The sequence below is a fragment of the Cupressus sempervirens genome, chromosome 3 (genome assembly GCF_028749045.1).
Source record: "Cupressus sempervirens isolate cs-2001-9-10 chromosome 3, ASM2874904v1, whole genome shotgun sequence".
Taxonomy (NCBI): Eukaryota; Viridiplantae; Streptophyta; class Pinopsida; order Cupressales; family Cupressaceae; genus Cupressus; species Cupressus sempervirens.
The window spans coordinates 439,521,277-439,665,455 of NC_143120.1; the positions used below are offsets into that span (position 1 = coordinate 439,521,277).

The 144,179-nt window shown below is 34.3% G+C and overlaps 1 protein-coding gene and 1 pseudogene across 1 annotated transcript; one reads left to right on the forward strand and one right to left on the reverse strand.

Annotated features, from left to right (window-relative positions):
- The first annotated feature begins 36,777 nt into the window (after positions 1-36,777).
- Positions 36,778-113,239, forward strand: LOC149566946 (CBL-interacting protein kinase 5-like; annotated as a pseudogene).
- Positions 113,240-137,226: 23,987 nt separating this feature from the next.
- Positions 137,227-142,015, reverse strand: LOC149566947 (uncharacterized). Its single transcript, XM_089820163.1, has 3 exons — positions 141,832-142,015; positions 139,684-141,698; positions 137,227-137,791 (listed from the first exon to the last, which is right to left on the reverse strand). Exons 1-3 carry the CDS (start codon positions 141,914-141,916, stop codon positions 137,699-137,701), a joined length of 2,193 nt encoding a protein of 730 aa, XP_089676289.1. The 5' UTR covers positions 141,917-142,015; the 3' UTR covers positions 137,227-137,698.
- Between the last annotated feature and the right edge of the window lie 2,164 nt (positions 142,016-144,179).

Sequence of the window (144,179 nt, forward strand, 5' to 3'; positions counted from 1 at the left end):
TAAAAAATATAATAAGTTGATCTTTTTTATAAAAATTAGAAAGAAATTTATTAATTTGAAAAGTACACAAATTTTTTTAATAAATAGAAAAAAAATTAAAGATATTAATAAATATAAATATAAACATAAATTAAATAATTGTTTGACATAATCTCATTAAACTTCTAATTTCTTATTTTTAATTATCATATAATTATTATTATTTCTTCTCTTATTAAATTTGTTTTTTTATAATTAACTCTTATTATAATTTTTATTTTTACTTTTTAAAATTTTATAATAAATTTTCATTTGTAATATAGATATCTAACCTTCATAAACATAAAATGCATTAAATAATCTATCACCATAAATATAAATATAACATAACTAGATTAAATTTCTAATTAAAGCTTATTATTTAATTCTAATTGCTTGTCTTGCTCTTTTTATTTGGTAAGATTTTATAGAAATCTTCATTTAAAATACCTATATTTTATAAGTATAATAAACATAAAAAAATTTATAAAGTAATCTATATTATAAATAAAATAATTTCATCAAATTTCTAACATATTATTATTACAATTGCTTTCTATTTTTATTTCTTAAAGTTTTATTATAAGTATTTATGTAAACTAATAATATTTTAATATTTTTTTAATAAGGAAAAGAGAATATATCAATTATAAAATGTACAAATAACAAATAGTTATATATATTTATATTTATATTAAGAAAAATTATTTTTAATTTTAATTTTTTTAAAGTCTAATTATATAATTATTTATATAATAGCAAAGAAATAATTAAAGATAAGTAATATAAAAAATGCTATTAACAAATAAATACAAAGTATGTTTTATGGGAAATACATAATTGACAGTGTAAATAGCACTAGCAAATAGCTGGTGCATATATTTGGTTATTTAGCCTGTGCCCAACTGCAAAAGGAAGGCCTCTACCTACAAAAAAGCCATCACAACCCCCTTTCGTAGGACATCCATAAGAGGGCACATTTAAACAAGCAGCTTGAGAACATTTAATGAGTGAATGAAAGATTTTTAATGATGTCCAAAGGCCATAAGCCTAAGGGACCCACATAAAACTACTAGTTAGTCTGTTATGATTTCTTCAGGCTGTCCCCTTTGTTGTGAATTTGCATAAGTAAGATGCTCACCTTGAGGAGTCTTGGTCCTTTGAAAAGGTCTTTTATGTTGTTCACTTTTACATTTTCTTTGTGCTTGTTGTGAATGTCCTCATATGCGGTGCAATCCTTTAAATAGCACCACTTTGTTTCCACCACCCCCTCATTGCAAAATCTGCAAATTCTATCCTCCCACTCTTCCTTAGGGACCTTCCATCTACCAGTTTCACATCTCAAATGGTGTGAACCAAATCTCAGTTGGGCGATTAGGATTTTTGCCTTTCCTTTGATCTTGGCTCCTAAATACTCTTTGTCATCATGTTCACATGTGGGATTAAATTCTTTGAGATATTAGGCTTTTTTCTTCCTAATTGATTTGCCCACATGGCAAATCTAATTTTTTCTACCACCCATTTTTTATTTCAATTTTTTTTTTTGGGCACTCTTGGTAGTTAATGTTCCACTTGTTGAACTATTTATCATTTTGTTTCTTCCATGTCTTCTTCCAACAAGCTAGTTCTCATCGACCACCTTGCTAGGCCAGCAATGTGCACCATTTTACCCACTTTTTTTAGATAGCTCAACAATCTAACAATTATCAAGGCTCCACTGGGAGCATGCTTGCCTCTACCAAAATAATCTCATAAGGAACTGATGATTTGATTTTGATATTAGTTTTGATGAAGTGTTTCTGAATTCTTTCAACTTGTTGTCATTTATGGTTTGATACGCTGCTCCCACATACCTTGTTACCATATAAAATAACTAGCATCGCCAACAAAAGAGGGTTTTCTTAGTCTTCCAATCCCATAACTCCACCATCCTACACTTGTTCTGAGGAAGATAAGATGTCTTCCATCCCCCTATATCCTTTTTGATCTGCATGTTTCCCAACTTAGCCAGTAATGGAAATCTATCCCTAGATACTTGTATTCTTCTACAATCTCTAGCACTTTGCTATTAAATATGAAAGTTCATTGTTGTTTTCTTTTTACTCAAGGAAAAGACCATGATCTTGGTCTAATATGTTGATCTCCATCCCTACCTCTGTGCAAAAGGTTTCTAAGTTCTTCAAATGTTCCCTCAGCCCCTATGTTGTTTTAGCAATGAGAATAACATCATCAACATTAAGAAGTAATCTAATCACATATTCAACCCACCAAATTCCCTCTCCATTGGCTTTGTTTAGCCATTCCTCTAACTTGTCAATATAGAGGCCAAACAAGGTAGGAGATAATGGGCACCCCTATTTAACCCCTATGTCATTGCCAAAACATTCCAACATGCCCTCTTTGGTTCTAATTTTTGGTTTAACTTGTTCATAAAGCTTATAAATAGCTGCCCTCTACTCTATTAGGACCTCCAATTCTTCCATTTAGAAATGGGGAGAGAAAAATTTATCCACTGAAAGCTCATGTTGAATTCTCATTTTATTCTATTGCTAAAATTCAACTTACCTTAAACAAATTTATTCTAATTTGTGTATTTTTTGGTGTCTTGACTTATTGAAATTAAGTTGAGATTAAAATATGTGGTGTCAATATGTGAGATTATTTTTTAAAGTAATCATGAGCTCACCAAATATGCTTGCTTTAAAAATTCCCTTCAACATTCTAAAATAGCCCCAAATTATGAAAATAGTAAAAAAATCTAGATTATTATTTTAACAAGCTTGAATTTAAGTATGTGGACAAAAATAATTATGTAAAGATATGAGAGTACTTAATTAGATCGTAAATTGATTTCAATTAAAAGATTACATTAAGATAGCAAGGTATTAAATGTTTAACATTCTTCAAAAAATTGAAAAATATTAAATTATTATTTTGAAGGTTCAAAAGATTGAATTTGACTCTAAGAATTATTGCAAATTGGCACAATAAACTTATGTACCATAGATTTCTTCAACCTCTTTCATATTTTAAAAATGAGAGAGTAAATGAGTGCCTAAATAAAGAATTATGACTTTTAACTATTATTTGAATACATTTTTCTAGTTATGGGTTTTAAACACGCATAAAAGAAAAATAAAGACAACAAGTACCAAATTAAAACAATTAATAAAAATAATATTCCAACAAAAAGATATTTATATAGTGTAAGGGATTACCATTTGGAACAATGAGGTGATATTTGAGAGAATAATTTTGTGAAGAGAAACCTTGATATTTTTTTATTGTCTTTCTCTAAGGATAATAGAGATCTAAAATATTGATTGTCTTTATCGTAATGAATATAATATGAAAAAAAGATATGAACAAGAGTTTTTTGAATTAGATTGTTTCTTATATAATATTGTATAATATTTTTAAGAAGTATGTTTTCTCGTGAGTAAAAAATTGTTTCACACTTGTAAGTTTGATTAGTTCATTTCAAGAAGGGTGTTAATATTTGTAAGTGTATAGTATTTGCAAAGGAATTGTGAGTAGAATCAACTTTAACAAGTTAATTTCATGGGTTTAAATCATTCTATGATCGGATGTATCTTTGTTAAACCCTAAAGATTAGATTTTGTCAAACTAACATATTAAATTCAAGTTATTAACTTTATAACACCCAATGGCTCTTAGTTGGTCATGTATATATGGTGTGTCTTCCCCTAAACCTTATGCGGGTTCTTCCTCTTTGAAAGTTACTACTGGTATTACTATTACAAATTATTTACATGTTGTTGTACCTAAGGTTCATATTGTATTTGCTAGTGAGAACAACACTATTTCTTTGGGTGCTTGTATTTTTGTCCCCATCATGGCCCCTTCTATTATTTTTGTTGTTCCTACCTTTGCAAAGCATGTTGTCCCTATCATGGCTAGTTTTTTTACTCCAGTAGACTTGATTTCTTGCCAAGTTGAGGTTTCCAAGGTTGAATAAGGATGGATCACAATTAAAGGAAAAAACTTAAAGAAATACTCTCATCCTTTTGAAATGACAAGTTAGATCCCATAAGCTGGAATGAAAGGGGAAATATGAGGTTTTTCTAGTTCTTTTTTTGTGGATACACCTATTACTCCTACACACATTCATCATTGTCATTAGTGCAAAAAGTTTGTTAGTGATAATAGAAGATATTGGTCTGTGATCATTGTACCAAGCCATAGTATATTGATCAAGTCAAATGAGAACACAAGTATGAATCAAGTTGTAATTGAGCACCATATATATTGAGCAGATATATGTACACCAAGAAAAGACTTTACTAAGGTAGACAAGCATAACCAAATCATGAGGAGACTGAAGGACATTGCATTTATCGAGCATGAATAGAGTGTTTATCAAGCCACATAGGAAGAAATGGTACATAAATCTATGTATTTTGTTTCCACCAAGTAGGAAATACCATTTACTAAGCATTAATAGAGTGTTTACCAAGCCACATAGGAAGAAATGGGACAAAAATACATGTATTTTGTTTCCACCAAGTGGGAAAAGATGATTGCAATGATCAAGAAGAATATTTGGTAAGATTTATTTGGAAGAGAGACCCCATTAATGATTATCCCCATGTATAATATGAACCACTAAAATAAAATAAGGCTAATGAGATGATGAGGATGATTCTAGATCATTGATCTTGATCATTGATGTATTCCAAAAGTTTCTATAAACTCTAATTAGGTCATGGATCGAAGAGGCAAAAGGACTCTTATATAAGGACCTAAGAAGAGAAACTTAATGTTGTTGAGGTTGTTGTTGCTGAAGTTATGTTGGAGAGAGGGATATGTTAGAGGAATGAAAATATGAATCTACCATAGAGAAGAGTACTGAGCAATAGTGAAGGAAATAATTAGATACATCAATATCACATGAGGTGATAATTTTTAGTAGAAGAGGGATATGGGCAGAAAAGTAAGTTGCACTCAATTAGATCAAAGTTCACTACTATTTTCTTACCATTGTAGTAGATAAATCCTTTAATAGGGTAGACCTAGTAGTCTTATTATAAATATCTTAGCTGAGTGCACACATTTTTTGTGTGTTTCAAAATCCTTGAGAAAGGCAGATTCTAGCAAATCCTATTATATTACTCCTAACAGAGTAAGTCACTAGAAGTAACAAACATTTGTACCCCTAACAAGGAAATCTATTCTTGTAATAGTGAAGGATTTTTGGGTGTCATCCCCACCATAATTTTCCCTCTAACCAAGGGTTTTTGCATAACCAAAATCTTTGTGTTATGTTTTATGATGTTATGGCTTATGTTTATATACATATGGTGAAGTAGATTAGTTATGTTTACTTAATTTCAAGTATTAAAGTTGTGAATATGCATGTCTACTAAGTTGATAAGTCATAAGGGAAAATTAGAGTTGTATGAGTATAATTATTTTAATTAATTAAATTAATTAAATCAAATTGCCTCCAAAATGGGGACATGACAGTTTGCCCTTCCTGAAATTGCTTGTCCCCAAGCAATGGCTGAACAATAAACCAATCAATCCGCCTGGATCCCAAATGTCGTCATGAACTATACTACTGTCAATTAACACAAGCTCCTGTAATATCCTCTACAATATAACCAAGAGGAATCCATAATCAAACTGACAATTACAGCTCAACCAAACTTCTAAATCACAACTGCCAACACATTAAATACCATCAATGCATCCCATTGGCCTATACGAAATGTACAATCCAACTCTGCAATAATGGTGAATTCTCTCGAATGAAACTATACCAAGTATGGAGAATCCACACACTGTACAACTCTTGCAGTCAACACAACTCTGCAGATCACCGGCCACTGTCTCATAACCATAACTCCCATGTACTGCTGATGGTGAAAAAACATCACAAGATAAACAACATGAAATGGAACCCAAACCAAATTTTCCTGCCATTAACTCCTTAACACAAGGATCAAATGCTAACTGATGTACATACCCTGTAGTATAATGGTGATAAAAAGAACCAACCCCAGTCAAGAGCTCACCATGAACAAGTGATACAACCCATTGTGGTTGATCACTAGTTAAGTCAGGAGATGTCATAGCCAAAGGAGTAGAATCAATAACAACAACCGGTGAAGCATCACTCCCAAAATCCTGCTCTAAGTCATGTATTATCAAGCTATCAATCGAAGAACCTATTGCCATGTCATGCCCATCATAACTCTCATCCCGTGGTGTCAAACCATCCCATAACTGATGACAAGCACTAGGAACCAAAGTACATCTTTGTATCATCATCTCATCAACATGGTCATCAAAGGTAAATTGATGAGCATACCTCACAGTGTAATGCCGATAGAATGCGTCAATCTCAGTCAGTGGCTCAGACTACAATCCAGATGAAACTAACTGCAATTGATCACTAACCAAGTTGGAACTAACTACTACCTCCGAAGACATGCCAAGGGAGTAGTATTACTAATAGGAACCATGCCAACTATCGGCTCACCAACATCACACATGATCTTTGATACAACATCTCTAGTCTTCATGCCATTAGTACTAGAAGCCACCACCATGTTAGGCATACCACAACAATCTGCTACAGCACCCAACTCAACTAAACTTGACTCTAGTGGGAACGAACCTGATATGCCAATGTTAGTATCAAGGATGGATGCATCCCCATCTCCACTGTCTTTGACAATCTCGACCATGGACATCCTCAGATCACCAGATACCACAGCTTATGACTCTACAAAATTTGGTAAAGACTGCAGTCACTCTAACTCCATGATCACCTTAGCCAAATGAAATTGTGACTCCTCAAAAGCCAACTGTGTACTCTCAAGAATCTCAGAAGTCACCTTGAGCTGCTGAGTAAGCTCACTCACCTCATCTTCCTTGGCCAATAATGCATCATATGTTGTACTCCCCCACTCCATAAGATAATCTCTGTCGGCTACCAACTGCATATAATTTTGTCTCAAAATCTGAATAGCCTCCCATAAAGAGTGGATCTCTATCAAGGAAAGATAACTACCTCCTTTCTCATCACTAGAAGGAGAACCCCATCCATACACTGCTAACAATTGACGAGCAGCATCAAAATGCTGGCAAGCGATAGCAATGTCTCATTCACTAACTCTTAACTAACTAGAAACATGATGGCCCTAGCTAGACTGTCTCTTACAAACCTCCTCTAATGCACTGTCTAAAGGAGTATCCTCAAAGTTACTGGTCTCTAGAGTATTACCATCCATATCCTGTGAATCAACTCCAAAGCTCATATCAACATACGAAGTATCAAAGTCTATAGCACTGTTGTCCAACTCTTCTGTACCAAAAGAAACTACCAAGGAGACTAAGTCTTCAAAACTTTCCACTACATCCTCCTGGATGTCATCAATGCCAATATGATCCTAGGACTCATCTGTACACACTAGCAAATATGAAAGATCATCAACACATTCTAGCAAGAATGGTCGACTAGATATATGAACAAAGCCCATCATCGGTGTATATTAACTAATACCAACATCAGACAAGCTGCTGGCACAAGAAAAGACAACACCATGCAATCTACTAATCAAATCCATGATAGCACCCAAATAATCACTGCTACCAAAAAGTGATAAAGATCTCCAATTAACTGAATCCCAAATGCCAATATAACAATCTTGAGTCCATATCCGTAAACTAGAATCAGCTGGTAACTCAAGCAAACTCCTCACCTAAGTAATATGACCAATACCAACTAACTCCACATACCTGCCTGACATTGTCCCTGTATCCTGGATGTGAATGCAAGATGAACTCGCAACATTATCAGTGACCACATATGATCTGCTTTCCGCAGAAAGCTGAGTATCAGGAGTGCAGGATGAAACTAAACTTAACTCCATGTCATGCTTATCCCCATGTCTCTCCCAGTCCTGTAATGTCAATGGAGTATTTACCAAAGAAGCTTGAGTGTCCTCAAGCTCCCGAGAAAGCTTGTCAACTTCCTTCCTCCTCAAGGCATCTAAATAGTCTCTGACAAGGCTAAGAAGATGGTCACGATTTGATAGAAGATGTAAATAACTCAACTTCATCATTCCCATTCCTTCACTAATTGCCTGTAAGTCAACACAAGAAGACTTTACCTGAACTCCCTTATGTCTACCCTATTACTGAATCATCTGAATGTGATCCTCTATCATATCTCGCATCCTGTCATGATGAGATAATGAAGTCACAATACTATCTTCACTCACCTTCAGCTGGCTGGAAAAATCATGTGAAGTACTACCAGCCTCAACTTTATGTGACAAAGCATCTATTTGTGCCTGGTACTCTCTCTCAGCAAAGTCATGAATGCTCAATGTTTGCTCATCTCTACCAGGTATCTCACCATCATGCACAACAACATCCTCATAACAATCATCTGAACCCACTATGTTGTAGTCACTGCATGTTGGAACTAAACCAGCCCGAGTACTTGTGACATCATCCTCTGAAGACCTATATACAATTGTCTCAACTTGAGTATCAAGTTGACCATTACTATCAATCTGCGTAATATCCATTGCCACTCCTTTCTGAAGTATTGTGTACCCAACATCTTCCTCCAAGCTAGTTTGATTTTTGTCCTCCCTAGATGCAGCTATATGCTGGTCACCAACTACTGCAAACTCCTTGTAGAGGTTTCTAGATACCTCACTTGTAGAGACCCCTTGTTCCTCTTTCTCTTTATTCTGTGATGTAGTCCTCTTAAACATGGAAACCATCAATTCATTCATCCTTTTTTGACTTTCATCCAACCTTTTCAAATTTTTTTTAAGCTTCTTCATATCCTTGTCCCACTACTTCTGGGTACTTGAAGTAAACATGATTAACTAACTGATTCAATGTCTAATCTACCCAACAGGATGGCAGGTCAATAGCTCCGATACCACTGTAATAACCCCAATAGGTTATAACTTCTTCAAACACCAAAAATCTTTATACTTCAGTTGTTTGACATTTTTTCAAACATTTTGCAAGCAAGCTCTGATACCACTATAATAATCCTACTCAATTCCGACCTTAAAATGTTGATTGAAGGCTCAAACACTTTGCATACAAGAGGTCATATGATTGATATAACTTTTCAGTTTTTTGCAATGACTCTTGTTTCGATTTGCATCAAAGAGAATGCTTACAAAAAGACTCCAGATTGTCTAAAAAATGACCTAACATGAATGTGTAACTAATTTTGACAATATTCAATACAAATATGAGACTTAACTACTTGCAATATGCAGCTACAGCAGCTAGTGATTATGACAAATACTTTGGATGCAACCTAAGATGGCATTAATGCACTTACAACCAAGTGTCATTAATATAAACACTTAGTATGTAGAATTATAACATTATTTATGTCAAAAGAGAACTTACAGCCAATTGATATTTTGTCAAACAATTGGAATGCAAACTAATAAGCTGATCATCAACTCTGGGGTTGCAATATAGATAGCCTAAAAATTACAACGCTCTTTTAATTGCAAAATCCTAGCCTTCCTTTGATACCAATAATGGCAAATGGCAAACAAAGAAAAGTACAAGGTGAAATAATGAAGTGTTGAAGCTATATTTTGTACTCAGCTAAAAACCTACATTTCTCAGAAAATATGCCAAATGAGAAATGAAGAACCTGATTGTGGATGGCTATAATATTTTCCTTCAATGTTGCCCCTTCTGCTTGTTTTTTTTCCAATCTGCTTTTTCCACTTGCTTTTTCCGAATTTTCTTTTTTCATTTTTCTTTTTCGATCTGCTTTTTCGAATAGCTTTTTTTTTCGAAGCTGCTTTTTTCGGACTGCTTTTTTCACCTACTTTTTTCGGGTCTGCTTTTTCAGCCTGCTTTTTTCGGGTCTACTTTAAAATGGCTTTCTATAATTTCAAACCTGCTAGAAATGACCTCCAATAATTTCAACCCTGCTAAAAATTGCCTCCTGAAATGCTAAAATATTGAAAATGGCCTTAGGCCCAATGATTCCCTAGCTGAAGTGACTGAAGTATCACCTCCAAATGTGCAACCCTTCAGAAGATATTTCACTTCCTCAGTTATGCTAATCCAAGGGAGTTTTCATTCCCAAAGATCAACTGACTATCTGAAACCACTTGGCTCCACAATAGATTATGTGACTGAATCACAATTTGATGTCAAGAGAGAAATAAACAACTGGATGATTAGAATGAAGCTCGGGGTGCCTATTTATTCTTTTTTCTCCACTTTCTCCAGAAGCTTCTAGAACATTATTTTATTTTATCTATTAAGTGACTTTATAAAATATTTTATAATTCAAGTCACTTTATTAAATTAATTAAATATAAAGTTACCTTTTAATATTTATTTATTTGATAACTTTATAAATAATTAACTTAATACCACTTATTTATTTAATTAAAATAATTAATTAGTCATCCTCATAAAATATTCATTATTTTGGATAAGCTAATTAATTAAATTAATTAAATCAAATTGCCTCCAAAATGGGGACATGACACTACATGTGGAAGAAATGACCACATTAGAACTAACTACATGATATTTTATATTGGAGGAAGACTTGGCAACTAGAGGAATACTAGAATGGCATGTTATCATTGTGATAAGGTTGGTCATTTAAGTAGAGACTATAGATATCAAGCATCAACACATAAAGAAGGAGATACCAAAGGAAAGAGAAAAGTTGATGTTGATGGGATATGCAATTATATGAGTAATACATGGAGGAAGAAGACATAAGAAAGTGGAACATTAAATGTTATAGTTGGTGACACCTCAACCAATGGATAAGGTGAATCCTCTGCCTCTAACTAACTCTTACCAGAAGTTATGAAACCACATTAATATTGCCAAATATCACATCAGTTCCTTGTAATATTGAAATGAGTTCCATATCTCTATAATGCAAGATGCAAAAGGACAACTCATGGAAAGTTGGAAGTTAGTGCACTCAATGAGTCACATCGAACATAATAGTAAGTTGAAGTAGAAGTTTAATTGAGAACGTGAAGTTATTGGCTTGAATTGTGAGTCAACCAAGCTAATGAAGGAAGTGTTACTTGACCAAGCAATGTATAGTGATTGAGCTCATAGTACAAAGCATTTATTATGCCCTACCTAACCCTAAAAGAGACTTTATTATAAATTACAGCTTGAACTATTTTTTTTAACCCTACATTTATTAGTTTGTAGAGAAATATTTGAGAAAAATTAAGCTATTTGTGTGTGCAATTGGATTTAGAGCTTGAGGAGTGTGAATTTGACCAAGATTTCATTATGCAAGTAAAATTAGTGTGGAAGGGATAAAACCAAACTAGTTTTAAATGCATTAACTAAAACCCCAATACTCACAATGGCATCTAACTCTACATCTAGAAAGGCCACTAAGGTTAGTAAGATTAAGTTGATTTGTAATGAAGACTATGAGGAACCTAAACACAAACTACATGTAATGCCCCACTAAGGAACCTGACTAGATTGTCTAATTCTACTAAGTTGGATGAGTTTTTTTGTACAATGTCCAACAGGATCCTAAACAAATTAATTCCTTAAACAAACTTTTTTATTAATATTTTAGATAGTTAATCTAAATCATAACCTATATTTATGTTGTAATCTTAACAATGCATTAACCATGACATGATACACATAATAAGCAAAGATCATAAGTAAAGCATGATTCTTATTAAGCAACAAACATAACACTATCTCATATTTTCAAGAAATCTTTACAATGAATAAACCAAGATTGAATTCACAAGGGAGAATTAATAACCCATCCTTTTACATTTCATAGATCTCAAAATACTTTATCCATTCCTATCTACACATCCCTTTTACATAGCTTTTCTTTTAATACATCAATAATTTCCCTTTTCATTATATATTATTTGAAATGAAATTAAGTACAAGTATTCAAGAATATTTTTAAATATCCTCAAAAGCATTATCCAAGCATCGTCATCAAGGACTCCATTGTCAAGCCACAAAAAAGCCTCAAGCTTTTCCACTCAAACATGTGGATGCTAAGGAATGACCCCCCAAGCTAGGAGATAAAACCATGATTCAATAAGGCCAAGGGCTTAATCCCAAAAGAGGACAATTGTAAAGCAAGACCCAAAACCAAAAAGCAAACCAAGATTGAGGATTGTGACCACATCTAGGTGAGTGTAATTGTACCTTCCTAAGGTGTTGGGTTCGATCGCCTGGACTCAAGGCCATCCTACCAAACAAAATACATTTTCCCTTAGTACTCTAATAAGGATAGGTATGGACAAGTAATGTTGGGATCAACCAACTAGATTAAGGACCTTTAAGTTATGCAAGATGTCGCTTCCCTATGTACTCCAATAATAATTTCACAATTATCTTGTTAGTGTGTAAAACCCCAAACCCAAACCCAATTCATTTATAATATTATGTTTTCACTTATTAACAACTCACATTTGGAGTTAGCTTCTACAAGGATCTAAACTTCAACATATAGGATCCTTAGCAGCCACTTCCAAGCTCTATCACCTATGGTGAGCCAATCATCTAGGGATTCTACCCTACTCAAGCAAAATAGATAATAGCATGCCTTATAGACCAAAGAAAGGTTGCATCCACAAATAGAAGTGTGCCTCTACCAAATTATGGAATAGTGCAAGATAAACTTGAGAATTCAATTAGTCAAAAACTTTAGAAGACATTAAGAAAATTTACTAGAAAACACAAAATTGTGCATATGTTCCTTACTTTTGCACATATGTTCACTAAAATTACAATTTTAATAAACCGTGCATTTATTAAATAGAAAAATTCATGTGTTCATTATATCCATACAAGTCTTGTATTGGTGCATCTATCTTCCAAAGTAGCACATTAGTATAGTAGAGTGTTGCTTTTGTTTTGGAAATGCTTAGGTTAAGTATAACTGGGCATATATTTAACATAGTGGCACATTTGTTATTTTAGAACATACATTTAACAAAAGTTTTCATGTATTTAACATAATGGTGCATTTGATAAGAATGAGCTAGTAGAGGGCAGATAGTAGGGAGCATGTAGTGATGCACATTTGTTAAGTGTAACTGCTCATTTGTTCCAGGATACACAAAAATATATAAAAAGGGATGCTATGGAATGAATTCCAAAAAAAATTGAGCACATGAAGGATCAGTGACATCACCTAGGTTGAACCTCTAGACTAGGATGCAAACGTACTTCCCATTCAAGGGATTTAATCCCTTGCAAACTTCAAATCCAATGCCCCTATTTTCAAAGAAATATATGAAAGGCATGTAACACCCAAATTATTCCATAATAATAAAGATTTAAATGTAGAGAATAAAAGAAATTTTACACACACACACATTTACAACAATTCTTATGCATCAAATTAAACATGGGACAAGTGGTTAGAGCCTACTTGTTTCCTAAGGTGAGTTATAAATGGATTTTTTGATGGTATGATCCTAAAATCCCCTGATCCTTCAAGTTTTTTAAAAGGTTTGATCCTTCCTTCTTCCTCTTGACTCCCTGAGCTTCCCAATTGCAGATGTATAAATGTAAATATTTATATATCAATTTTTTTACTATGGTTTTGGCCTCTTTTCTCCTTGTCATTTAATTGTTGAGAAACTCCTTATTTATAGGGTTCCAAAACAATTGTGTCAGTTGCAACCGATGCTGCTAACTAAGGCTTCAAATATTAATTAAATCAACTTAATAGTTTATGTTGGGAAAAGTTTAATGTCCTTATTAGTTGCAAGTTATCAAAATGATCAAGAGTTTTACTTCCAATGATGCATAATAGAATATTAGTTAAGTTCCAAGCAACTCTTCTTAGGGGTCAAGGGTTCAAGTCTGTGTGATCTTTTGTCATACTTAGTCAATTTAGATCCCTATTACATTTCAACCTCAAGGTTTAATTATTTAAGGGGACTCTTTGAAGGTTGTGTAGGTAAGTCATTTGAGGTGAATTTACAATAGTGTTAGGTTTAAGGTTCAAATCTTTTAATATACTTTTTAACTCTTTATTTGTTTTACTTTATTAATCAATTTGTAATTTTATTCATGCAAGAAATCACATTAAATACTAACATACACACAGCACAAATACACACACACACACACACACACACACACACACACACACACACACACACACACACACACACACACACACACACAGAAACACACACACACACACACACACACACACACACACACACAACCATACTCGGGCATATATGTGTGCACCCACATATACTCAAGTAAACATATATATTTAAGGGCATAACTAAAATTCAATAAAGACAAAAGTTTAAGCATTTGTAAAGAAAAAAAATATTAAAAAATCCCAAAGATTCCAATTTGGATAATTGACTTCCCTATAAGGAATTCTAGGCTTGTGGTGCCTATGTGGATCATGGTTCTATCTCTAGGATAATAAATACTTTAGAGGCTTTTATACCCAATCTTGCATAGACTTTCACCATGAACAACTACATATGCATGTCTATACATAATATTATGATATATCATAGTAATACAAACACTAGATGGGTTAGTAGGGTTAGAGATCCATAATATCAAAATCCACATACAAAAGCACATAAAGTATATCATAAGAAATGTATCTCTAAATAGGTAAAGTGGAAAATCTCATATCGCTAACATTAACACAAGTTTAGTATCTCATAATAAATCTCAAATCATGTTGTTAGGATGGCATTACATCCTCTCCCCTAGGACTAGGATTTCTCTTGGAAGCCAACAAATAAATATGGATAAGATGTCCTATATCTACCAACACCCTCCCAAGTGATAGAGAACTCATCATTGGGATCCCACTAAACCTTGATCTACTCCATGGTACAACCATTGAGGTGTAGGGTTCTTTTTTGTAGTATGTGTATTGGCTCCAAAGTTAGTTGCTTATACATGGCCTGTAAGGAATGCCAATCCAAAAAATGAGAAACATTATGAATATACTCTCTAAGTACACATATATGAAAAATATCATGTATACCAATGAGGCTAGGTGGCAAGGTAAGTCAATAGGCCAATCCTCACCAAGATCTCAAATGGTCCAAAAAACCTTGGTGCTAGCTTAGATCCTTTCCCATATTTGATTAGACTATTTCATGTCCTTACTCTCAGAAAGACACTGCTACCTACTAAAAACTTCTTGCCAATTCTTTGTGCATCCACTTATTTGTTATGTCTATCCTAAGATGTTACCAAGTGTTCTCTAATCCTTTTTACCTATGCATCCATTTCTTGAAGCATCTCTAGCCCTAAACTTACACTATCCTCAAGATGATCCCAACTCAAGGAAGCACGACAAGGTCAAATGTATAATGCATGGAAGGGTGTTATCCCAATCAAACTAAGATCATTTTTATTGTAAGAAAACTTCACAAGATATAGATAATCCTCCTAATGGCTCTAGTGGTCCATAACATACATTCAAAGCATATCCTCCAAGACCCAATTTACCCTTTCTATTTTCTCATATATCTATGGGTAATAGGCTAAGCTACATTTTAGTTGTATACCCAAGGCCTTTTGAAGTGATGTCCAGAGCTCTAAAGTAAATACATGATCTTTGTCTAAAATAATCTTCATATATATCCCATGTAGTCAAACCACATCTTTCATGAAAAATCTATTCATTGTACTATTTGTATAGGAAGACTGAATGGGAATGAAATGTGCTACATTTGTGAGTCTATCCACAATTACCATGATAGCATCATACCTTTGAGGTGTCAAGGGTTACCCCACTATGAAGTCCATTGAGATAATATACCATTTCCATTTGGGTATAGAGTGAGGCTTTAAGAGACCTGTCAGGTGTTGATATTCTTCTTTTACCCTCTAGCATTCCAAACATCTAGCTACAAATTCTTTTATATCTCTCTTAAGGCCTACCCATGTGTAATATAGTTATCACAAATCTACATGCATATTCTTAACTCTTGGATTTTTTGAGTATGGCACTTTGTGTGCTTCTGATAAGATGAACCCCTTGAGCCCCTTGAGAACATATATTCTTCCTTGATGTCTTAGAATCCCAACTTCTTCTAAGTGGTAATCAACAAACCTTCCTTTGAGGTTCATACTAGAGTCTATTACTAAATTAACTTCTTGATACCACTTGTCAAAAGGTATTCGTTGTACTATTTGATTGTGCATATCAATACTAATATTGAGGGAGGAGACCTCATGTCTAAACCTACTGAGGGAATCTACTACAAAATTTTCTTTTCCTTGGATATAAATTACATTGAAGTCCTATTCATGTTAGTTTGTGGTGATTGATCAAGGAAGTACTATACATATTTCATAAAAAGCTTTTTTGCTTATTATTTTCCAACTGGCTATTATTTATTTGCCAATTTATGGCCAACATGTTGTAACTAATTTTAACCCTAAAGCAACAAAAATACTTGTATAAAAGGGTTTATGATTAGTGATTGTTTCATAAGGTGTGATTCAAAAATTGCTTCTTGTGGCAGTATTGAGTTGTAAGGGATTACGGATTGTAATCAGGTTGTAAGCACTGGATCATAATAATATTATACTTTCTATTTGGTGGATGTAGCCAAGGGTTTGGGTGAACCACATTAAATCTTGGCATCTTTTGTTCTCTTCTGTGTGATCTATTATTTTCTAAAATTGTTTATATTTGCATGTAATTGTTATTTCTATTCATGGTTAAATCCTAACAAGTGGTATCAGAGAGAGGTTTTTTTTCAGTTATCCTCTGCAAGAAAGTCTCATGGTTGAGTGGGAGTGATGGTAGACAAGGGCAAGCTAAGGTTTGACAAGTTTAATGGGCAGAACTTTTAGTTATGGAATATGCAAATGGAAGACTATCTTTATCAAAAAGATTTATGAAAGTTGTTGGAAGGAAAAACCAAGAATCAAGGATCTATGAAAAATGATGATTGGGATCTTTTAGACAGAAAGGCACTTGGAAGCATTCGATTATGCCTGGCATCATCGATGGCATTTAATATTAAAAAAGCAAAGATGACAATAGAGTTGATGGAAACCCTAGTGAAATTGTATGAAAAGCCCTCTACTTCAAACAAGGTATTTCTCATGAAGCATTTATTTAATATGAAGATGATAGAAGGTGGATCTATTGCAGATCATTTAATGAGTTTAATACTGTTACTAGTCAGTTATCTTCTGTGGGTATTAATTTTGATGAAGAAATTAGGGCTCTCTTGATTTTGTGTTCTTTGCCTAAAATTTGGAATAGCTTGGTAATGACTATGAGTAATTCCATTTCTAGATCTAATACTCTAAAATATATGATGTGATCAGTGTTATTTTGAGTGAGGAGACTCATAGGAAATCTCAGGCGGATCTACATCTAAATGTGCTTTGGACACACAAAGTTGAGATAGAATGACTGAGAGAGGAAGTAATTTCAAAAATCATGTGAAATCAAGAGGAAGTTCAAAAGGGAAGAGGTCTCAATCAAGCGGACCAAATGACTATTGGTGCTGTAGAAAACCAGGGCATCAGAAGAAAGATTGTTTGACTCAAAAGAAAAATGAAGGGGAAAAGAAAGATGTAGACAAGGAGGCAAATGTGGTAAAAAATTTGAAGAGGATTCTTTGCTTTTGTCTTTAGAAAGTGTTGATGATTCATAGGTTTTAGATTCTAGTGCTTCATTTCATACTACACCTCATAGAGGTTATTTCATTGATTATGTCCAAGGAGATTTTGGGTTTGTTTATTTGGGGGATAATGAACCTTGCCAGATTCTTGGAAAGTGAAAAGTTATGATTAAGTTGTAGAATGGAATAATTAGCTACTACATGAGGTAAGACATGTTCTAAGGTTGAGGAGGAATTTAATTTCAGCAGGGCAACTTAGTGATGAGGGTTGTGTAGTTACTTTTAATGATAAAAATTGGAACGTTTCAAAAGGTTCCCTTGTAGTAGAAAAAGGTGTGAAAATAGTAACCTTATATCTTTGTATAGGTCATATAGTTCCTTCTATTTTAATTGTTTCAAAGAAAAATGAATGTTCAGGAATAGTTGTTGCAATTGAGCAAGGAGAAAAAATAGTTGTTGTAGATTCTGATATAGTGCTATGGCACAACAAACTTGGGCACATAAGTGAGAAAGGTATGAAATTAATTCATTCAAAGAAATATTTACCAGGTTTGAAATATGTTAATCTAGATTTCTATGAAAGTTGTGTGTATGGAAAACAAAAGAGAGTGAGTTTTGTGAAGACTGGGAAGAAAAATAGAAGTGAGAAATTAGAGCTTTTGCATACAGATGTATGGGGATTGGCTCAAGTATCTTCCCTTGATGGCTCTCATTATTATGTTATATTTATTGATGATGAAACTAGAACAGTATGGGTTCATTTCCTTAGACAAAATTTTGATGTATTTCAAACTTTTAAGAAATGGAAATACTTGGTTGAAAATGACACTGGTTAGAAATTAAAATGTCTTGGATCTAATAATGGTGGTGAGTATTGCAATCATGAATTTGAAGATTATTGTTCCACTAATGATATTTGTAGATAGAAAATTATTACAAGGACTCCACAGAAAATTGTAGTGGTTGAACACATGAACAAGACTATAATGGAGTGTAAAAGGAGCATGAGGTTGCATGGTGAGTTTCCCTTAAACATATGAGTAGAGGCTATTATTACTTATGTATATTTGGAAAATAGAGGTCCCTCTACTCTTTTGGGTTGTGGTATTCTAAAGAAAGCATGGACTAGTAAGAAGGTGAGTTATTCTTTTCTCAAAACCTTCAATTGTGAATTATTTTCTCATATAGATTCAGAAAATAGAACCAAGCTGGAAGCTAAGTCAAAGAAATATATTTTTTTGGATATGGCATTGATGAATTTGGTTATAGGCTTTCAAATTTTGGAAATCATAAAATTATAAGAAGCAGGATGTCATATTCAATGAGAAAGTGTTGTACACAAACCTATTGCAGAAACATGAGAAGAAAGAAGATGATTATGTAGTGTTGGATGATACTCCAAAAGATGGTGTTCTAGAAATTTTTCAGGATGTGCAACAACTACAACAACAAATAACACACACACCAATAAATGTTAGAAATCAACAAGGCTAAGTAGACCTCTAGAAATATTTCCTCCCTCTTTGTATTCTATTTTACTAATCGATGCTAGTGAACCTAAATGTTATGATGAAGTTGTGCACATGGATACTAAGATTCAATGAGAGTCTACAATGAAAGATGAAATGGACTCTTTTCTGAAAAATAAGCCATGGGATTTATGCAAGTTTCTTGTAGGTTAAAGGGATTTATAGAATAAGTAGGTTTATAGGTTGAAAGAAGAGGATGGGAAAATATTTAAAGCCAGGTTAGTTGTAAAAGGATTTGTACAGAAAAAGGCATTGATTTTGATGAGATATTCTGTCCTGTTGTGAAAATGACTTCTATTTTTACTATGTTAAGTATTGTGGCTACTAAAGATTTTCATTTGGAGAACCTTGATGTTAAAAAAACCTTCCTTCATGGTTATTTGGATGAGGGAATATGTATGGTTCAGCCACAGGGATTTGAGGTCAAAGGTAAGAAGAAATTAGTGTAGAGATTGAAGAAAAGTTTATATGGCTTGAAGCAAACACCTTGGTGATGGTATATAAAATTTGGTAGTTTTATGCATGAGCATGGATATAGAAGGTGTCATTCAAATCATTGTTTTTATTTTAAGAGGAGGGATGATGACAACTATGTTATTTTATGTTTTAGTTGGGTCCAACATGGATCACATTAAGTGGCTAAAATACCAATTAGCACATGTAACTACTATGAAGGATTTAGGGGCAGAAAAACAAATCCTTGGTATGAAGATTTGTAGAGATAGGAAGAATAGGAAATTGAGTTTATCTCAAGTTGATTATATTGAAAAGGTGTTGCAATGTTTCTCTATAGAGAATGCTAAAGCTATCTGCGCAGTTGTACCTGGTCATTTGAAGTTGACTAAGGACATGTGTCCCAAGACACAAGAAGAGGAAGATAAGATGTCCAAGGTACATTATGCTTCAGTTGTAAGAAGCTTGATGTATATTATGGTATGTACAAGGCTAGATATTTCACATGCAGTGGGAATTGTTAGCAAGTATATGAGTCATCCAAGAACTGAGCATTTGAATGCAGTCAAATGGATTCTCAGATATTTGAGAGGTTCATCCAATAAATGTTTACTATTTGGGAGCTCTAATACTGATTTACAAGGATATGTTGACTCAAATTTGGCAAGGGATATTGATACTAGGCAGAGTACTACAGGTTATGTATTTATTTTTGGTGGGGCAGTAGTGAGATGGGTTTCTACATTACAGAAGGTTAATGATTTATCTACTATAGAGGCAGAGTATGTTGTTGATATAGAGGTAGCCAAGGAGATGATATGGCTTTAGTTCTTCTTGGAAGAATTGGGACACTCTGAGGGGAATAATTATTTGTTTAGAGATAGCCACAGTACCATTCATCTTGTGAAGAATTCTTCTCTACATTCAAAGAAAAAACACATTTAGTTGTGGTACCATTTCATTCAGTCAGTTTTGGATGATGGATAGTTAAAGCCAAACAAGATACATATAGATGATAGTCTAATAGATATGTTTACAAAGGTAGTGACAAGGGAGAAGTTGAATTCCTCTTCAATTTTGGTAGGTCTTCTAGACTAAATAAATTAAAGAAAAATCAGAGTCTAGGGTGTTTGATCCAGTGGGAGCCCCATGTGGTAGTGGTATTATTACCGGATCACTCTCTAAGTGGGAGATTATTGTCTAATGTGGAGTTTGATCAGTCTCCAAGTTGGAGATTGTTAGTTTATGGTGACTAATTAGGGAAGTACTATACATATTTCATAAATAATTTTTTTTGGCTACTATTTGTTTTCCAATTTATGGTCAACATGTTGTAACTAATTTTAAGTCTAAAATGGCAAAAATACTTGTATAAAAGGGCTTAGGGTTAGGGTTTGTTTCATAAGATGTGATGAAAAAATTGCTTCTTGTAGCAATATTGAGTTGTAAGGGATTACAAATTATAATCAGGTTGTAATCACTGTATCATAATAATATTGGACTTTTTGTTTAGTGGACGTAGCCCAAGTTTTGAGTGAACCATGTTAAATCTTGTTATCTTGTGTTCTCTTCTATGTGATCTTTTATTTTTTTATTTTTTTTATTTGCATGTAATTGTTATTTCTGTCCATAGTTAAATCCTAACAATTCACATATAAATTCCATCCATATTTGTTGCATTGCATTGAGGTTTGGTTGAGTGAAAATGCATTAGAGGCTCATATGATCTATATGGAACTCAAACCTATGCCCAAGGAGGAAATGCCTCAGACTGACCAAAGCATTTACTACTATTACATTTTATAAGTCATGGGTGGGGTAGTTGAGTTCATGATATTTTAGTTTTCTAGACTCATAAGAAATCACTCTTCCTTCTTGCATGAGAACTACCCCTATACATTTTAAAGATGCATCAGTATAAACTAAAAGTTTCCCTATAGGATCAGGTACTGTAAGAATTAGGGCACTAGTCAATTTTTATTTAAGATACTAAAATGTTGTTTCACACTTTTTGGACCATATAAATTTATTCCCTTTCCTTTGGAGGGACGTGACTGGGTGAGCAATCTTAGAGAATCCCATCAGAAATCTCTAGTAGTACCCAACTAAGCCCATAAAACTTCTTACTTAAAAGATATTGGCAGGGGTTGCCCATTCTACTAGTGCCTATATTTTGGTAGGATATACTAAGATTCTTTCCCCAAAAAATTACATGTCCCAAATATTTCACCTCTGTTTGGAAGAATTCACACTTCTCTAAGTTAGCATATAGTTAATTTTCTCTTAGACATTAGAGGACTTATCTTATATGTATCTCACACTCTTCAATAGTTTTAGAATATACAATTAGTTCATCCTAAAATACTATAACAAATCTGTCCAAGTAAGTCTTGAAGACTCTATTCATTAGACTCACAAATATTGAAGGTGCATTTGTTAGTTCGAAAGGCACTACTATAAACTTGTAATGACCATATCAAGTGTATAATTTTGTTCAATGAATATCTACTTCATATATTCTGAGTTGATGATACCCAAATTTCAAATCAATCTTAGAAAATATTTTTCCCCATTTCATCTAGTCAAACAATCATCAATTCTAGGTAAGAGATATTGGTTCTTAATGGTAACCTTATTAAGTTGCTTGTAATCAATGCACAACCCTAATGATCCATCCTTCTTTTTGAAAAATATTACTAGTATCCCCTAGGAGATACATGAGGCCTAATAAACCCCTTTTCTAGTAGTTCCTCTAGTTGAAGTCTCAATTCACTTAGCTCTTTGTTGGTAATTTGATAGGGCACCTTGGATATGGGTTTTGCCCCTAGTGGAAAATCAATGTGAAAATCTATGTCCCTTTTTGGTGACATCCCCAGAATTTACTTTGGAAACACATTCATGAATTCTTCTAGCAAAGGATGGCTAAGTTTTGCTTCTCCTATCTCCTCTTCAAGGTCATTTATTGTTCTTGCAAAAAGTTGACATCCTTTCCTCATGCTACACTATAACTGCATTGTTGATATCATTTGTAAAGGGATGGATCTTTTTATCCCTATGATTTTCCTTTTCCTTTCCTAAATCATCCCTACAAAGGATCACCTTCTTTCAAAAATCTATAGTGGATTCATGTGTACCTAACCAATCCATGCCCAAAATTACTTCACAACAACCTAAAGGAAGAACCAAAAGGTTTACCTTTGTTAAGAAAGGTCCTAGGTTAATTTTAAAAAAATTTACCACCATGTTTGTGGATTTTTTTGCTCTTGAAGCTAATTCTACTTGTCACTTGTCACCTTGCCCCTTAGCCTCTATCTGCACAAATATACTAGAGTAGGATAAATGAAAGAATGTGTAGCTCTTGAATTAAAAAGAGTGGAAAATGTTTTATTTTCTACCACACTTGAAGTTTCAAAAATTGTTCATTGAAATTTTGTCTAATGTTGATCTACGACTACAAATATAAGGTGTGAGTGTCCCACATTTTCTACAGTGGGTTTAGAGACTTCCTACTTTTGTGTGTAAATTTCAATTTTTTCTTTGCAAGAAACTTGTTGCATAATGTCCTTGTTGTCCACGAGAAAAACATAATGTATTTCTACCATAATTCTTAGAAGGAGGAGCACTGGGTTGTTGAACACTCTCCTTGTTGTCATTCTAAGAGTTTTTCCAAGAATTGTATTTCTTGTTTGACCTATCATTAGAGTGTCTCCCTTTGCTATTGTTGTTGTTGAACTTTTTCTTTTTCAAGAAGTTTTTGTTTCTCCTAAAGGATGAGTTGGCTTGGGAATCTATAGCCCCTTCATTATTTATTTTATTGTTTTGGGTTTTTTGGCTACCTACATTGCCTCCCATCCCTATTATTACATTCTAGTCAGCCAAAAATGATTTAACTGCATTCCTTAGGGTTTTAGGCTAAAAAATTAATAGCCCTCTTGATATTCTATATTAGAGTCCCTGGATGAAATATTTTACTAACATAACACCATCTTCCTTGTATCTAGAGAAAGTTTAGTATTCATAAAATTTCCTTTCGTATTCCTCCGTAGTCATATTCTTTTGTCTTAGTTGATGGAACTCTTCTACTCTTCTATGTCTCCATTGATCGGAGAGATATATAACCTTGAAGGATTTTATGACTAGCTCCCAAGATATGTCATCTATGCCTATCTACAACCTTTCTTCTTCCTAACACCATAAATTTGATGTATTCTTTCTTAAGTGCATATGGCACATACGACCTTTACATTTCTATTGAAGGGGTGCATTGTAAAACATATTTCTAAGTCAATAAGCCAAGTTTTGGATGTTGATTCTCCTTCATTGCCACAAAATTTGGGTATTTGCAATCTTAATAAATATTTCATTTAGGTGGCAAAAATATTTTGGTGATCCTCCACAATTCTTCTCCTATGGATCCTTTCCCTTTTCCTATGACCACCAGTATGGGAATGTTTGGCTTCTTCATGATTCATCATATTCTCCATTTGGTCTAGTCTTTGCATCATTTGTTGCATTAGCCTCCTAAGTTGCACTACTTCATTTTCATCTCCCTGACTTCTACTACCTTCATTCCTATTGGTTTCCCTTCACTCTCTTTGAGAGCTTACATGTTCCAATCTTGGGGGTGAGTTGTTCACTCTACCCCTTTTGACTCTTTGTGTTTTGGGAGGCATCTTGAAATTAAAAATTTTATAGGTTAGGTGAGAGGATTTTTACTTTTCCCTATTCACAATTTTTTCTAACATAGTAAGCCCTAGAGCTCCTAGTGTAGCAACCCAAGGCTCTAATACCAAATGTAATGCCCTACCAAGGAACCTGATAGGAATAAGTCTAATTATACTAATTTGGATAAGTTTTTTTTTTTACAATGTCCAATAGGTTCCCTAAAAAATTAATTCCTTAACTAGACTTCTTTATTAACATTTTAGTTGGTTAATCTAAATCATAACCTATCTTTAAGTTGTATCTTAACAATGAATTAACCATAACATGATGCACATGATAAGAAAAGATAATAAGTAAATCATGATTCTTATTAAGAAAAAAACATAACATTATCTCATATTTTCAATGATCTTTACAATGAATAAACCAAGATCAAATTTTCAAGGGAGAGCTAACAACCTATCCTGTTACATTTCATATATCTCAAAATACTTTATCCATTTCTATTTACCCATCCTTTTTATATAGATTTTATTTTAATTCATCAATACTTTCCCTTCTCATTATACATAATTTGAAATAACATTAAGTACAAGTATTCAAGAGGATCTTCAAATATCCCCAAGAGCATTATCCATGCATCTACATGAAGGACTCCATTGTCAAGCCATGAACAAACCTCAATTTTTTCCACCCAACCATGTGGACCCTAAGGAACCACCCCATGAGCTAGGAGGAAAAACCATGATCCAATAAGGCCAAGAAAAAATCTAGGGCTTAATCCCAAAAGAGGACAATCACAAAGCAAGACGCAAAACTACAAAGGTAACCAAGGCAACAAGGCATGAGTGAGTGTTGTGACCACATCTAGGTGAGTATCATCATACCTTCCTAAGGTGTTGGGATCAACCACCTAAGCTTAAGGTCATCCTTCTACATAGAACACCTTTTCCTTGATTACTCCAATGAGGATGGGTACGGTCAGGTAATGTTGGATCAACCATGTGGGTTAGGGACCTTTTATTTATGTAGGATGTCCCTTTCTTGATTACTCCAATAGTACTTCTACAATTATCTTGTTAGTATGTGTAAAAACCCAAACCCAAACCCAAACCCAATTCATTTTTAATATTATGTTTCCGCTTATTAACAACTCACATTTGGAGTTATCCTATGCAAGGACCTAACCTTTGACACATAGGATCCCTAGCAACCACTTCAAGGCTCCAACACCTACCCTACTCAAGAAACAAAGATCATAATGCCTTATAGACCAAAGAAAGGTTGCATCCATAAAAAAAAGTGTGCCTCTACCAAATCACAGAATAGTGAAGGATAAACTCAACAAATTAGTTAGTCAAAAACTTTAGAAGACATTAAGAAAATTGTTCAAAAAATATAAAAGTGCTCATATGTTTCTTACTTATGTGCATATGTTCACTAAAATTGTGATTTTGCAAAAAAATGCATTTATTGAACAGAGAAGTGCATTTTTTTCATTATAGCCATGCATGTTCCATATCGACACATCCATCTTACAGAGCAATGCATTAGTATAACAGAAAAAAGCTTAATTTGTTTTGGCAGCACTTAGGTTAAGCATAACTATGCATATGTTTAACAGGGTGACGCATTTATTATTTTAGTGCATACATTTAATAGAAGTTTGCATTTATTTTACATAATGACACATTTGATAAGAACATACTATCATAGGACAGATAGCAAAAAGCATGCAGTGTTGTATATTGGTTAAGTATAATTGCGCATTTGGTCCAGAAAACACATAAAAATATAAAATGGGATGCTATGGAATAAATTCCATAATTTTTGAGCACATTAGGGATATGTGACATCAACTAGGTTGAACTTCTAGGCCAAGACCCAAGCATACTTCCCATTCAGGGGATTCAATCCCTAGAAAACTTCAGATCTAATGACCCTATTTTAAAAGAAACATATGAAATGCATACAATACCCAAATTCTTCCACAATAAAAAAGATTTATATGTAGAGATTAAAAAAAAACTATCTCTCTCTCTCTCTCTCTCTCTCTCAAAAATAAAAATAAAAAATAAAAAATAAAAAATTTCTTGTGCATCAAATTAAACATGGGAGAAGTGGTCAAAACCTACTTATTTCTGAAGGTGAGTTGTAAATGGAGTTGTTGATGGCATGATCCTTAAGCCCCTTGATCCTTCAAGTTTTATAGTAGGAGAAGTGGTCAAAACCTACTTATTTCTCAAGGTGAGATGTAAATGGAGTTGTTGATGGCATGATCCTTAAGCCCCTTGATCCTTCAAGTTTTCTAGTAGGCCTAATCCTTACTTCTTTTCTCTTGACTCCCTGTACTTCCCAGTTGCAGATGTATAAATATAAATATTTATATATCAAAAATTTTACTAAAGTTTTGGCCTCTTTTCTCCTTGACATTTAATTGCCAGGAAAATCCTTATTTATAAGGTGCCAAATGGTTGTAGTGGTTGTGTCAATTGCAACTAGTGATCCTAACTAAGGCTTCAAATATTAATTAAATAAAATTAATCATCTATTTTGGAAAAGTTTTAATATCCTCGTTAATTGTAAGCTATCAAAATGATCAAGAGTTGTACTTCCAAAGATGCCTAATAGTGTATTGGTCAAGTTCTTGTCATCTCATATCAAGGGTCAAGGGTTCAAGTCCTTGTAAAAATTTTTCATACTTAGTCTAATTTAGATCCTTTTAAAGTATCAAGGTCAAGATTTGATTCTTTAAGGGGACTCGTTGAAGAATTGTGTAAGTGAGTTAGTTGAGGTGAATTTAAGATAGTAGTAGGTTCAAGGTTCAAATCTGTTAATATACTTTTACCTCTTTATTTGTTTTACTTTATTAATCAATTTTCAATTTAATTTATACAAGAAATCACATTCAAAAGTAATGTACATAAGACAAATGTGTGTGTGTGTGTGTGTGTGTGTGTGTGTGTGTGTGTGTGTGTGTGTGTGTGTGTGTGTGTGTGTGTGTGTGTGTGTGTGTGTGTGTGTGTGTGTGTGTGTGTGTGTGTGTGTGTGTGCACTTAGGCATATATATGTTCACCCATATATACTCAAGTAAACATAAATATTTAGAGGCACAACTAAAATTCAATAAAAATAAAAAATTTACTATCCATAAACCAAAAAAAAAAATGAAAAAACCACAGGATCCCACTATGGATAACTAACTTCCTTATAAGGAATCCTAGACTCAAGGTGTCTACATGGATCATGGGTCCATCCCTAGAACAATAAATACTATAGAAGTTTTTATACCTGTTCTTGTACGTGCCTACATCACCAAAAAGTAAATGTGCATGTCTATACATGATATATCGTAGTAACACAAATACTAGATGGGTTAGTAGGGTTAGAGATCTACAAAAGAAAAATATACACATGGAAGCACATATATTATTTCATAAGAGATGCATCTCTAAACATGTAAATTATCTTATCTCCTTTGCTAACATAAACACAAATCTAGTATCTCATAATAAATATCAAATCATGTCGCTAGGTTGGTATTACACTACATCCTGAAGTTAAAACTTAAATCAATGAATCTATAGCATTGTCTTCAATACCCCCAAGGTTTTTTTTGGTCTATGATATCTATGCTTTCATGCATTAAAAAATTGTACAAGTGGGTGACTTTCAATTGCAACAAACAGACAACCAATTGTGTGAAAATTTGCAACTCAAAGATGAACATAAGCATTTTAAAACCAAGGATTTGACACACATTCTAAATTTTCCCAAAGTATTCAAAATTGAATGGATTCACATTGTACCGAATAGAGTGCACAATTCAAAAATGTGGCTTGATGAGTCTGAGAAAATAACAAAATATGCTATCCACATGGTGATAGGGTATCCAATTACTAAGAAGGCCAAATAAATTGGGGCCCCATCAAGAAAAGAAATTGAAGACCACCACAGTGTTGTATAGGATGGAAGAGGCTTGAAAGTTGAAATGACAATTGATCATGAGATACAGTTTGGCACATATAAAGTTACACCCAAGATATACCATTATAGCCTACTAAATAATGTACCTTGCAGTTTTGTAGATTTAGCATATAAGATTGTGAAGAAGCATTTGAAGTTAGATCTTGTCAAGTTGATGCTTAAACAATTTAAAGAGAATATGAAAACTAGTTAGGTAGTAAAGACAAATGCTTGTAAATATGGTTCTATTTTGGTATGTATGTTCTTCTATTTGTAGAACTATTTCCATACCATTGGTAATGTTAACGGGGATGTGAATAAGCATTTCATTTATCAAATTAAGAGATATATCTAGAGTTTGGGAGAAATTTTTGAAAGTGTAATGTCTAGATATTTTAACAAGTTTAAAAAAAGAATGCATTAGAGGTTTAGGATGCGTCCACAATTAGTTGAGAAAGGTAGAGATCACATTTGTTTTCTTGTTGATACTAATAATGCATTCATACAAGTTGTTGACCCAAGAGTTCCATGGTTAGAGCCCATGGACTATGAGATTGATATTGATTGAGAAACAAAAGTTATAAAAGTTTTATTGACTAAACTATTAAGCATGACACCTCATCCCTTTAGTACTTATGAACAAGCAAAACAAAGAATCAAACCTAATATTGCAGCTCCAAGAATTGAGAAGAAAACCAAGATGATAATAGATAATATGGGGGAGCACTTGGTGAAGGCAAGGAGAAGTTGGTATTAATGCTTATTTAGGGTAAAGGAGAAGATGTTGGAGAAGAAGAAGTTATAGGAAAAGAACTTGAAGTAGTTATACCAAAGGATAAGAAGAGGAAGAGAAAACAATTTGCCACACCTTAAAGTCCAAAGACTACACACTCTAGGACTCAAGTTGCCACTCTTGCCACCCCTCCTATGAAGAAAGGAGTTGAAAGGATAATAAAATATTCCCAATAACAAGTGAAAATATATTAGAAGAGGAAGGATATACATACATCCTCAAGTCAACAAACTAAGAGAAGAAGAAGAAAGTTAATTGTGGAAGATGATAGTGATAAAACATGATCTAATGATATTAACCAGTTTAGAGTACATAGAAGCAAAAGATTTGAAACTGTTGATGATGTTGTAGAGTCATTAAGAGATACTAGAAATTTTTATGCATTTATCCATATTAAGTATCATAATTTGAATGATGATGATAAGCTAAAGATTGAAGATTCTTTAATTGATATGATGTATAGTTTTAAGTATGTACCTATTGAGATACAAAATATGATCCTTGAGGATTTGTATGGCAAGATCATTACAAGATGATGGTATGCACTTTATAATGAGTGCCAATTAAGGAAGTTTTCCCTAGTACTTTTTATGCCATACTTAAATGGCCTATAAATGATTGAGGTAATGAAGAAATGTCAAAAGATATTTCTGCAAAATCAAAGAACATTGCAAATTTAATTGGCAGATCGAGAGAAGTTTATGTGGAAGGTTTGAAGACATGGAGAAAAATCTTTAAGATCAAAGGATCTTAGGATGCTATACAAGTTGAAGACACCAAGCATACATGATATATTGAACAAGATAATAAAGATTACAAGTTTGAAATTTTTTCTATTCAAGATGTTGTGGATGGTGTGCATAATATGGTGAAGGACATAGTTGACAATGTTAATATTAAAGATCTTACTAGTGAAGATATAGAAGATGGATTGAATAAAGGCTAAGATATGATGACAGAAACTAAGCTTAATATTTAAGATCACACACTCATTGAGTTAGTACATATGAATATATTATCCTATGCACCAATAGTCAAATAAATCAAGGCATACAAACCTACATCACAAATTGAGCCACCCATTGTAAATAATAATCCTAATGATTCTTTCAATTATTCTGTTACTAATGTGCCTATGAACACATACACATAACAAACTGAGAACCAAGTTCAAACTACTCTAGAAGGAGATAAGGGTACCAAGCAACAAACTAGTGGAGATACAAATAACAACACATCAAATGATTCACTACTAGAAATAACCCACAAGCTCAAGGACTTGTGAGAGAGGGATTGAAGGAGAAAGGAAATCAAGCTTAGCCCAAGCAAATTTTACAAGGTGAACAAGGAAAGGACAAACAAAAATAACCTTAGGTTTAACCTCATGTGACACAAATTTAAAATATTTAGAGTCATCCCTAGATCAAGGAAATAAAGAAGGAGAGAAAAAGAAAAATGATGAGCCTAAAAAGACAAACCAAGAGAAGAAGGCTCTAATTCCACCCAAGATATCATCGAGCACAAACACTACTACATCAAAAGACAAGAAATAGAAGAAGAAGAAGAAGAATATATCGATGAAGACTATTCCTATAATATGTGATGGAGTTATTATCATACCAGATTTGAACCCCCATACTTTAGATCTCAATGCTTTAAAGGAATATGGAGAATTATACACTAGGAAGGAAGAGTGTGATCAACTAAGGAAAGAGATGAAGCACAAATAGATTGTATTTGATGTTAAGGACATCTTACTAAAAGTCATTCCTGATACCACTTTGGATGAGAAATCCACCATCCTAGAATAACTAGTATTGTTAGTTGATAAAATTAATGAACCTAATGTACATGCATAGGAAAAATTGATGGAATGATCTGAAAAGAAGTTTGAGAACAAAGTGATGGAGAAGGTTGCATAGACTATTGCACGTATTCAAGTGTAACTTTCCACTATGGTTATCAAGGGAGAGCCCCTTGTACAAAATTTAATTTCATTATTTAAAAAGTTGTATGATATTCCTCATCTCACCCAAGAGATTAAAGAGAAACTACAGAAAATTGGTGAGGATATGAAGTCTAGTGCAGATGGATTAACAACTAACCAAAGTTCCTGTGTTGTTTAGTACTCTCAAGTGAAATTTTATACAAGGGTTTAGCATGAATTACTAGTGGAAGAAGCCAAGATAAGGACCAAAATAAATGAAATCCAAGCTTTTTTATTACCTCATCTTGAAGTTATGCAAAGACATATTAAGAAGGCTAAGGATCTAATAGTTTCACCTAGTCTATCAATTGTTGATCACATGTTAGATCTTGCAAGAAAGGTGAGAATGGAGAAGTGGATATTGAAAATATTGAAAACTAATTAGGACTCTGCCATGGCTACTTTAATGAAGACACACAACCAATCCTTGACAAATTGTGTCTACACTTTATGAATAAATTTTGAAGTTTTGAGTTTATCTTTTTGGCATAAGTGTTAAAAAAGGGAGGATATGATTATATGTGTATATAAAGGGGAAATGATATGTACAAGAAGGTTATATATGTATTTTGATAATGGCAGTATAATTTATGTCAAAAGATATAAGGATTGAAAAATGTCAAAGTGTTGTACACAAAAAAAAAAATTGAAAAGGATTTTGCAAAACACATGCTATACCAAGACTAAGGACATGATGTAAAGGAAGTATATATACAAGGAGAGTTATGAAAATTTTAACTAAGTTAGTTTTGATCTATTATGAAGAGTTTTTTGCCACTAATGCCAAAGGGGGGTAATGTTACATCTATATACATTCATTGTTGTCATCTATGAAAAAGATCAATAAGTGGGAACAAAAGATATTGGTCAGTGAATGTTTTTATCGAGCCATAGTATATTGATTAAGTCAAGTTAGAATAGATGTATGAGTATGAATCAAGTGTAGCCAAGCATCATACATATTGAGTAGATATATGTACATCAATAAAATACTTAACCAAGGTAGATAGGCATAACTGAGTCATGAGGGCACTGAATGATAACACATTTACTAAGCATGAGCAGAGTGTTTACCAAGTTACACAAGAAGAACCTAAAAGTTTAGAATGGTACAAAAATCTATGTATTTTATTTCTACCAAGTAGAAAAATATGTTCACATAGATCAAGAATAATATTTGGTAAGATGTATTGGGAAGAGATACTTGATTAATGATGATCCTAGGAAGAATATGAACTAATGAAATGAAACAAGGCTAATGAGATAATAATGATGATTCTAGATTGTTGGTCTTGACCAGTGGCATATTGCAGAAGTTTATATAAACCCTAATTAGGTTGTGGATCAAAGAGGTAAATTGATTCCAAAATAAGGACCTAAGAAGAATAACTTAATGTTGTTCAGGTTGTTTTTGTTGAAATTATGTTGGAGAGAGGGATATGCTAGAGGACTGAAAAGGTGAATCTAGTGCATAAAAAAGTACCAAGCAACCTCAAACAAAAGGATTAGATACATCAGTTAGAGAAGGTGACAAGGTATTGGGAAGAAGAGGTATCTAGATAGAAAAGTAAGTTGCACTCAATCAAATCAAATTTCACTATTATTTTCTTACCAATGCAGTAGATAAAACCCTTTAATAGGGTAGACCTATTAGTTTTATTATAAATCTCTTAATCGAGTTTATGTATTGCAAAATCCTCAAAAAGATAGATTCTAGAAGACCCCGTTATATTACTCCTAATAGAGAAAGTCACCATAAGTGGCAAACATTTGTGTCCCTAACAAGGCAACCTCTTATTACAGTAGTAAAGGATTCGTGGGTGTCATCCCCACTACAATTTTCCCTCTAACCAAGTGTTTCTACCTAACCTACCTAACCAAAATTTGTGTTTTTTGTTATGATGTTATGGTTTATGTTTACATGCTTATAATGAAGTAGATTAGTTAAGTTTACTTTCATAAGTTGTGAGTATGCATGTCTACTAAGTTGATAAGTCATAAGGGAAAATCAAACTTGTATGAGTATAAAATTATTTAAGGATACTGATTTACCCACCCCCCCCCCCCCCCCCCACCACCAACCATCTGCCTCTTAATATCTTGCCTTTCCTAAATATTCCAAGAAGATTTTTCAATATATATAGACTAACAATCTAACTGGTGCTTAGAGGGACTCCATCCATATTTTATTAATTAATTGGATGCATGAGCCCTTTACATGTCAAAAACAAAGAAAGCATGAGAGAGAAAGTAGGAGGAAGCCTTCAGTTGAAGTGGAAGTGCATGGAGGTGCCAAAAATAGAAGTTGGTCCTTCACTAGGCATGTGTTGGAGTTAAACTATCATTAGAATGCATCCCTAATGCATGGAAGGTGCTATTTTTGGAATTGGCAGTTAAATGTCAGTGCACTTTCTAAATTGCAGAGCTATGGACCTATATGAAAATGTAGAGCTACATACCTATATTAAAATGTGAAGCTGGGGAGTTGTGGACCTTAATAGGATCAAAATCTCAAAATTTTACTAAATGTCAAAATTGAAATTTTGGCATCTGATTTTTGTTCTTCTTCATCCCAAAGCTATGTTTGGATGTTTTCCCTTGAATTTCTCTATCATCTTAGTAATTTTAGCCACATCTAGAAAATCTAAAGCCTCATACTTGTCCTTGACCTTCTGTCTATAGTTGTCCACCTCAATTCGAGTCTCTATAAAGTCTCCAAGTTTGGTGTCTAACTCTAATAGTGCTTCCTTTTTTCTGAAGGCTTGCCTGATATCTTAATCATTGGATACTTCCTCTAATGTCTTCTTGAAATTCTCTACTACTACCTCAATTGGATATAGCTTCTCTCATTCTTCATCTTCAAATATGTCCAAGCATGCATCACTCTACAACTTTTTTGCTTCCAAAATTCACCCCCAAGCTTGGTCCTTGAGCCGATGGATCTCCTCATGTAATGTTTCCATTACTTTATTGCCATCCGCTATCTTCTCTATCCAATCATCTATCATGTCTAACTCTTCTCCAGTATATACATCAATCAAAATGCAGTACTTTTTTCCTTTTATGGCTTGTAGAGTCTACAAATCCTTGCTCCATACCTATACCTCATCCATGATATTGAATTCTTGCCTCAAAATTGCCACAATCTTATCAATGTTCTCTTGTGTAGCATGCAATAACTTCAAATTCCCTATGATTATGGTAACACCTCTATCTTAAAGGCTTTCTCGCCATTCTTGACAAGCTCTCAAAAATGGATTGAGTTTTTCACCTTCCCCTTCTCTAAGAATGGTATTTAGAGTATCCTCACAGTACTCAGGATCAAGAGGACCAAAAACTTTGGCTAGATATCCCTTTAGGATCTCAACTTGCCTTTGAAGAGTTCATAGTTCAATCTCATCCTGCTCCATGTGCTTGAGAACCTCTTTGACTCACATAGTCATCATCTATCAGGCTAAATCCCATGTAGGCCTTCCCAACATAACATCCTTCACCTCATAATCCTCTAGACTAATAGCTTATGCATATGTACCTTCAAGAGGGAGAGCCACTTCCGCAAATAAATCTTGGTTTCGTATGGTAGTGACAAACACGAATGGAATTGCATCATGTAATGGAGACTTAGGTTTGTTGAAGATCTCTACAATATCACAAATATCATCCTCTGAAGCATGGAACTAAGGCTTAGCACTTCTCATTATCTCCTTTCAAAACCATCTCAAGATATGTTTTCCTATGGATCTGGCTCTTGATGACGAAGGGTTGTGTTCAACTACTTCCTTCCCTTTATCACTCTTTCTTGGAGTCATATCTTGTTGTGAAGACTCTCCTTCTATAGCCTTAGTCTTCGTAGATCCTATAGCTTTCTCCTCAGCATCTTGGGAAGGATTTTGTGCATATTCTACCATTTGTCCCTCTTTTGATGCTTCATCAATAGCCCTCAGCTCTAGTTTCTCTTGTGGGGATGGTTCCTTTTGAACTTGTTCTTCTTATGAACTTGGAGTTGGGGGAGTTATTGAACCCTTATCTATCACTATAATCTATGGTGGAGATGGAGGAGTGAGATCGAGAACCTGTGTTTTTGGTGACATCTACGTCTAGTCTTCCTCTTGGAGTTCACTTTTTGGTGTGTCTTTGATCTTATCTCCAACCAAATATATACCCACGAGCATGAAATCAAAATCTATCATGGAGAAAACATCCTCACCTCCTTCCCTTTGCTCATTCACCCATTACTGCACTTCATCTTCTGAAGAAAAGAGTTCTAATGGTTCTACTTGGGTGGATGGTGGGGTACTGGTGGCACTCTTTCTTCTTTCTAACTTTGTAGCTTTTGCTAATTGAGTTCTTCTTTGTAGGGGTACCTGTTCCTCCTCCTCTTTGATTTTTTTTCTTCCTCATCTTCTTCTACCTCCAGAATAGTTTCAGGAATAGATAGATTAGGTACTAACCTTCTGTTGATCCTTTGCCTTTTCTTCATCTTAATCTTGATCCTCTTATGTTTTTTGGAGATGGAAGGAGAAGGGGGTTCTTATTGTATAGGAGGAATCAAGGCTTTTGGAATCTCTCCCTCTTCTGGTTGGCTTGGCACAATAGGAGGCAACTAAGATTCATCCTAGATTTGAGAGGCTCCAATACCTTGGGACTCTTGTGAGCTCTATTCATGCCACTAGGAAGACACATGTTCTACAACCTATTCTATTTGAATCCTCTAAGGAGAGGTTCTCTTCCTCTTTCCCTTCCTTTTAGGATGATGATAATATCCCACCAGGTGATCAAGCTGGTAGACTATCTCTGGCCTAAGAGGAGATTGGAGTGCAAAGATAGGAATTGTGACTTCCCTTCTCTTACCCCTTTTTGGGAAAGCATGTGCATGGAAGATTACAGTATTAGGAATTAGATCAAGTGGAAAAGGTTTCTTGATCCAATCCTTTGTCATTCTAATGACATGTCTTGCTCAATGATTGATGTCATCTCCTTCCTCTTTGTCAACCTCTACATTCAGAATAGGTCTTTCATCGACTTTATCTACATTGAACAAGGGATCTAGTAATTCGTTAGAGTCTTGTACCATCTTTCAGTTGCTTCATAGGAGATTTGGATGAACTATCGGCTCTAGGAAGATGGAAGACCCTCTCGATGTTATTAGGTCACATATCCAACATGACTTCTCTGGTGACACTCTTGACTACCCTTTCATCAAGAATGAAGTGCCAAGACAAGGTCATGATTAATTCAGCTGATTGTATAGTCCCTAGATGTGATGTTGCATTCACCAATTTAGAATAGAATAGTGCAAACATCATGGTTGACCTTTATGTCATATTTTTGCAAACTCTTAGGAAATTTTCCAAGTCTATGTGTCCAAGGTCAGTATCTTTGATCTTGGCATAATCATCGAGTGGCCTTGACTTTGGGGGTACGCCTTGAAATTTGAAAACTATGGGCTTGGCTACTGCTCTAGATGTGGATGCCATTTGATCACGTTACCTGTACATCATGAGAAGAGAAAAATGTTATTAGTCCTAAGATAGCATAAGTAAAAAAAAATGTCCCCCTTAGGGACTTATTTATTTTTTGAAATTTATTCCCTTTTTATTTATTTTTAATTTTTTTTTTTTTAATTTAAAATTTCATTTTATTTTATTTTTAAAATCTATTTTGCAAAAATTTTTAAAAAATTCCATAACATAGGGCATCATTGTAGCGCGCATGCCAGCGGAGGGCACCATGCAAGAGTCGTTGGACAAACGCAGCGTGCACGCACTCACAAAGGGTGTCATGCAGGTGGACATAGTGTACACATGCCTATGGAGGGCGTCATGTTGGCACTGTGTGGGCATCCTTTTATGGGTACACTTCATGGGTGCATCACGCGCACGCCCACAAAAAGGGTGCTATACGTGGCACCACCTCGCAAATGCACTATGGGAGTAGTGCGCACGCCTAAAGGGGGCACTGCGTACAAAAAATGAAAGGGGGGGAGCTTATCTCAAGTGCTCCCTCCTCCAAATGCTTGGAAAAACGAAGAAGAAAGAGGGGGGCATGGTTTTATAACCCCTCCCTCTTTGTGCACACCAAACAAAATGTGCACTGCACCTCAACACATGCACGCAAGGTGAGCAGAGATTTTTTTTTTTTTTTGAAACTTGCATCTCAAATTTTTCCATTTTCTAATTTTTTACATTTTTTAACTTTTCTTTTTTTTGTGATTTTTCAATTTTTTATTTTTTTGTATACTTTGAATTTTGACTCTAAATTTCTAACTTTTAACCAAATTTTCATCTCCCAACTCTCGAACTATGAGTTTAGGAGTTGAAAAAAGTAGGGGGTCCCCATTCCTAGTGAGGAATGGGGCATATGTTGTGGATACCACAATAAATAGCCCCAAAAAAAGGAAGAAATGACCAAGGCATTTCTTCACTAGCAAACATTCCTCCAACGTGTGCCAAACACCAACCAAACTTTGAACATCTTGAGTGTCTTTCGAATGACTCTCCAATCAAAATCTTAGAACTCAAAACCTTCAAACTTAGTATGTGCATTGTGTATTCATTACTTTTGACATGCCAGGATGCAGTCAATCAAATTTTTCTGACAACTCAAAACAATCTTCCACTCCTCCTAGCTCATTCATTTAGGAACTCCTTGTAAGCTTTTATCAATCAATTGCTTGACCAGATGAGAGAATCAGTTTGAGGGCTCTTGGTGGGATGCCATGTTATTTTAAATTTTTGGCTTTTGAATAATTGCTCCAAGTCATTCAAAATGTTAATTTTGATGGAACAATACTTTGCATACAAGATACTTGGTTTTGAGAAGGTATCTTTTGCCATTTAGATCTTTAGAATCCTTCAGACTTAACACCATATTTTCCTCTTTTTCTCTTTTCTCTCTTTTTTTTGCTCTTTTTTTTTTTAATATCCTGACCACACTTAGACTGTATGGTTAGAAAATCTATGGCATTTCTTGGATTTGATCTCTTGTAAACATCCCTTATATTCCTCTATTAGAACTTTTGGGAAACTCTCATGTCGAACAACGATCTCAGGATCCTTTCAAGGAGACCCTTCCTGTTCAAACTAGTTGAAGTTTGGATCATCTCTTGCCATCTTCAACTTCAAATTGACAACACCTAAAATAATCAAATCTTTAAATTTTCAAAGTGTTGAGAATTTGTTGGTCCAGGCCTCTGATTTCCAAACTGAAAATCTCCTATTTCCACAAGAAATATTCATTGCTTGGTTGGTATAAAACACACAATTGTCCAAATGTTTTGACAAAGAAATACCTCTTTCTGGAATCAAAACCAAAAAGTGGTTAGTGAAATCTTTAAGAAAATTTCAAGTACACCTTACCCCCTAGGACTAGTACAACTTAGGAAGCAAACACACCACTAAAAGAAAACATGCAACATGAAAGCAAACACACTTGCAAAAATAAACACACTTGTAGGAATGAAAATCTAAGCTAAATGCAAAAATAAAATCTAACTAATTTTTTTTTTTTTTTTGTCTTTTAGGCTTCAAAATAATGCTTTAGAAATTTCCCATTTACGAGAAAGGGAAAAAATTCCCCCTATAAGGAACTGAGCCTAAAAGTGTTTTCTCCCAAAATTTCCACGATTTGATAAGGGCCTATCCACAAGTGTTGAAACTTGGTATGAATACCCAATTTTTCTTTTGCCTTATCCCAGAGTAGAACAAGGTCAAAAATCCTAAATGATTTGATCGTAGCCCTCTTGTCAAACCATCTTTTTACAACAACCTAATGTTTAGCCATGTGCTCCAATGCAACTGTTCATTTTTCATCCATATCTAAAAGATTCATCAATCAAATTTTCACTTTGTCAACATCTTCAGCATACTCACTCATAAACTTCAAAATGAGAATTTTGAGGTTAAGTGGGAACACTAGTTATTGCTCATAAACAAGCAAATATGGAGAAGTCCCCAAGGCATTTTTGACTCTCACTCAATCTATCCATATGGTGTATTTTAGTTGTGTATGCCAATCCCTTGGATTCTCCTTCAACAATCATTTTATTACTATGATCAAGTTCTTATTTGTAGATTCTACTACCCCATTTCCTTGCAGGTAGTAATTTGAAGAGAACTTGATAATGACTTCATTTTCAAATACCCATTGGGTCAAGAATGCAGATGCAAATGCGGACTCATTATCACACACAAGGGTGAATGGCATTCCAAATTTGGTAATAATGTGTTCTTCCAGAAATATAGTCACCACCTTAGCAGTACAATTTTTGAATGTTTTCGCCTCCGTCCATCGTGTACAATAATTCGTAGCTGTAAGGATGAATGCATGTCCAGTTGATGATTGGGGATTGACTGGACCTATGAAATCCAGTCCCCACATTGTGAAAGGGTGCACCTCATACACGAGTTGTAGTGGCATTTTTGGGTGCCTCTCTTTGTTAGCACTAGTTTGACATATATGGCAAGAACACACATGCTCAAAAGTATCCTTGAATATCGAGGGCCAAAAATAACCTGATCTTAAAATCATGTGAGTTGTTGCTTTTGCTGAACCATGTCCCATGCCATATTTTTCATGGAAATGTTCCAAGACATCCTTTGCTTCTTCATGTCCTAAGCATTTCAGATAGATCCCTTCATAGTTCCTTTTATACAACTTGTTATCAAGTAACATGTAAGACTCACATTTCATCTTAAGTCCCCTATGTTGTGAACCATTTGGGGCATTGGTCTTGTAAGAGATAATAAACAATGTCTTGGTACCACACATCTGTCACCACTCATTGGTTAATATCAACTCTAATGCAACCATCCTTTTTTGATCATCCTTATCTATCTCATCGTCAAACTTGAAGTCCTTTTCATCTCCATCTTGGTTATCAGCTATAATTTTTGACAATCCTTGACCTCTGACTAATATCATAAATTGAATTTTGAGATCAAATTCTTGAAGTATGGCCATCCACTTTCCTTTCCTTTCACCAAGTTCATTCTACATTAAAAGTGTCTTTACTGCTGGATTAGGAACAATTGCATACACCTTACTTCTGAGTATGTAGTGATGAAACTTCTTTACTACCTTGATTAACACAAAGGATTGTTTATCAAGGTTTGAATATTTCAATCTACATTCTTCAAAGGGAAACTCATAAAAGAAATTGGTCTCTCATCTTCCTTCTCTCTTTTTTATGTCAAGATCCTAGCATAAGAGTGTTTGGAAGAAAAGGAATAGATCTTGAAAGGTAACTCGTAATCTGGACTCACCAAAATAGTGGCTATTGAAATGGAAACCTTGATACCTTTGAGTGACTTCTTTATCTCAGGCACCCATTCCTTCTTAGACCCTTTCTTGAGTAAGTCATTAAGGGGATGAACTATCTCTACAAATCCACTTATGAATTTTCACACAAAGTTTATCTTTCCAAAGAAAGACTTCAATTCCCTTCGCTTGTGTGGAGGTGCTAACTTCAAAATAGACCCAACTCTATCTAGATCAATAGAGATTCTAGCCTCAGAAATAACATGTCCCAGGAGCTTTCCTCTAGTAACGCCAAATGAACATTTCTTGGGATTGAGAGATATGTCATATTTATGACATCTATTGAATACCTACCTTAGATCAGCAATATGGGTACTTCAATCTTTTGACAAGATAGTCAAGTCATCCATGTAGATAACTATACACCTGTTAATCAATCCTTTAAAAGCTTCATCCATCACACATTGAAATGTAGCTTCTAAATTAATTAGTCCAAAGGGCATCCCTTTGTAGGAAAAAGTTCCCCACTTCATTGTGAAAGTCATCTTTAGCCTATCTTCTTCATCAACCATCACCTAATTATATCCCAAGTAACCATCCAAGAATGACATCATTTTTGAGCCATTAACAATTTGCAATACCTCATCTAGTGAGAGTAAAGGATAGTTATCCTTTTGAGATGCTAGATTCAAGTTATGAAAGTCAACACAAAGACAAATCTCTCTTGTCTTCTTTCACACGGGAACCAAATTAGCCACCCATGTGGAATGGCAGCTAGGAAATATGATCTTAGAATCTAGTAACTTCTTTACTTCTTTCATGATTAGTGGTTCAATGAGAGGATTTATCGGTCTTTTTCTTTGTTGGAATGGATTAGCATTGGGCTTCAGCAGGATGTCATGTGTGATAATCTTAGGATCATAAGTCTTCAGCTCTTCATAGCTCTAGGAAATGACATCCTTATACTTGGTGAGTAATTTGAGCATGTCATCCCTTTACTATGAGCTGCATGCTTTTCCTATATGTACCATTCTTGGTTCTTCATCAGTACCCAAATTGTATGAGTCACATTCTTTGATTCCCTTTTCTTAGGTTTCCCTTCTATTGAGTGCTGATTCATCATGATCAAAGATGCATTCAAGTTCAACCATTCCTTTTGGAATTGTGTTAGTCTTTAAATTTAGTATTCAATCTTCATCTTCAAGTCCATCATCTTTAGGTCTATCATTTGGTGTATCATCAATTTCTTGTCCCTCAAAATGACAACTACACATGATAAACTCAAGTATATGTTGATCATCTTGAAAGACCTGAAAGTTTGTGATATTATTAGGGATGGATGGAACAACAACCAATTCTACTGAAAATCTTTTCAACTGGTTGCAATGCACTAGCTAACATGGCAAGAGCATCTGCTACCATATTCTTTCTTCTTGGAATGGACTTGATGTTTAAGGCATCAAAGTCATCCAATATGTCCCATACCATTTTTCTGTAAGCAAGTAATCTTTTGTCATTGCAAGAGTATATGGATTTTACTTTTTGTATGACTAATTGGGAATCCCCTTCAATTTTAAGAGCTGTGACTCCTTTCTCCAATGCAAAGAGGAGTCCTCATATTAATGTCTCATATTCTGCACCATTGTTAGTACATCTAAATTGCAATCGATATGCAGCATAGAAAGACCTACCTTTTGGGTTGATTAATTTGATACCTGCACCAGCTCCCATCTTGCACCTAGAACCATCAAAGTGGAGTGTCCAAATTGCATTTTCCTTGGGTTTTCTAACTTTATGCTTATTTGTTCTTAACTTCTCTTTCACTTGAGCCTTGAATGATTGTTTCTTACAAACCCATTGTAACTTTCCTCATGTAGGACTTGATGAGTCCCCTTCATAATCTGTAGATAGAGAAAGTGTGTGTTTTTCTTGTTTATCTTTAATTTCCCCTATCAGCTCTTTGATTTCCTCAACTTTAGGTTTAGGATGAAAGGCTACTGAAGTCCATCCTTTACCTTTCACATATCATCCTCTTCTTTGGACTTTGATCATCCCTAGAGGAGGAGAATACAAACCTCCACCATTTGAAGACGTGTCATTGTATGACACATTTAGATCTTCACTTTCTTCTTTAGTCTTTTCAGCAAGGTGGGATGAGTTCATAGAATTTTGACTTTCTATGAGTTCATCTATTGAGGTGTTTGTATCCTTGTTTTCCATCATGTGGGTCAATACCTTAGCAACTGCTTCTTGACATGATCAACATTCAAATTCAGAGTGACTAACTTTGTGGAATTGACAAAATCTCTAAAGGAGGAGGATTTTGGGATCAGCTTCATCTCCTAAACATTGTAAATTAGTCACCATATTGTCTATGAACTGTGTCACTATTTCACTTTTGGGCACTGGCACCTTAGGTTCTTTATTCTGATCTTGAGGTGTATTGTTTGGAACCATATTCAATACCATCACTTTTTATGAACCCAAATACAATTGTTAGAATGCTATCTCATTTGAGGCATTATAATCTGTGATCATTTTTTTCAATTTGGGCTCAACATCTATCTTGATTTGATTGTTTAATCCTTTCCATGGCAACCACAACTGAGTGAAGTCTGTAGAAAACCATCCTCTCAGACATTTTGTCCATTCTCTGCTAAGAAGTAATCCATGTGTCTCTGAGATATCTACCACATGTATGTCAATAACATCTTGGATCCAAGGGTCAACTATTAACTATATCCACACATCCTTCACTACACCAATGACTTTTACCTCTATTTTATCCAACTGTATCACCACTCGATTAGAGGGTTGAGGACTAACTCCTAGCCTTTGGGCTATTGATAATGGCATTACATTACATGAAGCTCCTGAATCAATGAGGCAATTGTGAAGGTTCTTCCCATATATCCTTATGCTCAACAAAATGGGGTTACCTCAACTTTATCTTTGAACATAGTGGGCATCACTTCTGCAACATTTACTTGTTGCAGCATTGTCTTTGGAGGGATAGCATTCATATTGTGGGAAACCTTTATATTATTCAATGTCTTCATGAGCACTTCTTCTTTTTGTGGATAATTCTATAACATGTCAAACATGGACATATTGGATTTAGTTTTCTTCAAATCTTCTACTATGTTGTACTTTTCAATGGACCAAGCCGGATTCTTTAGTATTGTTGGTATGTTCACTTGATTTTGATACTATTTTCCTCCCTGGACTGGTCTTACCAGTGGAAGATTTTTATTTTCTCTAGGATCAGGTGGAGTTGGTTGCAAACCTAGAGGAATCACATCCATCAAGGGATCCTTTCTATTTCTGAGATTGTATGTATTCTGATTGTCATTTCGAAAGGCAAACATCTCATCATGTTGAAGGTTTGGTTCTTGGCTAAATGGGAATGAGAATTCCTCATTTTCTTGTTGTTGCACTTGTGTATTCTATGTAGAATCATAAGATCCCAATAGCATAGCATTGAATTGAACAAAAGGAGGATTGTTGTTTACTTGTGAGTTTTGATTCACCTCCTAATTACCATTGTAGTATGAACCATCATTGCTAGGCACACTTTGGCTATCATCATACTAATTGATATCAACATATTGAATGTTGTTGTTGTTATCAAAAAGAATGCTTTGATTATTCAGTCAAGTGTTCCATTGTCAATTTTTCCTTTGGAAACCATTACTGCGATCAGGAGGATTGAAGTTGTTTCCTCTGCCATTGTTTCTTGTATTGTTATTGTTATTGTTGAAGTTCCTATTGTAATTCTAACCAAAAATTTTGTTGTAGGGGCCAGCATTATTTCTTTGGAAGTTGTTATTTTGTCCTTATGAAAACCTAAGACGTGTTAGCTCATTGTTCATTTGTGACATAGTCTTCTTCATTTGACCAACTTATAAAATAAGATTGTTATCCACTTCCACTAGAACCATCACTTTCTATTCAAAGAAAGCTATTTTTGGAAGCTCATACCCTGGATATGTTATCGTGTGATTTTGTGGAGTGGGTGCCTATTGTAGTGGAACTGGGTTCATAGGTATGAATTGGCTAGGCATGTGGGTGCTCCCATAGGTTATGTTGGCATCATAGTGACTACTTGTGTTGGAAGAATCATCCCTCCTCCATTGGGATTGGCTTGCTTTGTGAACATGATCGCTTCTACAAAGACTTTTTCTAATGTATCAATGTTCGGTGCAAGAAGTCTTCTCAAAAAGATCATAGTAAGAGGGTCCATAGCATTCAAATAAATCTGAATAGCGGCTTCAACCGATATGGTGTATGGCATTTCCAACTTGTGGTAGGTTATATGAAAGTGATGGTTGAAGTGTGAAACTATCTTAGCTGGGTCCATTTTGATTTATATGAATTGTTGATGTATCACAACTGGATTGATGAATGTTTTGAATTGTTCTAAAAATATTTTTTTGAATGCATCCTAATCTCCAATTCATCCTAGTGGCAAGTTTACATACCAATTGAAGGAAATTTCCCCCAAAGAGAGGGAAATAAATGAAGAACCATATCCTCATTAGCAATCTACTTTCAGTTGCAAATTTCCTTGAAAACTTTGACATGATCTTCAGCAGTTCATGTTTTACCATAGATGAATCTTGGGAAAAACTTCTCAGGATTCTTGGGGAGGTCATGGAGTGCACCTCTCAATTTTATTGGTGAGTCCATGGTATTTGCGAAAAAGGCCATTGGACGATTTGGTGGACCTAACGATGGTTGTTGGGGAGTACCTATCGGAGTATGTGGTGGTTCACCAAGTGGTTGGAGTGGAGGTGGAGTTGAAGAAGATGATGAAATTTTGAATGGAAGTGGTTGAACTCGGGATGTTCCCTATCACTATGTGGTTTACGAAAGTGGGTAAGCTCAAGAAACTCATGTGCACTTGGCATAGACCTTAATGCTCACTAAAATGGGGATTTTGGATCCCAATAGGGTCTTTGTTGTCTCTTTATCTTGTCACAGGCCTACTCAATTTGCCTAAAGATTTCCAATAATACCAACTTGTCACTTGGGTATCTCAGGAGCTTCTTAGGATTGATGGATTCACCACCTACCCAAAGATAGATGAATTTCTTAAATTGAATGAAGTAGGCTCTGAGAGCTATGATTTGTGCTTTGGCTTCATTAGATAACCTCTTCCCATAGTCTCCTTCAATAAATTGAATGATCGCAAAGATGAATGCATCATTCACAATCTTGTACTTCTTGCTTTGTGCTGAGAGCTTCTTCTCCACCAACTAAGGGTAGACTATGTATGGCCAGGCATTGGGGTCCTGCATACTACCTTTCTTGTACAAACTAGGATAGTTCAGTGCCTTAGCTACAAATAGGTACACCATATAAGAAGTCATATAAAAATTCTTCTTGTCCTTCACCATCCTCAGTTGATCACACAAGTTTCCACTTAGTGTGGTGGCCCAATCTAGTGGTATCTTTGCATGCCTAATGGTCTCAATGAAGTTGAACATGAATAGAGTGAGATGACCTGCTGCAGGTAAGCCCATGACTCTACTTAGGAGAATGATAGAGTATTTGATGGCATCCTTCATGTATCCTTGAGTCATATCCACTTTGTTGGTTATCCTTCCTTGAGGAGGCTTCTCAATTATGTATGAGGATTGTATAATGTCAATGGCCTCTTAGTGATGCTCCTTATACCATCTTTCAGCTGGTTCATAGGAGAGTTGGATGAACTAATCAGCTCTAAGAAGATGGAAGACCCTCTCAATGTTATTAGGTTGCAGATCCAACATGACTTCTCTAGTGACACTGTTGACTACCCTTTCATCAGGAATGAAGTGTCGAGATAAGGTCATGATTAATTCAGCTGACTATATAGTCCCTAGATGTGATGCTGCATTCACCAATCCAGAATAGATCAATGCAGACATCATGGTTGACCTTTGTGTCAAATTTTTGCAAACTCTTAAGAAATGTTCCAAGTCCATGTGTCCAAGGTCAATATCTTTGATCTCAGCATAATCATTGAGTAGTCTTGACTTTGGGGGTATGCCTTGGAATTTGAAAACTATGAGCTTGGCTACTGCTCTGGATGTGGATGCCATTTGATCATGTTACCTGCACATCACGAGAAGAGAAAAAATTTATTAGTCCTCCTAAGATAGTGTAAGTAAAAAAAAATGTAAAAGAAAAAAAACGTCCCCCTTAGTGACTTTTTTTTTTGAAATTTACTCCCTTTTTATTTTTTATTTTTATTTTTATTTTTTTAATTTTTTTTAAATTTCAATTTTATTTTTTATTTTTAAAAAAAAAAACTCTTTTGCAAAAAGTTAAAAAAAATACCATAACATAGGGCACCACAGATGCCACCATGCAGACGCAGCAGATACAAGCATGGAGGGCATTGCTACATCGCATTGACACAGCACGCGCGCCTACAGAGGGCATTGCATAGGCACTGTCACATGAATGCAATGTGTGCGTGCCTAGGGAGGGTGTTGCATGGGTGTGCTTTTGTGGATGTGTCATGTGTGCACCCACAAAAAGGGCACTATGCGCAGTGCCTCCACGTAGATGTGCCCTAAAGGCACCATGTCACACAAGCACAATGCGCGTGTGCCCAAAAAGGGCACTATGCACACGGGCACTACCGCATGGACATACTATAGGAGCAGCACGCGCACACACCCAAAAGGGGCACTATGCGCAAAAAATGAAAGGGGGGGAGCTTACCTCAAGTGCTCCCTCCTCCAAATGCTTAGAAAAATAAAGAAGAAATAGGGGCGGGGGGAGGGGGGGGGGGTTTATAACCCCTCCCTCTATGCCTGCACCAAACAAAATGCACGCTGAGCCTCGGCAAGCGCACGCAAGGTCAGCAAAGATTTTTTTTTTTTTTTGAAACTTGCGTCTCAATTTTTTTCATTTTCTAATGTTTTTGCATTTTTTGACTTTTCTATTTTTTGTGATTTTTTCAATTTTTAATTTTTTTTGTATTTTTTGAATTTTGACTCTTAATTTCTAACTTTTAACTAAGCTTTCTTCTCCTGACTCTCAAACTGTGAGTCCGGGAGTCGAAAAAAGTAGGGGGTCCCCATTCCTAGCAAGGAATGGAGTGTGTGTTGTGGATACCACAACACTTTGTAGGCAAGTTCCTTAAAGAAACTAGATAATTTATGATGAAACCATATCTCAATTTCCCCCATCTTTATCTAGGATCAAAGAATGAAGACAAATAATCCTTAATATACCTCCTTTAACATGATGAATAAAATCATCTACAAACTCCTAAGCCCAAAACTAGAATATGTGTTCCCCTTTAATTTTTTTGTGAATTTATTAGAGTTCCATTTCCATGATTATGTTTCACTACTCTATCATTTATTTAATGTCCCACCACTTGGGAAACTTCACCACTATACTTGAGTTTTGTATCCTACCCTTAGGATCTTACAACATTGTGTTGGGTATGGATTAGTTAGCTTCTCATCAAGTAAGTATTGATTTCTAATGTAAGTTGACATGGTGTGTTAATGACACATGTGGAAAAGTTGAGCTTGTAGGGATCTATAGACTAGTCTCACTTTGAATGATCCTAGATAAGAAACTTAACTAGAGTGTGCGACATGGATGTTAGATGTTCATAGTCTCTATCAGTGACCTTGAAAAGGTTATGATTTAAGAGATCTCACTTGATGATAATTCACTCCTCTATGATTATGCAATTGTGTTTCTTGATGAGATATTAGGTATGTCATTGATATGCGACATTGATTTTTGTATTGATCACATTCTGAGAGAAAAGTCTATTTCTTTGGAAACTTACCACATGACTACTTAGGAATTGAGTGAGCTTCATTTAAAGATTGAGGATTTTTTGTCCAAGGGTGATACTTTTCCTAGTGTATCCCCATGAGTGTATCGATCATCTTCATAAAGAAGAAGGATGGATCATTGTGTTTATGCATTGACTACTACCAATTGAATAAGGAGATGATGAAGAATCGATATCCCTTGCTAAGGATAGATGACATGTTTGATTGGATAAAGGGAGCACGTGTATTCTCAAAGATTGATCTTAAGTCAATTTTTCCTTGTGTTTTTGGATGACATACAGATATATTCTAAGACTATGGAGGAGCATGAGGTTCATTTTTGTTAGGTATTGCAATGCTTACATGACCATAAGTTCTATGGAAACTTGGACAAGTGTAAGTTCTTCCAATATAAGGTAAAAAAATTAGGGTACATCATTATGAGTGATGGTATTACAATGGATCCTACCAAGATCTAAGCTATCATGGATTTTCCAACACCCACTTTTGTCCCTAAGGTTCAAAAATTCATGGGGTTTATGGGATACTATTTTCATATCATGAAGGAGTCCTCTTGTGTGGCTCCTCCTATCACTTCTCTTAAGAGGAAAAGGAAGAAGTATCTTTGAACTGATCAATGTGAGTTATCATTTGAGGATCTTAGGGAGAAATTGAGCAGTGTGTTTGTCCTTATAGTGCCTCATCCTATAAGTGAGTTCATGGCATGCTTAGATGCATCATTAGAGGGTGTGGGGGTAGTGTTGATGCAGGATGGTTGAGTGATTGTATATGAGTCTAGGAAGTTAAAGGACCATGAGCTAAACTACCCCACTCATGATTTGGAGCTATCGACAATTGTGCATGAGCTTATGCAATTGAGGCATTTTTTTATGGGATATTTGAGTTGGATAGTGATTATCATAACTTGAAATATATCTTTACTTGGCCAAACCTAAATCCATGACAACATATTTGGATGGAGTTCTTCTAAAAGTATAGTTTTGTGTTTGTTAGAGTAATAAAATATTTTTTTATTAATTAAATCAAATTTATTTAATTATTAAGTCACTCATTATCTCTCGTTTACTTAAGCTAAACTTTAGGAATATAATAATTAATTATTAATTGTTATTATACAACCAAGGTTTTACTTATCAGGGTTTTGATCTCCTTTATAAGGATGATCTCTCTTTGTATTCACATTCAGTCACTTTTTATAATAGATCTCCCTTTTTTGCTCATCAAGAATGTCTCAACTATGGATCTATGAATTCCAACCTCCATAGCTTTTGCTCCTCTCTTTCTGTGGCAGATGTTTGCATGCAAGTAATTCTTGGGACCTAAAGGGTTGATCTTTCATCAACTTCAACATGGTATCAGAGCTCCAAATATTTATGCCCCTATTCTATTTATGAGAGGTTTGGCTTGGCTTTTAGATCTATGTTTTTTCTTTCTTTCAAAGGTTTTTATTTTTCAAATTTTTTTTGTATTTGATCTAGGGGGTCACCTTTTTTGGTGCACTTTGAGCCTAAATAGACATCATCATTGAGCTCAAAGCACCCAAAAAACCCTATATTCATATAAATTTGGCCAATTTAGACACAATTGTAATCTAAGGCAAAAAAATATTGCTCCCAAAATGGGCACATTTCTCAAGGTGGTGAGTTTAAGTTTTTTGCAACAAAAATAAGGATTTTTAGGCTTGCATTTGGCATGAAAATTGAGGTTTTCTAGCACAAAATTGAGATTTTTGGCATGAAAATCAAGGCTTTCTAGTATAAAATTTGAGATTTTTTGGCACCAAAATTGAGATGGTTTTTGGTACGAAATTGACAAACTTCCTAAGGTAATTTTGGTACAAGACAACACTCATCCTGAGGTGGATTTTGGTATGGAACCTATCTACTTCCTAAGACATTTTTGGTATGGACTGGCACACTTCCTGAGGTAATTTATGATACTATGGGCATGCTTCCCAATATGATGATTTTTATTTTTCCCTTTTGCCTCTTTTTTGACCTACCTATAGTTTTTTGGTCATCCGGACTACATTCTTTACAAACAATATATCATTGAAAAGTTGATTCTAAGCCTATTGTGATGGTGCAATTTATTTGTATTTTTTATTTTGTTTGATTTCCAATTTATTTAATCAAATTTAGATGCTCTATTTGCACTCTGGGAGACATCTTGAGACATTCTATTTTCCATATTCTGCTCTAGGGACATCCTATTCATTTTTTATTTTTTATTTGCATTTTTATGGATATCTTGGTTATTTCAAGTTTGGAGATCAATTTTGTTGCTTCAAATGATTTTTCATGGGTTGTACTCTCTCTTGTATCAGCCTTATGTCTCTTTTGATCTTTTTTGACATCCTTTTGTAGTATTTTTCCAAATCCAGTGAGATAAATTGACACTCTATTGCATTTGGGATCTCACACGTCTTTGTGTTTTGTTATATTTGCACTACATTATAAAGTTCCTTGGGGGGTTTCATGTTGGTCATATTCACCATCTTCCTTTGTCAAGTGAGTTTTCCTTCCATGGAATTAGCCTCATAATGTGTTGATGAAACATGCCATTATAGGTGCTTGTATTTCTTTTGCACTCTCAATGTTCCTGGTGTTTCTTTCTATAGGAGATATTGCATTTGGTTTCAATGTTCATGTCTTACCTTTCAGGATTATAGGGAGTTATTTTGGTTCTATTTCTTTCTTGATTCGATGGAGTGAGCTATGTATTCATTATTTGATCCTATGTAGTAGGCAATTGTAGTGGCTGTATACCCATGCATTTTAGTTAGATGGATCATTTACCATATAGATATTCTTTTATTCCTATTTTTGGAGAGCATGAAGATACCTTCTATCTTTGATTGATCAGCTCTTCAAGCTTATTCTATATAGTGGAGCTTCTTCAAATTAGTTGTTTGGCATTGTTTGCAGCCTTATGCTTTAGTGGTGTTCTTTGTGGTTATCTATTATTCCTATCTTCAAGGACATTCTAGAGTTTGGAAGCTTCTTCATTCCTTCACTAGTTCTTTCAACATTCATTTCATCTCTTTTTGGAGTCAGGTTTTTCTCATGTGGTTTTCTCTATTTCTCCTCTTTTTAGAGATTTGGTTGTGCTTGGGTACTTCATCAGAATTTGTTGCCTGGACCCAAAATTTTAGTAGTAGTTTCTAGGTTTTTATCTACTCCCTAAGTTTATCTTAATGGGGGTGTTAGAGTAATAAAAAAAATGTTATTAATAAAATCAAATTGATTTAATTATTAAGTCACTTATTATCTCTAGTTGACTTAAGCTAAACTTGAGACATATAATAATTAATTCTTTTATTAATTATTATCATGCAACCTAGGTTTTACATGTTAGAGTTTGGATCTCCTTCATAAGGATGATCTCTCTCTGTATGCACATTGATTCACTTTTGGTAATAGAAATCTCTCTATTTGCTCATCAATAATGTCTCAACTATGGATATGTGAATTCTAGGTTCCATAGTTTTTTCTCCTCTCTTTCTATGATAGGTGCTTGCATGTAGGTGATTCTTGGGAGTTATGGGGTTGACCTTTCATCAAATTCATGATCAATCCTTATGGAAGGAGATCATAAAACCTTAAAGGGACCTGGGAAACCCTAAGAGGTAAATGGAATTTATTATTAAATGGAAATGCATGTGCATAAAGGGAAATATTAAGGAGTAAAGGTAATTTACTATAATAAAATAAAATAAATCCTTTACTCTAACACCAGGTCCCATCTTAAGATTAGCAACAATGTAGCTACAAATAATGCATGAAAAAATAAGTAAACTACAATGCTAAAAGAAAACTTGGGTCATGGCAACAAGGCTTGATGAGGTACCCAATCACAACCAAATCTCTATGAAACATAGAAATGGATAAAACCCAATGGGAAAAAACCCTACTCCAAAAAGAGATAGAAAGAAAATTACCAATGATATGTCTCAAGAGAATCTCTCAAAACCATAAGTACAATAAAATCCCCCATAATAGAGGATCAAGACTCCATAGCTCTCCTAGAATGGTAGAACTCTTGTGTTAATGAATAGACTAATGTAGCTCCAATCTAAAAGAAACAAAGGCACTGGATAAGGAGGATAAAACCCTTGAATTTAAGGTGAAGCTAGAAGACCAAGCTAATGCTCAAAGGAGAATGCATGAGAATCCTCAAATGGAATCTCTAATGGAGGTGGGATAACAACTGTGTTGAATCTATTATTTGAGAGGCAATGTGTCTCTTCTGATATATCCTCAAAAACTAAATTAGGTGGCTCAATGACTGGAGCTACAATGTTAGGAAATATTGAAGAGTAATCATGTGCTAAAGATGGAATTTGAATAGGAGGTGGAGGTGTAGAAGTCACAATATTGTTCTCAGGAATAACACATAAATTCAAGTGACCCGACTTCACCTCAATAGTCTCTCGTGAAGAAGGAGAGTGATTCTTCAATACCATGTTTCCTCTTTCCTCTTTCTTATTCTTAGGTTTTTGTCTCCTTTGTTAGACTTAGGGGGGGGAGGGGAGGTGCTAGAAAATAAAGCTTAGCATGTTTTTTCAATTTGTATCCATGCTTTATGGATAAAACTTATTTTCTTAATGTAAGCTAAGTAAGGAACACTTCTTCTTTTTTTTGTTTTATTCATGGTTATCCTTTGCTTTATGCTTTGAGGAGACTATATTATTTTATTTATTTCATTGTAATGAGAAGTTTCATTTTTCTGTCTTCTTTTCTAAATTTTTTCTTTCTAAAGCTATATATTTTGTTATATCATTCTAGCTAGATTATTTATTGGTTAAGCTAAAAATTTAAATAGTATCATAGCATAGTGTGTTAGAAAGAAGAACAAATTTCTTTTGTGGGTACCAAAGAAATTGAGAACTTTTAAAGAATGGAATTTTCATCCTTTGCTAGTTTGATGCTATATTATTATTTTAAATGGAAGCCAAAGATTCCAATTCAGCTCAGAAGTAGAGACTTGCATGGAATAGTAATGGAAACATAGGTTGTGAAGAATGATCTCCCTTTATAAGGATGATCTCTTTTTGTAATAGATTAATTCACTTTTGATAATAGTAATTCCTCTTTTTTCTCATCAAGAATGTCTCATCTAGGAATTTCAGCCTCCATATCTTTTGCTTCTCTCTTTTTGTGACAGGTGTATGCATGTAGGTGATTCTCGAGAGTTGTGGGGTTGAGCTTTCATCAATTTTAATAGGTTATGGACCCACCATGCTTCTGTTGCTCCTACACTTCAGATTATTTTCCAAAGTTCTATTTTTCTTTGTATGTTTGAGTAATAAAATATTTTCTTATTAATTAAATTAAATCAATTTAATTATTAAGTCACTTATTATCTCTAGTTTACTTAACCTAAACTTTAGGCACATAATAATTAATTCTTTTATTAATTATTATCATGCAACCTAGGTTTTACCTATTAGAGGTTTGATCTCCTTTATAAGGATGATCTCTCTTTGTATTCATATTCATTCACTTTTGACAATAGAAATTTCTCTTTCTGCTCATCAAGAACATCTCAACTATGGATCTAGGAATTCCAGCCTCCATATCTTTTTCTCCTCTCTTTTTGTGATAGGTGTTTGCATATAGGTGATTCTTGGGAGCTATGGAGTTTATCTCTCATCAACTTCAATAGTGTTAGAATGTTTAAAATAATTGCACGGGGTAGGGGGGTTAGTTATTCAAGGTCTAGATGTACCAATTAAATAATAAACACTTAAAATACTTCATATCTTAACGTCTATTAGTTCACCCTGTATAGTAAACTTTCATTAATGTAAACTAGCAGTCCATTAAATCATAACTATGAAAAACTTGCAAAGTGTAAACATTAACAATAAGTTACCACAAATAACATCCGCACAAGTTTGACACTAGGATGTAATGTGGAAACTCAATTTGGAAAAAATACGAGTAACATGTCACCAATCTTTCACTCTTCTAAAATGAGCTCTGTTAGGAGTCAACCATGTTAAAGCTTATAAAACACATTGTTAAAGATGAAATTATGAAAAGATTTAATCACCCTATTAGGAGTAGCCTTTTTAGAGGACTTTAGAATATTCTATTAGAATGCCACCTTGATTAAAGGATTTACATATGACTATTAGGTCAGCCTTGATTAAAGGATTTCAAACTAATACAATTGTTAGAAAGGAACAAAATTTTTAATCTAGCAAATGAAACTCACTTTTCAAATATAGATCTCAATTCTACTCAAATGTTGATGCACTAACAGGCCTTCATTGTCATCTCAATCTTTGATTCACTTGGAAACCCTTCAAGCAATCACACTTCACCTCTTCTCAACTCTTCTTAGATATTTTCTTAAGTTTTCCAATCAATAGCATCAAAAACTACTCTAACCTTATTAGGTAAGCCCTTGTACCTCCTTAAATAGGTAATTCTAATATTGTGCCACTTAAACATCACCGTAGATCTTAGGGTTAGTCAAATTCATCAAATCCTTCCAACATTTCATCTCTTCCTTTCTATTGGAGAAACTTCTCCAAATTTCTTCTTGAATCCTTGCATAGAAATACACAAATATGGTTTTCCTCAATTTAAATGTTCTAGGTCATCCATCCTTATCTTCAACACAATTTACATATTTCAATAAATCAATTTTGTCAACTGGAAATCATGATTTTTCATAAATTGTCAAAATGTTGTCCCTTGGCCAACACTGTATTCTAACACTCGATTATCACTAGTTTGCTTGACCACTACTAATTTTCTATTCAACACATATACTATCACTTAGTCAATACTAATGTCAACACTATATTCTGACACTCAATTATCACTGGTTTACTTTACCACTACTAATTTTTTGTTTGGCACATATACTGTCACTCGGTCAACATTATTTCTACTTAGCACATATTCTAGCTAGGTAAACACTAAGATCACTTAGCATCTACTTTTATTTCCTTAATATTCTTCTTTGTTTCTCAGTCAAGTCTATGCATTGGGTCAATCTTTGATCACTTCTTCAAGGCTTGAGTACAATTATCTTCCTCACTTGCAACATAATTTAAACAATCACTTTATCTTGTCAAAGTCTAACTAACCAAGTGTCCTTTGTAGTTTCTTCTCATAACATCTAGACCTTCTATATTTCTAGCAATACCTTACATTCTCTCTCTTTCTTATTCAATCTATCTCTCCTTTAGATCACTTCAATATTTTCTCTCTTAATGGGAACTGAAATTCAATCTCTCCCTCTTTGACAATAATGTCAAAGGCACCATCTCTATCTCATGCATCTTTATCATGTAGATATCTTTAATTCAGTATTGAATTCATCCTTTGTCATATTTATATGACTGATATAATGTAAGTATGTCCTTCTTCCTTTACTACTACTTTAGGCAACTCCTAAAGTAGGGATGTTTGCATCAACTTGTAAGATAGTATGATCAACACATTTGATGCAAAGCTCCATCTAGGTTTCAGTAGTCTTGTCTAGGGGAATCACCCCTAATTTACCTCTTACATATTCATGAGCATCCTTAGATAAAGATTTAGTGAATATATCATCTATTTTATCATTATTTTTTACATACTTCAAGCTCACTTGATCCATGAAAATACTCTCTTTCCTAGAAAGAATGCTCCTCCATTTGTACTTTTTTTGTCATTAACATTTCTTGCCCAATCAAAATTAGTGAATACCCTCAATTCAAATTTATCATTCTTCTTGTAATACAATCCATAGTCTTATGTTCCTTTTAGATATCTCAATGTCATTATGTGATTCTCCTTAGGACTTGTAAAAAATCTTGCAACTATAAAAATTGCTAATGTAGTATTAGAGCTGTTGTGAACAACATGTTGTAGTTTTCCAATCATTGATCTATACAATTTTTGGTTCACATTAGTAGAATCATAATTCTTGTATAATTTATGTACAATGGCCACAAGCATACTAATTAGTATTGAATCTTCCATTCCACATATTTTTAATATCTCCTTGATGTATTTTGATTGAGTAATAAAGATATTTTGCTTCATTTGATATACTTGTAAACCAACAAAGAATTTGATCTCACCAAACATATACGTTTCAAATTCCTTATTCATCTCATTTTCAAATGATTTGCATATCATCAAAAAATATTTTAGATAGTAGTACTACAGATTATTGTTATCATTAGTTTTTGTAAATCTAATCTTCGCCAAATAATTGTGCAATCTTTCATACCATGCTCTAGTGGCTTGTTTCAAACCATATAGAGCCTTGTGTAGCTTGCACACTATATTATTCTTTATAGGGTCAACAAATCCTTTTGGCTTCTCTATGTAGACTTCTTCTTCAAGTATTCCATTCAATAATGTAGATTTGACATCCATCTGGTATACCTTAAATATCTTATAAGCAGAATAGGCAAGTAGTGTTCTAACTCCTAGTCTTGTAATAGGGGCAAATGTTTCCCCATAGTCAATTCCTTCTTCTTGTGTATATCCTTTTCATACCAGTCTAGTCTTATTCCTTGTGACTTCACCATTTTCATTTATCTTGTTCATGAATACCCACTTTGTTCCAATAGAATTTTTGTCCTTAGGTCTAGGTACCAATGTCCATGTTTTTTCTTTTCTTTGTGATCAATTTCTTCATTCATTTCTTGAGTCTAATCCTCATTCTCCAAAGCATATTTTTATAGATTTGGGCACAAACTTAGAAAGTAAACATATCTCACTTCTGAGTATTTTTCTTATCATAACAACAGATTCTTTATCTATAATGATTTTCTCAGGTACATGATGTCTTCTCACATATTTTCTAGTACAATTTCTTTCATTCTCTCTTGTTCTATAGATTCATCTTGAAAAATGATTTCAAGTTCATTTTGTCTCTCTTGTTCAAGTTTTGGTTCATTTTTTGCATGCTCAACATTATCTTCCTGATGTTCGGCCTCTGATGCAGAGCATCCTAGGTTGCCTTGTAATCCTAGTCATTTGTTCATTTTGGTAGTGTCAACTGAGCTCTAGCGATGTTAACTAAGTTCTAATAGTGCTTACTAACTTGCAGTAGTTATTGAGTGGCTATGTTGACTAAGTGATAGTTTTGATCGATTTCATGTATTGAACAAGTTTCATTTTTGGGCCAAGTTCAGTGTTCGTTGAGTTGTAGTTATGACTATTTTTAGTATTAATTGAGTTTCTTTTATGATTGAGGTCTTTCATGTGTTGAGTAGTTGGATGATCCTTCTGATGGTCAATTATCTCTTACTTTCTTTCTTTGACCAAGTTCATGATTAATTCTTAGTTTGAGAGACTTTCATATTTAATTTGGATCATGAATTTAATGTTAGGATCTTGTCTTGGGATGAGTGCAAACAATTTTAAGGTTGACCTTTGTATTATGTAATGATCTAGAATCTTTTGTAAGTCATTTTGGCAAGTATAAGTAGAGGTATTTGGTTTAGTTTGGGGGAAGAAACTTAGAGAGTTTAGAGCAGATGTTTCTAGAATCACAAATTTGAAGCTAGATCATAGATCTTGAAGTTGTCTTTTGTATATGGTCATAACCAAAAAGGCCTTACAACTGGGCATGTATGCTAATAATTTGATGAATCAATAAATATTTTTTATTCTCTCTCTTCTTGGTTTTTTTCTTTATGTATATGCTTCCATTGTGTTTACTTAGTAAGTTGTTTTGATAGTTAGGTGTACCTTTGGCCCTAGTGTCAAACTCCTATGTCTATGACTTTGCATTGTTTCATTGTTTCTCGACATCCACAGTATATTACTTGCATCTTGTTATTGTAACTCACCATTTCGATTTTGTTGTTGATTTTCAGATTTTTTCTCTTGTTTAGGTGGAGTGTTGGGAGTACCATCATTCACATAAATGAATGTATTGTAGTGTTCAAGTTTTGTCTTGCATTCAACTTCATTATTTTCTACATATTCATCAACTTTCACATTTACACTGTCCACAACTTTGTTAGTGTTAGAGTTCAAACACTTATAAGACTTTCTCTTAGTGGAATAACCTAGGAATATGCCTTCATCGCTTTTAGCTTCAAGTTTTACATTTCTATTATCCTTAAGTATATTGCATTTGCTTCCAAAAACTTTAAAATACTTTACATTAGGTGCATATCCATACCATAATTCAAAACGTGTAATATTTGTACATTTCTTGACTTGCACTATGTTCAAAGTATAAATTGTTGTACTTACAACTTCTCTCCAATATTTATGTAATATATTTTTCTCCATTGTCATTGTTCTAGTACATTCCATGATTGATCTATTTCTCCTTTTTTCCATTTTGAGGAGGGGTCCTAGGTGCTGACATTTGGCTCTTGATTCCTCTATCATTGCAAAATATATTAAATTCATTGGAAATTAATTCTCCTCATCTATCAAATCTCAAGCACTTCGGACTCTTTCTTGTCTCCTTTTCAACTATAGCTAAATACCACTTAAATAATTGAAAAGCATCAAATTTTTGTATAAGAAACATTACAATCATCATTCTAATATAGTCATCAACAAATTAAATGAAAAACTTGTCTCCACAAAAGTTTTGAACACCAATAGGTCTACATAGGTCAATACGAACCAATTCCAAAATATCATTACATGAATATGTCTTTCTCTTAAAACCAAACTTTTTAATTTTTCCAATTGACATTTTTTACACAACATTATCAAGTTTCTTCAGTTTTGGCAATCCTCTTACTCTTTTCATATTACTAATGCTTACCAAATTGTCAAAATTTACATGAGATAACCTCTTGTGTCATAACCATATATCTTAATACTATGAAAACAAACATGTATAATTAGATAAATTTAGGTAGAACAAGTTACCTCTTGTTTGATCACCGCTTGTAATTAGCTCACCATCAGCATCAAATATATTGGACTTTATGTGATGGAATTCAACTTTTTATCCTAATTTGTTCAACTCCTTCAACCCAATAGAAATTTTTCACATTTGATCCTATAAATCAGTTGTATTGATCCTTTACCTTTCACAAGACATGGTATATCATTACCAAATTTGACACAACTACCCTTGTATGGTGCAATGTTCTCAAATTTACTTTTATCATCAGTCATGTGATTTGAACAACCACTTTTAGTTATCCATTTATCACTTTTATTCACATATGAGATTAATGCATTGTTTTCATCTTCATCAGAATCTTCTTTCATACCAACATAGACAACTTCTTCATCATTACTTTAAGATTCATTATCAATTTCTGCCTCAACAATATAATAAGATTTCTTACCTTTGTCTTTATAGTCTTTGTTCCTTTTGTTGTCATGGTCATCTCTTCTCCCTTTGTACTTGCTTTCCCTCTTTTCATCGTTGTCTTCTTTGTCAGGACACCTTGCAACAATATGACCAAATTTTCTATATGAAAAATAGATTATAGGAAGTTTACCTTTGTATTTCCCTTTGCCTCTTGGAAGTCTTCTAGCCATCAATGCTTCAAGCTTATCAAGTTCATCATCAAAAGTATCACTGTCACTTTTCACATATTTTATTTTTCCTTTCTTACTAAGAACCAATTTTGAACAAAGGTAGGAGTGAAGTTATCAAAATTTGACATCTCAAAAGGAGTAAGCCTACTAATCACACCTTCTAGAATTAGATTATTACCCGAAGTATGTCTTAGTTCTTGTATTGCAAAAACCTAATAGCATAAATAGGAAGTACAATTCTCAATATCTTTCTTATTATAGTTTCATCATCAATATTTCCATTGGCTCCTCTTATATATTTTACAACCTCTTTGATTCTTCCATAATACTGAACTATATCTTCACCTTCTAGCATTCTCATTTCATCAAACTTACCTCTCAGATTCTCTAATTTTTCTCTCAAGACATTCGTGTCTCCTCTAATGATGGTTTGTAGTGTGTCCCATATTTTCTTTGCATTCTTTTAGGTTTTAATGTCATCAAACTCAACATATCTTGGTTGTGCTATTGCTTCTCTTTCAGTTATTGAGCTAACATAGGAACTATTGTTATTTCTACATATGCATTGTCGACAAAATTTATTGCATCTTCTTTAATTCCCACTAGATGTAGCCTCATCAAATTTTTGCATGCAGGGAAGTTCTCTTTGTTCAACCTTGGCACCTCCTTTTTGTGCATCTTGATCTTTAGCTTCTACTACCTTAAAAATTCTCTCTACACGCACTAATACTTTGATACCAGTTGTTATAAGTTTTAGAATAACTAAGAGGGGGGATGAATTAGTTTTCCAATGTCCAAATGTATCAATTGAACAAACAAGAGAATCAGTGGCCCTGTTAGAGGATTTTAAAACATTTCATTAGAATGTCACCTTGATAAATGATATGCATATGTCTATTAGGTTAACCTTGATTAAATAATTTCAAAGTAATACAATGCTTAGAAAGTAACAACAAGTTTGATCTAGAAAATACAACTCACTTTGCAAATACATATCTTAGTTTGGATCAAATGTTGATCCACTAATAGGTCTTAATTGTCATCTAAGTCTCTAATTCACTTGGAAACCCTTCAAGCAATCACACTACACCTTTTCTCAACTCTTCTCTATCTTAAATAAGTAATTATAATCTTTTGCCACTTAAACATCACTATAGATTAGATTCATCAAATCCTTCCAACATTTTGTCTCTTCCTTTCTATACTAGAAACTTCTTCAAAATTCTTCTTAAATCCTTGCATAGAAATGCACAAACATAGTTTCCCTTGATCTAAAAGTTCTAGGTCATCCATCCTTATCTTCAACACACTTTAAATATTTCAAGAAATCAACTATGTTGGCTGGAAATCACAATTTCTCATAAACTATCAAAATGTTGTCCCTTAGCCAACATTGTGTTCTAACACTCGGTCATCACTGAGTTACTCAGGCACTACTAGTTTTTTGTTTGGCACATACACTATCACTCAGTTAATATTGATTCTTGGTCAACACTATTTCTGCTTGGCACATACTATGGCTCAGTCGACACTAGCATCTCTTGGCACCTACTTTAAATTCTTTAATCGTTTCCTCTATTGTTTGGTCATTCCTATGCATTTGGTCAATCTTTGATCACTTCTTAAAGGCTTCAATAAAATTGTCTTCTTCACTTGCAACATAGTTTAAACAATGACTTTATCTTGTCAAAATCTAACTGTTGCTATAAATAAGTATTTTAATATTTATACTTACTTAATTTTACTTAGGTTAATGCATTATTTAATTATTTTTCATTATTTTATTATTTATTTAGGTGAGACACTTAGGAATTTGTGTACTCTCATGAGTTATGCAACTCTAATTATGCACATGGTGTCTACAACACAAGAGTTTGCATCATTCACTAATTTGTCATGATGACAACATAGTTATCCACACTCCTCATTTAGCACATTTCTACACCACAAATTTGCATGCTACACCATTCTAGGCTTATCCTCACATCATTGCACTTAATTGTGTGCTTAATGGAGGATAACCCATATCTGGTGGACATGTGTCTGGTTGTATGACTTATCATGTTGCTGACTTCTATGCATTCTAGAAGCTCTCTTGAGGCCTTTATATACAAGCACTCCTAGTGTACTCTCAATTTGGCATATTGAATGAATATTGTCATTTTGATTATACTCTATCTATTTTAGTCTATTGTGTGCTTGTGTTTGAGTTCTTTTGTTTTGGGTGAATTTTGGCCTAAGCCAAATTCTTGCATGGTATTAGAGCTGAGGGAGATTCTTTACACATAGTCGTTTGAGACCATTCATGCTTTAGCACCTCGACATGAATCCAGAGGATTCACAAAAATTGGGAGCATCTAGAGCTAGATCTGACCTCGCCATTGCATCTGAAGCATCGATTTGATGAAGATCGACTATAAATTTGCCTATGTTGGGTGAAAGTTGATTGTGAGGAAAAAAAAAATTGCAAATTGGAACCTGGAGGCCCCAATTTGCAATTCGGGTATGGTCGTTTTATTGATCTGATTATTTGATTTTTGGATCTGAATTTATTCTCTGCAAATTTTTTTTGAATTTCTATTTTTAGAATTATTTCTTTATTAGTTGGCTAGGCAGAGAAAAATTTTTTGGCCAAACTAGGTAGTGACACCTCGGCTTGGCTCTATATTTTTGGTGGAATATTTTGTATTTTTGCAAGGTATCTAAATTTAAATCTACATAGCGAGTTGTACAGTCTAAATCTTACAAATAAATCCACCAACAACTAAGCACATTAATCTCACTGTAGACATTCCAACCGACGGTTAGTGGCAATAGCGGTTACAACCTAACCCATGCGGCTTTGTTTATTTAACCGCTAAGTGCTAAGTCTTTTAAAAATAGCGCCTACAATTCGACCCACAAATGTGGGATTAATCCTTTCAAAAATAGTGAATGCATAATATTTTGCGTTTTTTGCAAACTATTTTCGGCAAATCTCAAAAAGTCAGCATTGGAACAAGGAACCCAGCTCCCATCCAGCCATGAACAATTTTTCAGTAATCAGATTTTAGTGACTGTAACCTAGTTCCAGCGAACGAATATAAATCTCGGCTATGCATTTGGTTTACACCCCATCAATGTGGCTATTCCTATGCCAAGCTCACCCATGATAGCAAGAACATGACAACCATTACGTGGAAGAGACGCAGTTTTTTAAAATTTTGCCACCTCAGTAGTGACTCATGCCTAGTCAACATATAGATCAAACACAGTTAGCTTGTACTTCTACCCACATCAACAATCCAATCAACATCTGACTATGCAGGCCTAGTCAACAATCGTACCCCTATTATGTCAATTTTTTTGTACGTCCATACAGTACAGATTGTCATGTGTGCCATCCATACTGCCACGGCAGCAAGGGCACATTTTTGCTAATGTCATTAGTTTCATGAACCTAAAATTGACGGTCATCTAACCATCATAATAGGCTAAATTTAAACTACTGTGATGACCATATGACCATCAAATTTAACCCTGTTATCGCTGATGCAACCCCTCTCAAGATTAATTTTGGTTTTTACAGTTTGACTTTAGGAGGCCATAACTCAAACATCTAGACTTCAAATTGGGTGCAATTTTTTTTGAAATTGGGTAAAATTTTCTAAAATTTTTAATGGTGTAGCTCTTTTCTAGTTTTGGTGCACAAATTTGTCAAAATTTTCATTTTTTGATGATTGTACCTGCATAATCCTACATTTTGCAACTTCAAATGCTCTGCACAGGCACATTTGGAGTTGAAAACAAGTTCCATTTTTTTTGTCTACTTTCCAGATCCTTAGTCAGATTGTAGGGTTGTGTGGACAAAAGTGTCACTTTTAGCGATAGGGCCTTTCTTTGCTTTGTATTGCTTCAAAATTGTATAATATTGTAAATTTTTAGATTTGTAATTCATTAAGAAGTTGTAACACGCAAAATAAGAATTTCACGAAGGCCAAAATGGGCAAGTGGCCCATTGTAATCGCACTACTGATAAAGTTCCCAAAGCATTTTTTTTTTCTTGGGGGGGGGGGAGTTCCTTGATTTAGTGAAAAAAGGGGGTGTGCTTGGTGTTGTGTTCTCTCTTTTCTACACTTTTTTTCATTTTCTACATTATGGGCAACTTTAAGTTTCTTAAATTAACTCCTCATAACTATGCTACATGGTTAATCAAAATGTGGTATCACTTAATGCATAATGGAGTTTCACAATATGTAGATAGTACTCTTCCTAAACCAGCAGGTGATAATGTATCAGCAAATGATATTTCAAATAAGGTAGCAATGGATAGGAAAGCCCTAGGTGATATATGTTTGGGGGTAGAGGATAAGATCATGTATCAAATCAAGAATTATTCTACATCTGAGGAAGTTGGGATACCCTTGAAAACCTTTATGGTAAAGTGTTTGAAGAGGATGTTTTCAAAATTGAAGATAAGCTTGTCTCCTTATATCCTAAGTCATATGACTCCATACAGGATTTCATCATCAAGGTGAATGAACTAAGGATGAAGCTTATTGATTGTGGGAATTCTATCAAAGATGACAGACTAATCTATCTCATACATAACAAGTTACCATCAGAGTATTCCACATTCGTATCTTCTTTTAACACCTCTAAGACTACCTTAGGGTCTACCTACAAGAAAGTCACTTTTGATGAATATGTTGATCTATTGGATACAGAAGAAAAGAAGTTGAAATCAATGGGGATTCTCAAATCACCTCAGTCTAAAGCATTGGTGGCCAACAATGAGGGTTCTCAAAATTCAGTTGGACAGTCTTCAAATAAAGGAAAGGGTAAGAAGAAGTGGAAGAAAGACAACCAAAGGATGTAGAAAAGATAACACCATAATCCAATCAACAAGGCAAGTCCTCAAATTCCAACAACAAGGGGGACAACAATAATAAGGAGAAGAAGAAGTGTGCTTATTGCAAGAAATTGGGTCGTGAAGAGAATGAGTGTTATCTTAAGAAGATTGATGAGTTGACCAACATCATGAAGAGACATAATGTTCCATTTCCTAATACTTACAAGGAGAAAGGGTCTTCTTTAGATTCAAAGGGCAAAGGGAAAGCACTCATGGCTAATTAAAACTCTTCAAAGGAATGGATATTTGACTCAGGTACCTCCTATCACATGGGTTCTTCAAAAGATGATTTTTCTTCAATGATGCACTCAAAGGTACCACACATCTTCATGGGAATTGATAGCAAAATGGAAGTTAAAGGGAAAGGAAACATGGAGATGGAAAATGGAAAATTTCAAAACGTTCTCTATGTTCCAAACCTAAGTTCAAATCTCCTATCAATCTACCAAATCACTCACCTTGGAGATGGACATAGAGTTGAGCTCCTTCCAGACTCAGTAAAAGTGCACAGTCTTAAAGATGACTCATTGGTTGTAGTGGGTAAAGTGAGTCATAACAAGAGGTTGTTAGCGATGTGACATGATGCCTTATGATGATGTCTAGTTATTTTGTATGTGGACACTGATTATGATTTATGATTACCTAATAGTTATAATTGGATTCACTGATGGTGTGACTCTACTACAAATAATTATTTGGTTCTTTTAGTAGATTTAAGCAATGATGTAAATGGATTATCTAAATGAAATGAAGTAGATATTTTTCTATGCAATTATGTGTACTTCTATGCTTCAACTATTATGTATTGTGCATCTATACTCGATATTTTCTTTTTTTTTTGGACATGGACGACATGGACTTATATCCCCAGTAGTGGTAGCTAGAGTTAGTGATTTTGGTTGTTCATACTAAGATAATGTCATCCCTATATGGGAAACATATCTATCTCAATGATATTATTAACCTTTTATTAATTGGTAAATATGGATTCATAGTACATTTTTTTAGACCCATGAGCATATCTAATCATTTAAAATTCCATATTTATTGGAAAAAAATGTTATTTAAATGATGATTTATTTTATTTGGGAAAATTATATATTGTTGATCTTAGATTGGTTTTGACAAGTGACTGTCAACACACTTAAGTTATTTACTTAGTTCATGTTGAACTAATAGTACATGTTGCGCACAACATGTAAATAATAGACCATGTTGAGTCATAGTGAGTGTCGAGCCACTCATGTGTTGAATCACTCAAGTTTTGAGTAGATAGTATATGTCAAGTGACATAGGAGCTAAGTAAATAGTGGATGTCGAGTGATACAGATGTTGAGTCATAGTAGAAAGATTAGTGCATGTTGAGCATCAGAGACTTCAGATGTCGAGTGAAGCAGTTTTAACATATTTTTTTGTAAAGGAACAAACAACTATGTAAACCATTTTTGAGCCAACTTAAAGATTGAATTTAGATATTTTGGAGATAAGGATGAATCTCTAGTTAAATTCCCTATGCAATTAAATGCAACCAATTAGAAATTGGGAAGGATTAAGTGGCAAAATGGATGAATCTTAACTGTAGATTCATACCTAACCCTAAGTCACCAAAGTCATTTTGAGGAGGACAAACCCTAAACTTTTTATGAGTGTTGAAGGAGAAAAGAAGATAGTTTGCATGTGAAAATAAAGCATTCATGGTGGCTTAGAAGTTATGAAGTGAAACTGCATTGAAAAATTAGTTAGAGCAGACTAGAGGATAGAGAAAATGATACAACAAAGAGACATATGATCAAGAAGGATCAAGAAGACATTGTTTAGAGGTGATCTATTATCAAGCAATCAAGTGTTGACCATAGGATCTATGTTGAGACATTCTAACAAGTGATTTTAGTCAAAATCTCTTAACATAGTAGTCCTAACAGGATGTATGAAATCTTTAAAAGGGTGCTTACTTAGTTGTGAGTTAAAGTCCTTTAACCAGGCACACTTTTAATAGGGTGTTGAAATCCTCTATCAAGGTGAGACCTAATAGTCTTCATAAGCCTTTAACAGGGTAGGCTTTTCACAGTGTAGATCATGTTTCATGGTCAAAACATTGTAACCTTCACTGGATACACTTTATTGATATAGTAGTGAAGATTTGTGGGTGTCATCCCTAGCACCCTAGTTTTACCTTCTCACTTGGAGGTTTTCTGGGTAATCATATCTGGTGGCATATGTGTGTGATTACTTATTTGTGTTTATATGTTTTAGATATACATGATTTACATGGTATTTTTAGTTTATTTGTTAAATGCATCAGATGGATGTGTGGTGAAAGTTTTATGGGTCCTAGTGTAAACTACTAATTCATCACCCCCCCCCCCCCCAACTCTCACAAGTTTACCTTTCCTATTTGTATTATTTTCCTAGTGTAAAATAATATTGAGGATGTTGACTACAAAAAAGAAAGGTGATGAAGAACCCATTGAAATCAAGGATGATGAAGAAGATGATGATGAAGATAACATTGTTGAGGAAGGAACAAAAATGCAACTAGATGAAAAGGCAACAACTAAGCCAGAGCAGCAAGAAGAATAGAGTGTGCAAGATACACAATTGTCGAGTGTTAGTCCTCTGCATGTCACAAGTGAGACTACTAAAATGGTAATTGTCAAGGATGTTTCTAATCTATCAGCTCAAAAAATCAATCCCCTTATTGAATATGATTTGAAGAAGATATTAGATCAATCTATATTGCAAGCCAAACTTTGTGACAATCCTATTTTGGTCAGTGTAGATGAGCTACAAAAGTCAATGACTAATGTTGCAAGGGAAAAGGTGAATCCATAAGGACCACCTTCTATCATTGCTCCAGTCATTAATGTACAACCTTTGGTCCAAATGATAGAAGTTACATCTAACAAGGTTGATACAATTGCCAAGATTGATACTATAGAGAAGATCATAGTGGAAACACATGTTGCTATTGTAGAATAGCAAGAAATAGGTTAGATAGACCTATCTACACCTATAGCACAAGGACAAGGTGCAAGTCAATACAAGCCTAAAAAGAGTGAGATGACACCACAATTGAAGGAGCAAACTATCATCCAAGCTCTGGTAACCTTACCAATATCTAACACTCCATCAAGTCATACTCTTTAAAAGTAGAGCACAGATGCTACTCCATTGTAGATCTCAATGCCAAGCCCAAGTTCATCAAAGACTAAAGAAGTAATTCAATATGGAGATGTGAGCCTTGATGAAGAAATTGTTCTACCCAAGTATGATTATGATACCATGACCATAGAACAAATGGGAATATTATAGTAGACCCTATCAAGGAAAAATCATCAGGAAATGCTTAAAAGAGAGCATAGCTAGAAGTAGGCACTAAGGATATTAAAGACATCTTCTTAGATGCATTTAGTCTGCCAACTCATAATGAGACCAAGCCACTAATGGAACAACTAACAGCCATAGTGGAGAAGGTTAGTAAAAAAGACCAAGATACAAATGCTAAGTTACTAGAATGGTCAGAAAAGAAGTTCCAAAACAAAGTGAATGAGAAAATATTTGATGATATAGCACTAACACAAGTTACATTGGCAACTAATGTTGAGGATGTAAAAAAGGTACTTGAGAACATATTCTCATTGTACACTAAATTGTGCAATCCCTTACTCTTCGCCCAAAAGACTAGAAGTCACATTCTAAGTCTAGAAAGCCAAATTACTACATCAAGTGCAAAACTACCAATGAATCTAGCTCAGAGTGAGAATCATTTCAGGACATTGCTTCAAACACAGAGCATAGAGTCAGTTAGATGTATTGACAGTAGATGAGGCCAACATAAGGGCCAAACTAACTAGCATCCAAGCAACTCTCACATCTCATATGGAAATTTTACGCAAGGAACTAGGCTATGCTGAAACTCTAATGAAGAAAGACCCCAATCTTTCTACCTTAGATGGTCTATTCCACCTTGCTACCAAGCTTTCCATCCAAATCAAGTCATTGGATGTATCATGTAATAACTGGGATGCAGCCCTTAAGATGATATTGGATGTCCATAAATATTTTATGCACAAATACACAATAAGTGTATAGCCCATTGACATAAGTGTCAAAAAGGGGGAGACATAATTTTGGGGGAGAAATAGAATAAAGAGGGAGAATAAAATAGGAGAATGAAATAAGAGACATAAGGGAAAACAAGCAAAGAGGGAGCATCAAAATACAAGAAGTATCAAATGAAATAATATCAACAAAATAGAGCATGAACTAAAAGTGTATTAGTAGAGACACATTTACTCAAAAAAAGTACAAATTTTGGATACAGAAAAGACAAACCAACTCAGGGAGAGTTATCAAATTTTGAGGTATACAAGTTATTACAAAAAATTTATGTTTTGAAGTTTTTTATATAAGTCAAGTTGAGATATGTTATGCTCGTAAGATTAAGGATGATAATGTATACTCAAGTGTTTTTGACACTCATGTCAAAGGTGGAGATTGTTGATCTCATATTGATTTTGACAAGTGAGTGTCAACACACTTAAGTTATTTACTTACTTGATGTCAAACTAATAGTACATGTCAAGCACAACATGTAAATAATAGACCATGCCAAGTCCTAGTGAGTGTTGAGCCACTCATGTGCCGAGTCACTCAAGTGCCAAGTAGATAGTATATGCCAAGTGATACAACAGCTGAGTAAATAGTGGATGCCAAGTGATATAGGTGTTAAGTCATAGTTGAAAGATTAGTGCATGCCAAGCATCAAAGACTTTAGATGTCGAGTGAAATAGTTTTGACATATTTGTTTTTAAAGGCACAAGTATGTGAACCATTTTTGAGCTGACTTAAAGATTGAACTTTGATATTTTGGAGATAAGGATAAATCTCTACTTGGATTCCCTATGCAATTACATGCAACCAATCAAAAAATGAGAAGGATTAAGTGGCAAAAAAGATGAATCTCAGTCGTAGATTCATACCTAAACCTAAGTCACCAGAGTCTTCTTAAGGAGGATGAACTATAGCCTTTCTATGAGTGTTGAAGGAGAAAAGAAGATAGTTTGCATGTGCAAACAGAGCATTCATGGTGGCTTAGAAGTTATGAAGTGAAACTGCATTGAAAAATCAGTTAGAGTAGAATAGAGAAAAGAGAAAAGGATACAAAAAAGAGACATCTGATCAAGAAGGATCAAGAAGACATTATTTAGAGGTGATCTATTATCAAGGAATCAAGTGCTAATTGTAGGATCTATGCTGAGACATTCTAATAGGTGATTTCAGTCAAAATCTCTTAACGGAGTAGTCCTAATAGGCTATATGAAATCCTTTAATAGGGTGCATACTTAGTTGTGAGTTAAAGTCCTTTAACCAATCACACTTCTAATAGGGTGTTGAAATCCTCTAACAAGGTGAGACCTAATAGTCTTTGTAAGCCTTTAGCAAGGTAGATCTTTCATAGGGTAGATCATGTTTCATGGTCAAAACATTGTAACCTTCATTAGATACAATTTATTGTTGTAGTAGTGAAGATCTATGGAGTTTTACCTTCTCACTTGGAGGGTTAATGGGTAATCATATATGGTGTCATATATGTGTGATTACTTATTTGTGTTTACATGCTTTACATGGTATTTTCAGTTTACTTTTTGAATGCATGAGATGGATGTGTGGTGAAAGTTTTATGGGTCTTACTGTAAACTACTAAGTTCACCCCCCCCCCCCCCCCCCCTCAGAAATTTACCTTTCCTATTTGTAATTCCAACATATATTGATTTAATTTATTTGTATTTACCAGCTAATATGTTGTAGTTGAATTCAAAGCAATCAGAATTGCCTAATTTATTTGGTAAAAGGGGCTAATTAATTATTAAATCATTTTAATAACCTAATTATAATTCACTTTGGAAAAGTATTTATACTGACAAAGATAACTTTATTATTCACTTTCTATTTTATCATTTCTTCTTTTTGAGAGTAAATTAACAAAATCCTCCTCTTGGTATTTTACTATTTTGTTCATTGGGTAAGAGTGGCTCACTAGATAGTCATGAGGTTACTCTCATTGGATTAGTAGCATGGAACTCTTAATTTTATGTATGTTTCATTTCCTTTGATAGATTTTCACTTTGCAATTGCATTTTCCAATTTGGGCATTTTGGGTGTGAGGTTTGGCCTTCTCATTTTATTGTTTTACTTTGTTTAAGCTCTAGGTTTTTATATATATTTGGTTGGAGGATGATAACTAGTGTTACCCTCCATTTTAATGCTTTATTTGACCCATTTGAATGAGAATGAACATATGCATTTTGTAGATTTTAATTTGTGAATATCAGTAATGTTATGTTTTTAAAATTTGCATACAAGCTTGTAGCTTGAATTTTATTTGAGTTTTGGGATTTTGACCCCAATTGAGAAGTAGATATTTGATTTAATCAAATTCTAAAGAGTTTGATTTTTGAGAAATTTTATGTCACCTTGTTTTGTGTGTCACCTAGATTTTGTGGAATTTTTTGACATGTGTTTTGGTTAAGGACTTGGAATGTATGCTAGGTTTCTATTCCATTCATTATTTTACTTTGTGCGCATTGGAATTCCCATCAAATCTATAATATGCCTGGTTAAGTGAATTTTTCACTTGATGTTTAATTTGCATTTGCATATTCAACCCTTGCTTTTGATTCTTATGGTTTTCATGCAGTTGGTTGTGCCCACACATGAGAGTGTGTGCATGCATATGATGGGATCTTATCAGACCTAAACTCCCAAATATAGGTCAGTTGAGAGATGGTTCATTGGGGTTGGGTTGTGAATTTGCATTGCCTATGACACTCATTGTGTGATGAGTATGGGTATGTAGGGTAAATGTGTGGCGTGAATTCTCTCATGTACCCCATCATAGAAGTGGTTGACAAGGTAACATGAAGAGGTTGTAACAAGTGATAACCAAAATTAACTAATGGATAATAAAACTTAATACAATTATCAAGCATGCCAAGGGAGCCTGTATGAGGGTGTGGTGTATATACAGTTACCATTCTTTTGCAAAATTTGGTGCGAGGGCACAATGTGAGGCTTCCTAATAGATTTGAATCATGTGAGGTATCTAGCCTCCTAAGGGAGTTAACTCATACCATATAAAGCTTGGGTTTGTCAATGTTTGGTAGATTACATTCCACAAGAGTCCCTACATAGTTATCCCTATTGGATACAATTGTTAATTGTGTATTGTCTTTGATGTTACACAAATGTCATATCAGTCATCAAACAGAGTCTACCGAGCTCAAATGGTTAGCAAAGCAATTTATAGTGACTATCGAGCGTTCTTGAAAATTACACAGAAAGTTAGCTCTTACCGAGCTCACTTAGGCATCTAAGGATCTATGGATTTATTTTTGTGGTAATTGATTCACCCCTCCCCTCTCAGTTACTCCATCTCTATTTCCAACAATTGGTATCAGAGCTCTTGGTGCTTGCAGGATAAGATTTCAAGGATCTAAGCTAAAGATCAGGATGTCTTATAAGAGGGAAATTCCAAGACTTAACAGGGACAACTTCTCAGCATGGCAAGGGTTGATGAGACTTCATCTAGCTTCTATTGGAGATACAAGACTAAAATACCTTGATGAAAAATATGCAAAACCAGCTGGTACACTATCTGTCAATGATATTGCTGAAAAGAAGACCCACAGCATTATGATGATAGATATAGCATCTGCTCTAAGTTATGAAGAATTTGATGATATCAAGAACTGCAAATCTGCTTTGAAATGTGGGAAAAGCTAAAAGAGATCTATGGAGGAGATGATAATGTTAGAAGAGCCAAAGTAGAAATTTTGAGAGGACAATTTGATCAAATGAGGATGAGAGAGGATGAAAACATTGTAAAATATGTTAAAAGAGTCAAAGCATGTGTCAGTGCAATCAAAGAATTTGGAGGAGATATCAAGGAAGAGACAGTTATAAGTAAAGTTCTTAGAACTCTACTTCCCATTTATGCAATCAGAGTTTCTGCAGTTCAAGAAAGAAGATGTAAAGCAAATCATAAGATAAATCTAGAGGCTATAGTTGGAAGATTGGCTGCATTTGAACTAGACAACTTTGATAACTATGTTCTAGCTTCCAAGAACATTGAATTAGCATTTGAAGCCAAACTTTCACTCAAGGAGAAAGGCAAAAAGAAATCTCAGTCAGAAAGTGAAGATGAATCAAACCAAAGTTCAGACAGTGATCTTGAAGTAATTGAAGCCCTTCTAGCAAGGAAATATTCTAGAGGCAAAGGAAAATACAAAGGTAAAGTACCCCTAATCTATTTTTCATGTGAAAAAATTGGTCATATTGCTGCTAGGTGTCCAAACAAGCAGAATAAAGATGAGAAGAAAGATCACAAATGGAATGGCAAGAAAGATTTCAAATCATTCAAGGATAAAGGTAAGAAAACATGTTTTATGGCTAAAGATTCTAATGATTCTAATGATGAAGAAGAAGATGAAATTGTCTACATTGCTATGAAAGATGAATTTGATAATGATGAGAAAATGGCACGCATTTCTCATATGAGAAAAAATGATACATGGATCATAGATAGTGGTTGTTCTCATCACATGACTGGCGACAAAACTAATTTTGAATACTTTGAAGACTACGATGGTGGCAATGTAAGATTTGGTAACAATGAACCTTGTTGTATAAAAGGAAGAGGAAGAATCTCTCTAACCAAGGAACTTATATGTGATAATGCCTATTGGGTAGAAGGACTAAAGCATAATTTTTTAAGTGTGGCACAGCTACTCAATAATGGATTCAAAGTAGAATTCATGCATGGTAAAGCAAGATTGTTGGATGGGAAAGGAAAGCTGATTGGATCAGGTACTCAAACTAAAGGTAACTTCTTCTATCTTGAACTAGGTGAATGTTCATGTTTCATTGCTCAAGTTGAAGAAAGTTGGTTATGGCATAAAAGGTTGTGTCATGTAAACTTTGATAATCTGGTAAAGATAAGAAAATTCAAGAAAGTAAGAGGCATTCCTAACATAAAGAAACCTGAGGTCAGTCTATGCAAAAATTGTCAGATTGGTAAAATGGGAAAGACTAGTTTTAAAAGTAAAAACTATAAGTCTAAAGATATATTAGAAATTGTGCATACTGATTTATGTGGACCCATTGGAATTGAAAGCTATACTAGAGAAAATTTATTCACTCTTTTTGTTGATGATTACTCAAGAATGTGATAGCCATGTATCTAAAAAACAAATCAGAAGCATTTGAAAAGTTCAAATGGTATTTGGCCAGAGTAGAAAAAGAAACAGGGAAAAGATTAAAATGCTTGAGGTCAGACAGAGGTGGAGAATTCATTTCACATGAGTTTAATAACTTTTGCATTGAAAGAGGAATCAAAAGATAGGTATCAGCCCCTGGAACACCCCAACAAAATGGAATAGTTGAAAGAAGGAATAGATCCATCATGGATTGTGTAAGAACTTTAATGATTGAAAAGAGCATTGCTATCAAATACTGGAAGGAAGCTATCAGCACTGCAATTTATACCCTGAACCAAGTACAGCTGAGGAAAGACTCATTCAAAACCCCCTATGAGTTATGGTATGGCTATAAACCTAATGTAAGTTACCTTAAAGTATTTGGAAGTAAATGTTATATTTTGAAAGAATCTAGAAAAGGAAAATTTGATGTGAAAGGTGATGAAGGTATATTCTTTGGATACTCATGCAAAAATAAGGCATATAGATGTTTGAACTTGTCTACTCACAAAGTCATAGAAAGTGCACATTTGAAAGTTGATGAGTTTGCAGAAAGGACTGAAGAAGAAAGCAAAAGGGAACCAGAAGATTATAGAAGGTTTGTCTTCATTGAACCTGATACAGTACCAGTTACATCAGAGAATCAGGAATCTTCTACTCACGAGTCATTTGTAACCGAGTTACAGGAAGTTCAAACCGAACCACAACAAATCGAGTTAAATTCAATGTCTACTAAGCAAGTGTCTACCAAGCAAGTGTCTATCGAGTCTAAAGGACCCAAGCAAATATCTACCGAGCCAAAACAGACAAAAATTGAAGTTGAAATGCAAGAGGATGATAATGAAATCCATTCAAAAGGCAAGGAACCTGTATTAGCTAAATATGTCAAGAGACATCATTCAGTAGATCAAATCATTGGAGACAAATCTGAAGGAACCATGACAAGAAGCAAGTTGAAAGGTACTTGTTTACTTGTTGATTTTAAACCTAGAAATATCAAAGATGCTTTAGAAAATGATAGTTGGATTGAGGCTATGAATGAAGAAATAGAGAAAATAGAGAAAAACAAGACATGGACTCTTGTACCTAGGCCTAAAAATAAAAATGTGATTGGAACCAAGTGGGTATTTAGAAACAAGTTGGATGAAGATGGTAAGGTATCAAGAAATAAAGCTAGACTAGTATGCAAAGGATATGCTCAAGAAGAAGGAATAGACTATGGAGAAAATTTTCCTCCTGTTGCAAGATTGGAAGGAGTCAAAACCTTACTAGCATATGTTGCTCACAAAGGATTCAAAGTTTATCAGATGGATGTCAAGTCAGCATTCCTCAATGGTATGCTAGATGAAGAGGTTTACATTGAACAACCTGAAGGTTTTGTTGATCCAGATAAGAAGAACATGGTCTGCAAATTACACAAGGCTTTGTACGGTCTGAAACAAGCCCCTAGAGCATGGTATGAAAGATTGCATAACTATCTTATCCAGATTGGTTTTCAAAGAACTAATGATAACAGTAGCTTGTATATTAAGGAAGGACCAGATAATAAGATTGTCTTGGTAGAAATATTTGTAGATGATATTGTTTTCATAGGGAATGATGATCTATGCAAAGAATTCTCAGAACAAATGAATAAGGAATTTCAAATGTCTATGTTTGGTGAGATCAAATTATTTTTTGGTCTTCAAATTCAACAGTATAAAAATGGTATCTACATCACTCAATCAAAATACATCAAGGAGATATTGAAAAATTTTGGAATGGAAGATTGTAAACCAGTTGGGACTCCTATCTGTACCGGATTAAAACTTACCAAGGAAGATGAATCAAAAGAAGTAGATCAAACATTGTATAGATCTATGATTGGAAAGTTGCAGTATGTAGTTCATACTAGGCCAGATATTGCCCTTGCAGTTGGTATTGTAGCAAGATTTTCAAAAAAACCAAGAGAAAATCACATTATGGCAATCAAAAGAATAATGAGATATTTGAAAGGAACTGAAGAGTATGGTTTATGGTATAAGTTTGGAGGTAATTTGGATTTGAAAGTGTTTACTTATGCTGATTGGGCAAGAAATCTTGATGACAAAAAAAGTACAAGTGAAGGTACATTCTTTCTTGGAAAGAGGTTGGTTTCTTGGACAAGCAAAAAGCAGAATTGTACATCTCAATCTACAGCAAAGGCAGAGTATGTTGCTGCAGCAGTAAATTGTTCTAATATTGTTTGGTTTAAACAGTTGTTGGAAGGAATGAAGATGGAAATCAAAGAACCATTTGTTATGTTCTGTGATAATACAAGTGCAATCAACATATCTAAGAACCCAGTGATGCATTCTAAAACCAAACACATTGCAATAAAATATCATTTTGTCAGAGAATTGGTGCAAGATAAAGAGATCAGAATGGAATATGTTCATAAAAAGGAAAAAATTGCTGACATATTCACAAAACCATTACCTAAGGATGCATTCTTGTATCTAAGAGGTAAGTTAGGGGTCACTCCCCTATCTGAAGTTCACTAAAATGAAGTTTTAGTGATGCATCAACTCATACCAAGTTGAAGATCTATCAGTTGATGTAGCATAACCAGGAAATATGGCATATGAATCAGTACTAAAGGTACACTAAAATTCATTTGAGTTGAGTTTTATTTGGCATGTGTTGTCAAAGAGGGAGAGTTTTACTATCATATCTCTCTAAAATTTGTTCAAAATAAAGAGTTTGCTATGTAATTCCTTCACAAAGGGAGATTACTGTAAGAGGGAGAGTTTTCTATCTTAGAGGGAGAATTGTTATGTTGACATGTTGTGTTGCCATATAAGAGAAATAATTGTTTCCAACAATCCCATAGTGTATCTGATCAATGACCTATTGTACTATATTTTCCTTATGATTATGCAATTGTCTTCATGTATTATTGTGAGTGTAAGTCTTAAATGACAATATTTTTTGTTTGTGGTCGAGTCACCATCTCCATTAGCATCACACATGTGGGCCTAAGCATACCACATGGTTGGAAGGTGTAGCTAAGTATGCTACTATTGGGGACCAATGTATAAGACGGTCTTCTTCCAATTTAGGGTCAAAGCTTGATGTTTGCTTGGATTCTTTGGTTATCTAGAGTATTTTACTTGTTTATTCTTTTCCTTTGGTGAATTTCAAATCATTTTATGTGATGATGTATCTTATGTTTATTTGATGCATTTCTTTATCATAATATTGTATATTATAGCTTAGAGTAGAGATTTACTTTGTGGTTTATTAAGTTCTTTTGATGATATCAAGTGTTCATTCTTAAAGGTACGTGTATCAAGTACTCCTCGATGTGGAGGTTTAATTTATACATATGATTATTTTAACATTTTGTCTTTAACTTGGGCTTTTTGTCAAACCTCTCAAAAAAATATTTTATACAATGAAATGATGAAACATGTTCCATCATACCCAATATATAGTTTCATCATGTCCAATATTGAGTTTCATCATATACAATATAGTTTCATTGTACCCTTTCCATAATTTCAATGTACGATATAATCATGAGTATTGTATGAAGTTAAAGCATCTCATTGTATGACTTAGAGTGTCATCCTATGGTATAGATTGGGAAATATCATACCTTAAGTAGTGAACATTTATTGACATGATCAAAGGATAAGAATTCATAGTTTGGATACCCTTTTGTGAGTTTCTTCTCCCCAATATGGGATATTTTTCCCATTGGACATTTTTGGGTTCAAGTGTTGTGATGTTTCATGTTGTTGCATTTATAATAAGTAAATAATCTGTATGGCTTAATCACTTAGGATTTTCTATTTGGGTATTAAAATGAATATCAAAACAAATGTTAGCATGTTTTATGGAATGAACATTGTATGATTAATTCATTTAGATGGAAATGCACATGTCAATAAGATGGAAATGCACATGTCGATAAGTACTGAACACTTGGAGATCTTTGGTGGTTTGGTGTTTCATCTTCTATTGCAACATCTTGTATCAATATGATTGTATGCATGTTTTTGTTCATATAAAAAATTTATTCTATGTTTATCCTTGTTTCTAAGGATCTATAGACAGAACATCACAAAAAATCACATTCAAAGGTCTTTTATCTATTAGTGTTTCTATCAACTCTTCAATAGATTCTATCTTCCCCTACTCTAGCAGTTCCACTCCTTTGCTAATCCTTGACTCAATAACCTTCCTCTATGAAAATGGCTCTTTCCCTCAAAGTGGATATTTATTTTCACCATTTCTTTCACCTTTTCACAACTCTCCAATTTCTTTGATGTATATTCCTCTCTTTGGTTTCTTATTGTTGCACACCACATTATATAACATCATGCACCATAGCTCCTCTAATTCAAACTCTAGTTGTTGTAGTTCCTTTTTCTAGTATTTGGTTCACTTTTATCTCTACTTTGGTCTTAATATTCTTTCCTCCAACCTGATTATTATGTCTTTTAAATCATAATAGCTCCAAATTTATATGCATAACCAAATTACCAAATACATAGTTTCTAATATAAATTACTGAATCCATTTCATCATTCATGAACACGTACTACTATGGTAAGCCTCATACCTCTTATGACTCAATAGCCTGTGATATTCTTTGTTATTGCACTCCTATTTTTTTATCTTCACACCAATTGGTCTGACTTTGTTCTATGTCAATGGAAAAGATTGGCTTCTATCTTGGCGCCTATTGTTATCCTCTTTCCCTAACAAATCCTTCTTCCACTTAAGATCATGTCATATTGACTACACTTAAATTACCCCAAAATGATGGAGAAAAAAAGCTAGTGAATAAAGATTTGTCCAAATATCTTCTTGTCTTTAATGCCAAATTGATTCAAACAATCTTTAGATCCTGCAAATTAGCAAACACATCATCTATATAACTAAAAAAAAGCAACAAAGCCATGTAAAAATTATAGAATTATACTCCAAAAAATATCCTTCATCATATATATTATTCAATAAAAAGAAATTATAACTTCAAAAGCCTTTGAACTTTATAAATTTAGGTTTTATTTCATTTTCAACAAAATATCAAATTAGCTCCTACAAAGGCTAGTAAGAAAAAACATTCCATGGCCTTTTATGGGCCTTTATGGGTTAATCCTTCTTCTATGAATAATTTTAAAAATGAGATTGAAATATTTTTTTAGGAAGGATGGATAAAAGTGAAATTTGATGGGGCTTCCTATAAGAATTCGGTATAGCTCTGATACCATGTAAGAATTTTCCTTAGGGCAAAATGAGACCAAGATTAAGAAGCTTAAGCACTTAGCACAATATGGACCAATAATGGATGATCATAATAACAATAATGAGAATGAATATCATATGTGTACATACACACTAGAAGTGCCTATATATAAATGCATCTAGAATGACTTGGAGTTAGAAAATAAGCCTCACAACTAAGCACATGTTCACCAAGAGTGGATTATCCTCCATTGAGTACAAAAGTTAGTGCAATGATGAGAGGATAAGAATGCCAAGGTGTATCTCATAAAAAGATGTTGTAGACATCATGTGCTTAATTAGAGTGTGAACAACTATGTTCTTTATGTGACAACTCAGATGATTATGCAAACTCTTGTGTTGTCAACAAGACAACTCATCTAACTATGCATACTTCTAGGTGTCTATTTGATAAATAATAAAATAATGAATTTAACCTAAGTAAACTTAAGTAAAGTGTAATAATAATTAATTATTTACACTAACACTAAGTGCAACTTAGGGGAATGCACTTAAGCTCACAAAAGCTATGATGAAAATGCATAATAGGTCCTGGCTATTAGGCCATGTTAAGTACCCATGTACAAATGCAATGCTCTACATACAATTCTATGCAATGCAATGCAATCTCTTTGGAAATGGAGAAAGAGGGAAAACTGCATGGGAAAAACCCTCCCCCAAAAAGAGAGATAAGTACAATAAAGAAGATGAGAGAGAAGAAGACCTTATGTAAGGAAAAAAATCCCTCCCATAAGAACGAAGAGAGAAGTCAAGGGACTCCACTTTCTAAAATATCTCGCACCCCTAAGAGATCTCGCAAATGAAGATACTTGACCTCAATGAAGGGTTTGGTGAAGATATTTGCAACCTACTCTATTGTAGGAGAATACTACAATGCAATGACCTGCTCATGAATTAGTTCTCTGATGTAGTGCATATGAACCTCAATATGTTTTGTCTGTTGATGCTGAACTGGATGTTTTGAGATCTCAATAACACTCTGATTGTCACAATAGTTATGTCAAATCCAAACTCCTTCAGAATATTTTGTAACCAAATAGCTTCTATAGCCACAGTGATAGCTCCTTGATACTCAACCTCAGTTAAAGAAAGAGCAATAGTCTTTTGCTTCTTACTCTGCCAAAAAATGGGGCAAAAATCAAGATTAAAGATGTAACTTGAAGTAGACTTGTGAGAATCAAGAGCTCCTGCATAGTTTGAGTATATATAACGAACCAATTGAAGTCCAATACTTGTTACATAGTGTATCCCATGTGTATGTGTACCCTATATGTAGTGCAAGATACATTTGGTGGCTTTCCAATGAAGCTCATGTGGCTCTTGCATGAAGCAAGAAACCATGCCAACTAAAAAAGCTATGTTAGGGGGTGTATGTGTCAAGTAGATGAGACTCCCAACCAATTGTTTGTATAATGTAGCATCAACTAGTGGAGTGGAACACTTGGCCTCTAACTTAACACCTAAAAGAAAGGGAGTAGGAGTAGGCTTACAATCACTCATGCAAAATTGAGCAAGTAAATCAAGAGCATACTTGGGTTGTGAAAGTGTGATCCTAGCTGAAGACTGTGTGATCTTAATACCAAGGAAACAATGTAGTAAACCCAAATCTACCATAGCAAATTTGTCTTGTAAAAAGTCTTGACACTAGTAATTATGGATGAAGTACTTCTTATAATGATCAAGTCATCTACATAAAGCATGACTATCAAGTGTGAGTCATCCCTCTGAAGAATACAGACATTCAAATATGAATGACACCTGGTGAATCCTACTCAAAGTAGGAAGGAATCCATCTTGGCATAATAAGCTTGAGGAGCCTACTTAAAACCATAGATAGACTTCTTCAACTTGCAAACCAAAGTATAATCCAGTATGAATTCCTATGGCTGCTCCATATAAATCTCCTCAAGAAGATCACCATTCAAGAAGGCACTCTTCACATACATTTGATGTACAACCCAACCATAAGCTATAGTAATAGCTAGTGTCAAATGAATGGAGTTCATCTTAGCTACCGGTGTAAAGTTCTCAATATAGTCAATACCAGGAACCTATGAGAAACCTTTGGCAACAAGTCTAGCCTTATGTCTATCCACACTTCCATCCACTACAAACTTGGTCTAATAGATCCACTTACACTGAACCAACTTTCTTCCCTTAGGAAGAGGAACTAAGTCCCAAGTGTTATTTTTCTTTAAAGAGTTGTATTCTTCCTCCATAGCCTTGTCCCATTCAAGAACCCCTAATGCTTCCTTAAATGATTGTGGATCAGAAGCAATGGCAATATAGGCATGTGGAAATGATTTGTGTTGTGACCTTTTCCTCCTAGTATCTAAAGGATTCCCCACCAATGAACCTACTAAATCAATTGTTTGTTGTGCCCAATAAGGTCTAGTGGTTGAAGAAGAAGGAATATCCTCAACTATTTGTGGACCCTATGAAGGTGGTGTCCTGTGAGTCAAAGTTGAAGGAATATCATCTTCCAAGTCACTATCATCACTTTCCATGAAGGAGGAAGGAGGAGTTGAAGAAGCCAAACTTGGACAAGTTTCTTCAAAGTGAACACTCCTTTCAAAGAATATTTTACGTGTCTCTAGATCCATGAGTTTGTATGCCTTAATATGGTCAGGATATCCAACAAATATACAAGGTTTTCTTTGAGGTTCCAATGCCTTTCATTTTTGCGGAGGTATCCTTGCCCATGTTGGACAACCAAAAACTTTAAAGTGTTTTACACTTGGTTTTCTACCACATCAAGCCTTAAAAGGTGTAATTCTATCTAAGGCCTTATGGGGACTTCTATTTTGGATGTAATTGGCACAACACATCGTTTCTACCCAAAAAATTTGACCTAGAGACTTATGTTGTAGCATACAAGTGGTCATCTCCTTAAGGGTTCTATTCTTTCATTCAGCAGCACCATTTTGTTGTGGAGTGTATGCAACTGAATGTTGAAGATCAATGCCCTCATGAGTACAGAATTCTATAAGCCTTGAGTTCACATATTCCCTTCCATTATATATTCGAAGAATTTTGATGGCTTTCCCTAATTGCTTCTCAACCTAAGCTTTGAAGGTGATAAACTTATCAAATACTTCACTCTTATAAGCTAGAAAGAAGACCCAAGTGTTGCGTGAAAATTCATCAATGAAGGTGAGAACATAGTGAGCCTTTCCAAATGATGGCACTGGAAATGGTCCAACTACATCACTATGAATCAATTCAAGTACAACAGTAGCTCTCCAAGACTTCCCCTTGTCAAATTTCTCTTCAGGATGCTTGCCTACTTCACAACCTAAACATACACCCTCTGAATACTTGACTTGAGGTAGACCAATGACCATATCCTTGTTGTTGAGCTGTTGAAGGTAGTAGTAATTGAGATGTCCAAACCTCTCATGTCATAGTTTACTTTGTGAATTTGAGTGAGTCAACAAGGCAAGGGAAGTGAACTTAGGCACAAAATGAGAAAAATAATAGTCTTGTCTCATGATTAGCCTTTCCAATTGCCACCATAGAACCATCCTTTAGATTTTTCACCACAACCAAATTAGGAAGGAACTCCACTTTTTTTCCACATCCATAGTGAGTTATTCTGTAGATTGAAAGAAGGTTGGTGTTAAGTTTGGGAAAATGAAAAACATCCTTGAAGACACCATTGTCCAACTCAACATTCCCTTTACCTTCAACTTCCAGTTGAGTGTCATTTCCCACATAGATGTAAGGTACATGTGATGATTTTAAAGAGGAAAAATGCTCCCTTGAAGCACCCATACAATGTGTAGCTCCTGAATCAAGAACCCATTCCTTAGATTGTTTGTACTTGCTACCAATGCTTATCCCTCACCTTTTGAAGTGGTTGAAGATCTTGTATCCTTGTAGGAATTTTCTACATCAATTTTATGTTTCCTCATTAAGTTTAGCAACTCATAAATTTGCTTATCCTTACACTCATGTTCATCATGACCATTCTTCTTACAATAGGAACAGGTTTTCTTCTCCCTTTTGTTGAAGTTGTTTCCCTTCTAATTATTTTTTGGAAAAAGACTTGCCTTGTTATGAAGAAGATTTTTGTGTGGAGGAAGATTGATGCATAGAGAAATATTGTTGTGTGTCATCTTGTGGCTTACCCTTCCACTACTATTGCTTCTTGTTATAATTTTTACTGCCTTGATTCCCTTGATTTTCTACCAAGGTTTTGGCCTTGAAAGACTAGATAATTCCCATACTCACTAACTTTTCATGTTCTAAGACCAATAGTCTTGAAAATGACTTGAATGAAGGCTTAGTGAAGTCACTACCCATTGTTAACTTGTGAGTATTATAAATAGAAACAAAAGTTGTATATTCAGGAGGAAGATGAGTCATCACATGTTTGATCAACTTTCCATCCGTGATAGGTTCACCACAATCCTTAAGTTGTGCCCTATACATGTCTACTTGGGTAAGATAATCTTTGATGGTGTCAAAATTCCTAGGATCCAATTTGAGAATATTCTCCTCAATGGTGTAGGCCATATCTTCATCTACTATCCATACAATGCTTCAAGTTTATCCTAAACTTCTATTGGATTGTTAAGGTTCCTGATGTGATATTTGATAGGATCTAAGATATTCTTTAACAAGGTTCCTAGGGCCATTTCTTGTTTTGATGCCTAGTCTTCTTTACGAGACTCATCAACATCATCATCAGGTTTCTTTGTTGCACCAATTACATAATGCAGTAAACCTTTTTCAACCAATGGTTCCTTTATCTTTTGTTTCCAAGTAGCATAATTATGTGGTGTTAACTTAGAGAAAGAACCCACAATGCAAAAGAAAGAGAACATTATCAAGGAGACACAAGAACACAAGACACACACCCCCTTTTTACTCAATCAAAGAACCCCCCCCCCCCCAAAATGAATGCTTTAGGCACTTTATATTTAGTGCACTTACATTAGGCCACTTGTAAAAATGGACAAAAGTGGACTTCTAATTTTGTTGTTTATAACCTCCTCTTGGAGTTCAAATCTGGTATTTAGCAATGTAGCTCAGATATACAACAAATTTGAAGTTTAATAAAAGCAATACAATGCAAAAAAGGACCTATTTCTAAAAGTGGTATTTTTTTCCACACAAGCCTATAATATGATTGCAGATCTAGAAAGAAGACAAAAAATTATGCATTTTTAAAAAAATGGAACTTGCATATGTGTCCAAATGAGCTAGGAGTAAGCTTTTGAAGTTGCAAAAATTGAGATTTGCAATTTGCAAAAAAATGTAGGAATAAATATCTCAAACATCCTACACCAATGTGTAGATCATAAAATTTTACCCCAAAACAAAAAAAATTGCTCAAAAAAAGGTGTCTGTATGAGGGAGATATCGCTATTTGAAAATCACCTCTGCAATTATTTTTCCTGAATCACCATCGTCACACCTCCAAAATCAATTGACTCTAGATTTCAGCTTAGATGTCTTATTTTGATGAAAAAAAAAGTTGATTTGGAGGTTTTTTGATCTTTTGAATATGATGCCAATATCTAATTTGCACCAGCAAGCTCCAATCTTTTCCTACAAAAAAAATCTCTCCTACTAGTTTAAAAGGCCAATTTTTTTGCAAAATTTTAGAAATAAAATGCAAATCTGAAAAGCAAAAATGCAGAGATGCAAAAATATTTAGATCTGAAAAATTAATTTCATATATCTAAAGAGATCATACCAATTTTGCAAATTGGGCTTTTGGGTTCCAATTTGCAAAAAAAAATTGCCTTCGATTTGACTATGGCCTAGGGTAGGCAAATTTATAGTCAAAATTCACTGAATCGATCCTCTAGATGCAATTGTGAGGTTTGCTTTGGTTCTAGATACTCCCGATAACTGTAGATACTATAGATTTGAATCAGGGTCCTCTAAGAGGTGAAGCAAAAATGGTCTCCAATGGCTATGTGAAGAGTTTCTCCCTCCACTTTGATACGATTTAAGAATTTGGTATAGCTCTGATAAAATCTAAGAATTTTCCTTAGGGAAAAATGACACCAAGATCAAGAAGCTCAAGCACTTAGCACAATATGGACCAATAATGGATGATCATAATAGCAATAATGAGAATGAATATCATATGTGTACATACACACTAGAAGTTCTTGTATATAAAGGCATCTAGAATGACTAGGAGTTGGCAAAGTGATAAGCCTTACAACTAAGCACATGTCCACCAAGAGTGGATTATCCTCCATTGAGCACAAAAGTTAGTGCAATGATGAGAGGATAAGAATACTGAGGTGTATCTCATAAAGAGATGTTGTAGTCACCATGTGCTTAATTAGAGTGTGAAAAATTGTGTTGTCTACATGACAACTCAGATGATTATGCAAACTCTTATGTTGTTAACAAGACAACTCATCTAACTATGCATATTTCTAGGTGTCTATATTATAAATAATAAAATAATATATTTAACCTAAGTAAACTTAAGTAAAGTGTAATAATAATTAATTATTTACAGTAACACTTCCAAAGAAAATTTGGGAAGGTGTGGAACAAGATGTTTGATTCATGATGATCGGGATAACATCCTGATGCTATGTGTGAAGTCACTAACAGAAGGAACAAACAATCTGGCAAAATGTTTGGTAGATATTTTTGCACTCCAATTGGCCAAGAAGTTTGGTAGGAGAAGGATTTATTTTTAGGAAGATTCTCAAATAGTGGTCAATGGGATATTCAAATGGAAAATGGAATCTTGTTTTTTGGAAAAATAGATTAAATGGATCAGACAACTATTGGAGGAGTTTGAAGAATTTAAAGTTACTAATACTCTAAAAGAGGGGAACACTATAGTAAATAAAATGGCCAATGTTAGAGTTAGACTACAAGATTGTGTTGAGGTGGTGGAGGACTTTAAGCAATTAAAATTTAGTTTTAATTAATTCTCTTCTATTTTTTAGAAAGACCAAAGAAAAAGTTTTGAGTGGTTAAAGTAATGATGCAGAATACAATGAGTTGGATAGAAAAGATTAAAAGGTAACTATTGGCATGTGTAGTGGTAATTGAGGTGTGGGGAGTATTTTAAAAGGATTAAGTTGGTGTCATGACTTGTGATGTAAGGATTTATGGTAGAACTTTTAATATTTAGAAGTGAATCTAAACAAGGCCTACATATCGGTTGTCTTTACCAGTGATAGAGATAGTCCAAACAGAGGTGGATTGTGTGAAAATGGAGGCTAAATTCTATCTACAGAAGCAAAAATATAAGTAGACCCCTGGTTCCATAGTGAGATTTCATACTAGTGTCTAGCAGAGGTCTTCAAGGTAGATGATAATGAATTATTTCGTATTGTATGCAGGATTTTTGGCACTGAATTTATCAATAAGGACTTATATCCTAGGACAAGCATTGATATTTCCTCACTCTTCTATGTTTGGGTGTTCCTTCTTTTCAAGAGTAATTTTGAAGCAAGGATAATGATAGATACATTATTATTGTTATTTTTTAGCACCATGGTTTATGTTTTAGGTGTTGGACAATATTTGGTCTGGGGTTGGAGGGTTGGTCTTTTGGATGCAATATAAGGGCATATTTTTTACATCTGGCTTTTTAGCCTCTTTTTGAATTTTAATACTTAATTATCTTACATTAATAAAAATTATATCATTTATCAAAAATAAAAAAAATAGATGATAAAAATAATCAATCGCTAAATTACTCCTGCAAAGACTTCTAAGTAACTACACTTGAGGAACAATTGTATCAGACTATGTTACCAAAGGAGAAACAAAAAATAAAATGACCTAACCATAAACTAGATTTCTAAAAGTTATATATAAGAAATAGCATATATATTACACACTGCATATTAATTTATATTTACATATTTATAATATAATATAAAATATTAATATATTTTTATTGGTGAGAGGCCAAAGCCAATATTTATTATGATTATGTGTTTCGATTAATTATTATTATTTATTAAGCTTAACTAGACTCAAATCCAATACCTCCCAGATAAGAAACTCAAAAATTGTTGTTGTGTTGTAGGCTCTTGCCTAGAATATTAATATATAATTTTAATAATTTAGATTAAATTTAAAATAATAATAATAATTAGACATTTATAAAAATTAAAAGTACATTCCAATAATTAATCATATTATCTATAAAATATAACTTATATATAAAGATGTTGAAAAAATTAATGATTCGAAATTAGATATAACTAAGAACTTACATTAATTAAAAATATATATAATCATTAAAGTAATCTTTACTCATTTTTTGCATATAACCAAATGGCCTATATTTTGTCAATCTGAGTTTAGCTTGGAAAATTTGTACTTGTTATTAAATGCTAACGTTGGTGTTCGTTGGATGGGAAAATCCTCATGTTAAATCATTAGGTGCACATGTGTTATCTTCATTTTGAGGATCTAATCAAACACATGTTGTTGTGGTTGGGTGTTGCTTGGTGGAATCTAACAATGTTAAGAAGTCTATCATTGGATCATGTACGAACCCTAAGGAAAATGTTTTGGATGTTGCAGCTGGAGATGTGGCCAGGTCTATGTGTAGCCCCTCTGTGGATGTCAAGATGGGGCATTCTTGTGCCAAATTTGTGTGTAATGTTGGGATTCGGAAGAGTCTCGACCATTTCCAACTTGTGGTTCAATATTGTTGAGTTTGAATATGAATACTCTCTTAGATATTGACCAATAGTCTGAGGCCCTTGCTAAGGATGTTGTTATTGGTCAATTAAAAGGCTTTTGGCCCACTCTTCAAGGACTCCATGCATGGATTTCCAAGCACTAAAAACCTCATATTATAGATTATGTTCATATTCTTCCTTGGTTTAAAGGTTTCTTTTTTCTAGATTCAATAACACAGAGGATAGAAGGGTCATTCTCTATGGTCACTTCTTTACTTGGGAAAATTGCTTCCCTCTAATGGTGAAACCATAGCATCTAGCTTTTAACTAGTCATCTGAATCATTTTACAAAATGCCTATCTAGGTAAGATCACCTAACCTTCCTCTTCAACTTTGGTTGGACTATGTCTTTAAGGATATAGGAGGTGCCTTAGGATATTTACTTATGGTGGATTCTAACTCTTTCAATATTTTTCACTCTAGCTATGCTAGGATTCTTGTTGATATAGACCTTTCTAAAGGCCTTTTGGCTAATATTAAATTGTGTGCCCTTAAGGGCTCTTGGGTTCAGTCTTTAGATTATGAAGGTCTTCCTTTTAAAAGTAGGAAATGCTTTAAAATTGGACATGTTGCAAAAAAGTGTGAAGCTAAGAAAATTAAAGCTAAAAAATCTTGCTCATGGTCAAAGGGGGCTTTGTCACAACACAATAGGGTGGTCAAAAAATCCTCTCATGTGGAGGATAATCTCGTAGAGGTAGTTGGACTTGTCCAAGGTCAAAAAGGGGACGAGGATCCTTCTTTCATAACTATGGCTTCTATTGGTTCCAAGTAGAAGGTGAATGTGGTTCATGTTGGTTCCAATCATATGGTGGAGATAGTGCTTACTAGTTCCAGCCATATGTTGGTTTGGTACCTATTGGTCCTTCTCTATGCAGAAGTTTTGGTTCTAGTCAAGATGGCTCTATTATGTAGAGTGTTGGTAGTACTCATGCTCTCTCTAGTTCTACACAACAATTTGTGGATTGTATTGTAGTTATTTTTCTCTTTGGTTGGTCGTGTTGTAGATATGGTTCTTCCAATGAAGGTTACATGTGCTTGTCCAACCCAGTTTTCCATCTATAGATCTTTTGTTTAGGAATCTCAGGTGTGAAAGTCTAAGGTTGCAATGGTGGAGGACAATCAAATATGTATGACTAGAAAATGTTCTAAAAAGGATCCTCCTCAATTTGATATAACACTTCATTTCCAGAAGAAGGGAGATAAACAAAATTCTTTGTAGTTAGAGAAAAAGGTTGATTTCATTTCATTAATTAAATTACCTTTTCTCCCTTCTTAAGATTTCACTTTATGCACCTTTTGTGTTCATATTTAACAATTAATTAGTAATTATTAAATAGCATTTACCTTTTAGGTTACCCTTCATACCTTTTAGGTTACCCTTTTCGGGTTTTAATCTCCTTCTATAAGGATTGATCTCGTGTAATTATCTTAAATCTTTTTCATTTCTAAGAATACAAATTTGCATATTTTCACAGCAAACCCTCGCCTCTTCTTTCTTTTTCTTCTCTATGATAGGTTTTCACACATAGGTATTCAAGGGCTTTGTGGATTTGTTGTTCGTATTGCTCAAAGCCTTCATGGTATAATAGCTAGCTATGTTGTAGTTTGTTCAATATTTGGAGAAAAAGGAGAATGAGGGTTTGACAGAACATATTTAGAATTTTTTTGGTATTTTTTGTGAAAATAAGGGGGTCTCTGATTTTTGGAGCACTTTGAGGCCAAACAAACCTCACGATTCATTTTGGACAATTTTGATCTAGGAGGCTAAAAGAATTGCCCAATAGGGCTATATGGCCTTTGCACACACTCCAAGGTGGATTTTTTCTTTAAAAATCATAAAAAATAAACAAAATGGACCATAGAGGTTTAAAAAACCACTAGCAGTCATTGAAACTGCTAGCGATAGTGGTAACCACCAACGATTCTGCTGACCACAGTAGCTTCCAGCAACTATCACCACTTAGCTAGCCACCGCAGCTAGTGGTGCCTCCCACCCACCACTGTCATAGTGGCTCTGCCCTAGCTCTGCCTGAGCTCTACTCCGCTCCACTCGAGGGTGGTGATAATTTTTTAAAATTTATTTTTTTTTTTTTTTTAAAAATCTTTTTTGATGCTCATACAAGGGGCCCTGTCTTTTTTTTGCAATATCTTGAGCATACAGGGGTCTGTTTTCAATCTGAAAGAAGTGCCTGAAAGCTAATTTTGAGATGGAGACAATGAAGTAGGAATTTTTGGGATTTATTTCTAGTTTAGTACCCATTTTGGTACTTGAGGTCTGTTGATGATTTCTATCTTTCAGGAGCATAACTTCTTTGTTATAGCTCCATTTTTCATTCTGAAAAAAGCATCAAAATTCTCTTCTCAAGAACATTCCATATTCTCTATCATTTCACCAACATTTAGTACTAGGTATTTTTTATTCTTATCTAAAGCTTTTTTTCTCTCTTCTCATTATGCATTCCTTCTAGCAGTTGGGGTTCAATTTTTGCATTGTGGGGGGTGTTTTGTCATATTATTTATGTTATTTACTTATGTAAACTAGAACTACATTCAAAAACAATTCAACACTCTCTAAAACAATAGCCAAGACCTATTCTTGTCTAGAACCTCTAACCCCTCATAATTATCACAAATGGAAGACCTTGATGACACAACTTCTCCAGTTAAAATGTTTGTGATTTTGTTTAGATACAGTGCAACCAGTTTTACATAGGCCTCTTGAGGTCATGAAACATAGGAACAAGATGGATGAGGCAATAGGATTGATTTCTTTACAAGTCTCTGAAAGTCTATAGTTTCATCTTGATGGGTGCAGTACCCCTCTAGCTATGTGGACCAAGTTTGAAGGCTTGTTTGGTATAGTGAATGAGTTCAGGGCACTTCAAATGAGGCAAATCTTACCTCACTTACACCAGATTCTTTTCCCTCCATTGAAAACTTCTAGATGAAATTCAAGCAACTAAGATCTTTATTGCAACGTTGTGGGAAAATGAAGACTGACACTGAGTGTATCCACCTAATTCTTTCTAAGCTTTGTGGAAACTTTCAAAAAAAATTGTCTACCTTCTATTCCACCAAAGATGGTTTGGGTAATAGATTTTCCATGTCATCCTTTGAGGTTTTCTGTGATTAGTTGACTTGAGAGCAAGCTAAGCTCACTTAGTTGGATTCTCTCACAGGCTCACAGGGTCATGCATTGGTAGCTCGGCCATCTTTAGGGATGAAGGAGAAGACTCAAAAATATCATTCTATAGAGTTTTAGATTGATTCAACGCTCACAGTTCATCAAGGCCACCTCCTCCTAAAGGGGGTAAATCAAAGCTAGAAAGACCAAAATGTGCTTATTGTAATAAGCATGATCATTATGAGTCATATTGCTATGATAAGAAGTTATATGGATATACCAAACAGGTTTCAAATTTGATAGCTCTTCCTTAGAAGAGAAACATTGATATTCCTTGCACTTCTCATAAACCTTCATCATCATCATCATTTTAGTTAGATGGTAAAGATATGGGAAAGGGTCATGCACTATGTGCAACTACTATCCCTCATTCTTCTAGTTGGTTACTGGATTCAAGTGCTTCACACCATATGGAATCTTCTCAAGATATGTTCTCTTCTTTTGAGGCTTCTCATACTCCACACATTTTGATGGGAATAACATTATTATGATTGTATGCAGGAAAGGTTCTATTAAAATTTATGATGGTACATTTTATGATGTACTTTATGTTCCATCTTTTTCCTCTAACCTTCTCTCTATTTATCAAATTACATGCAGTGGGATAGGGAAGACAATTGAGTTTGCAAAGGATTCAGTGCACATCAAAGATAGTGAGATAGGAAATATTATTGCTACAAAGATTTTTTATCATGCTTCCCATCTATATTCCTTCTCACATTTTGGTCCACCATCTCCACTATTGGAGACTCACTCTCTTTTTTCATGAGAGTCTGCTAAGGTGAAGTTAGGTCACTTGAACTTATGTGTTGTTCTTGAGACCAGTGTTGTGACTTCTGCACCTCCACCTCCTATTCAGATTTCATCTCTTGTACAAAATTACTCTTCAACATTGCCTACTATTGTATCTCTAGTAATTGAGCCACCTATAGAAGTTGTTGAGGATATATCAAAGGCTACACATCTCCTCTTAGATGACAGATTTAGCACACCTATTATTCCACCTCCATTAGAGATTCCATTTCAAGTTTTGAGCATCAGCTAAGACTTCCATTTGCACCTTACATACATAGGTCTTATCATCCTTGTCCACTACCTTTGTTTCCTTCATATTGAAGCCACACTAGTATGTTCATCAACATAGGATTTCTACCATTTTTGGGGGGCTATAGATTCTCAAGCTTCTATCATGGAGGTCTTCATTGTACTTATAGTCTTGAGATGTTTCATTTGTGCATCCTTTTTCTATCTCCTTTTGGAGTAGAGTTTTTCCCATTGGATTTTCTCTATTTCTCTATTTCATAGAGACTTGATTTTGATTAGGTACCTCATCAGGCCTTGTTGTTGGGATGCAAGTCTACTTTTAGCATTGCATTGTTGTTCATCTTGGGGTGGGGTGGTGTTGGGGGGGGTTAGAGAAAAAGGTTAATTTCATTTTATTAATTAACTTACCTTTTCTCTCTTCTTAAGATTCTACTTTATGCACCTTTTTGCATTCATATTTCATAATTAATTAGTAATTATTAAATAGCATTTACCTTTTAGGTTACCCTTTTTGGGTTTTGATCTCCTTATATAAGGATTGATCTTTTTTAGTTATCTTATATCTATTTCATTTCATAGAATACAATTTTCATATTTTTAGAGCAAACCCTCGCCTCTTCTTGTCTTTTTCTTCTCTGTGATAGGTTTTTACATGCAGATATTCGAGGGCTTTATGGAATTTTTTTTTTGTATTGCTCAAATCCTTCATTCTTATCTTTCCCTTCTAGATTGTAGGTTGTGGGTTTTTTTTTCTCCAAAACCCAATTGGACAACATAGTTATAATTCTTATTTTTATGCCCATCTTTTCTTTTCTCTTATGTTTCGGTTTGATTGGGGTTACTAGACATTTACTGTTAATTTTGTTGTAGGGAGTTTTGGGTCCCCTCAAAACCTATCTTAAGGTCCTAATTTGGTACATTTGGGCATTATTTGAATATCTTTTGTATCTAGATTTAAGGGGTTTTGGGTCCCCTCAAAACTTCTTTTTACCTTAATCAAAAAAAAAATTGATATGACTAAATCTCAATACAGTTTCAAAAAAATTGTGACATGTTTAACCAGCAAAGTTTCAAATCCTTCGTAATCTTGAAATGTTTCTTTTAAATAAAAAAATGTTGTTCACAAAGGTAAAACATATTTCGTCCATTGAAAAGAAAAATGACATTATTCCATCATGCTTTTGGCAACATGGGCATCAAATGAAGATAAACATATAGTTGAGTTTTATGGAGTTATTATGGTGTTTTGAAGAAGGGGAAAGATTTGGATATTATAATGTAAAAAGAGAAGAATTTAAAGAGTGCAATGAGAAGGATTGCATCTTATTTGATAGAGGAGGTTCAAAGTATTGTAAAAATGGAAACAACCTACATTAGAGAGGAAGCTATAGTAAATATTGAGATCTTTGGAAACCCATATGTGGTGAAGAAATCTTATATTTATTTAGAGCATATAAATTTTTAAAATAGTTAAAAGAATGTTTATAGATTTCAATTATTGATAATAAAGAAGTAAAAAATTATCAATTCCTTGAAAAGAGAACAAGCATGATTGAGGAAGAGAATAAAGACATGAACAAAAATTATGATGTAAAGGGTGATTTCAAAGAGAATTTTATGTATAAGTGTTATATAAAGTAAAGAAATGAAGGCCATCTCAAAAAATAATGAAAAGGATAACATGGTTAAATGGCATAATGAAGAGAAGAAAGCACTTTTGGGGGATTTTTATTTCCTTCACTTTATTTATGACTTAAATAATATATTTGCATGTGATTATAAGTGTTAAATGCAATGATAATTTTCAATGGAGGATAATTTCTAAGTCTTCAAGGAACTAAGAAAAGAGAAAGAAGATCAATTGATAAAGGAGGATCTATCCATTGAGTGATTGGAAATTAAAGAGTAAAAAATGTGACAAATAGAAGAGGGGTTTAACCTCATGGATGGAAATTTCATGTTTTAGTTTCTAGGTTAGAAAGATGATTATATTGTCAATTTCTAACTCTTTTATAGATGTGTCTCAATCGGTCCATCAAAAAAAAATGTAATAAGGTTTTTAATATTTAGAAATGGTTACACATGGATCAAGATGTACTGTTAACCAAAATTATAAATTACTTACAAAAAAATTAAATAGATTATTTTTTATTTTTTATTACTTTAAAAAATGTCAATAATGTATCTAATCCCTGCATAGTGTTGCTTTAACATTCTTAGGGCAAGTCCTTACTACTAAGCTAGCTAGTAGTGGTTGCTCAACATTTTAGCTAATTTGTGAAGGTATCTAAAATAGAATTTTAAATGGACTTTTAACAATAAATATTATAGATAATTTTTTTGACAAAACATAGGAAGAATAAAAGGGAGGGAAAATATTTTGTGGAGCTATATGTCATTTTTCTCAATAAGCAATGATTTCTTAGTCTAGTGCCCCCTTTTTTCAAAGCTTGGGCATGGGTCCCGTGGAGGGGGCTTTGGCTCTACTTTTTAGGAGCAAAAGGTCCCATGAGAATTTTTTTTGAGAGGGACTAAAGCTTTATTTGGAATCTTCTCCTTATTTCTCAATGAGCAATTGGGTATTTTAGATAATACACTCAATGGGGCTTGGATTGGACATTATGACATTTTTTTTCTTAGGTTTCAAACTAGCTAACTACTTGCAAGCTCTTAGGGAAAAGAGGTAGCTCTTTCCTCTTCCCACTAAGATCTTTCTTGATGAGGACCTCACTATATCACAGGTGGCAAAATTGAGGCATTCTCAAGGCCTATATGCAAAGGCTAGGCACAACAAGAATTTTATTTTTATCAAGAACCTTAGGCTATTATTCAAGATTCTCCTCCTACTTGGAGGGAATCAAGGTCAGATGACAAGACCAAATGACAATCCCAATGATAGTTGGAGAATGAGAGGCCTCCCGTTAGCTCTTTTCTTCTCAATTGTTGGAATAGAAGTTATACCATTTGGTCCTTTCCAAGTCTTCTTTAGGATATCTTTAGCTCTCCTAATATCCTTGTTGTCACCAAGATTCATGAGAGTCATGTTCATCTTTTACCTGGCTTTGTTGGGTAATAATGGCTCTTTGTTTATAAGGATGGGGTCAAGACTTTTGGTGGGGTTAGGGGCTCTAGTGGTGGTGCATGCATGATTCATGATTGAATCTTTGCTTCTACCTATTAGGATTAATAAGACAAAAATAAAAATTACATGCAAATATAACTGATATCAAAAATAATAAACCACACAGAAGAGAACATAAGACACAAAGATTTAACATGGTTCACCTAATCTCTAGGTTGCATTCACCAACAAAAAGTCCAATATTCTTATTATCTAATTATTACAACCTAATTATAATCTATAGTCCCTAATAGGTCAATAATACTACAAGAAGCTACATTCTCCTCATACATAATAAAATCCCTAATCCTAAGCCTTTTTATACAAGATTTTTCCACTTACAAAATTAGGGCTAGAATAAGCTAACCAATAGAAAAATATAATTCATGACGCCTTTTACAATATTAAATTGATTTTTGGCTTTAGGGGTGTCACCCCTCAACCCCACCATGTATCATGATAAGGAGCATGTGTTGGGCCACTAACCCCAAGACCCCGAAAGGGGTGTTGCTACTTGACCCCGCCTAAGGTGTTGCCCTAGAAACCCACAAGGGATGTTGCTCCTTGATCTCTAGAGCTTCAAGGTACTAGCCCCAAACCCTTGTGGTAAAATCTAGGGGAGAACCATGCTAAATAAAGTGGGGGAAAATTAACCTCTAAGTCTAATTAGGCTCCACATCACAACAATATCCCACTTGGAGACTAATCAGGCTTCATAGCAATAACCTCCCACTTGGAGATTGATCATAGCACCACTAAACCCATAGCTCCCACTGGAATGTAAACCATGTTAGACTCTATTGTCTTTTATTTTGTTCAATCTAGAAGACCAACCAAAGTTGAAGATGAGTTCAGCCTCTCCCTTATCATTGCCTTTGTAAACATGTTTGCTAGATTATCATTTGTATGTATCTTTTCCATCTTTAATCATTCATCATCCAAAACTGATCGAATGACATGATACCACAACTGTATGTGTCTTTACTTTGAATGTAGAAAAAAATTATTTGCAAGAGAATGACACTTTGGTTATATGTAAACAAATAATTATCCCTTAGTGGGTGTCCCAATTCTTCCATGAAAAACTAAATCCATATCATCTCCTTGGTTGACTATGTAGCAATAGCATACTCTGACTTTGTAGTGGATAAAGTAGTTACCTTCTACAACTAATAAATCTAACTCACTATTGACCCACCAATAGTAAATGTATACCATACAGTACTCTATCTAGTATCAAAATCCCTTGCCAAATATGAGACAACATAGCCTTGTAAATCAATAGTAGTGATGTAGGAGCATCTTGGTGAAGTTGGAAATCCTACATGTTGGATATTTTTGGCATTGGAGTAGGAGGATTCAGTCATAGGATGGATGATGCTTGGCCATATTGAGCAGTTCTTGGTTGTAGTGTTGTTCGAGGGGCTCGATCTTTGAAGGAGCTTGGCTTATTTTGCATTGTTTAGCTTATATTACATTTCTCAGCATGTTTATTTCTTTGATTATACTACATTACTAAAAATATATTATTACTCGATAATGTTTGGAGTTTTTCTATTGCTTGATAATCTAGCACTTCGTATGGAATTCTTGTGGATTGGATTGGTGGACTTGGTGCATTTAATATGTGTAACATGTGATAGTGACATGGATAAATCATGGGGATGTGTATGGACCTATTTGGGTCTTGTTTATTTATCCTATGTGTATTTAATGATTGATGTAAGTTGACTTGTGGCATTTTATGTTTAGGTGGGTTTTAGAGTATTCTATTTGCAATAGGATGACTTGTGGAGGGCTTTTCTAGAGTTGTAGGCATTCAGTTCAGTATAGAGGAAGCAAGGAGTAGATGAGAGAGTGAAATTTGATTACAAAGCTAGTAGTTATGGCTTGGAAAGCAAGAAGGTTTCTTGGTGGCTTGAGAGCACAAGTTTAGATTCTTCTTGAGGTTTTCTATTGGATTGTGGATCTGGACTAGCTAGGAATTGGATCTTGCAAGATCTTGTAGAATTACTATTGTGATTGCTTTATATTTGGTCATAACCTAGAAGGCCTTACAGTCAGGCATGTTGGATAAAAATCTTATGATTATATTATGAGAATTTGCATTATTCTGGATCTAATTCTTTGTTTTATTATTTATGTAAGATTTGATGATGAAAAAATCCACAGACCCTAGATATCTTGCATGCAAATAACCTATTACAAGGAAGAAAGAAAAGCAGAGAAAGAGAAGGGTTTTCTCAACAAACAAGAAAATTATATTTGCTTGTGCAAAAAAAAAATGAAATGACAACCGATTAATCCTCATGAAGGAGATCAATACCCTAAAAGGGAAATCCTAAGAGGTAAAACCTAGGTTGCATGATAACAATTAATAAAAAAATTAATTATTATATACCTAAAGTTTAGCTTAAGTAAACTAGAGATTATAAGTGAATTAATAATTAAATCAACATGATTTAATTAATAAAAAAATAATTTATTACTATAACATCCCCCTTAAGATAAATTTAGGAAGTAGCTAAAAACCTATAAACAACTACTGAAAGAAGAATTGGGTCTCGACAACAAGGCTTGATGAGGTATCCAAGCAAAAAAAAATTTGAAAAGAGGAGTAATATAGAGAACCACATGGGAAAAACTCTACTCCAAAAAGAGATGGAAAGAATGTTTCAGAAGATAGGAACAACGGATGATCATGAAGAACACCATTAAAGCATGAAGCATCAAATGTTGCCAAACTATTGATCTCAAGAACCTTCATTGTATAGAACATAACCAACTAGAGAAGACTAAGGCTGAAGAGCTGATCAATAAAAGATGGAAGGTATCTTCATGGCCTCCAAAAATAGGAATGAAATAATTTATATATGGTAAATGATCCATCTCACCGAAATGCATAGGTACTCAACCACTGCAATTGCCTAGTACATAGGATCAAATATTGAATATATAGATCACTTCATCGAACCAAGAAAGAAATAGAACCATCATAAACCCACTATAATGTTGAGAGGTAAGACATGAACATTGAAACAAAATGCAATATCTCTTGTATAAAGAAGAACTAGGAACATCAAGTGTACAAAAAAAGTACAAATACCTAAAAGGACATAGTCATCGACACATCATGAGGTTAATATCATGGAAGGAACACTCACTTGACAAAGGAAGATGGCGAATATGGCCAACATGAAACCCCCCAAGGCACTTTATAATGTAGTGTGAGTACAAAAAAACACAAAGATGTGCAAGATCCTGAAATGCAATAGAGTGACACTTTATCTCAATGTGTTTCCAAATATACATACAAATGATGTCCAAATAGACCAAAAGAGACATAAGGCTAATATAATACATAGTACAACCCATGATGAATCATCTAAAGCAATGAAATTTATCCCCAAACCTGAAACAACCAAGATATCCACTAGAATGCAAAAAGGAAAAAAATGAATGGAATGTTTCTGGAGAAGAATTTGTAAAAACAACTAGCATCGCTAGAAAGAGATCGAAAAGACCTTTCCAATGTTATAAAGAATTCCTAAATCAAAGATTGGATGATCAAGATATATCTCTTGGAGTGCAAAATAGAGCTTCTAACTTTGATTGCATAAAAAGTAAACCAAATAGCATCAAAAATCCAAATAAACTGCGCAATCATGAATGTCTCATAAAGATCTTTTTGATGATATAATATTTGTCAAAAAATACTACTGTATGACCAAGATATGGCCAAAAAACCACAAACAGCTTTTTAGGACAAAAAAAATCATAGAAGAGATGGTTTGAAGGCCATCAAATTTTGGCTCAAAAAATGATGATGTCAACACCTGCAGTAGACCTACAATGTGTCAGTACTATTCTGACATCCCTACTGTGTTAGTACTTTGCTGATGTAGGCATCCTTTTTGGGAAGATTTAAAAAGGTTTAAAGCAAAACTCTTTGAAGTAAAACCTTTTTTTTTAAATGCATACACTTTTTAAAAATATCATTATTATTTTTTCAATAAATCCCTCTATTTTTGTGATTTATTTTTTTAATAAAAAATAAATTGTCACCTAGAGAAGCATGCCCAAATCTGGTAGCAAGCAATTTTTTGCTTCACTTGACAACTATGTCCAAATTGGACAAATTTTATATCGAAATAGGGGTTTTGGGGTGCTATGAATCCAACGATGAGGTTCATTTGGGCTCAAAATGCATCGAAAAATGATCTCCCAGATCCAATAAAAAATAACTCTAAAAATTGAAACCCTTTGAAAGAAAAATCACAAATCTGAAAACCAAGTCAAACCTCTCATAAAAAGAAAAAGGGCATGAAGATATAGAGCTCTAATACCATGTTGAAGTTGATGAAAGATCAACCCCATAGCTCCCAAGAATCACTTGCATGCAAAAACATATCACAGAAAGAGAAGCAAAAGTTGTGGAGGTTGGAATCACTAGATCCATAGATGAGACATTCTTGATGAGCAAAAAAGAGATTGTTATTATCAAAAATGAATGAATAATTACAAAGAGATCAATCTTTATGAAAGAAATTGAAACCCTAAGAGGTAAAACCTAGGTTGCATGATAAAAATTAATAAAATAATTAATTATTATATACCTAAAGTTTATCTTAAATAAACTAGAGATAATAAGTGACTTAATAATTAAATCAATATGATTTAATTAAAAAGAAAATATTTTATTACTTTAACAATTTATATTATGTTGTGTGGTTAATTGTTGAGAGCTAGGACATCTCCTTTGGGGATTCTCCTACCTTGCACTGCATCAAGTAGAGCTCCCAAAAAGTAAATATTTACTGGATAATCCTCTCAAATATTTGAGAATCCATTTGATAGAATTCTAATGATTAATTCCATGATGATTCATATACTTGCTAACAACTCCTATTGCATGTGCAGTATCTATTTAGTACATACCATGGAATACATTAAGCTCCCTATAGATGAAGCATAAGGTACCTTGAACATCTTATTCTCCTCTTCTCATGCCTTTGGACACATCTCCTTAGTCAATTTCAAATGACTGAGCAAAGGTGTGCAGACAACTTTGGCATTCTCCCTAGAAAAATATTACAACACCTTCTCAACATAATCAGCCTGAGATGATGGCAATTTTTTTTTCTTCCTATCTTTATAAATTTGCATACCAAGGATTTGGTTTGTTTCTCCCAAATCCTTTAACCAAATGAGTGTGCTAACTACTCTTTTAACCCCCTAATGCGATACATGTTAGACCCAACAACAAGCACATCATCAACATATAAACAAAAAATAATTTAACTATCATCATCCAACCTCTTAAAATAAATACAATGATTTGAATGGCACCTAGTGTATCCATGATCATGCATAAAACTATCAAATTTAAGATATCATTGTCGAGGTGCTTACTTCAAGCTATTTAAAACTTTTCTTCAATCTGTGCACTAAGTTATCCTTACCTTTGACCTAAAATCCCTATGGTTGTAACATATATATTTCTTCATCCAAATCATCATGAAGAAAAGTTGTTTTGACATCAAGCTTCTCCAAATGCAAATCTTCAATAGCCACAATACTTAAAACAATGTGAATAGAAGTCATTTTAACAACATGAGAAATTATCTCATCAAAATCAATGCCCTTTTTCTGTGCAAATTCTTTTACAACTAACCTAGCTTTAAATATTTTCTTACCTCCATCATCTTCTTTCAACCTATAATCCCATTTTACCTATAGGTAACTTACATAAATCCCAAGTTTTTTTTTTCAGTAAAGAGTTCATTTAATCTGTCATTGCAGACTCCCACTGAAGCTTTGTGTCCACCCACATAGCTTCAATATAACATTCAAGTTCACAAGAATCTATTAATAAAGTAGAATACAAAGAGGGATAAAATATTTCTAAAGTTCTACTTAGCCTTGTTAACCAACTAACATTCATTGGGGTGTGTGGCATTTGTTGTTGCAATTTTTGTAGAGCATGAGGAATTATTGGAACATCATCCAGTACTATATAATCATTTTATTTCTTCTCATGTTGCTGTAAAAAATATTTTTATAACACATTCTCATTGAATATGACATCATTGCTTACAATTTTATGATTTTTCATTGAATATGACATCCTTGTTTCTTGCAATTTTATGATTTTTACAATCCCAAAACCTATAACCAAATTAATCAATGTCATATCCAACAAATAAACATTTTCTTGACTTGGCTTCCAGTTTGGTTCTATTTTTTCTAACCTATATGTACAAATGCTTCGCAGCCAAAGGTTTTGAGAAAAGAATAACTCACCTTCTTACTAGTTTATGCTTCCTCCTGAATACCACAACCCAAAGGAATAGAGGGACCCCTTTTAGTAAAATATACAATAGTATTGAAAGAAAATACCCACATATTTAAGGACAATCTTGGATGTAACCTCATGCTCCTTGCACACTCCATTATGTTAGTTTGTGGTGACTAATCAGGGAAGTACTGTACATACTTTATAAATTCTTTGGGGCTCAGGACATCGCCTCAAAAAAAAAAAATTGGACCCTATTTTATCAGGATTTTGTGCTGACATGTAATTATTAATTATAACCCTAAAGTGGTAAAAAATACTTATATAAAAGGGCTTAGGGTTAGGGATTGTTTCATAAGGTGATGCAAAAATTAGTTCTTGTGGTGGTATTGAGTTGTAAGGGATTATAGATTGTAAGATCAAGTTGTAATCACTAGATCATAATAATATTCGACTTATTGTTTAGTGGATGTAGCCCAAGGATTGGGTGAACCACATTAAATCTTGGTGTCTTCTATTCTTTTCTATGTGATCTATTATTTTCTGATATTGTTTATATTTGCATGTAATTTTTATTTTTGTTTTTGGTTTAATCCTAACACATTGTTGTCATGTTCATGCATTCAACACTCCATTTTCATGTGGTGTCCTTGGGACAGTTTTCTATCTATAAATACCGTTAGTGAAACAATACTCTTCAAATTATTTGCTACAATACTCACCACCATTATCAAATCTAAGACATTTTCACCTTTTACTAGTCTCATTCTCAACTAAGCATTTCCATTTCTTAAAAGTTACAAATACATTAGATTTCTTCCTAAGGAAATAAACCCATACTTTTCTAGTTACATCATCAATAAATGTAACTTAATAATCACGGCCACAAAAGGAAGATACCTGAGCTAGGCCCCATACATCTATATGCACAAACTCTAATTTTTTGTCTTTGTTTTCCTTCCCACTCTTCACAAAACTAACTCTCTTTTGTTTTTCATAAACACAAGGTTAACAAAAATCCATATTAACACATTTCAGACCTAGTAAAACTTTCCTTGAATGAAGTAATTTCATACTTTTCTCACTCATGTGCCCAAGTCTTTTATCTCATAGTGTTGTTTTAGAATCTACAACAACTATTTTTTCTCCCTGCATAACTGTAGCAATTTTTCCTAAACACTCATTTTTCTCTGAAACAATCAAAGTGGAAGGAACAGTATGAAATGTACAAAGATATAAGGTGCCTACTTTCACATTTTTTCCTACAACAAAGGAACCTTTTGAGAAATTCCAATTATTATCATTAAAACTAATTATGCAACCATCATCACCCAGTTTTACTATTGAACTTAAATTCCTACTCGGCCTTGGAACATGGCTTACCTCTTGTAGTAGCCAATGGTTCTCATTCAAAAAATTAATCTTTATTTTCCCTTTTCCAACAATCTGATAAGGTCCATTATCCCCCAAATAAACAAGCCCAAAATCCCTTTGGACATAATCAAAAAAATAACCTTTATGGGGATTGACATGAAATGAAGCCCCTAAATCTAAATCCCCTAAATCATCAATATTTTCTAAAGAAAGAAGCAAAGCATCCTCTTCAAATTTATTACTTACCACATTTGTCTCATTGTTTCCATCTGTTATAGTAATAAAATATTTCCTTATTAATTAAATCATTTTGATTTAATTATTAAGTCACTTATTATCTCTAGTTTACTTTAGCTCAACTTTAGGCATAGAATAATTAATTCTTTTATTAATTATTATCACACGACCTAGGTTTTGCCTTGTTAGGGTTTTGATCTCCTTTATAAGGATTGGTCTCTTTGTAATTTTATTCATTCACTTTTCATAATACCAATCTCTTTTTTTGCTCATCAAGAATGGCTTATCTTTGGATCTGGGAATTCTAGCCTCCATAGCTTCTTCTTCTCTCTTTTTGTGATAGGTGTTTGCATGCAAGTGATTCTTGGAAGCTATGGGGTTGATTTTTCATCAAATTTTACATGGTATTAGAGCTCTAGATCTTCATGCCCCTATTCTATTTATTAGAATTTTGTATTGGCTTTCAGTTCTATGCCTTTTGTTCAAAGAGTTTTATTTTTCAAAGTTTTTTTTGTATTGAATCTGGGGGGGGTCACCATTTTTTCGTGCACTTTGAGCCTAAACAAACATCACCGTTAAGCTCAAAGTGCCCAAAAACCCCTATTTTCATATAAAATTTGTCCAATTTTGACACAATTGGAATTTGAGGCTAAATATTTTGCTCCCATGTTGGACACGTTTCTTGAGGCAATGATTTTCAAATTTTTTTAGTACGCAAATCAAAATTTTTTGTTTAAAAAATGAGATTTTGCACATTTCTCAAGGTGAAAATTTTCTAAATTTTGTACACAAATCGATGTTTCTGAAGGCGGTGATTTTGTGATTTTCGTACAAAAATCAAAAAATAACAAAATTTGAGATTTTGGGGCACAAAAATTGAGATAGTTTTGGTACAGAAATGGCATGCTTCTTGAGATGATTTTTGGTGTTGTTTGTCACACTTTTCAAGATATTTTGGCATGGAACCTGAGGTAGTAAATTTTTATTTTTTGCTTTTCCAGTATTTTTGAGCTACATGTGGTTTTTTGGCCATAACTTGCTCATCCAAACTTTTTTTTCGATCCAAAAAAGTGTCAAAAAGTTGATTTTGAGCCCATCATGATTGTGAAGTTTATTTGGATTTTTTATGATGTTTGGTGGCCTATTTTGGCTGTTAAAGTTAGAAGTTATATTTTGCACTCTGAGAGACATATTTTGAGACATTTCATTTTCCAAATTCTGCTCCAGGCACTTCTCATTTAGTTTTTTTTCTTTTTTGCATTCTGATGGATATCTTGGTTGTTTTAGATTTGAGGACCAATTTTTTTGTTTTAGATAAATTTTTATGGGTTATGCTATCTATTATTTTATCCTTATGCCTCTTTTGATCTTTGTTGACATCCTTTTGTAGTATTTTTGCAAACGCACTAAGATAAAGTGTCACTCTATTGTATTTCAAGATCATGGACATCTTTGTGTTTTGTCATACTTGCACTATATTATAAAGTGCCTTGCAGGATTTTATGTTGGCCATATTCTCCATCTTCATTTTTCAAGTGAGTGTTCCTTCCATGACATTTGCCTCATGATGTGGCGATAACACATGACAATATAAGTGTTTGTACTTCTTTTGCACTCTCAATGTTCCTAGTTCTTCTTTCTGCATGAGATATTGCATTCAGTTTTAGCATTCATGTCTTACCTCTCAAGATTAGAGGGGGTTATTTTGGTTTTATTTCTTTCTTGGTTTGATGGAGTGAGCTATGTATTTAGTATTTGATCCTATGTACTAGGTGATTGTAGTGGTTGGATATCTATGCATTTCGATGACATGGATCATTTACCATATAGACATTCTTTCATTCCTATTTTTGGAGGCCATGAAGATACCTTCCATCTTTGATTGATCAGCTCTTCAGGCTTATTCTTCTCTACCTAGTCATGTTCTATACAGTGGAGGTTGTTCAAATCAACAGTTTGGCAGTAGTTGCAGCTCCATGCTTTAGTGGTGTTCTTCATGATCATCTTGTGTTTCTATCTTCTAGAACATTTTTTCCATCTCATTTTGGAGAAAAGTTTTTCCCATGTGGTTTTCTCTATTTCTCCTCTTTATAGAGATTTGGTTGTGCTTGGTTGCCTCATCAAGCTTTGTTGTCGGGGCCCAATTTGCTTTTAGCAGTAGTTTCTAGGTTTTTAGCTACTCCCGAAGTTTATCTTAAGGGAGGGTGTTATAGTAATAATATATTGCCTTATTAAATAAATTATTTTGATTTAATTATTAAGTCACTTAGTATCTCTAGTTTACTTAAGCTAAACTTTAGGCATATAATAATTAATTTTTTTATTAATTATTATCATGCAACCTAGGTTTTACCTTGTCAGGGTTTTGAATTCCTTTTATAAGGATTGGTCTCTTTGTAATTTTATTCATTCACTTTTGATAATAACAATCTCTCTGTTTGCTCATCAAGAATGTCTCATCTCTAGATCTAGGAATTCTAGTCTCCATAAGTTTTCTTCTCTCTTTCTGTGACAGGTGTTTGCATGCAGGTGATTCTTGTGAGTTGTGGGGTCGATTTTCAACAACTTCAATATCATATTGTTTGTCTCCTTCATTATTCTTCTGAGTCCAACAATCTTTCTTCTTGTGCCCTGATTTTCCATAGTACCATCAATATCTTGGTCCCCTATATTGAGACCTCTTTCCCTTTGATTTTCCTCTTCATTTCCCATGATTTCTAGAATTACTTCCTCTCTCATTCATTTTGCCTCTTCTTTGTCCATTCAAAGCACTTCCTGATGTAGATCCACCTGAGCTTTTCCTACAAGTTTCCTCACTCAGAATAACACCAATCACATCATAAAATTTTAGGGGATTAGATCCAGAAATAGAATACTCACAGCCTTTACCAAGCCATTCCAACTTTCAAGCAAAGAAAGAGCCCTAATTTCTTTATCAAATTTAACATTTACAGAAGATAATTTACCTGTTGCCATATTAAACTAATTTAAATGATTTTAAATTGATTCACCTTCTATCATGTTCATATTAAATAAATGCTTCATAAGAAATACCTTGTTTGAAGTAGATGACTTTTCATACAACCTTGATAGGGTTTGCATCAACTCTTCATTCTTCTTCACTTTTGTAATATTAAATGTCACTGATCGTGCCAAGCATCAATGGATACTTCCAAGTCCCTTTCTATCCATAATATCTAATTCCTCGTCATAGATGTCAGTTTCTTAGATTTTCCTTCCAATGGTTGCCATAAATCCTTTTGATATAGTCCTCCATTTGTATTTTCCATAATTGAAAGTTATGCCTCTTAAACTTCTCAACCTTCAACTTACCCTCATCTACCATTTCTCTCACTCAATCGTGAGACCTTATTATAAAGGATAGCTAAAACAAAAAAAAAAGACCTTTCTTTAACACCACTTGTTAGGATTAATGAGACATAATTAATAATTACAAGCAAATATAACCAATACCAAAATGATAAATCACACAAAAGAGAACACAAGACACAAATATCTAACATGGTTCACCCAATCCCTTGGCTACGTCCACCAACAATGAGTCCAATATTCTTACTATCTAGTGATTATAAAATGATTACAATTTGTAATGCCTTACACCTCAATACTACTGCAAGAAGCTACAATCTCATCATACATAATAAAACACCTAACCCTAATCCTTTTTATACAAGATTTTGTCACTTACAAAATTGGGGCTAAATTAAGCTATCCAATAGAAAAATATAACTCTTGGCACCTTTTACAATATTAAATTCATTTTTGGCTTTGGGGACATTGCCCCTCGACCCTGCCATGTATTGTGACAAGGAGCACACCTAGGGTTACTAACCCCAAGACCTCGCAAGGAGCACTGCCCTCTGAACCTGTAAGGGGCATTGTTCCTTGACCCCTGGGGCTTGGGGGTGGTGCCCCCAAACCCTCGTAGTAAAATCTAGGGAGAAAATTCATTGAATAAAGTGGGGAAAATCAACCTCTAAGTCTAATTAGGCTCCACATCACAATAGTACCTTAGTCCTTTACTTTGATTCTTTGGCTAAATCCATGTGGGTTTGTATTAACCATTATGCTCCTCATCTTAAAGACTTCTTTACTGTTTTTTTCTACTTTCTATCAGCCACCTCACCCTATGCAATACATAGTATGGATGATGCAAAACCTTTTACAGGCTTATACAAGTGCATTTCTTGGTTCTCCACCATGGGTGACATCACCAGCTAAGGGGATTTTATTGCATGTACCATAGATATCCAGAGTCCTCTACATGATCATGGGCTTGATTCAGTATGTACCTTTTAGATAGATCCTTCCAGTTTGGTCTTTAGTGCTCTTCTGATGACACTCAGGAGCCTTTTATGTGCTATGAGCATCATCTCCTTTAGTTTTGAGAGGTTTTGGATTTGGTGATCCTAAATGGTCTTCCTTGTTTGTTTGGCTCTGATATCTTCAGTTGTTGGCCTCACTACGGTGGTGTGAGTGCAATGGATTATGCTCTCTCTTGTACCTCCATCTCTTTTGTCACCTTCTTCACTACTTATCACCTCCCCCTTTTCAACCATTCTCTTCTCAAACTCTCTCTCCATGCCTCTCTACCCCTCCCTCCCCCCCCCCCCCCATTGCACTACCTCGCACATGTACTTCCTTTTTATTTTCAAGTGTGATCATGAATTATTTACCCTCCATTTTAGGTGGCTCCTTCCCATGCCTCTTTCATTGAATCTGTCAATGCCTCCTCCATGTTTGACCTCCTAGAAAATATGCTTTAGGAGTTTTTCGTCCTCTCCATCCTTCACAAGACCATCTCTTTTTCTCGCATCTCCAAATGGAGGAACACATGTCCTATAAACCAATGGTTCCATGATGAATACAAATATTTCCAACGTTTGATTCATTTGGCCTTTACCTCCCACTTCTCATCCTTCACCCAATTATGTCTCTCTTGGTAGCCTTCTTCATCACAAGAAGTGGTTGTTCATTTTGTTCCAGTGTCAAACTCTCTTTGTCTCCCTCCAAAATTCCCTCAAGATGTTTGGCACATTGTGTTCCCTTGTCACCCCTTTCCAAACCCCAGTACACCCTAGACCACAACTCCTTACTTTTAGACACCTCCACTCTCTCTAACGTCTCAGGCCAGCTCACTCCTCTGACCTATTACCACCTCTTCACCTTCTCCAACATTAGTAAGGCTATCATATCCATGAGTTGTAGTAGGATAGTAGATGAGGAAGGGTTATAGGTAGAACTCTTCAAGCTTGGTAACACAATCTTGGGCCATTTCCTCAATGTATGCTTTAATAGGGTGATATGCATGGGATACACCAACTCTTGGTCAAGAAACATTATTACCCCATTCACAAAATTAGGTCAAATTTGTACCCCAGTAGCTATAGGACTTATCATGATTGGGCACTCTTCTGTTAAACTTATGCTACTATGTTCAGCATTATTCTCTCCAAAGAGCTTGAAAAGAGTGTTAGAAAAGTAAATTTCACCAAGATAATTGAGAGGGAGGGATGAATTAGTTATCAGATCAATACATTCTTTATTAACCCTTTTTAAATCTCAAACATGTGATCAATAAAAATAAAAACCATAAGAAGATACATATACATAATAACACTAGATATGATAACTAGGGAAACCCTTGATCAGAGGGAAAACCCTAGTAAGAATGGTACCCATAAAATGATGTATTAATAAATAAGTTCCTTGTAAGAGGATGGAATCTATTAGGATCCAATAAAATACATTCAGTACATATCAGTCCCTGCTAGAAGACTTTGAATCCTAGTGAGGAGAGTCCAACCCTATTAGGAGTTGTAGAAGGTAGAAGGACCCACTATCCAAATAGCTTTAAGCGAAAGACCACCGAACTCACCGTCCAATTGGTACTACTATATTTGGACCCAAATTGTGATGGCAGGTCATCATAATTATGACATCTACCTATTTCCCAAGCTACAGAACCACAAATTGACTCCCATTGAATGGTCGTCAAACTTTTTCTATTATAAATTACGATGGCAAGGATAACTATTATAATAGCGACTGATAAAAATTGTGTAAATTGGAAGAAGGAAGGAACAAGATTTCATATTCATGACATCTTAAGATTCCATTCTATTTTCATAATTGTGATGTCAATGCGACAATTGTGCTATGGAAGTGACATTCATTCGTCAGGACTAATTGGTGTAATTACAACAACAATGTTGTAAAAGTGATGGCTATTCATTAGAATAGGACATCACAATTGCAATGGTTAGTCAATTATTATTTTTAAATGTTTCGTGTAACACCTAGGTTGCTTCTGTTGTCAGAGAGGCTTGAAGCTCTATCTCGCATAGAGCTATATCTCAGAGTTCTCTTTCCAGAAGGGGCTAGGTGACATGGACAAATGTGACATTGAAAGGACACCTTCAATGAAAATAAATGTGCTTATAGAAGTGGGTCAATGTGGTTTAAGTGAGTTAGTTGTAGTTAATAAGAAGCCTTCCAATCAATTTGGACTGCAGTCTAGTTTGGGAGTAGATTGTCCATGTGAAGTTGCCAATGATAGATTCTTACCACAGGTTTTCCTTAATAAGAAATGTTTTTGATTCAACTAATCATGACAATAGTTTTCCAAGCACAAGATTAGGGTCCCTACATGAAATATAAATATCACAAGGATTCAAAATGGGGAAGACTTACACAATACCAAGAAAACCTATAGAGTGTTGAGAAATGGATAACCTTATGAATAAGGATAAGGAAGCTATAGATTTTCACAATGCTCTTCACTCATTCACTCTAGTAAATCAAATGTTGAACTGTAGAAATTGTACACCATCATATGCACAATGGGTTTATCTTTCCTCAGACTCTAGTGATCACTTAGAAAACTCCATCAAATGTTGGGGGAATGGATATCCATTAAAGATTAACTATGCAGATTCATTGACCCCTACAAGTGGAATATTATTTGATAAAACTATTACAAATTCCATGGACACGGACTCCAACTTGTTTGCAAAGAAAGTTCAAGAGCATACTAGATATTTTCCTATTAAGGAGGAAATCTTGATTGAGGAGGAGAATATGGATTATCATACTGTAATGAGTACAAGTCGAAAGGATTTAGCTCATTGACTAAGAAAAATATTTTCAATATCAAGAATATTCTAATAAGACTCAGCAAACATAATTCACCCATAGTTACTCCAACTGAAAGTTTCTTTAAAAGGATTGTCACCAGCTCCACAAAAAAAAAAATAAGATCTATTAAAATAGAAAGCTTTGGGAAGCCCCAAATTTAGTTCTACATATCTTGGAGGGCGGGCTTCTGCAAAGGAAAATCTAAGTGAGTTTCAAAATAGATACGGTTCATCAATCAAAAAGAAGAATTCAAAAACACTCAATGTAAGAACTGGTAGTAGCTTTGCAAGCTATATTTCACCAAGGATAAGTTAGAAACCAAGCAACATATTATGCAATGTGAAATCATTTAATCCATTAGTTCAATAGAAACAGGTAGCAACATCAATTATGACAAGTAAATTCTTGTCATATTTTGAGAAAATAGTTTTTGTTTTATAATATGCATTCTTTTTTTTAATATATTGAACAAAATATATTTTCTATTTTTTTTTACTTCTCTCAGTGTAACAAGGATTCTTTTGAATCACTTGCATGCCTTTATTTGAAATTATTTTTTCATTTAGCTTTGAAATTCATGTGATACTATTGTTCTACAATAGTGACTTATCACCATTTTTAGTTTTGTTTACATTGTCACTTCATTTTGCAACTAGGAAAATCATTGTTTTTCTCATTATTTGGTTGTCCTTCTCCATTGTTTCTCACAGTCTTCCATGACTCATGATTGTGATAACAACATTATCCCTATTTATTTTAACCCTTCATTTTATCATCTACTAGTCATGTAAAGAACTATTTTAAATGTACTTGTAAGAAAAATAAAAAGGCATACATTAAGATTAGACTGGTCAAGCATCCCAACATTGTACAACTATGATTAGACTAGTCAAGCATCCCAACATTGTACAACTATTTTAAGTCATGGAAAGAAATACCAAAATCTATTTTGATATGAAATGTATTATAGGAGAACTCTTCAACAAAGTTGCCAAAGGAAAGATAAAGGAGGATGTAGCAAGGAAATACTTCCAACAAGTTATCAATGTAGTGGACTTTTGTGATAGCATTGGAGTTTATTACAGAGATTTGAAACTGCAAAAGTTGAGTCTAGATCAGAGCACCAATCTGAATGTCTTAGACTTTGGATTAAGTTCAATGACTCAAAAACTTAATCATGATGGTCTATTGCATACAAATTTTGGTAGTTCCTATTAGAAATAGGGATTACTGAGGGGGGGTGAATCAGTAATCTATTAAATTTAGTCGCTAATTGGATATTATTTCTTACTTTAAATCATATATAACAAAGTAATAAAGTAATGTTGAATAATAATAGTAACCATGCACAAAGATAACTCATAACACCATATTTTGTTAACTAGGGAAACCCTAGCCAAGGGAAAACCCTAGTGGGGATGATACCCACTAAATAATATATTGATATATAAGTTCCTTGTTAGAGGATAGACCCTATTAGGATTCAATGAGAAAATTTAGTATAGAGAGTCCCTGTTAAGAGACATTGAATCCCTGTTAGGAGATTCCAACCCTATTAGGAGTTGTGCCAACCATGTTAGGAGTTGTGGTACAGTAGATGCAAGATGAGCCCACTACACAAACATGCACTTTCCAATTACGAGAAGAGCTCACTACCCAAACAAGTAATCAGACTTTTGGAATATAAGTATTGTAACTTCTTCCTTGACTGGTCTATCTTCAGCAGAATCTTAGATCACAAATATCTTTACAAAACTTCTCATAGACCGCTTTCACAAAAGTTCACATACAGTTGCTCAACACCACACACACATAATTACAATTACACTTTTGATTGCAAGATGTCCTTTGCATAAATATCATGCCTTTACAAAAATTATTACTAGGTTAGCTAAGACTGTAATACACTTTTCCAACATAGATTAAACATTTAGGATGTCGGGCCTAATTGGATAAGTAATTTTTTGTAAACAAAATAATTCCTTTCATTCAATTTCACTGTCACGTTTCATTAAAACATGAATATTTCTTTTTCGTACAGTCCATACTGACTTTTGAGGTTATACGCATCATCATCAACATGTATACTATCTCCATCTAACTTTGCTAGTCATAATATGACATTGGCAACAAGTTATAATCAAAACAATACACTATTGTATAACAAATTCCATACTTGGACAATTTTCTGACTACCAAAAGCTAAGTATCTTTATTTTTGAGGTTTATAGTAAGCATGTACATCATGTGTTTCCATAAATGACAATAATTACATATCTCTGTTAGCCAATTTTCAACAACTCTTACATATGTTTCACAAGAGATGATTACAAGAAAAGGCTTTTTTTTTTGTTTTTATGGCTAGTTTTCTACATTTTCAAGATCCCAATCTGATGGTCATGCACAATAAGATATACAGTTGATAAATTAAATATCCATCTTAATTTTCATATATATGACATTAGAAGGATAATGGACACGTTTTAACTCCCCATCCTAAAACCTGACTCATTATTCCCTAGTTGATGGAAGTTCCATTATTCAAAACAAAATGCAAGCCTTACATTTTGAGATAGAGTATATGACCTTGTTAGCAAAATTTTTGACAAAGAAAACTTCAAGATGATTCATAATTCATCCCCTTATAACACCCATGTGAAGAGGTTATCAAGCTTAAAATGTAATTGATGTCATTTATTTTTCTCAGGGCTTCATCTATTACACCTACTTGAAGAGAAAAATATAGCAAATAGTGAGAAGTGCTTTACATCTACTCACTCATTTTCTAGTATATGCAAAAAATGAATTGCATAATATGAAGAAAATAGATTGCATAATCAAGATGCAAGGAAATAAGAATGGAAGAAGAGGTAACTTGCTATCTTTTGCAAATATTTTTGAGGTGACACCTTCATTCTTTGTAGTGGAGTTGAGAAAAACTAACAGAGATACAATATAATATGAAAAATTATGTAATCAATAGCTTAAACCTTCTCTCAAAGATATCATATTGGTTTGGCCAGACGATGATCATACTTTGGGACTTGCATCATTCTTAAGGAAAAAGCTAAAATTATTAAGTCAAATTTGAAGAAACCAGATTGCAAAATTAAGATGTTGGGATAAATGGTTTGTACAATTAAAACCAAAAAAATAAATATCCAAAATCATTAATCCTTGTGAATAATCATTTTTCTCAGCATAAAAAGTTGTAATGAGAATGTGATAATAAAATCCACATGCCCAATTCTATTAATTTTTTTTTTTTAAATTAACTTGTCCACAATTTCAAAAAATTGATGACCTCAATCTAAATATTAATGACAAGGGAGAAATAAGAGCAATCGATGGTTCTTTGTTAGTTATTAATCACACAACACTTCAATATTGATTTTGAAGTCTAATCCAAATGTTGACTATGAAATTAATTTAAACATAAAAGTGTTGGTGATAAATGAAGGTTAATCATCAAAATCATATCGAACAATTTGTAGTAGTTATTAAATTTGCACAAGTTAACAATGACGTTTACTTTAACATTAATTGGCCCTTTCAAAGAAGTTGATAACCACTATAGAAATATCAATGATCAAAAGAATGATAGTATTTCCAATACTCAAATGTTAGTTATTAACTCCACTGAAATGTCAATGAAGGGAAATTGTAAGCTACTTGTGAGGTTATGAATTGCATTTCATGCATAGAGATTTGATAGTAGTTATTATAACTACTTTAAGAATAATTGCTATCTCCTAAGACCTTAAAGTAAATGAATATAATAACTATTATAACTAATTTCGTAATTAATACTTGCAAGAATGCTAGAACACATGCTTGCAAATACAAAAGAGAAGACATGAAAGCTCTGAATCAATGAATGAACATCATAAAAAAATTGACCTGATAGATTTGTACTCAAAGTATAGAGACATAGACATAAAAAAGAATAATGGTATATGAACTATTCAAACAAGACACCCTAAAGAGATGTAATATCAATGATGATATAGCATGAAGTGTGATACCGAATGTTGATATAAAAACTTCTAGACAATCTAACCCAAAAATGTTGTAGCATGGAACCATGAATTGTAAAAATATTATATTTTTAATAAATGTAATCTCATTGATCATAATACTTCCCAAAAATAAATAAAGATATTATTACACATGCTTAATGTGGTTGAAAGTGCTACACTTAACCATTGAACTAGAGAGGCTCATTTAACTATTGACCAAGGACATATATTCTTGGATGATGTTGGTACTATATGTGTAGCAAGAACTCTCTAAGCCACCGATCAATTACATAAATAAAACTAAGTTAAATAGTTGACTAAGCAAAAACAATGCTAAAATATGAAGTCTGTCTATACAATAGTGACTTCAAGTAGAGATGAGTAAATTAATGTATTATAGTTAATTTGTAATTCTAACTACTAACTTCATTACTAATTTATATCACTTAAGAAGCATAAATATCATAGTTATTTAATAGAAGAAAATAAAAATTCTAACTATTGCTTAATTAAATGAAACTAACTACAAGAAAATTGCATTGCCTCAATTGGTAATTGCTTAAGGAGACGTAACCTCAAACTCACAAGTAACATTAATGCATCATCAAGTCATTCACTTAATTCCTCTAAAATAGTACATAGTGATAGTAGTAGAACATCTTAGCTAATCAAAGAACCAAGCAAAATTTAAGCATATCACATGTGCATTGGTTGATCCCCCAACTATAGGCAAAACTAGAATTTATACATAATTTGAGAGAGTGGGCCCAATTACATCTTAAATTCTAATGATATTATTTTCTTTCAAATGGCCATCATATATGTGATATTTGCATGCTTATTTCCAGTATTTTTCTCAAATAATTTCTAAATGAATAGTTTGTGCAACAATAATATTTGTTCAAAACCAAGTAATATTGTGGTTTGAGTCATAAATTCAGGAGAAGTCTAAGTGTCTATAGTAGAACCTTTAACATCACATAGAATCTTCCATCATTGATTTCTAATTCAACTTATAGATTATAATTTCAATTGTTAGTCATTATGTCTATAACATTTTCTTAGTCCAGTTTATTTTTACCATCAATTCTAGTTTAAACTTGTCGAGTGATATATTTTTACAAGCATCAATCATACTAGACTAACATTAGACTTCTTCAAGCATATTAAAAGCTACAGCTTCTAGTCAAAATTTTAATATTTTCTTTTTCCATTTAAAACCTTCTTACCTCTTTTATTTAATGATATTTGTATGCTTCAAGGAATATAACTTCTAGCAGTGTGCCAAAAGGTCTCACATCTTAGATTCTTAATTGATAAAATATCTTTAACTCATCCATTTAGATCTCAAAATCTTTAGATGTTTCTTCATCACCATTGTTGGGACAAAACTATAATCAAAGAATTGAAAGTGATATCTAGTCTAAATATAAATCTCCATAAATACATTGCAAAGATGGAAGTCTTAAAACTTCTGAGTTATAAACATGTGTTAAATTGGTTATTCTAGTCCCTTATTTATGAAATTATAGGTTCTTTTGGAAGGAAAATTAGTCTTCCTTAATTTATTTAGACCAGAATACACATATCATAAGTCATAGACTCATAAGCATAGTTTACCAAACATTCAAGACCTTGCTTGAAAGCAATAACCTTATGATCTCTTAACTGAAGCAACCCATATTTCAGCGTAATGAACTCTTAAATTCTATCTATAGAATTCATCATCTATATAGATTAGGAAAGTACCAAATACTACATACCTCACTTCATATTTTGATGCAATCCTAGTAAACTTGTTTGCATTAAATTTGGCAAGCACAATCCATTTATCCCCATCAGCAAGCACTAGAGCAAAAAAATCTAATTTTCAGTGGTAGACCAAAACTAAATATAAATCTCCAAATATATCTTGCAAAGATGGAGGTCTTGAAACTTATGAGTTGTTCATATGTGTTAAATTGATTATTCTAGTCCCTTATTTCTATAATAAGAGATTATTGTGGAAAAAAAAATACTCATCCTTAAGTTATTTAGACTAGAATATGCATATACCATAAGTCATAAGCATAGTTTACCAAATATCCAAGACCTCACTTGAAAGCAATAACCTTATGATCTCTTACCTAAAGTAACCCATATTTCAACATAATGAACTCTTAAATTCTATTTATAGATTTCATTATCCATATAGATTAGAAAACTGCCAAATACTATATAACTCACTTCATATTTTGATGCAATCCTAGTAAACTTGTTTGTATTATATCTGGCAAGCACAATCCATTTGTCACCATCAGCAAGCACTGAAGCGGTAAAATCTAATTTTAGAAAACTACCATAATTAAAAAGGTTGACATAAGTTTTAAATTAAAACAATTGACATAAGTTCTAGAAAATTTATACACTTAACCATTTCTTTTTCAAGTCATCCTTAAATTGTTTTCCACGTCTCCATATTGCAAAGACAAAAGGCCATAGAGTATCCAAGCTATAGGGTTCAATCGATAATACTATCTCCCCCATGGAGGAATCATTTGTCAAGTTGTAGGTGCCCACCCTACTTGTTAGATTGTACTTCAACATAAGTCAATAATTTATTAATGGGGGACAAGTCAACTTACCTAATGAGGGATCATGAATCGTGAGAAGATATTCTACAACATGAAGAAAGGTCCTACTGTAACTACAACAACATTATGTTATGGGTAATTACCATAGTCATCATCCCAAAGAATATGAAGTACATGAGGGTAAAATACATGAAGAAGAAATTCCAAAATAATTTCCCCATTGACCACTCAAAGGAAGCCATGGAGTAAATGATCACTCAATAGATGACTACTTGGAGTATTTTGTATGGAAATTCTATTGCCCCCTACTTGCATTTCAATATTGTTGAGCCACAGTGATATATAAAATTAGATTATTTCCATTATTTCTGCTCATAAGTGGATGACTAGTATGTCGTGCAACACATAGCATGAAGACTCTCCAATAGACATCATATGTGACATACACTTCTATACTCATAGCCAAACATTTGATCTCAAACATTGAACTCAAATATTTGATCTTAGACACTTTTACCATAGACATTAAACCCATATCTAGATATAATTTTTTATCAAATGCATGAGTATTTTCATTATGTTACTGATGTTTAATATTGAGGTTTCTTACATATTTAATCTCACAATTTATAGAGTTCTCATACTAGGTATTCTTTTTCCTCTATTGATTGATTGCTAATCTAAATTTATGTTGTTGGCTTACGTTGAAAATATATGTAAAATGATATTATTAATAGGCTATGTGAGGTGGCAATGTGTACACAAATATAATCAAACCATATTTTGTAGTTTAATATTAAAGTATTCAATATAAAATGGATGTGTCATCTTTTATGTTTCAAACAATAATAGCAGTTTAATTTTTGTTTTAGAGTTTTACAGAGTGAATATAGTTGAGTAGACATGCCATGCTTTTGAAACTTTACATCTTAGGATGAAGTTGGGTCAAACAAATTCTTGCATAGCCCTTTAGCATGTTTAGGCCAATGCATTTATTATTCTACTATGATGATTATACTCTAGAATGCTCTATTGACACTACCAAAAAATCATCAACCACAACCAGTTGTCCAGAGGAGAAGGAAAAGGCACAACAGACTTATTTGTCAAATCTTTGTGAACTTCAGAACTAGCATTGCACATACAAGAAAATAAGTAATTATACTTTTTTATTAACAGAACAATATTGACATAGTGACACCCAAAATATTATCCAACAATTAATGTGAGCAAACTGTGACCTTACTTTAGAGTTAAATCTACATCATATGAAAAGTACAAGCCAGGTGTTTTCTCTACAGTCCTCAACAGCTTGGTAAACTCCTACTTAGCTTTTTCTATTAAACCATTAGTTCATAATACATATAGTTGAGAACCTATGTTGACATATCAAAATTCAAAAATTGCATAGAATTAATGTTTACGTCCTATGTTGTTGACTTTTGCAAAGCCAAATTGCAAGGCAGGAATCGCATATCTTGAATCCTAAAAATGGGATGACCCCTATAAGATCTAACACATTCACAAGCAGTAATTTCCAAAAAATATGCCCATGTACATTACATTATAAATATTTAAAAGCATACAAAGAATGCAGCCTATGCAATCATCTTAAATCACTTTATTAGCCTTTAGTCTTTGATAATAGAAAAAAGAATTCATTCACTTTCTAAAAAATTCATAGCCCAAAAGTAAATGTAAGCATATGTATAGTTTGCAAAAATAGCCTACCAGTTAACTAAACTTGCTAATGCAAAATTGTAGATGTGAATGACATCATACCATTGATTTGATAAACTTGTGACTTCTAGCCACATCAAAGTTGAAAAAAAATCATTCAGTGGTGATTGGAAGAAACATCCAATTCTAAAGAATGTTTGAATATAGGTATGTTCTTCCTAGCATATGATTCTTCAGCTAGGTAAGCTTCTCTAGTGGGTACTAGAGTCACATCCAAAATAAGATTATGCCACTCTGAATTGAGAATGCATGTGCAGTTGCATTCTATATACATGGACAATAGGTGGAGCTAAAAAAATGCACCACATTTACATTTATTTAATAGGTCTATTAAGTTTTTAAAATTATAGACCATCATTAGCATTAGAACTCTAGCTACTATGGACGAGAGAATGTCCTTAGCAAGCCAGCACATAGAAAGTCTTGATTTTCTTGCATGCAAAGAAAATTACCCTTGCTTATAAGATTCAAAGTTACAATGTTAGTGATGGTCTATAACTTAAAATACCTAATTAAATACCTCTAACAAAAATGCAAACCTGTTGCATTTTCCAGCTCCACCTGATGTCGTATGCATATGAATTGAGATTACATATTGAACTATGGCTTCCTTCTGCATTGCCTAAAACCAAGAGATTCACACAGTTATTTTTCATGCAATCATAGGTTAATGTTGAGCTTCACTTTGTTTCAAGAATAGTTTAATATTCTATGCTAATCAAGGCCAACCACGTAAAGGTAGAAGCTCATTTGACATCACCCCCCTGACCCCTCCCCCAAACATCTAAATTCCCTATTAACATCTAAAATTCATTCATTCTATTAATAAAATGTAACATTCATGAATTATCACATGAAAACATTGATTAACACTTAAGTTTCATTAGAACATTCACATTAACATTAAAACATAAGATTCATTAGAACATTTACATGAACATTCAATAGAACATAAATAAAATGTCTAGACATAAACATCAGTTATTATCAAATAAGTTACATAAATGAGACTTGTTTCTCTTTTGTCTTTTTATTTTTTTGTCCTTCCCTATATTGTTGTAGAGGCATATCCATGTCGTCATCGATATTTCTTCTCAACCATGGATGTGATCACGTTGTCCTTTGCAAAGGTGGGTCCTGTGCAATAACAAATAAAAGAGTTAAATTCAAAAAATTGTAACTTTAAAGAACATTGTAGTGCTCTTTACCTTGTCCAACCACATCATCTTGCCTGACGGCTTGAACCTCAACATGTTCATTAGGAACAACCTCTACATCCCCTACAACTGAAATACAAGATGTTTTCTTAATCCCGACACATATTATAGTTAAATTTGTATTACTACACCAAAATCAATTTAAAATGTTTACTTGTATTAATAATTTAGAATCAAAAATTGAATAGAAAATATAAACCTTCAGTACTACGATGCACATTCGAATCGACACCTCCATGGTGCTCAGCTGGTGTATTAGGATTGGTAGGTTGCAATCCAATGTAAATAATTAGTGCATTTATCAATAATATATAGATATAAATACAAGACAAACTGAGAAATGTTAATCATTCATTTTAATACATATTAATATATTTACTTTAAAAGTTTTAAACAAATATGTAATCATTGTTTCCTTACTTAAAACAAATATAATGACTTATATTTTTAGAACTTAATATCAAACAAAGTAATTGCTAAGGTATTCAATTTGAAATAAAAATCAATTAACTTATTTACCTCATCGATAGATCCAACTAAAAAACCTTGCACACTCATTTCTCAGAGTCATTCAGCCACGGATGTATAGCCTTGTCTGTAGGCTAATTTGTTGTCCTCTTCAAAAGTTATTTTCTAATACTCCAAGGCCTACATTTTTGCTTGGTATCGTGAATTTTTTTTTGTAATAAATTCATCAAAGACCAATTTGTGAACAATTTATAAATATTTGCATATAATTTTTCATTTACTTAAACTTAAAATTCGTACAGCAAGTTTTGAGCATCCACTTAAGTCCAGCTTGTGTTGCCTGTGCTTCTATTTTCTTGCTTCGGGTGTCTTTGATGTGTCAACCAACCTATGTGAAGTTTGAAATATATTAGAAGACATAAATATTAAAATTTATTAGTACTTAATTTCATTCTTAATATTATGACATACCTTCTTTCCTTGGGTGGTATTATTTCTCCACCATGTCTTGCACTTTTGTCAATGGCATCCATTTTAAGATTCTACTACTCAATAATAGGAATATATGGGGTTTGATCATAACAAGGGTTGGTTTTCATTTGGATCCTATAGTTGTACCTAATATACTTCAAAGCTTCACCCGCTTTCTCAAGGAGCCTAAGCCTTTGAAAGACGTTGGGTCCAAAAAGTGTTGTCATGGCATCAATGACTTTATCCTTTAACTCTTTAGTCTGTAAATTCCACCTTTTAAGAAAATTTAAAAAACCTATAAAATTAATAAATTAATTGAAGATACCTTTTAATACACTTGAACAAATTGATCAAAGGAAACATGATCTAGAAATGAAATCAAAATATGATACCATATGCATATGATTGGCCGAAATATGCACAAACATTCATCATTAAGTTTTTTCATAAAATAGATTATTCCCTACAAAACAATAATAGGATCAGTAGTTATTGCAAGGGACTGCACGAGAAGTTAGTGCATTTGATTACGAGTATAAGATTGTATAGTAAAAGAAAGGATCAATCTTTAAAGTACTTGGAAATTGGGCTACTCTCAAGGGAAGTCCATCTTCATTGCTCATCAACAATTGATCACAATTCTTTCATGTTCCCTTACATCTAACATAGGTACACCCAATAATGTCCTCATCACCTCCTACATAAAATGAATCTAATATTACAAAATTCCCCCTAAGAAACATAGTGGAAGTGAAATAAGCACATGAAAAATATGAGGAAAAAAAAAGAGGAATTTACTTACCAATAGGTGTTGCCATCACATTTGTGGCCATGCTACATGTTGTCGACATTGCAGTCGGCATTATCTCTTTGGTTTTGTTCCTTCTAGCAGACAGTGTAGTGAACATAAGATCAAGGGTAGGAGCTAAAAAATGTGATTGTTAGAGCACAATAAAACAAGACTGTTCTATTAAAAAAATATTGTTCAAGCAAAACACAAGTGCAGTTGCTCATATGAGGGCAGCTAACTACATTCTCTAAGATAACATTTTAGTCTTATTAGAAGGTGGTCAATAATGCCTTGATGACCTTCACAATCATCAATTACATAATTAGCCAACGAAACACAATCCAAACATAAACCATTAGGTGGAGTGATACTACCTCAAATTCTATTATATTCCAACTGCCATAAGTGAGGTGTCATTCTTTGTTGATTTGATGTACTCTTCTTTCCCATTGAAAATATGTTTTTTGGCACTTTGATGCTTATGATTTATGTGGAGGAAGTGCCTATACTCATTAAACACCTACTTTCTTAAACTTTTGGAATGATCAGAGTTCATCTTTGGACCACACATTGGACATGCAAATTTTTCCTTTGTTTGAAGATCTACAAGATAACGATACAATTGGGTTAAATATGTTCATTTTTGGAATTAGTATTATCGCGTACAAATATATTTTAGCATAACATGCCAATGAAATGTTTCAAATGTGGGGTATCATAAATTGTCCACACAAGCATTGCATGAAATTGAAATTGTTTTTGGCCAATTAATGTAGAGATATCATACATAGTGAAACCATTCCATAACACTAGCAACTCATCGATAAGAGGCACAATATATACATTTGTATCTTTCACTTGGTACTTACTTAGTTGAATGAACAACATTAGATAATTATTGTGGTCAATTCACTCCAAGACTTATAATTACATGTAGATAACAATAAAATAATAAAATACCTGGAACAATTATTGCCAACATAATGTGCTTCCTCTTTATTGACATCCATGGAGGAAGGGTATTGTTGATAACAAAAATAGGCCACACAAAGTAAACAAATCTCATCACTCTAAATGGATTGACACCGTCAATTGCTAGAGAAAGCCTAAGATTTTGAGGTTCTTCTTTAAAGTGTGGCCACTTTTCCTCTATGTCCATAAATGTTGAACCATCTGTAGGCATTCGAATAATGTCATCTCTACTTCTATTGCATCCATGGTAATCCATAAATTGTGTCAAGCTATTGCACCTCAATAATTGTTTAAGACATGGAATAATGGGAATGTAATAAAGAACCTTGCAAGGCACCTTTTTTGTCATTTGATCATCTCGATATCTACTCGTATGGCATTTAGGATATTCTATTGCATTTTCATGTTCTTTATGATAAATAACATGATCTTCAAGACAAGCATCTATGGCTTGATACTCCATTCCAATATGTTTCATAGTGGCACATAATTATCGGTACGAGCGAGGGAGAAGATTTGACGGTGGTAACAACTAGTCACCTAGCAATCTATAGGAAAAAAGTATAAGTCATTAGTATAAAGAATTGTAATGGTACATGTTTCACCTTTTATAGACTATAATGACGTATATGAAAAATCTTAGCATACATGACATTGTTATGTTGGATAACCATTCATAACTTTCAAATTCACCAAAAATAATACAACGGAGAAGATTTTATTGGGATTCTTCGTAAAGGGTCATGTTTGCCTTCTCAAGTAGAGGTATATCATGGATAGCCTCAATGTCATCCTCATCATAATCATCATCATCATCACAACAACAGCAACACCAATACCAAATGTGTCATGGATAAATGCATTCATACCATCATCTTCAAATGTGTTTTCTGGTGCATGATCATCATCTTTCATGGGGTCATGATCTTCTCCTTCAATACTCACACCTCCATGTTCCTCTGAGATGTGGTGGTCCATATCACGTACTACCCTAGGAAGATCAACCTATATAAAAATGATGATAATCAAACCCCCATTATGTGATCCATATGTATATTAATTGCAAAAATAATATAAAAAACAACTTATCAATGGATGTTGATCAAATCCCCCTTCAATGTGATCATTCTCCCTACAATGTTTATTATCTATTTTGATTTTTATTCTTCTTGACTTTAAGTTGTTACAACTCTTGCAAGGACAATAACATTTTTCATCACCTTCTCTTTGAAAGTTAGACAACAATCTAGTGATTGTCTCCCTATTTTGATCAAATTCCCTTGTATTATCTAACATGATCCTTCTTCATAGGAATAACTTATTCTTGTACCCTTGTTGAGTTAGTTTTGAAAGAAAACATTTGGTGTACTTAATGTGTATATCTGCAAAAAAAAATGGACATATTTTACTTAATGTTTATATTTGCACATATCGTTTTGAAAGAAAAATTTTGATGAAGGGCCATACCACCCTTACCAAATCATAACCATAAACACAATGATATAGAGACAAAGAGAAGATAAAATGCTTCGCAAAGCATGCTTTTATTATACTTGAAAATCCTTACAACATCAACAAGATGATATCATAAATGTGACTTCTTCAAAAAGAAGTTTACAAATAGTTCAACATAAGAGAACTCCCAAATAAGAGCTTCCACAAAGAAGAGTCTTCACACCAAGAGCTTCCACCAAGAGAACTTTCACCTCCAAGATTTTCTTACAAGAGATTACATCATGAGAGCTTCACTACAAGAGCTTACACTTGAAGAGCTTGATTACAAATGCTCATAAGCCTTGCTTAAATAGGCACTTACCATCAAAGATGTTACAAACACAACCAATGTGGGATTAAAGGTAAATACAACTACCTTAAAATAAATATTAAATTTCCACCCAAATATAACTAAGCACCACCATGTGGCCAATTACAAAATTACATTTCCTTTGTGGATCACAACAAATATTAAATGCGTGATTTAAGAAATTTTTCACAAACTTCTAAAATGCCACCTACACACCTTGATAAATGGAATGACAACTATTTTTCTATTAACACCACCTATGCACCTTGAAAATAGAAATCCTCTTTTTCTCTTTTCTCTATTTTTTTAAAGTTATTTTCCTCTAATTTTTGTCACTTTCTCTCCTCCACAATTTTTTTTTGTTATTAAATTTTGATCACACCCCCTTTTTTTGTGATGCAAGATGCTCCTACATCAAATTCGGTGTAATTAATGTGTATATCTGCAAAAATATTAGACATGTTTTACTTGATATTTTTATCTGCACATATGGTTTTGAAAGAGAAAATTGGTGTAATTAATGTGTATATGTGCAAAAATATTGGACATGTTGTACTTAATGTTTATATCTACACATGGTTTTGAAAAAAAAATTGGTGTAATTAATGTGTACATCTACAAAAAAAAGGGACATATTGTACTTAATGTTTATATCTGCACATATGGTTTTGAAGATGGTAGAACTATTGAACAATGTATTTCTTCACTGAATTGCATTAAAATCACCATGTATTTCTTCAGTGAACTACATTAAAATGTGCCTACTAGTTGTAGGGCACCTAACATATAAATACAATTTGACCATATGCTATCATTTGAGTACTTTTTGTTGTAGATATACGTTTTTTTTGTGAATCCTAATAAGTGTAGGAGTTGAGAATCCGACTCCAATAATGCGCCAAGATCACCTGCAATGCAAATAGCTTGCTGAAGAGAAACCTAGGGAGCAAAGAGCTTGAAGCAAATACCGCACAAGAATATTTCACAATAGGAAATTAGAATTGCTATGTGAAAATGGAATTGGAATTAATTTACAATGAGTGAGAGATCGAATAAAAAGGCCTCATGAAAGCTTGTAGTACAAGCTGGAATGAGGTAGGAGATAAAGTTGACAACTAAGCACACATCCACAAGAGGTGGAAAAGATAAGTATGTTAAAGGGAACAAACTCTCATGTTGTCAACAACTAACCTCAACTACATGAATTAACCTAAGTAAGCTTAAGCAATAGAATAAATAATTAATAATTAATTTATTATTTACTCTAACACCCCCCCTTAAGTGCAACTTAGGGGAATGCTAGCTCACAAAACAAAAGAAAAATGCAAAATGGGTCCCGGCAACGAGGCCATTTTAGGTACCCAAGTACAATACAACTAAATGCAACCTTTGTAAAATGGGGAAAGAGAGAAAACCACATGGGAAAAACTCTCCCCCAAAAAGAGGTAAAAAACAACATGCTAAAAAAAACATGAAGTGAAGGAAGGATGGCCTCAACCAATCCCCCAAGGACAACTTTCATAACCCCAAGCATTGACCGTAGTTGAAGAAAGTGTGCCGATGCAAAAGGTTTAGTGAAGATGTCTGCAACCTGACCGGCAGTAGGAATGTACTCCAATGAAATAACACCATCCTGGATCAACTGACGGATGAAATGCATATGCAACTCAATGTGCTTGGTACGCTGATGTTCCACTGGGTTGCGAGAAATGTGGACGGCACTCTAATTATCACACCACAAAATAGTGGGACGATCTAGAGGAAATCCAAACTCAGTCATCAACTGACGAAGCCATAAAGCCTCCTGACTGGCAAGAACTGTGGCCCTGTACTCAATCTCTGTAGATGAAAGTGCCCGAGCATGTTACTTCTTGCACGACCATGTGATAGGATCAGAGCCAAGGCAAAACACAAAGCCAGAAGTAGACTTTCGATCATCAACATCACCGACCCAATCTGAGTCAGTGTAGCCAACAATGTGTGGAGTCCCCATAATGTAATGAATTCCATACATAAGTGTACCCTAAATGTAGCGTAGAATACGCCTGGCAGCTTGCCAATTACTCTCATGAGGGTCCTGAGAAAATCGAGAGACTAGGCCAACCGCAAAAGAAAGATCAAGGTGGGTGGGTGTCAGGTACAATAGGCTACCAACCAACTGTCGATACAAAGTAGCATCCACTGTAGATGAGGAGCAGGAGGTAGACAAAGTAACACCCGACTGAAATGGTGTAGGAGCAGCCTTACAATCAATCTTATGAAAGCGACGAAGCATGTCAAGAGCATACTTCTGCTGATACACAAAAATGCCAATAGGAGACTGATGAATCTGAAGACCAAGAAAGTAGTGCAGCAAACCAAGATCAATCATCTCGAACTAGTCCATCAATGCACACTTAAAATCCTGGAGCATGGATGATGAATTACTTGTAAGGATAAGATCATCAACATACAAAACAAGAATCAAAATCTCATCACCAAGATGTTGAATGTACACTGTGGGATCGGAATGGCAGCGAGTGAAGCCTGTAGACAGCAGAAATGAGTCCATCTTCTCATACCAAGCCCTAGGGGCTTGTTTAAGACCATACAATGAATCTCGAAGCCTGCAAACCAAGGTGGGATCCTGCACAAGACCTGGAGGCTGCTCCATATAAATCTCCTCTATGATATCATCGTGCAGGAAGTCACTTTTCACATCCATCTGATAAATTAGCCGTCCCTGTGAAGCTGTGAGGGATAAGACAAGGCGTATAGAATTCATCTTGGCGACAGGGGCAAATGTCTCAGAATAATCAACACCCTCGACTTGTGAAAAACCCTTCGCAAGAAGACGAACCTTATACTTATCAATGGAACCATCAGTAGCATACTTAGTGCGGTAAATCCACTTACAACGCACTAGTTTTCTCCCCTTGGGAAGAGAACAAAGATCCCATGTGTGGTTCTTCATTAAAGAAGAATATTCCTCCTCCATTGCACTGTCCCATTCTGAATGTCCTGTCGCCTCCACAAATGTCTGAGGATCAGTACTAACAGCATGACTGAGTAGACTAGAACTTGCAGTGTGAGAACAAGTGTGATGGGAAGTGGATGGGTCACCAGCTAGAGATCCTACAGCCTCAATAGTAGCTTGAGCCCATTTAGGCATCTGGGGAGGATCCTGTGGTGGAGATATATCGGGATCACCATGATCATCATCCTCATCATCCATGAAACAAAGTGGAGATGAAGAGGGAGTAGTGGGAGCTGGAGGAGACGCTAGAGGTGAGGAATGAACTGCAAGAGGGCTCTCATCAAACTGGACATCCTGTCAAAATAGGACCTCTCTGGAATTAGGATCAAATAACCTGTAAGCCTTTACATTCTCGTAGTAGCCAACAAAAATTAATGGTCGGCTCTTCGGTTCCATTGCTTTCCTCTTAGCATTAGGTACAAATGCATATGTTGTACTCCCAAAAACTTTGAATGATGACACATCAGGCTTGACATGGGACCAAGCCTCTTTAGGAGTCATATGTCGAGGTGCCTTGTGAGGCATTTGATTCTGAATGTAGTTGGCACAATTGACTGCCTCTGCCCAAAAACATGAATCCATGGACCTAGACTGAATCATGCAATTTGCCATCTCCCGAAGGGTTCTGTTCTTTCTCTCGGCCACAACATTCTGCTAAGGAGTGTAGGGCACTGAAAGCTAATGCTGAAGACCATGCTCAGAATAGAAATCTCTGAAATCTTGGTTCACATACTCCCCCCCATTATCCATGCGTATGCGCCGAATAGAAAGTTTAGACTGCTTCTCTACAAATGCCTTGAAAACTCGAAATGAGTCGAAGGCATCAGACTTGTACTTAAGAAAGTACACCCATGTGCATCTGGAGAAGTCATCAATGAATGTGAGCACATATCTAGCACCTGAAAAAGGAGTAGGAAATAACATGAGGTCACTATGAATCAACTCCAAAGGTGCTAAAGCACGAGTGGCTCATCCATGTGGAAAAGAACCCCTATGTTGCTTGCCAAGTGCACATCCCTGACAAACACCATCTAGACAAGAAATCTAGGGAAGCCCAAGAACAAGTGCCTGTGTGCTCATCTGCTGAAGAAATTTGTAATTGACATGCCCAAAACGTTCATGCCAAAGTCTGCTTATTGAATCTGCATGTGCAACTAAACATGAACCTGTGTCATCAGAAGACTCAAATCCATCAAATCTATAGAGGCAAGATGCAAAGTCAACACTCCTAGTGGCCACGATCATCTCCAGATCATGCAAGTCCCAAATAACCACATCATGTGGTGAGAACTCAACTGTCTTCCCAGAGCCAGAGTGGTAAATCTGATAGATAGACAGAAGGTTTATCGAAATATCAAGAACACAAAGTACATCCTATAGAGAGCCCTCGGCCAAAGCAACAATGCTAGAACCTAAAACTAAAAGTTGTGAAGAGTTCCCAACGGCAATCAGTGTGGTGGCACAAGGAGCAAATGAAGTAAGCAACTTAGGAGTGTTTGTTAAGTTGTGAGAAGCCCCGGAATCAAGAATCCATAAAGGTGTTGAAGTCGTAGCTCGTGCAGAAAGAGCATGACCTTTCCCTGTAGGTGGAGATGAAGACTGAGGAGCTGAAATGTGATGCTCCTTCATGGCTTCCTCTAAAGCCTGTAATTGTTTCCAACACCTGGAAACTGAGTGTCCATTTTTCCCACAAAAACTGTAGTTCTCACTTGATTTCTTCTTGGTCTTAGAGGTAGACTCACTTGACTTTGAAGAATCTTTACCCTTGGAAGGGTTTGCTAGAGGATTAGCCGAAGGCTTAGGATCAAATTTTGATGTGTCTTTCTTCAATTTGTCTTTCTTCTTTGATTTCCCCTTAGAATTTTAAGCAACCAATGCTTGGTTGGAAGAGCTAGAGCCATCCACCTGCTGGATCTTTGCCTGTTCCCTAGTCAACCTGTCACAAAATGTCTCAAATGTAGGCATCCTATGTCTATCTCCAAGGGCATCCGTGGTGGAGTAGAAAGTAGAAGAAAAAATCGGATACTGCCCCTTCAGCTTTGAGAGTATCAAAAATATGCGCTCATTATCTATTTTGTTCTTCCCACATCCCTGTAAAACTACACATAGGGATTTGAACTTCATTAGAAAGTCCTCAATGTTGGGAAAGTTGCTTGGTGACAAAGAAGTCAATTCTGCATCCAACTGAAGTGCTTGGAACTCATTCACCTGTCTAAACAAAGTCTGAAATTTCTGCCAATAAGCTCGTGGTTTAGTCAAACCATCTAGGTGAAATAGCAGACTATCTGAAATGTTGAGTGAAATTAGTCCCATAGCTTCATCCATTTTGTTCCTGTGTTGTAGAACCTCAAAAGGTTGCGTAAGAGCGGGCTAATTCTCATCCAGACAAGACCATAGACCTCTTGACATGAGAAGCCTAGTCATTTGTGCCTTCCAAGTGTGATAGTTGTGTGGTGTGAGACAGGTCACAGATGGATCCGCGATTGAGAGAAAGAATAAGACAAAAGTAGAAGGGTCTTAACTGAAGTAAATTACAAAAAAAAAATACACCCGTCCACAAGCGTACAAAAATATCCCTCAAATACCACAAAAACAACTATGCAAAGCAAAAAACTAGAAAAGAACCTGGATTTGTTGATGCAGAATAGGAGGAAACAAAAGAGTCGACTTTGACACCAAAAATGGAAGCCCAAACGAACTCAAAATCTTACAAAACCAGCACCAATGTCTTTGTCTTTGAGTCATCTTTTCGATGCTTCTTTTGGATCGGAAAAAGACCTCTGTATGCTCAAGTTATAGCCAAAAAACTGACTGCTGCTCCAAAATTGCACCTTGCTGGAAAATTACAGACAATCGATTAAATTTGACGCCCATATGCCCGTTAGGAGGACATCGCCGAAAAAAATCTGTCATAAGGAAGATGATGTCAGTCGTCGAATAGGTGACATCAACATGTCAAAAAATGACGTCAGCCAAGTCATCAAAAAAGTGACGTAAGCAGCCAGTAAAGTGACATCAGCAATGTACAATCGTCAAAAAATGACATAACTGGCCGAAATGATGATGTCAAGGGCCGGAGTGCACAGGGCGGCGGAGCCAAAAAATTTGCCAATGGCGGTAGCACTCGGGAGGAGAACCTGGTGGCGAGAGCCTCTGATGGTGCTGCAGCGGTAGCCGCCGGCTGAGCAGGGTTTGGGTGGCTAGCGAGTGGCCGCTGGGTGGCCACCGGGTAGCACTACAGTGCTGCTACGGCGAGGCATATTTTTTTATACAAAAAAAAAATTTTTTAAAATTTTCACTCTGTTCATCCGTACGGCTACCTAGGAGGCCAAAAAAATGCTTGAAGCCAAAAATGAAAAGTTTTATATGAATCTTAACTATAAACAGCATTCTGGATCCAATGGCAGTGTCCATTTGGGCTAAAAATGCTCCAAAAATTTGCTCTACCCCCGATTTGAAAAAAAAATGCACAAACAAACTAAGGTTTGTGACTCCAAATTACGACTTCAAAAATCCTTCGAACAAAAAGCAACAAGGAGGCTCTGATACCATGTAGGAGTTGAGAATCTGACTCTAATAATGCGCCAAGATCACCTGCAATGCAAATAGCTTGCTGAAGAGAAACCTAGGAGCAAAGAGCTTGAAGCAAATACTGCACAAGAATATTTCACAATAGGAAATTAGAATTGCTATGTGAAAATGGAATTGGAATTAATTTACAATGAGTGAGAGACCAAATAAAAAGGCCTCATAGAAGCTTGTAGAACAAGCTGGAATGAGGTAGGAGATAAGGTTGGCAACTAAGCACACATCCACAAGAGGTGGAAAAGATAAGTATGCTAAAGGGAACAAACTCTCGTGTTGTCAACAACTAACCTCAACTACATGCATTAACCTAAGTAAGCTTAAGCAATAGAATAAATAATTATTAATTAATTAATTATTTACTCTAACAATAAGTAAGTTGGAAAACATGATATAAAGATGAAATATATTTTGCATAAACACTACATACTTCATTTGCAATAAATAAGTGATGACTACAAAAAGTATCTTTTTTCATTTTTCTTTTTCTTAAGCACTCTTTCTTCTTGATCACAGAGTGTGATCAAACACAAAGCATTATCTATTTTATCACTCTTTCTTCTTCACATTTCTCACCCAGTGATCCCATCTCACCCCTATAAATATGCTCCATTTATATCTCCATCTACCGCATCAACACAACTCTCATTTCATATTGATTACTTATTTGGACTATCTTTCTCCCATTCATATCCCATCATACATTTAATCATTTGAAAAAATAAACTATTTGATTCCTTCTTGTATTCCTAAGGAAAGTCTTATTTGATTCTATTGTTGTATGAACCATGTGTGGAGATTTTCAATATGCAAATCATTCATTGAATCATCAGAGATTTTTTTTGTTGGCAGTTCTATGTGTGAGTGTTTTAGTGTGCTTTTGTTTCTCAATTTCAATATGCTAAATGTATTTATCTGCTATGATTGATGCAGGGTATAAGCTATGTAAAGCTTGTGAATTTGCCTCCCTTGATGGGACTATGTGAGTACTATTCTATTCAATTTTTTTCTCTATAATTTAATTACTAACCACAAATTAATATCCACATTCCTCTCTCGCCAAATCAAGTTATGCAAGTAGGTCTACTCTTGTCTAACTTTGGATCTTTGTGAACTCCATTTAAATTCTATGGAATATTTTAGCTTTCAGTTTCAGGACTGGAAAGCTTTGCAATTAAGGTAGGTTTTAGGAAGACTATGGCTAAGTCCTGAAACAAATTATTAGACATTATATTGCTGTAGATTGCTCTTAGAGAGTAGATATATGTTCTAAATGAATTCAACTAAAGTGCTTGAGCTTAACCGACATTCTCACACTGGTCCTTAAACTAAACTAAGCTAACTACCAGAGATTTTTATTCTTGCCTAACTGCAATCTGCAAACCCACATTATTACATCAATCCTAGTGACTATCCTAGTTGTTAGAGGCATTCACTCCTATTTGAGATGCAATTTGTAAGTATAAATAAATAGACATGGTCACATGCAAAAAGTTCTAATTAATGAGGAGCCCAAGCTACCATCAAAGGAGACCATTTTAGACTTTAGTTAATAAACTGCCATGATCCAATAATTGAGTAACATTTTCATTTGTCTTTTGGAAATCTTCTTTTCCCTGTTCAAGGAAAGTGCAATTTTATATCTCAAGTGTCAACATTAATATTGATGTCTCATGATCTAAGACTCTATGTTTCCCTAGTACAAATTGCGAAGCTGCTTGCTATATCATCTTTGAATATAAAGCTAGATAGATAAATAGTCATACTTGAAAAGTGACTCTAACAATTAGTTTTATTATAGACATTTATATTTGTTTAGTTGTATTAGCTTTTTTTAAAAGTTTTATTGTCCAATTTGCCATGGTTTAGCTGACTATGATGTTTGACTTCCATAGGGTTAATAATGGTTTAAGTTTAAATTAGGATAATTAGATTTATGTTTAGACTTGGAGATGATCCAGACAGCCTATTTGTTGAATTGATTTCTCTACTCCAATAACATATCATTGCAAGGAATATTGTAAAAAATGTTATTTTCAGAATCCCAATTTAATTTAGTCAGATTAATGTTTGTACAAATTCTAGTTTTGTTCCTCCTCTAGTATATGCAATCTTGGGAACATCCAAGGATATAGTAGTGGGCATAGTGGTAGTTGTATTGCTTCTCCTTGCCTCAATGCTTGGAGATGAGGTTTCTCCCATAACTAATCTAGAGTTGTATATACAATTGGCTTTGATTGCAACATTTTTTGCTAGAATAGTCCATGCATCCTTGGGTATTTTCAGGTCAGAGCTAATAGTCTATACCTCCATTACTAATATACAAGGTAAACAAGATAAGGTTGCCCTAAATGGCCAATTGCTCAAGTGTTATAAAAAGTTTAGGGTACTAATGGTTACTATCTCCTATACCTTGATAGTCCTAAACTATGTTTATAGGAATGTGAAAGGAACTTGAATTTAGGAACAAGAAGTATGTAGTGAAGAGGCTTCTAAAAATGAATAAGAATACTAAGTCCTCCTAAATTTATAATATAACTTCAATAGTTGTATTGAGGGAAAGAAGATAACTTGAAAGGGATCAAATCAATAGGATAAAATCAAAGCAATTAAAAATACAAATAAAAGAAAATCACATTAACTAAAAACGATATTATTAGGCAAGAGCCTATAGCAAAATGGTAACTTGTGAGCCTCTCAAGAGGTCTTAGGTTTGAGTCTACTCAATCTTGACATATAAAATAACAAATAATCTCAACAAATCGTAATAGTTAACCTAGACTTTGACCTTTTATCTTTGATCTTTGATCTTTTCTAATGATATAATTTGAATGAATCATGCAAAGGAATCATTGTTCTTTATATATATTTGATAGTAACTTCTATCTATAAAAGCTTTGTTTGATGTTTGGTGGCAAGATTCTAAATAAGTAGACATTAGTTGGATGTTTGGTGGCAAGATTCTAAGCAAGTGGCCATTGCAACTATATCATAGGTGTCGTCCTCATAACTTCAAGCTCTACTTATTAATTGCATCACTTTTAGATTTTCAAAAATATAGATTTTCAAGGATCTATGATATCTCTAGTGAGATTAAACCTAATGATCAAATTCTCCATAAACTATATAAGATCAATATAGATATTTTTATAAATTTAACCCTCGCTATTAGTATCAATGTTTGTCATTTAATTCTTTTATTTGACCCTATCACTATTAGTATCCAAGCTCTCCATTCTCCACATAGTACAAATTCCTAACTCAGAGATCAATATGCTTAAAATATTTTGTAGATTTGTTAAAACAAGAACATTCATGTCAACAAATGTTAGTCAAATTTAAAATATATGCATACCGATCCGTAAGAATATATAGATAAGGTCAACATATAGAAGAAATGATAATGTCATAAATAGTGTGTTTATCACATTGCTTAGAGTATGAAGATACAACACCTCAGTTTCAGGTTTTCTTAACAATTGAATCGCTAATATGATTTTATGTTTCCATTATTTTGAATGTTGAGCTCGTTTCAATTGACATACTAAAACCTAACTGTTACACCTCAAAGCCTAAATTTGACATGAAAGGGAAAAGGAGACAACTATCTTCGCAAGAATACAAGAAATAAATAGAATCAAGGATAGAATTAGAATAGAATGAGTTGAATACCTAATAAACACAAAAAATACCCAATGCAGCAAGCAAGGGCATGGGCACGACAAGGCAATGGCAGAGCAAGGGTACAACAAGACCTTCAAGGGCACAAGCATGGAAAATGGGGCATCAATCCAGCTTATCTCCACTTTTCGCAACTCTCCATTGGCATCTTTGATTCGCAACTTTCCAATGTCACAATCAATCAAATGCATAATGATTTGTCTTTTTTTTTTTTTTTATAATCACACAGGCATCATAATTACGACACCAACGTCAGTATTGCAATAGCGTCAAGGACAATTGCAAAAAAAATGAAAATCACCCACAAATTACTTTGTCGTTGCAATTTGACCCCAAATGTTGTAGAGTGGCCTCTATATTATTCCTTTTAGCATAATAGAAAATGCAACTTGTACTCTTATTATGTCCTCTTACTATGCCTCTTCCCCAGCAAACACTTCTCAGATCTCAATACCAAATTTGCAAAGTTGCATCACAATAATCCCTTCGATCGCTTACTTGCATTATACTTCACATCCACATAGACTTAATCCACTTGATACTTTTTTTACTCCACATTACAACCATCAAAATAAACCTTCCTTTATACCAAGTCCTCAAAATAATTCATTGAGTCAACTTTGAGGCTTTCCCAATTACAATTTCAATAGGACATTATTAAGAAAATATTCTACATTACATCTTTTCATAACCACATGATATTGTTGGCTCGCAATATTTACAACTTCTCCCATGTGCGACCTCAGACTTTGCGCACTCGTTATTATCATCATTAGGATGTCTTCTACCTCTGTCCAACTTCTCTTATCCAAATTCTATCCCATTAGGAGATATAATTCAAACACCATAAACCACTTCTCAGGAACTCTGTCTACAAACTATCTTTTGTAAATCTCAAATAATTGCTACTAGTCTTTGACTTTCTACACACGCTCTTAGCCACATCATCAAGATACCCAGTGGAACATGTCCCCAACTGCGCTTGATCTCATCTTCAATCCTTGAACCATACAATCTCAAGCATTGGCTGCTACTCTGCCAATCTTCTTAGTGTGTTGACATCAATGACAAACATAGTCGTGAATGCAACACACAATCATGTTGTCAATCTCTCCAATGGTCCAACAATGCTAAGATACTCCCCCATAGGAATATCATCAACATTCATGCTAACAAAGAGGGATTTTTGTGTGAGGGGGCAAGTTGGCTTTTTGGGTAATTTTCATACTACATATCACATCTTAAGTCTTTGGACTATTATTGAGGAAGCTCTCACTACTCGAGGAAAGTTTATTGCTTTCAACTATGTTCCCAAGGAGTCTCTTTTTTAGCAACTCGAAGACATTGAGATCTTCGCAACTCTTTTGGTGGTCATTATGAGATTATACAAGTTTGTGGTGGGTAAATTCGGAACTCTTCACAAGCTCTTAGACCCGATTATGAGAACCATCATGGTGAAGCAAGGTTGCCCTCTCTCCCCCACTTTATTGGGCATCTACTTTGATGAGCTTAAGGCCTTCCTTTGTGATTCTTCATTCCCCAAAAATGGTTGTTACTTGCATTGGGTCCTGATCTCCATTCTCTTTTTTGTGGATGACAGGGTTCTTTTGGCTTCTTCTCTAGAGAGCCTCCAGCGGCTTCTTGATGGTTTGGCTTCCTTCTGAGACTTGAGACAGTTAGGGGTAAACATGGGGAAGACCTGGCTGATGGTCTATGACATCTCTTCATCACGGTCATTAGACCCCTAACAGCTACTAGATCTTCCCCTAGTCTTTAAGAGGTCAAAAGTTCTAAAAGACGGAAAGAATGATGCAACTGTTATTAACTGTTGTTACTAAGAGTCTTCGTAAGAGTATATTTACGAGTTGATTTTTTCTGTTTGCAAACTGTTGTTTCTTACTATCTTTGTAAGATTTAATTTAGGAGTTAAGGTTTCTATTAAGGAGTTCATTTGGAGTTTATTAATGATAAAAGGGGATAGATGAAATCATAGAGTTAAGAAGTTCTTGAAGTTATAATTTTTTTTGTTACTAATAATAATGTATGCAGTGAAGGAGATGTTCTAGACTGAAAGTATATAACTTTTGCATATTTTTATTCTATTGTTCCTCTGTTATACTGAAGATGTGTTTACCAATTCGCAGGATCTGAGGATTGTCTGCATCAGAAACTAAGATGTAATGACTACAAAGTAGCACATCTATCTATAGCAGTAAGACGTCTGGAATTTTCTGTTTACATGAAGGCAACAGGGCAGCAACTGGGGTATACAGCTCAATAATACAGTAGTTGACTTTACCTGGCCTTGTACCCAGTAATGAGGACAATTAACCTTCAAATTGAAATAAAGCATTATACATTAAAATTTTGAATATGAAGCACAGCAGAGAGGAAAGGGTAAGACTGTAAATGTAGCGAATAATACTTGGATGAGGTAGAAGCCATTAATCTGACCTTTGTTCACCATAGATCATTGATATTTTTGGTGAAACATTACTAGATAGGCATCAGGCGCCCCAGAAGTAGGGGTCCCCAGCCATGGCTCCTCTTCCCTCTTTAATTTCTATGGACTGGTCACTGCACAATGCTAAACAGTATTATACTTGGCAAATGAAGAAATTTTATTTAGGTGTAATCATCTGTTGGTGCATGCAAGGATAAAGAATAACTTGAAATAACATTTTTCAAACTAGCCAAAGACGGAAACACAAAACAGGCTAATAATAATTGAGGGTGACATCATTTGAACAGTTTGATTGATTTTATCACTTTTATTATTTCAACCATTCGAATACATATAAACATTTAGTAGTGATCCTAAACATTACAGATCAACCGAAATCTTAAAATTCAATAGCTTTTGATTGGCGTATAGACAGCGAATAGTCATTGCTTAAGGAGGTGTGAAGACTGTAGTAACCCTTTGGCACTTATAAACACCGGTGCCAAAAAAGACCCACCTCCCATGGAGGAAAACTTGTCTCTCATTGCAAGAGTTTACTGTAGAATACCTTATTGCCTATAATGTAAGAAGAATACGTAACTACAGTGCCTTTTATGATAACAAGGATTTTTCAAGTTTTTATTGCCATATCTGCTTTCATTTGATAATATATATGGACCCAAATGACAATGTTACCACTGAAACTGGAGACCTGAAAACTAACGATGTGAGCCCAAAGTTCAAATTATACCCATGAAGGATAATAGCAGTTCAGTCCCTCCAACAGAGCAAAAACTCTAGCACACCCCAAAAACACAAGTTCCATCCATGTTTCTCATTGCCTTCAGGAAATATATCAGTTCCCTGTCAAACGAACCAAAAGATGCAAAGAATTAGAAAATTCAAAACATTGACCTCACAAAGCGTAGCAAAATTACCTATAGCTTTGCAACAAATAAAGAAGTTCAAAAGTTGATTTATCAATATGTTTCTTGTTGTTTGCAGAGTCAAGAGAACATTATCTTCACACAAGCACACTCAAAATTCACCCGTTTAAAGCATGGTTAAGACATTAATTGATCTCTTAACAAGAACACATACTTTACCTATATGGCACGATCAAGACATTTAATCAATGTCTTCTTTTGTAGAGATTAGAAGATGAAGCTTAAAAGATGGCTGACTTGTTTTTAATGCAATTATATACTGTGTAATTCCTATGGACAAATGAGCCAGCGTCACATATTGGTAAACTCAGGGTTGGCCTTTTCAAGCCTTCAAGACACAATCGATGTAATTATGTTCATAGCAACAAAATTTTGAATGAGAAGCAATACTTAACGAGGAGTTTCAGATCAAATGTTTATGGAATTAAGTAGATCCTGAGGGTCTCAAAAAATGTGGAAAAGAAGATTGCATCAAGGGGTCAGTTGGAGAAGGATTTAGGAGACGTGTAACTCGTTTCTCCCATTTAATGAAGATACTTTAAAAGTATTTTGAGGAGACATATAGTGACAGTATCATAAAACAGAATAAAACAGGAAGCACGATTAAATCCACAATAGACTTTGAGCCAAAATTGAGCTATGATGTCTATCAATTTGATTGTATGTGTGGCTTATCTTATGTTGGGGAGATGGAACAAAAAAATTGAACAAAGATTCGAGGAACATAAATCGGAAATCTACCGACAAAAAATTAAAGAGCTCGTCTCTAGCAAAACATGCTTGTAAGTCTTCACATGATTGTTTATATTGATAAAACAAAACATTTTGTCAAGAAAAGAACTCTACGGATAAAGGAAAACCACAGTCGCAATTGAGATTAGATAACATCCTAAAAACCTCAGTTAAGATGATAAATAATGGACTGGAGCTTAGTGATCCGTGGAGACCAAACATTTGTTTGCTTAAAGCTCGTGATGGACTTGATTGATCATTGTATTACAGTGAATAGTGTGTGTATCATTTCTCAATACTCGATATGTCTATATTAAACTCTGGGTCATCTATTTTATAAGGTGATCAACCTTGTTTCTTACCATATATCTTAATAAATGACTCCAAAGTGTTATTCAAAAATGTCAATTCTTGGTTGCAGTTTAACACTAGGGTTTGAGGAAGCTTGAAGTTCCTAATGCTACTATAGTGTTCAGTATTTTCGTACTAAAATATGTATGCTTGCAATGAACAAAGTTACGTGCACTCCGATGCTCAACCACCATTTAGAAGCCTTATATGTTCATCCTATTCTGCGCGGACTTTCTCAAATGATGAAAGAGTCATTTTTATTGGCACAAGATTTTTAAAACGGGGACATAACTCCAATTGAAGCTGCATTGGGTTCCAAATTAGCAAACCTCAAAAAGAAAACATAGATGTATGGAAAAAAAAAAGCATTTTTCATGGCAAGTCTTAAGGGATTCATATACTGCTAATACAAAAGGCGTGAGGTATTAAAAATACAACTCTTGTTGACGAACTTCTATGGTACTAAGAGTACGAGATAAACTCATACGGTATTTAAATAGAACAGAGAAATTAATCAACTCCGCTTCTCCAGCTCCAGGTTCCACTGATCACAAACATATGTATACCATGAACTTATACCAATTTCAATTTTAGAAAAAAGTAGAAATAATATCATTTAAATAAAACCACCTTGAAACATCATATATACAATATTTATGGAATGTGGATAACGGACCAAAACTGAGAATATGATCTTACATGAAGTTGAGTACTGCAAATACTTACCTCGCCTTCTTTACGCAGCTCTCGAGGAAAAGTATTTTGTAAATGGACATTCTTTTCTTCCCCATTAAGCTTCAAAAACTGTGTCTGTTGGGCAGGCTCTTTGCTGATATCTCTTAAGTTACTGCCATTGTCATTATTAACCTCATTATCTAGTAGCACAACACTAGAAGATTTAACAGACTCCAAATCAGCAGCAACAAGAGAATGAGATGTATTAACACTGGGTTTTATTTCAGCAGCGGGAAATGACACATTAGGATATTCTTCTTTTAGCCTTTTTGTACCTGCCCGCTGAATATTGTCATTCCTCGCATTTGCATCTTTAGGTTGGTTGTTTACTTCAGCACAAACGTGTTCAGAACTAACCATGCATAAATCCTGACCAGATTTACATTCCTCGTGCAGGAGTTGGGGTTCTTCAAGCTCAACTGCAATAGTAGATTCCATTTGGTCAGGATTCTTTATATCATACAATGCTTGAGATGAACTCATGCAAACCCCTTTAGGTGTCATACAAATTCCTGTGCAAGAGTTACAGGGGAATAAATTGAACTTCATTGCTTTTTGCAATGGTTGTGAAGCGTCAACATGATCAGTTCTGTAATTGTCCATACTTTGCAACATTTCAAAAATTCTAGATTCAGAGTTGTCTAGATTGGTTTCGTTTTCACATCCATTGTGCTCCTGGAGATTTTCAAGACCTCCCTGAACACTTGTCTCAATTTCTAGCTTTTCTGAAAGAGAAAAATTATGTGCTTGATAAGCATTAGATTCATAAGTTTCCAAAATTTCTATGGACTCACGGTTGGGTTGAGTAAGCCCATAAAAGTCCCAAAGCTCATCCTTCACTTGTTTGCTTGTATCAGCATCATGTTGTCCAATAATGTCCACGCTGACATCTTTCACATGTTCACTATGTCCTTGTGCAGATTCGAGCCCTCCTTCCCCAGCAAGAATAGTATTACATTCTTGCTTTCTAGGGCTACTAGACCCAAGTACCCCTTGAAATGAGCTCATAGAATAGCCCTCACCAAAAATAGCGGGTGACTCAATCTTCTCTACTTCTATTGCTAACATTTCTGAAGGTATCGGATCATCTGCTTCAGAAGCGTGAGATTTATGGGATACCAATCTTTCCGAAATATCATGAGACCCTGAATGTTCTATCGATCTCTTCTCATATTGAACCTCTACCAATACTTCTCGATCCTTGTAAACAATTTCATCTTTTGAGGAATTCCCGTCAAATGTACCTGGTTCAGAATTGTTTACTGCGGTCTCCTGCCCATGCACATTTTGTTGCTTGGAAAGCGAATTCATTCCATCCTCCTTTAGCATCGCAGATTCTCTCTCCATACAACTGTTGAAACTCTCTACAACCTCAGGTGGAATCAAGGGAAATCCTTCACTAATATCCCTGACTTTCTGGGAAGTAGTAATATCGTCTGCTGGGGAGAAAGAAAAATCATTAACTGTTATGTCTCGTATTGTGCAATCCTCATTGTGCATGCACTCCACAATATTTTTATTATTATTTATAATTTCGAGCTCAGATGGTTTGCTTGCTTCAATAAGATCTGTTTCACACCGGTCAAAAGAAACAGCATTTCCCTCATCCCCTTCCTGAGTTGATGACTGAAGGCTTGCGTGCTTATCATCGATCTTTCTTGAAACACCCCAATCCCTAAATTGCCCAAGAGGAGTTAATTGAGAACCTTTAGATAGATCAAGGGTTGGTCCATTTCTCTCTGATACCTTTCCTAAAATTTCTGAATCCCCAACCTCCCCTCTCCCAGATGGAGAAAACTCTTGGAACCCAGCATTCTCAAACAACCCACTTTTATATTCAACCCCATCAGAAATCGCAACTTCCTCCGTATGAGAGGAAGGATGTGCCAATCCACCCACCATATCGAACATTCTATCTTTATCTTCTCCTTCATTTGTTTGAACAGGTGTCTTAGGACTGAAAACATCTTCCTCGTTCTCTTCTACTGGGCAAGATTCAACAGTTGCTGTAAACCCAACAAGGATTCAACTCCATAATGACAATTTTGTATAAATAACGCAAATTAGATTAAAACTCTACAAGACCTTATCCAAAATATGAAATGAAACCACAGATCCGAGAACAGATTAGTGACGTACCTGAGGGACGTGGCGCCTGAGTATCCTGCAGGGCCTTCTCCTGCTTCTTCCTTGAAGCTCTCCGTTTCTTTGAACCCTTGGCCATTTATCCAGACCCAGACTTCAGTACACAACAATGTAGATATTGTTTCAGTTTCAGTTTCTGTGAGTACTTTTGGCTTCAGTATTACCAGAGCTTACCTACTTTGCTTCTAAAAGCAAGAGGCGGCAATTTAATGGTGGGAGAAAATTCAAACTTGAGCGCAAAAGTTAATGGCGGGAGAATATTCAAAATTGAGTGCAGAATTATTGAAAATTATTGCATCTATCCGTTCTCAAACGTTGCCTATGTCGAGCTGTAAAATTCTCTCCTCTGCCACACTTTCAAACGCGTACATCATTCTTAATTGTCAATATTTACTAATGTTTGTTTTATACCAAATCTAGGGGAGACACACGAGTAGTCGTGATGGCTAACTTTGTCAACACATAATTGTAAAACCGAATGTCGCAGGACTTTCGTTTTTTTTTGGAAATGTAAAATGACCACTTAACTAACTTCAACTAAGGTTTGAGGTTACCACTCACTCAGCAAATTGTCGAAATAATCAATTTAATTCAAAGTGTCTGAAAAATGCAATTTTGGAGGTCTTGACCAAAACTTACTAATATCAATATCAACAAATGATTGTTTTAACATCATTTCTTATGAAAATATATTCAAATACTTCTTATGAATGTAACCTATTAAATACTTAAAGAATCATTAAAAAAATTGATATCATTTTTTTAAGTTATTTTAATATCTTATATAAAACAACAAGAAACCAATAATTGATCGTATTTAACACAACTTATGTTCATATAGAAATATATTATAGTTTAAAATTAACTTTATAAATACACTATTCTTTTTAAACCTATTTAAATTCTAATCTATTTATTTCACTTCCACTTACATCTAACGAACTATATTTCCCTAAGTAATCACACAACGTCAAATTTTATACATCTTACCCTCTAAAATTTACCCACCATTTAACCTAAAAGAATAACCAACAACCCTATAGTTGTACACTTTATGATTGACGATGATAATTTTTTCTCTCAATTCTACCCAAGTATCACCTAAAAATGAACAATATAAGATAAATTATGATAATGGACACGCGTTGATTAAACACACTTACACGAGAACTCTCTCCATTTTCTTTCTAGAACACGCATTGATTAAACATACTCCCACGAGAACTCTCTCCATTCTCTTTCCAGAACTTTCCTTGAGCTCTGCGACATTCGCGGTAGGGTTTGCATTTGTATGGTTGAGACACGTAATCTCTTATGCATTTCACATGATGAAACTTTGCAGATTATAGTCTGCAAACCTGTGGTAGCCATGGTTGGAAATCAAAATACAGACAGATCATTGTTGGGCATCATTGGAGATCTTCCTCATCTTCTCGCTCTCATCGTCTACTTCTTCTTCTTCTTTGAGGTTGTCATGGGTGAATCAAGGCTCGGTGATGTGGAGATACCCATATAGATAGAGGGTTGGCCATATAGATTAAGAATTGGGGGAGCAGCGCCTCCAACCCTCCGCTTCTGATGCAGAAGGCTCACTGAACCGTAGGGTGCTCAGTCTGCTTGTGCATGCAGATGTAGAGGCACTCTTCGGGCCACCCACCTATCTCTGGGGGTAGGCACTTCACAACTATAGGAAAGTTCGGATGAGGGGGGAGAGCGAGGGCTTTTTGAGTTCCTCGAGGCATTGGAGAAGAGTCAACCGCCTCTAATTTCTTGACTCATGGCTTCCACCACTTCCAGGGCAAAACAATGTCGATTTAGAGATGAGAAGATTCATGTCAATTCATGGAGAATTCCTCATCGTCACTTGAAAGCTTGAAACCCTAAGTCGTAGCTTATATTTTTCAGGCATATTATATCTCCTACAGAAAATTTCCAGGTAAAGATTCACTGCTTATTTATATACCCATGAATTTAATTCAATGTAGGTCTCTTTCATCAGGTTTTTCTCTGTCTTTGTTTCATTACGTATCCTTTAATGTGAAGAGCCTTTGTTCCATGAAAATTTGCATGAACTCATCTCCTGTGAGTATTTGGGATTGTTGACTGAGCCTAATTGCACCACCACTCTCATGGGAATATTTTTCATTGACCCTTGCATTTGGTAACTTTAGGAAAGATGATAATATTGGCATCTGGTTACCTTCTAGTTGGTTGTTATGTGTATTTGTAATGTTTTCATCCATTGGGTCATCATTGCCATAATTATCTCTTGACTGAATCTCTTCATCCTCTACACCCAACTCTATTGTTGTATAGTAATGAACTAATGTGCGTGGAGGAGA

What these genes read in the sequence shown, in the direction of transcription:
- LOC149566947 (XM_089820163.1), bottom strand. Translation starts at nt 141,916, where the DNA reads ATGGCCAAGGGTTCAAAGAAACGGAGAGCTTCAAGGAAGAAGCAGGAG. An exon ending in TCAGGCGCCACGTCCCTCAG is followed by an intron (nt 141,699 to 141,831) that starts GTACGTCACTAA and finishes TTGGGTTTACAG; the next exon opens with CAACTGTTGAATCTTGCCCA. An exon ending in AGCTGCGTAAAGAAGGCGAG is followed by an intron (nt 137,792 to 139,683) that starts GTAAGTATTTGC and finishes TTCGTTTGACAG; the next exon opens with GGAACTGATATATTTCCTGA.